The following is a 143,552-nucleotide window of genomic DNA, read 5'->3' on the forward strand; positions in this document are numbered from 1 at the left end:
GACATTTGTTTGCAAATTTGTTTGAACTTGCAGCCAAATAGTTTATATGAGCAAGTCACTGCCTAATAAGAGAATTTAAAAATGGAAAAAGCATGAAATGAAAGATGTGGGAGCTTATCCCATGAGCACCTTCACTTACCAAAATAATTAAAGATCACAGCTACCTTTTATATTAATTTATTAGAAAAAAAGATACAGTTTAATGTGCAAATATATACACCAAACATTACAATGAAACATGAGGAAGGTGAGCCCCTTCCCTCTAGCAATGACTCGTCCCTTCGTAACAGAGATGACTGTTTAATGCTTCCCCACAAATTTACAAATACAAAAAAATGTATAATGCTTCATTTGCACAAGAAAAAGTTTATTTTTATTTGAAAACAAAAAATATCCTGGCTTTGACATGGCAAATGTCTGCTATTTTGGTGGCTTTCATTTTTTTTAAACCTGAGCAAGTTTTGCAGAACACGGGGACAAAGGGAAGGCCCTGTACTTCGTTCTCATCACAGCATCTGATGGTCTTTGAATTACTAAACTTCTGAATTACTGCAAGTGAATGCAACTCCAAAATCTACATCTAGGATGTAGTTAGTGACAATGAAGAAAGCAGGTGCTTCCACTGGCAAAGTGAGCTGGCTGAAAACACCTTGCTCCAGTTACATGGACGCTGGCATTTCTCAGGTTGTGTTCATTTCTGCCAGTAAGGAAATTAATGCTGCCTCCTGTCAAAAAGGAATTAGAAGTGTGAAATGTAGTTTAGTCCAAAAAGCAAATCAGTTGTGGACCTGCTATGCCTTGGTCAAACGTGCAGTCACTGAAGGAGAGAGTAAGGCCGTGTTAAACACATCAGTGGGGGGAACCAGCTGATGGCCCCAACAATAACCACAGGACTCAAACCATCGAGCTTGGTTGTTTTTGAAGTCATCCTGCAACCAAGCTTCCTCCAGCAACCCCACAAGGTGACATTTCTGATTAAACTAGAACAGTTCTGCTTATTTAGTGCCCTCCCTATGAGGCCTCAGCAGTTCTGGAGAAGGCACTACAATACCTGGGCTGGGCAGTGCCAATTCCCTCAGCAGAGATTCCTAAGGGACCACTGGCCACTCTGTGCTCATTTAGGTGCAGAGCATCTCTCTGCATCAGCTCTCACCACACTTTTGGAAAAAATACATGCAATAACAGACCCATGGCAAAAAGAGGACACCATCAGGAGCGTGCCTGGCTGGCCCCAGAGCCAGTACTAACCAAGGGCTCTGGCCTGGGCTATATTTTCAGACATGACACTGTCAAAAGCTGACTCAGTTTTCAGGTTTTCTTTCCTTCTTGGCCAAGGGATTAGGATTTAAGAACAGACTTAACTAAAGAGTAACTCCTTTTTGCTCTGTAACCTCCACCCCCAGCAGTTTGCTCTATGGGTACTGGCCCGCAGATGGCTGCTGCAGCTCCCCTCACATCCAAATCCTTAGTGGTGAGGTGGCCACAGTGGATTTGGCTTTGCCATCCTTCCACCATCCTTCTCCTCTTTGCCCTCTTTGAAGTATTGTGGAATTTGACCAAAACAAAAGAAAAAAAAAGCCTTTGGGAAGGACTGCTTTCCTTTTAAATTTTTTCCCTCAGTATTTTTAATTGCTCCTGTTTCATGTGTTGTACCTGCACAAGAATGTATGTCATGGGCCCTGGACCAGCTGCTAAAAAGGAGGTTACATGAAAAATCAGAATAAACAATCAAAATTAGCTCTAAGTTAAAAGTAAAAGTTAGAAACCAGCGAGCAGCATTTGATCAAGATAAAAGTGTTGTGAGGGCAAGCAGGGGACACGGGAAGTTGAAAGGGGCCATTCTCCTCTAAGGACAGTCCCTGCCAAGCAATATGCTTATGTCCTTTTAGGGGAGTAGAAATCCAGATACAGCTCTTTCTTCTCTAAACCTCTGAATGATCCGTTAGCCAGGTTTGTTGAAGTTTAAATATTTTTACAATAAACTAGAATAACAAGTGAGTCAGTTGTCTCCAATAACTTGGTGTTTTTCCACTTCAGAGGATTTTCTGACAGCACGAAAGGAAATGCTGCAGTCAAACACGAACTGATCTGTGTGTGATTCTGATCCGCATCAGAGGCTGCTCTGCCATCACTCCCCAATCTGGGACTGGCAGTAGCAGAACATAACTTCACTCACCCTTTGTGGAGGTTGTCTGTCTGTAATTTAAAATGCCTTTTAGCTGGTCTTTTAACCTTTCAGTACAGCAGCACATACCAAGAGCTTTCAGTGACACGTTATTTGCACACTTTGAAAGAAAGGCAATTCTTTTGAGCAGAAAGGCAAAGGTCTCAGTACCCGTGGCCCTTCCCTGCTTCCCTCTCTCTGACAGCTCTGTGCAGGTCCAGATCTCCACTGCCTCTCCCCAAATCCCCGTATCACTCCACCTGCCCCTGTCACAATATCACTCCCAGGGCATGGGTGCTCCCAGCTCTGCTAAGTCAGTCAGAGGACAAAACAGCTGGGTTTTAACAAACTAAATTTCATACCAGACAGACAAGATATATGTGGAAAAGCTGGAATCATTTTCAAAATTTTTATCAACATCAACTTTCATTTGAGAGCTTTGGTGAGGGCGGGGTGAGGAGCAGGGCAGGAGGGAGCAGCAGGTCAGCTACCTGCAGGACTAATCCTGGATTTCCAAGCAGCTCTAGTCCAGGTCACTTCACGCCTGCAGGCCTGGGTGCCCAGTTTGCCCCAGTCAGTGAAGGCGCTGGTGAACCTTGTTCTTGCAGGGTAACCTAGTGAGATCCTGGTCACCACAGATCCCCAGGGGCTGGGCTAAAGAAGAAGTGAGACCTGCAAGCCCTTCAGCTCTCTTGAGGTAGGAGGAAAACTGTGTTTCTGTTAGCTATGCTGCCTCTGCCACGGGATGTGCGATGGCCTCCCAGCGTGCCTGAATGATGGGAGCACACAGGGTGTAAGGAACAAGTTGAGTAGGAGCCTTGAAATGCCAGTGGTTTCTGCAATGGCATTTCTGTGACCTCTGTTTGGTAGAATAGAATTTTTAGGAAGTCAGGTTACAGCAATGCAACATGGTAACAACAGGCACATGAAGGGAGGCCAGCAAATTGGCACTGTCAGAGAAGAAATCTTTTATAAAGGTCCTGTCTGTCTGTCCCTGTTGACAGGATCAGACCTCTTATGGCTACTGGGACTCACTTACAGGAGCAAAGCCTGTGAGACCAAATCCAGTGTGGGTCACTCAGCATCACTGCCCAATTCCATGAGTCAAGTGGCTGTGTGCCACTGTAAAATAAAGACCACAGCCAAGTGTTTAAAGTTAAATATCTTATAAACTATACACACATGTCATCCTGAGATAGTGCCTGTAACAAGTCCCAAGGTAGATAAGCTTCCTGAGCCCAGAGGTCCTCATGCTGCGTGAGCACATTGTTGTCCTGTTTTGGCAGGCTCTCGGCCTCTCAGAGCACACTGCACTTCCTAATGCTCTTTTTTATTTTGGGGTGGGTCTAGTGAAACAATCAGATTGACGATTGCTACCAGCATTCCAATGGCATTCCTTCTGCTGTTCAGATGAAAGCAGTCTTGATCCTTTGCCAGTTCTCTCAAGGCTTGCAGAAACAGGCTCACAGCTTCCCTTTCTATTTTTTGGCCAGCCAAGAGCTGTGTGGCTGCAGCCTCCTACTAGAAGAGCAGCTGTGCTGTGCCGAAGACACTTCCCAAGACAGGGGAGGGAGGAAACATCAGTAGGAATCAGACAGAAAAGTGACAGGTATGAGCCACAATGGAGGGAAGAAGCTGAGTACAATGACCATCATCCAGAGGGTCAAAGACCATGCATTCCAGCCGCATGGGCACGTAGTCCTCTTTTGAGTTCTGACAGCATCAGCTCACAGCCAGACCTTTTAAACCCAGGGGAAAAATATTTTTCAAAATTCTCTTTGCTTAAGCACTACATGTTCAAAAAGTTCTTATTATTGTTTCAGTATTTAGCCCTTAGTTGATTAGTCACCAAAACCTGTCAGATGCCTGTTGCCATAAAAGCACTCTGAGCACCTGCAGCATTTGTAGGAATATCAAAAAATAGCTTTAGCAACTAGGAATTATGCAACAGAAGGAGAAGGCAGGACAAACTAGATTAATACAACTTGTAGTGGATTTGTTAACGTTAAGTGTATGACTCGTTGCAGAATCATGCCAGAAAATGGTACCATGGAGCATACTGGTAAGGGCAGTAAAAGGCTAATGCATTACTTTAGTCATCAGTGAACCACTCACTCACTCAACATACTTCTTCCAGCTGAAATCAAAGGTTTCCAGTATAAATGCATCTACAGACTGTAAGCATCTTACAACTCTCTCTGCCTTTGAGTTCTCCTGTGATAGCTGCTTCATTAACATTGTGGTTCCAGTGCAAAAAAAAACCACCCCTCCAGATCCAAAATCTTCTTCCTTTATACTTTTGATTGTCGTTCATCTGTCCATTCCTGCTTAGTGTTCTGTAAAGCTTGAGTCTTCTGTTCATCTACCTGGACATAGTCCACTCTCTGTTCCTCAGACAGAAAAGGTTTCTATGGGACAGAGAGGAAAAAACCAATGTTTTAATTTTCAGATTGAAAAGGGGTGCTAGTAAAACTTAGCTTGATTTTCTGTTTTCCCTTTCCCCCATTCCTTGATTGCTTCCCTTCACCTTGAAGATCACAGTGACATCAGCTGACAAAAGCATTGCTTTACAGCCTGCTTTAGCTATAATTATCCATCTGTCACCCTGTCACTCAGCCCAGCACAGCAAGTGAGGGAAACATGCTGTACTGGCTATTTCCATGCAGATAATCGTTCTCTCCTCATCTGAGTGATGCAGGGATAACCTAACTGATTTTAGATACAGGGAGGGTTTAAATAAGAAAGCTTAAGAGTCTCGAGTCTTTTTCATCTGGGAGTGTAGACTGATGGGGAAAATGATACACAGGACATAAAATGATCCAAACTGACAACAGTTCATTGCTTTGCAGTGGTACCTACCTACCACCTGGGCAGGTTAGAAGTTCTTTGGAACAAGGAATGTATTGTCTCAGCATTGCAAAAGAAATTGAAACGGTTTTGGTGATGCAAGAAAAAAGATGCACATTTTGCCAGATTATAAGAGATGGTACAGTTTTTCCCCATTAATTTATCATGGGCTGCAAACTTGTTACTGCAGAGATTTTTGGGAAAACTAGCAGGAAAGGCTTTGTGGAGACTTGATGAAATGAAGGAGCATGCAGAGATCCTGCAAGCGTCAACCTGCTGGCCCACAAGCCCTCATGGCTGCACTTCCCAGAGCAGTCTCATACCCTGGGCTGAGCTCATGTTAGCAGTATCCCTATGAGCCACACTAAGGACACCTTGTCAGCACCCTCACTATGCTTTAATCATATTAATCTCAGGCCTGACACAAATCCAGTCAGCTGGAAACACGACTGGCTTCATCATGGCACTCAGGGCACCCAGCAGAATGCAACCCTGGGTCTGGATTTCCTCCCAGCAGACAAAAAGGCAGGAGGCTGTGGGGTTTTTCAGATGACTCCTACCTTCTGCACAGGGGATGGGGAAGCAGAGTTAAAATCCAGTGCTAAGTAATCAAGGTTAGATTTCCTTGTCCATGGAAAAGCACCACTGTAGGGAGAGGTGGCCTGTCTGTGTTCCTGTCAGGAAAGAAGAAAAACTTTTAATGCTCTAAAATCATGATTCCAGAAAGAAACAGGATCACAACTGGGAGTTGGGAGATTCGCCTGGCAGAATGTGAATGAGAATAGTCAGGGCCCACATAATTGTCTAAGCCAAGGGTGCATTTGGTTACTGACCACAGCATAACACTGATAATTGTGGGATAAAGAAATTGTGAGAACATTTTTCTTCCGATAATTCTGGCAAAAAAACCAAAACGGGCTGATTTACACTCAATTTTATCAAGAAGGACTCATGCCCAGCTTCTCAATCCAAGCCCTCAGAATGCTCAGATTTGCAGGGGTGCCCACTTAAACATCATCATTCAGTGAATTTGAAGAAATGGTGAAAATTCAGTTCAAATCCAGAAACTGAAAATTATTCTCATAAAACCACAAATAACCACAAACATATGTCAGGTTTTCCTAGACTACAAAAACCAAATAGGGAATGGTTACAACTGGAACTGCCCTCTTGAGCAGATTTCAGTCTGGTAGAGATGTGGGTTAAAATTTGAAACTATAGTTTATGGAGACTGTGGTCAGTTTTGCAATACATTTTTATAGCTATTGGTATTGGGCTTTAGCTATGAAGCAGATCTGTAGACATTGGCTCAGATGAATGGATTTGAGATCCATTTCCACCTAAAATTCAAAGTAAAACAAGATTCTGGTCTTTTGCAAGATATGGCTAAAGAGTAAATGAAAAAAAGGAAGCCACAAAGCCAGATGTTCTTCTTTCATGGGATGGGAAGTGGGGTTAGTGCCACCAGCCAAAGCAGAAGCAATGAGACTTTAATGGGAGTTCTGTTTCTGCACAATATTTGGTGTGTTTCTTTAGGAAGTGCACTAACGGCTTTCTGTTATTTCCTAGGAGATTTTGCAAGGCACACTTTTAAAAAGTGAAAAGATTTAATTTTCTTTTGTCTTAATGAGTTCTCATGTAAATATGGCTGATCCCTGTGATCTCTTGGAACTGTTCAGCAACATTCGTGGGCGAACAGCTGAGTTCTGCAGAGCAGGAAAAGGGCTTCCCTTATCTCTCTGTAAATTGGTCCCAGTGTCTTTGGTTTAAAACCATTTCATCATTTGAAAAAAAAAAAGAAACAAACCAGAAGGCAAAGGACAAACCTCCTCAACGTTTTTTTCTTAGAAAACAAACTTCTGCATTCTCCATCAATGTGACAGAGCAGAATAAAGCAAAGGATGGCTGTGTGAAAATGACATTACCATATGAATGTAACTTTCTTCCTCTTCTCCGGAAACTGAATTGGCAAATATTCTTGCTGAATTAATACTGTCTCTTTCTGGTGAGATAAAGCTCATTCGATTGCTATGAAGAAAAACACAGGAGAGGTTAAAGAAGCATCTTACAGATGCACTGAAATGAAGCCAAAGCCTGACACAGTCCATATGGTGAATAAACTCACACTAAGGCTGCGGCCTTTGTGGAGAGGATGTCCCAAGCCACTCCTTAGTTCTAGAAATAGTGTGCTATATTGCTGACTGATTTTGTTGATTTTTTCCTCTGGGATTTATGAAAGTTTGCTATCTGGTACAACAGAAACCATAAAACATTGAACCAATTCTCTAACCAAGGGGCACAGAGCTATCATTCATTTGGGTAACAATGGGGGCAGTTACTTGGCTGTGCAGGTATCCCAGTTTGGAGACTGATGTGAATTAATCAGCTGCTGGAGGTACATGCAAAGAACTCAGTCTGGCTTTGCACACAGTGTCAACACCTGCCACCCGTGCTGTGGAGATGGCTGTGACTCAGCTCTTGCACAAGGAAATCTCTCCCATGAACACAGCTCTTAGAGGTGCATGGTGAATAAATTACCACAGGCAAGCACAATGGGCTTGGTTAATAGGAAATTAGATGGCCTCTCTGTGCATGAACAGCATAATTCCTTTTGCTGTATTAGTTTCAGGCATAACTTCTTTATTTTTGTTAGTGTAAAACATGCAAACTCACTCTAAGCTCATTATCCTTCAGGACTCTGCACTGTGTCAGCACTGATTAACCTCAGTGCTCTGGAAGGGGTGCTTGGGAGGCAGGGTATTGGCTTCCCCTAACAGGCAGTGCCAAGGGGCTTAACCAGCCTTGGACTGGATGTGAGAGAGGGCTCTGCAACTGAGAAACTGCTCATCTTGTGTCTCTTTTGCCCTTCACATGACAACCTGAAATGGGGGAGTGGAAATGCCCTGTCTGGCACTCATGCCAGCAAGCCCCCACATTTTCTGGAGTGCCCAGGGTGTGCAGAGGAGGTTGGTGGGAATTTCTGGCTTTTGCATGCACACTTCAGTACAGCTGCTTTTTTTGTGCCAAGACCCCCCTCACAGCCAGCAGGCTGAAGTCCTCTCCTGCTCACAAGTTCCCTGAAGATGGGTCTTTCTCCTGCCCTTGGAGCACAACAGTGTCATCTTTTCATACTACCTGGACTTTGGGATCAAAAACATTTGTTTTACCAACCACTAATTTCTAGTGACAAAAGGTCATCCCAAAAGTTCAAGTCTGGACTGCTGTGTGGCAGTGCAGAATTCTACACCCAGTCTACAATTCAGGGAGCTCTTTATCTGATCTGGTTCTACTTTGCTATATTAATTTTAAGGAGCAAAAATGGCTCTATCATAGTTTAGGCATGCCAAGCTTTTAGCCATCAGAGCAGCCACACCAGAGTGCAGACCAGCTCCAGGTTAAAAGGAACCTTCAAATGACGACACTGAATTCTCTGGAGCTGCCCATTGTGACAGGGAGCCCTGCTTTTCAGAGACAGAAAATGCCTGGGGGATACTGAAAGGAACCTTGGGGAACTTCTGTTTGTGGACTTTGCCAGGAATCTTTCTTGTGGGATGGGATAAGTTATTTTTAACTCTATTCCATGCTGATGCTCAGAAGATTGGAATGGCAGGTTTCTTTTTGACTTACTAAGGCACAGTCCACATCCTGGTCACGGCAGCATGCTCCCGGATTGTGGAGAGGTTCCTCAAGTCCAGAGGAGGTGGTCGTGCTGTAAGAAAGAACAAAAGGAACTATGTTTTCAATGAAAAGTACAGACTGTTTAGAAAAATGCAGTTTTGTATTAACAGAAGGAAACTAACAGAGTATTTCACAGAACATAACCAAGAAGGAAATCAGTAACAAATGACCTCTTCGGTCAGTGCTGGAAAGCAAAGTCCTCCAATCATCCTAAAATAACAGAATAAATATAGTGGGCATAAAGAGACCAAATGCCACACAAGATACATACACATGCCCCAAATATGCTCTGTATATGCTGCCTTGGAGAGGCTGGTTCAGCCTACAAGTTAGAACAGGTTTTGGATTGTGTTCTAAACAAAAAAGTCCTACACATGGGGATCAGGACCATCCCTGTCACCACTTGATGTACATGTGCCCACCCTTCTCAAGACCCTTTAAGAAAGGATATGAGTTTGCTTTTCCTCCTGGAAATGGTATAAATGTCTGTCCTCATTTTACAGTAGCACTGCCTGAACCAATTTCCGAGTAACCCTGTGGCTCTACAACCCTAAGTGCTTTATTGTAGGCTAGGCTCAGTCAATTTCTCCACTTCAAAGCTGAATTTTGTCCCTAGTACATTCTCTAAAAGTGCAACCGAGATTTTGGATATGCCATGAAAACCAGGGGTGGAAGATTACCATCAGCAAAAGCATCTGCAAAAAATTCCTAATTAAACTAAGACAGCTGTGCCTACCCAACAGAGGCGTAACCACAGCCAACACATCAAGTCTGAGTGCTTGACTGTTTGAATGTCCATTCCTGGCAGGTTGGAGAGCTAGTGAGACAGGAGTACATGTACTTCAGAGGGGCAGGATTTAGTCTGCTGTCTCTCCCAGGCTAGGTCCCTTTGGCTGTTTGCAGTCACAGTGAAAGCCAGGCACTGTTCTTACACAGCCTCCTGGGCTGGGAATGCAGAAGCAGCCGTGGAAGCTCTTCCTCGCTCACAAAGCACCCTGCAAGCACATCCTAGGCTACAGTGCTGTGAGTCCCCCGTGCAGCATTTCAACCCATCCTCTAGAGGGAGAATTGCTTTAAGACATGCCAAGAACGCTATCAAAGGAGGTCACCCATGTCCCCACCATCAGGACCCCCAGGATTTGCACTTTAGGTCAGGGCTTACACTTCCTTCGAGGCTTGAGGTCCCGGTTCACCGGAGGGGGCTCCACGTCGGAGGGAAGCTCAGGCAAGGGGCTGGTGAGTTTTTCAGTGCTGACGACGGGGAAGGTGAAGGTGGCGGAGCCGGGGCTCATGGGGATGTATCCGTCGGGGGAGCAGTCGGAGGCGGGCGCGGAGGGCGAGGTGCTGGGGCGCATGGGCACGTAGCTGTCCTCGGCGCTGTCCGCGGCCGCCGAGCACAGCGGGGAGAAGCGGCACGGCTGCAGGGCACAGCAGGGGCACAGAGAAAGGGCTCCATTAATGCACAGCCAGCCCAAGCACCTCCCAGCCGGGAGCTGCTGGGAGCTGGGAACACACCTGAGCTGAGCCCAGGACCGCTCTGATGGGATAAGAGACAAACGCATGGGTTCAGATGAGCACTCCAGCTCTGGAGCAGTCCGCGCTGAGCTTCACGAGTCACTGCTGGAAACTAGGATCAAACTGACTGGTGACTTTATTGGTTAAATCCTCCAACTTCAGTGAGGCCGGACTTGCCTCTCACAGCAGTAATTCTGACCTATAAAATGAGGCAGGATCCTGAATACAAAAAAAGTTCTGAAAGGAGGACACCTGATGAACTAGACTTTGGCAAACGTGGAAGCTGAGAGAGCAGGCACAGACCTACAACTCCCTTCTGATCACTGAGAATTAGCATTAGAAAATCACCTCGTGCCGGTTAGTGCTGGCTGAGTGGTGAGAGGGAGTGATTACAATTCTTGCAAACTTTCAAAAAGAAGAAAAATATAAGTTGCCCACCACCAGCAAAGGATCTCCCACAGAAGACAACATCCAGCCCCAGGCAGAAGACTGGCTATGTGATGTGAGACGGTGCTGCTTAGAACTGTGTCTGTCACAGGCTGAGGCAGGAAGCTGTGGACTGATAGAGCCTTCAATCACAGGCACTGTGAGAGCAGACATGTTCCAATGTCCGAAAGAAGAGACATCCCTCAGGACCACGGAGTGATGGGCTTCTTTAGACCCCCTTTTCAAGGAATAAGCCATTTGTTCTTGGTGAACAGTTTAATTCTTGAGGCTACTGGGAACCCGTGCCATAACAGACCCAGCTTCATCTGCTTTAAGAATGGGATGTTCAGTATTGAGGCCTCTCCCTCCCTCTTCTCTCAAAGGCTGACTGAAGCCACAAAGCAGCTAGCACACAAGTTGCCCAAAGCCAGGCACTTTTCCCATGTTTTAAACTCTTCTGCTGAACAGAGGAGAGGAATGATTGAGTATCAGGATGTGAAATGATCCACTGGGAAGTTTGTGCCAGTGTTTTAAATCTGAGCAAACAGAGTACTTACCAAATTCAAGCTAAGCCTCTTATCTCGACTTCTTAGGGAACTGCCTTCCATGTCTGCTGTGAGGGAAAAAAAGTGATTAAAAATGGGATAAGGCAGTGCAACCTTACAGAGATAATTCTGGAGTAAAACATATGGCTCTAAAATACTTAAGAGTTTTATAAAGATTCCATAACTCGCAAATGAGGAAACACAATGACACTTAAGACCAGATCCAACTCAGCAGCATTTCAAGAGTGATTACATCTATTTTAAGTATGAAACCAAGGAACCTGTTCATGTATAATCCAGCTGCAACTTATGATTCCTGTAACACAAGCAGTTGGGGGGAAAGGCTGGTGTGGGAGCAAGCAAGCAAGAATTTAAATGCAGCTCCTGCTCTGGTTGTTCTCTGTTTTCTCATCTGTCAAACTGGGGAAATTATATGAAAAGGGGCTATTATAGATAATATTATTTCTTGGATATTTATTTAGGAGCCTTTTAAGGTGCCAGGGAAGCAACTGTTATTGTACAGAAAGTGGTGCGTGGGGGAACTTAATGGTAGGAGAAAAAGTCTTTGCTTTGTCACCCAGAAGTGCTGATGTGGTGCAAGGGGCCCAGGGTGATGGGGAATGAACAGCCAGATCATGGAGACAATCACCAGTCTCCTTGTGCAGGTGGGCCTTGGTCTTGGTATAGGCCAGTTTTATTTTCCAAGCAAAAGCCAAAAAAACCTAAAATCCAGAATTCAGCACATAGAAGTTCAGCTGTGGGAGATGTTTACAACCACCATCCTTTTCTGAAAAGGGATTTTCTGTGCAGAAAATGGCTTTTCTGTGGGAAAGCCTCAAATCCCTACAACCATGTTAATCCATTCCCTGCTCTTATGGTAGAGATGTCAGTACTGCAAATGGGGGCATTTTTGCGGTACCAGCCAAAAAGGCTAAACAAGAACAAAGCAATTCTGTTAGTGCAGATACATATTCAGATAGACACAGTCACTGTCCTGGGACAGCTACATTTATTTATTTTGGCAAAAAGACATTGAGGCCCAAGGCTGTGGCAGGTACCAGGATACAGGTACTCACAACTCATCCTCCTTTGTGGCACTTCCACTAGCTCATGCTGCTTTTGCCCTGGGCTAATTACATCTGTGCACCTTTTGCAGGTTAGCAGGGCAAAAAATTAAGTTAATAACTTGAGTGCACTCACTGGGGAAGCTGGTGAGGATCTGCTGCTTTCTCCCTCTTTATTTTTCTGATCTTTCTTGTTAAACGCATTTTAATTCAGAGTTTAACCCTTCAAATGGTTTCAGCTACACTTAGGGTAAGAAAAAGTGGCAGCACTTATTAATTCATTGCTGCCCCCATCAGGCAGAGACAACCCTGCAACACAGCAGCACAACATGTCATTTGGCCATTTAATCCTCTTAGAGACATTTTGATGTAAATTGGGTTGGAGGATCATGAACCAGCTGCGTTGGAGCAGCGCACGTGCAGAAGCAAGAGCAGCACCTCTTAGGCAGCAACCAAATGTAGCTGATAATTAAGAACAGCAATTCCACTGATGGGTGTTTCTCCAGAAACCTTCCAAGAATTGTCTGTACACTGAGAGACTGAGCAGAGATCTCCTTGCTTTAGCTTCTGAACTTTAAGAGCAAGATCTAACAGCCCCACACATTGTCTGGTCATTCAAACTGTAGGAGTCTAAAGGATGCTTGCCCTTAAAAACCTACAATTTCTTCCTCATCAAAAAAGAAGGTTTTCACATCACTACAATATACTTTCCAGCTGCCTCCCTCTGTTCTGTGGCTCCATGTAATAAAGTTTTCTCATACTGCATATGCTGGTTTATGACACCATGATGTTCTGGGTTTTGATTGTTGTTCCTGTTTGTGATGATGGTGTTTCAGAGCAAGTGGAAAAGCCAGCTCAGCTCAGAGCAGAGTTTGCTTTGCAGCCTTGCCTTGCTCTGAGCAGCAGGTTTTCAGACTGCCCTGACAGAAGTGCAAGGACAGTGGGATTTGTTCAAGGACACGCAGCGTCCCTGGTTCAGCCAGGATTACATCCCGTCCCCAGTGTCTCCCTGACTTCCTGGTCTTTAAGCTGTGAAAAGACACGCAGCTCTCATAGAACACACTGGGTGCAGCAAAGCAGCACAGCTCCCGAGGCATTTCCCATATCCAAGCCCACAGTTTGACCTGTATTAACAGAGTTTGGCATTGCCCAATTCAGTGGCTGACTTCTCATTTTAGTTTTTCCACTGCTTTCTCTTCTGAGGAGGAAGGGGGAAAACAAGCAAGGCATGAGGCACCCTGAAGGGATCAGAGCCAAACTGCTGCCCATCTGTACACATACTGAGAGGCTTCTACACAGCAGGAGGAAACCTAAGAGACTGAATTGTCTTTGCTAATTCATTTGAAAGAGCACTTGGTGTTACATTGGGTGGGGTAAGATTTCACAGAGGGGAGGACGGAGAGGCACAACAAGAAGTCAAACCCGCTCTGTGCGTGTGGGCAGCTCCATCACACCGGTGCTGCTTTGCTGGCTCTTGGAAGTGCACTCACCTTTCCAGTTCCTCATGTTGTCCAAGCTGGACAGGGAGATCCTTCTGGGCACCAGAGCGACCTGAGCCCGGCAGATGCCCGCGTGCCCGTTCTGCAGGGCCCCCAGCTCCTCTCCCCTCCTGTCTGAGAAGTGCGTGGGCTTGGGCGGCCGCGGCGGCGGCGTGTTGGACAGCACGTCCAGCTGCGTCACCCCGAAGGGCAGCGCCTTCTGGCTCTTGTCAGCCTGAAACGTCGGGGTCAGCGGCGTCCCCAGCAGCGGGGAAGAGGAGGAAAAGTCACTGGATGGCCCACTAATGTCTGTGTTCCTGGACACCATGCTGGGATTTGCCACTGGGGCTCCGACCTGCTGCATGGCGCCAGCGCTGGTTGGCTGTACAAGGTACAGGGAGGGCTGGGACTGCAAGGAGTCAACAAAAACATCGTCTGATGATGTTTGCTCCAGAGATCTGTCTGAATTTGACCAGCTGTCACACCTGCAAGGAGACAGAGGTCAGGACTTGAGCTTTCCTTTTCTCCTGGCTGTAAGAACACAGCAAACAAAACACCCAGCCACATAGTTTGGGACAATATCTGTCCCTTCCCTTTGAGCCGCACTGGAGGCTGGGGCACTTTGTGGAGTGCCTTGGGCAACAGCAGGTGTCTGGGGGGAGGCTGTGTGTCAGATCTTCAGCCACCCACCTTGGAAAGGGACGGGACCAACATATGATGCTCAACCACTAATCTGTGCTATGAAAAGCACCCTGTAAATTGGATTAGACTGGTGGCCCCCTGTTGTGTTTGGGAGCCAGCCCTAAGTGGCAGGGCTCCCTGGGGCTGTGTGCCCCAGTTTCATGCCTCGACAGACAGAGGGGGACTCCAGCCTGACACATGTGGCAGAGCCCAGACTCACCTGTTGTGGCTGAGCTTGCCCGACTCGCAGTTGGACAGGAAGAGGTAGTCAGGGAGGAAGACTGAGCCCGACTCGCTGGGGGTCTCCTCGGCGGCAGCGTCAGCAGCAGCGTGCTCCACTGAGAAGGAGGGGTCGGCGATGCGGGAGGCGTGCGTGGAGGCGGCCGGCGAGGGCTGTGGGGACGAGGTCGTGTGAGACAGGCTCTCCACAGAACCTGCAATGGACACGGATGGCCCGGCTGAGGGACAGCTCTGACTCAGCCTTGGCCCTCTGACTGTTCTGGCTGTCACCACCCTGCTTTTGCACCAGGGATGTTTTATGCCAGAGCAGCTGCGAGTCAAGGCAAACACTGGCTCTGGGTAGAGGGGAGCCTGATTTTGCTCCCCCTGCCTGGGCTGTCCAAGTCCTCCAGGCTGTAGGAAGTGCAGACCCCTTGCTCTGGGGTCCCTCTCTCCTTCCTGCAGCCAGCAATGAAGAACAGACAGCTGAAGAAAGAGCTGAGACACAGCAGCCTGTTTTATCAAGTATTTTTTTTTTGTATCTAATGCAAATATTTAATTATTCATCTCCAACACTCAAATTAATGGTGACAAGGAAAGGGATTGATTTCTTGCCACTTTCTAGATCTCAGTAGACAAAGCTGAGCTTTCCAGCTCATGGAGTAGCCAGACAAGCTCTGAACTTGTCTGCCAGCTTTTTGTGCCTCTCTCAGCTGGCCACCAAACCCCAAGAGCAGTGCTGTGGCTGTAACTGCCCATTTGGAGGCTTCTTGGCTCTGCTGAGAAAAGTGACACAACTTTTCTGGGGGTCACAAGGTACAGGGAGCCTGAGCTCAGTGCCATCTTCTCTGGGCATAACATTCCAGCATCCCCAGCACAGAGTGGGATGGCAGTGGGACAGGAGGGGGTCTGGGCTGCAGGCAGGGGGGCTGGCCCAGAGCTGGCTGCCTGCTCACACCACCAAGAACACCCTTCTGTGGCAGCCTGTGGCTGAGACCCTCAGACCCATCTGGCCTGAGCACTGCCTGGCAGCAAAGAAGTCTGGTTCTGTTCCTCTCCCGACCTCTGTGCCTGTGATGGCTGAGCCACACAGAGTCAAGCTAAACAAAGCTTTTGGGGCATTCCAACTCAAAAAATCAAGTGCAATCCAGACCTCCCACAAGGGGCAGCTGTGGAGCGGGAGGGGTGTCTTTACAGAGCAGCTCCCCAAAAGCAGCTGCTCCTGGCAGCAAGCTCAAACAGTGGCACCAAGAGCACAAGTCCTCAGTTAGGGAATATGATTTTTCTAATGAAGTTTCAGGTTGCTGCATGGCATTTCCTTCACCAGAGCTGTGTGGGGATGGGGCAGTGCTGACTGGGTCCCTGGCACCTGCAGGGCTTGGCAGTGGATGCCCATCTCTCTGGCTCAGACGCTGCCTGAGGCAAAGCTGCCAAACCCTTCTCCAAAATGAAAAACCCCACAGCAGAAACAAACACAAGAAACTAGCAACTGATGATAAAACCACACTGAGAATTAGCATGCCTTCAACATGCAGCAAGATGGCAGATTTCTCTAATGCTGATATCCACAACTTGATGGGAATGCTGGGAACCAGCCCCTGACCAGCTGCATGTGTCCTGTGCTCCAGATCCTGCACTGTGTGATGAGGTCCTGAGACCCTTCAGCAGGTCCACTCTAGTCCCAACCTCAACAGAGGCACTGCCTTGGCACTGCACCAGGCTGCTGTAGTCACTTCTCCACCTGGGAGGTGCTGGGTATACATGCAAGCAGACCAGGAGGGATGGAGAGGTCTCCCATGGCTTGAGTGGTTAGACAGCAACACGACTAAACACAAACTAAACCCTCTCAGGCATATGGTGCAGTTCTTGGGGTCATCCTGTACAGGGCCAGGAGTTTGGCTTGGTGATCCTTGCAGGTCCCTTCCAGCTGAGGATAGTCTATGATTCCAGTGATCCAGGATCCCATACCAGCCACAGCAGGCTTCACCCCTCATCTTTCTGATAGCAGAAGAAGAATAAAACAGCTGATCTTCCCTCCCTGTGCTATCATACATCTCATCCCTTTCAGCTTGGGAGGGAGCTGCCTCTTTCCTTCTCATCTACCACTATTGACTCCCTGCTGCTTCCTCCAGTTAGCTTCAGAGACCTGGGCAGTGCGGACCTCAGGTCAGCAAAGCATGCAAGAACATGCTCAAATTCAAGTGTAAGCAAAGGATTTGCTTTAATTTTGAACAGGTGCTTATAGCAGCAGGGTTGCATCAGTGATCATCTGGAAGGAATGGCTTTTACAGGGTTTCACATTTGCAAAGCAGAGCTGAGGGCTGCAGCCTTCCCATCTGAAAAATAACTTTTGTTCATTGCGCTGGCTCAGACAGTAACTCTGCTTTTCAATCTAGGACTTAGAGCTGTCTTGCAAGCTGACAATGATCAAACATACACTGGGCTAACTCCCATAGGATCTCAGAAAAGCATGTTCACCATCTGACTACATTTAAAAAACCTCAATAAACCAACAACTAAAACTGCCACAACGCATAAGAAAGAAATTAATGACATTCTAAGTTATTAACACAGAGAACGAACAGGCCTGAACTCCATCTGGTACTCACAGGGTTTAGCCATGGATTATCCCATCAGGAAAGGCTGTGAGCTGCAAACCACATGGCAATGGTTGTGAGCAGGAGGGAGGGGTGGGGACAGCACAGACCTGCCCTTTTCTGACCTTCAGGGGCTCAGGGACCTGCAGCCAGTTCCTCACAGACTGTTCCTGTCCCTGCCAGCTCTGCTGGTAACCGAATCGTGTGCATTAAAACTACCATGACAGCAGCTGGGCAGAATAAATTATGCATGGCTACTTTCAACAGTGAGAGTCAGAGAATAGGTTTGGTGCCTGCCATCCCCTTTGCCAGAGACAGCAAGAGGCTTCAGCTTCCAAAATAACTGCTTTGGTGGGTACTAACACCAAACATTTCTGCCCTGCAAATATCTTCCACAGTGACCTCTCCCATCAGTGAAGATGGAGAAACAGAGGGCTTTTCCCTTCTGCTACAGACCCCAGCCCCCTCCCCAAGAATTGCTATGGTGCAACAGCCATGCAGGGTTGTGGTGGAATAGGGGTGTTGTTCTCACATCAACCACCCCCAAGGCTGCACTGACATACCAAGGAGGTAGAAATAATATCAGTAAGGCTCCCTAACGCAACTGCTTAAACAACCGTCCCACTAGTTTCTCCAATGAAAAGCTGGCACATTGGATTGTGTCGATTAGTCACAGCCTCAGCTTGCACATGGGATAAACTGTGTCCCACAGCCACTTCATTTCATCTCCTCCCCTGCCCCAGACACCCAGGCCAAGCATTCTCCCAGTCCCCTGCATGGCCATGGATGCCGTGGGGCTGGGGAATGATGGCTCTGTTGGGAGGTTTCACCAAAGGTGGAAGCAGGATTTTGCTGAGATAGGGTAGGAAAACCAGGAGCAAGGCCTCTTCCTCTCTCCTCCAGCTGACTCCCCAAAGGTGCCAGCTCCCTGTCATTTCCAGCATAGCCAGCAGCACTTTCTGGTGGCTGGCAAGTCCTTCCTGACAGCCACCCTCCCAGGTGCTTCCTGACATCTGCCTGGAGCTGCCATGTCATCTCTGCCTCCCAGCTGTCCCCTCTCTTGTTGACTACAGAACTGTGCTCACAGGAGCCATGGCTTTTGTAACTTCACTCTGCATCTGGCTGCCAACACCTCTGGAGTAGGGACCTGGCTGTCCATCCTTCTTTGCTGCTGGAAGGGACAAACTGGGAACAACAGGACAGCCCTTAAAGCTGAGTCACTGCATAAACCTGTGGCAACACTTTGGGCATTAAGCAGAGAAAGCAGCAGATTGTGTTTTGGCCTCAGTCACAGCAAATTTTCAGCAATGCACAGATTAAGAGTGATATGACTCATAGCAGGGACTAGTATTTTTTAAAGCAGTAGCATTTAAGTTAAAAAAGCTTGTGGCATTTAATAGGGCTTTTCTTTTCTAATGTTAATTTTAAAGGGTAATTTGTTTAAACCTACAGGTTTTTGGAGAATTTAGGAGATCCTGAAAAGCTGAAGCGATTAGCAACTGTTTGAAATGTGATGTGCAATTTTTGGAGCTGTGCAGATTTAAATCAGTGAATCTGGATGTGCTTGGCAGCCTGACCTGGATACACCCCAGACCTGAGCTCACTGGCAGGAGCTGCAGGATAAATAGAAGCTCTTAGGAGTTATTTGGCATTAGAAACACAGTAAGTGCATGTCTGGAGGCTTAGCTCACACCATCCTTGATGAGGGCTGCAAGTTCAGGTGCCAGACTTTGTACTGAATCAAGGCAAAAGCTCAGCAGTGCTGAACTTCTTGGGGGGTAATATCTGCCTTGGAAAGCTGGAGTGTCAGCTTTCCCAACTGCTGCTGCAAGAGCTGTCATTTCTCATCCATCAGTGCCCACACTGGCAATCTTTGCTCAGAGAGAAACACCAATGTGTAATACTGAGTGTCGTCCATGTGCAAGTCTTACAAGCAATAGTGCACTGTACCAGCAAAACAGAGAAAGCATTTCCCAGTATAAATGCATCTGTCTGGGACAGCCACTGTCTCAGCTCCCTGCCACAGACCACATCCCCCATGAACATCCTCACAAAGTGCCCAAGAGAAGGCTGCCTACACATTTAGAGACAAAAATTATTTTTCTCTTTGGCATAGAAGGGTTTACCTTAATTTCAGAGTAATTGGTAAAACTGTATCTCAAATAAACCTGCGCCAGAAATAACAATCCAAGAGCAGCAACTCAGCATCAACAACAGCCGAACAGTAGGAGGGTGGTTACTGAATATTCCTAATTCCATCCAGCCTCCAAAGGGCAGTAGACTCCAGTCCCTACCAGACCTACTCTAAAATTTGTATTCATGGGCAGCTTGTACAGACACAATCTGTCAACAAGTTTCCACGGTGGTTTCTGAAGTGAATGGGAAAAGAACAGGCATCACATTTGTAACAGGACCACTGCAGTGTTCTTGCCACTCCCATTTCCCTCAGAAGACACTACTCAAAAAGGCAGCTAAGCAATGCCAGGAACCACGATAGATTAAAATAAAACCTTTCCCATAGCCTTTTGTTTCTTATCAAGTTGCTTGGTAATGGTGTGGCCATGCAGCACTTGCAGACACCAGCAGCCCTCTGAGTGCAGCAGCACAAAGACCATGGAAGGATGAATTGCCTGGCCACACATGATACCCCCAAACACATTACTGCCCGAGGGCTCCTGTCCCTCCATAGCCCCCTCTTCTACTCCTGCATTGCCTTTTATCACATTGAAGGCTTCGTTCTGACTCACTTCCTCTGCAACTCTCAAATTGCTGCTGTATCTGCCCCTTGGAATTGTCAAGGGAAAGACAGATTGCTGTTATCTGAGCCTGATTGTCTCATTTAAAAGGTAAGTTAATGATGGTACAGGTCCCCACTTTAATTACTGGTTACATCCATCTTGGAGGGGTTAATTCTTGGCAGCTTTTCAAGAAATTCACTCTGCTGAGTATATACAGGTGTAGGGCCTGGCAAAAGAGCTGCCTTGATGCTTCACTGGCAGGACCATCTCTTAAGTCTATACACACACTTCTAACACTCCTATCCTCTGCCTTTTCTTTGTTTTCTCTTATTAACAGACTAAGGCAGCTTAGTGTTTCTGTCATTGATTTATGTACAGGCATATACACCCAAGTCTGTGCACATTCCACACCCAGCAAAGCCTGAGAAAATGGGAGTTGTGCAGGATGCTTTCCTGGAACAGGTGTCTTACATTAAGCCTAACTAAATAAATACAGGACATGTAATGAAATAAATGGCCCCAGAAGATAACACTCAGTCAGCTTTTCACATAAACAGCACCTTGTCTTATTAAGGAAGAATTGCTTCATCAAAGTGAGACCAGGCAGCCAGTGAGTATTTCCACCCAGCAGCAGAGCAGTCCCTGAGAATCCAATCAGGGTTTAGCAGCATCTCAGTCCTTTTCCACCAGCCCAGCCCAGCCTGACAGCAAGGTCCATGCCTGTCACCCCTGGGCATTCTCCCAGCCTCCAAGATGAGCGTGATCCTACCTGTGCCATCTTCCAGATGTCCGAAGTTACAGATCTGGCTGATGTTGCGCACCCAGATCTGCATCTCCTCCTCAGTCTTGGCTACCAGGTAGAAGGTGCGGTAGGTGGTCCTCACGATGAAGACAAAGTTGTTCTGGAATTCCTTCCTGATGAAGTTGGGCCCCGAGTGCTTGAGCACTTCGCACTCATTGAGGTCGATGGTGCGGATGGGCTTTCTGGAGTGGCTGTTCCTGTAGTACTCCAGCACGTCGGGGTTCCCGCTCATGCGGCCCCTGCGCAGCACGAACCAGCGCTTCCGCCAGGCCTGCAGGGGCACAAACAGCTTCAGTGCCAAACACCCCTGCAGAACCGCCACACGCAGCGTCAGCAGGGCTTCAAAAGGCCCCTCAGCTCACTGAACCCAGGCATCAACCCAGCGCTGCCAAGACCATCACTAAACCATGCTCCTAAACACCACACCTGCATGTGTTTCCCAGAACTCCAGGGACGGTGACTCCACCAGTTCTCTGGGCAGCCTGTTCCAATGCTCAACCACCTTTTCAGTGAATAAATTTTTCCTAATGTCCAAACTAAACCTTCCCTAAAACAACCTGAAGCTGTTTTGTCTTGTCCTGCTGCTCATTACCTAACCCCCACCTGGCCACAACCTTCTTTCAGGTAGTTATAGAGCAATAAGGTCCTCCCTCAGGCCTCTCTTCTCCAGGCTGAACAACCTGAGTTCCTTTAGCTGCTTCTCATAGGACTTGTGCTTCATGCTTATTTTTTTTGAGGTTTTATAGCTGTTTTGATAAGCTGGCCAAATTGTGATTTTTATTTGATGCACTTGCTATCAGCTTGCATTGGAGATTGGAAAACAGGCAGAGGGTTGTCCCTGGGAGGTCAAGATGAACATTCGCCCTTCCCCTCACGCTACCAACATGATACAATCAAATTGATCCAATACATCATCACATCATCCACAGAAGAGAACACTTTTTTTTTTGAAAAACAAAAATACCAAGAACTGCACATCCCTGGAAACAAGTGCCTTTTGCCCAGCAAAGCCCAGAGCTCCAGATACCCTGTGCAGCTTCCCTCCTATGGTTTTCAGTGCTATTACAAAGCTGTTTATGAGCTGCCAATTACTTCTGAAAGCCCAGAGCAAACCCCTGAGTGAGTTGTAGTGCTAAAACCAGAAAACTTCAGCATCTTGCAAAAGGACAATTATTTACACAGGCACTGTCAAGCTGAAGCAAACCTGGCAAGCACTGATGTTTTCTAACCCTTGTGACTGAATGTAAGGCTTAAATGAAGTCCTGCAGCATCACTCTATAAAGGTACATGCCTGTTTCTAGGCAAAAAGTAATATACTTTCCCCTTTTTTTTCCAGCAGCTGCTTTTGTTCATCAACAGTATAAGCACCTCTGTGTTGATTGTAGCTGTCACCAACACCTACTCTGGGCCAGAAGAAATCAATCCTGATCTCTGTCCCACAGGGAAAAGCCAAAATAAGACATCAGGACATTTGCCCTTGCCAAACTCCATAAAAACTGTTGGATATGTCATGCCCAAACCAGCCAGGCCAGGGAGCAGCCAAAGCTAAGGCTGCAGCTGCCTCAGCTCTGATGGAAACCTGGAAAAGGTGCAGGGGCTCATACACTGCCCAGGGACTTCCAACAACTGCACAGACACTGGCTGCTCCACCTGCCTTCACTGGAGTTAAAAGTTCATTGAAAGGAACATCTGGACAACCACTACCACAACCTCCCCACCTGAGACTTACCCGAGAACTCTGTGAAAGGACTTTGTCACAATGATGTAAATCTGGGTGGTAGCTTGTGTTTGAGTTAAAAATCACACTCATTTTACAAAGAGTGGATCTGTCAGTTTAAAGACAGGCAACCATTCAATTTTAAGACAAAATACCTGAGTTCTGCTGCTTTCACTAAGATGTAAGAGTCCTTACTAGCCCAGTTTAAGATAATCTAGGCACTATGGATTTTGCTGATGCTGAGTTCCCACAGGTGTGGTGATAGTAAAAATGAGCAACAAAAGAATATTAATAATGGTTATGTCAGGAAAAGGCATTTCTTTTTGTACTCCAAATATTTTTTTTGGTTTTTGTGCAGTGCAGCCAGCTTTTCACAGGCTGTCAATATTCACCCAAAAATTTATCTAAGTAGTAAGTCTGTTCAGCCTGGCAGTACCTCAATCTCTTTTGAAAGCAAATGAGTCTTCAAATATAGAGAACAGAGAATGAAATATCATGGGAAAAGCTCTTTCAAGGCTTAGCAAGCCTGTGTATGGGAGGAGCATACAGACTGGGGCATCACATCAGGAATAAACAGGAAGAAGAGATGAGGTGCAAAGTGTATTGCACAGAGAAAATTAAATCTTGCCCCCACTGACCTATTAAAATTTGAAAGTGATTTGTTCTCTGCTGGAAGTAGCTAGAGATAACAGGTAACTGACACATCTTAGACAAGCATAATTTTGTGGAAAAGAGGGAAAAGGAGAAAAATGAAACAGAAAGAAAAGAAAAATGTTTAATGGAGAAGGAACTTTCTAGACTAGCCAGATACCACACTGGAACATGGGCCAGCAGGTACCTCGTGTACAGTACCAAAAAGAGCCCAAATCTCTGTCACCTGCAATCCAGGTCCTGCACAGGCTCAATACACTCCCCACAGATAGCTCAGGACAGAAAGGTCACATCTCCTAACACACCCTCACCCCCAAACAACCAAAAAGAAAGGTTTCAGAAGATGTGAGACAAGCACTGCTCCTTTGCCGCCCAGAGAAGCAGGCTACTAAGGCTGTAAGGTGAAAACCCCCACCAACTTCACCACAAAACCACCTCCTCTTTCCCCTCCCAAAGCTGCCAGCCTTGCAGCTTAAATACACCTGGCTCCTGCTGATGGAAATTGGATAGAAATCCCCTCCATCTGAGCAAGCTGAGGAGGGAAGGGATACAGGAGCAGCTGCTGCCAGGCACCCAGCTGGCAGCTGGGAAAAGGTGGGAGCTCAGGGCTACCTGCTGCTGGTTGCTACAACAGCCCAGGCAGGACAGCCCAGGACCTGATTTCACTTCCAAGCATTTTGGTTTTCATGGTTCCAAAGGAGTGCGTAGGCTGCGTTTAGCACAAGCCAGGCAGCTGGTGAGAGAACAGAGAACAGGCTGCTGTGCTTTGGGGGAAAGCCCACGGACGGTGCCTCCATGAGGGGCCATGGCTCAGCTGGCTCGGCTCTGTCCCTGAGGAGCTGCTGCTAACCCGGGGATACACAGCCTGGGCAGCTCTGTCACAGGGCTGGACATGGAGAGGTGAGGAGCTGCCTGTAACCTGGGGATACACAGCCTGGGCAGCTCTGTCATGGGGCTGGCCATGGAGAGGTGAGGAGCTGCTGCTAACCCGGGGATACACAGCCTGGGCAGCTCTGTCATGGGGCTGGCCCTGCAAGGCTGGACATGGAGAGGTGCCCTGTCAGAGAGCTCGTGATGGGAGAGGAGAGCAGGGCTGGGTCTTTGGGAGAGAAGAGCGGCTATCACAGCTGAGCAGCCGTGGGACCAGGGCTGAGGGGAAACAATGGCAGATAGCTGCCCCGGCCTGCGGGCCCTCGCAGGGTGGGCCCCGCTCCTCTCCCGCAGGGCGGCCTCAGCACCTTCCCAGGCCAGCAGTGGGGCCCAGGCAGCCAGGCCGCCCTGCCAGCTGAAAAACAAGGAGGTTGTTCTTGTGGGAGTTACAGGAAAGGAGGGGTGGAGTGGGACGGTGGAACTGCCCTTTGGTGATACGACAAGATCGGGCAAGTCAACAGCCCTTGGGTGCCACCGTGGAGTGTCCCAAACATTAATGTGCTCTCAGCCTCATGGAGCCACAGGGACCTGCTGTCATCTTATGGCAGGGGTTCCATACTGTTGTCTCCTCATTGCAAAAGTTCCATACCTTCTTGGTGTTTCTCGTGGGCAGCTCCTCAGAGCACTGACTCTTTCTTCTTCCCAAAGTAGCCAACCAACTCCAATTCCCATCTCACCTAGCCACCCCACTCTTTTATAGCACTCTTCTCCTCACTGGTCACAGCTGTGGCCTGTTAAAGTCAGGCCTGCTCCTAATCTTTGATTATTGGCCCAGCTGCAACTCCTTAGGGGTAAGATTACTTTCTACACTATCTTTATTTTCTTATATTCTATCCCACTACAGAGACGAAAGCAAATACTGTCCATGCTGCCAACATCTGCTGTGCCTGGAGCACAGGGCAGGGAGAGGCACGGAGGGATGGCAGGCTCAGCCAGCAGTGCAGGTGAATCAACATTTGCACACTTTTAAGCACTCAAGCCCTCTTGAAATCAGGTGCCATGGCAGAGTGGCAGTGTCGTGGGACAATGGGGAGTCTGCCGGAAACACCTGGTGAACTCACCTGCTGCCGTGTGCCAGGGATGTTCTGTGCCCAACACCAAAGAGTCATCTGAGGGAGCAAAAGCAGCAGACACCACCTCAGCCAACACTGGGAAACGGGGAGTGCTGCCAGCCCACTGCCCCAGCACACAGCCTTGGCTGGACACCCAGCACCAGGGAGGGTGTAGAAAGGCGGGAGAAGATGAGAGCACCTCTTCCCTGCATGCTTGCTCTTAATATCAGCTTCATTGTACCATCAAACTGCATCTGCACACACCCCAACTCTCTGGACTCCTTTTTCTGTTCTCCACTTTCTCAGGAAAAAGTGGCATCAGCTGCTGACATGACACAGTTACCTGCGTGGGTGGGGTTGAAGGACCATCTTTTGCACACCCTCTCACATTTGACATATCCAGTCCCACCACTGCCTCCTCAGACTAATTTCCATTCTGAAACTTTCCCTAGTATGTATGTGCCTTGACTCACAAAATGTTGGCTCCAAAACCCTTTTGCTTGTTCTACAATGCTGAGTGACAGTGCACAAGGTTTTTGGACAGGAGCAGGTTTGCCATTGCCAATGCACAGGACTTGCCCTGTTCTGTGGCATAGGCAAAGCAGGGGTTTTGGTTCTGGCCCACCTTGCAGCAGGAGGCTCTTATCTCTGAGTCAAATATCCTCTCCTCATTTTCCTGGCATTTGCCTGCAATCTGCTGTGCACCTCCCTTCCCCAGGGTAAGGGATGCAGCACACTGGGGTCTCTGGGAGCCCAGCAGTGACAAGCCTGGCCAGATGAGTCAGCAGCAGTTTTTTCTCTCAGGCCCTCAGCAGCTCACACACCCTGGTGCAGAGGCTGCTTGGCCCCTCACAGTCCCTGTCCACAGGACAGACACTTGTCCCTCCCTCCAGTCCCCAGCCCCAGGGCAGAGCAGGCTGGGTTTTATACAGCTGTACTTGGTAGGTTCTTTTTTACCCTTATTCAGTCACAAGGCTGCCTCCTCCTTTCCCTGTTACAGGACTGTCCCTGTGTCTGCTGAGGCTGTTGGTACCAGGCTAAGAGAGACCCTGGAGTCCCTTCGGTGGCTTGAGGCCAGTGGGGACACCCAAGGAGGCGGCAGGGCCAGAGTGGCTGGGCTGTGGTGAGGAGGGATTTATTCCAGCTGGTCAGAGCCAATAATATCTGCCAATATTTAGTCTAGTGCTGCACATGCTGCCAAATTTACAAGAGAATGTGTGTCAATTTCAGGGTGAAAGACTGCACTCCCATGGCTGAGATCAAGTATATACTTCAATAGGTACTGATTCCTGGCACTCAGCTTAGGCTCCTCAATCACACTATGGAAAGGTTCTATGTATCCAGGCTATTCCATCCAAACTATTACATTTATTTTGGGGCCTCCTGAAATTATTGTTTTCTTGATGAAGGAGTGATAGGATGATTAGAAGTTTACACATCCTCAGAAGCCCTGTGGGCACTGGAGAAGGCTGTATCAGAGAAACACAGCTACCACAAGAGCCAACATCAATCTAGAACAATTTTCATCTGCCCTTCGAAGTGAAACAGTTCAATGCAAAAAGAAAGAAAGAATTTGCAGCAGCATTGGTTGGCTGCCAGCACATTCCTTTGTGTAACCCAAGCTATCAGTGTTTTCATCTTGCTCCTGAATTTTTGACTTTGGGAATTCCAGAGTCACATCTAAAAGAAAGAGGAACAGCTCTGTTTCCATTTCAGTAGGGTTTCCAAGAAAGAGATTGCTCCTTCCACAATCTGACGTCTGTGCTTCTGCTGAATGAGTGGTGTGAGGTTTAGAGGGCTGCTCTTACATGTGAGCATTTGCTCTACCTCAGCACTGTCAGACAAAAGCTACGAGCAAACCTGTTCTGAGCTGAAAAACAGCTGGCTAGTGAACAGGGCAGAATGAAAGCTGAAAAGGTTTAGCCAAGGACCTTCATCACTTACCTTCTGCCTGAGGACCATGTTCTCATTTGTTTGTACAACATATCCAGTATTTGAGATCTAAATAATTTATTAGAGGACATACAAGCTCAGTGAGGTAAATTGGCCTGAAATCTAATTTGCCCAGTGAGCTTTGATTTTTTTCTGGTTTTAACAACAAAACACAGCACAACCAACAAACCAAACGTGAAATTCTTGACCAGCTATATTAATGCTTACAACTCCCCCATGAGGATAATCTTCATTTTACAGAATGCAGCAAAGGGGATGGCAGGGTGAAGCAGAAAGAAAGAAAGAAAGAAAGGTGTGCTGGTTCCTTGCCTGCCTCATGGCCTTGCAGGCAGGACAGGCTGCAAGGACATGGCACAGGATGTGTGCTGATCCCCACGGCTGCTGCAGGGCCTTTGGCACTCAAAGAAGAGTTTGAGACTCACTGATAGGGATGACTGCAAAAGGCATGACTGTTGAGAATTGCTCTCATCCTGCAAAATCCCTTGGAGAGGGGAAAGCAGCAAATCCCACCAGAGAAGGGTTTGGCATGGCTTCACTCCCACAGTGGTTAAGGGCTGGGAGCTTCAGTGCACAGTGCTCCTCCTGCCACTCACTGTGGGCCCACAGCTTAAGCCACCACCCTTGGGGCAAGAGAACTGGCAGAGCTGCAGGATGATAGTCCCACGGGAGTGCCAGCACTTGAGGCAAGTTTCACAGCTTGTCTTTTTTAAAAAACAGTTTTTAAACATATTCCTGTGGAAAAAAGAAGTTAAGCGGAACTTTATAGCATTTCCTATAAAAAGCCCAAAAGAGGAAGTTAAAATTCATATGTAGTCAGGTTTGTAAGTAGCTGATACTAAGCCCACTAAGACCATGTATGTTAACAGAGGTTCCCTGCCTGCAGAGTGGGGCTGTGGAGCACGGTCCCTGCAAGAGGAATCTGTGCACTGGCAAGGACTCAGGACCAGCTCCCAGCAAAGATCCTCATCTTCAAAGAGGATGTTGTTGGGAGCTCTTTGTGCCACTCTTTCCAGAGCAAAGGGCCAGTTCCATGCAGCACATGCTCCTCAGAATGTGAGACCCTTGCAGAAGGGCTCACACCTCGGCAGTGCTTGGCTGTAACACTTGGTTTACTCACTCACAGAAATCAGATGAAAAAAACCACCACTCTCAAACCACCCAGCCTGTCCCCCAGTTGGAGTTATGGTTTTGCTGTTTCAGTTGTGGCTGTTGGTCTGCAGCACCTCTCAGCTCTGCAGCATTAATCTCTCCCTGATGAGGCTGCCTGCTTGTCCCTTCCATGTGTCCCCGTGGAGCACTCTGGGAGCATATGAGCTCACTGTCCATCACTTACTAGTTTAATGCTTCTCTTGGATTTTGTCTCCCGTATTTTCCACTCAGCTCTCACAAATGTCTTCAGTAGTGAGAGGCTGAAACTCATGGTTTATGACTCGGAAAGAAAAATCAATAAATACTCAATTTCAGAGAAGGATACTCCTCCCTTAGGCCCTTCCTCTGCCTCCACGGGCATGTAATTCTATTTAATCTGCAGAATAAAATATGATTTTTTTGCAGCAATTTTTCTCCCTTTGCTTGGGTGCCTGGAAGTTGAGAGGCATTCTCGATTGTGGGCGTTGGCTCTCCCTCTCCCCGCCTGCTCATGCCCACTGCACCTCTGCTTTCTCAAGGCTAGGGCTCAGCTCTGGTGGGAAAAAGCTCTGAGCTAACCAGTGTTTCCATATAAAACAACTTTCCACACAGACTGGCACAAATGCTCTGGCTCACCCTGTGCAAAGGGCTGTCACACAGCGAGCTCAGGACAGGCGACAGCCTCACAATGGATTTCCATCTGCCACGTCCTGACTGTGTAGTTTCAGAATGACTCTAAATGAACCCTGTTTCAAGAAAGTCACCATGAACCCTAAGATGAGACGTGATGGGTACGTAGTACAAGGGGAAATACCTTCTTCCTTTCAAGGCGATACAGCTATGTTAACTGACTAACATCATCAGTCAGAAAATTTCCTGCACTTTAAGTGCAATGAGAGCTTTGTAATAAAGCACCTTAGAGGACATCCTGTAGAAGCAGAGACATGTCCTTTGTTTCTGTTTCTTTACATGAGGGAATCTGTGGTTTGTGAAGAAAAGATGACACACATTTAAAAAAAAAGTAGAAAAAAAATCCCGCAGTCATGTGTTGCCTGCTAACCTACAGACATTCACATTGCCTGCTCTACATCCTAATCCATAATATTTATGGTGCTTTACATGAACAAACATCTGCTTCTGAGTGAATCACTGCTACTTATTAAACACGAAGGTTCTTTGTTGTTCTAATGGGTTTATTTGGGCATGGAGGGTCAAAGTCATAGGGACCAAAAACTTGGGAATTTTATATTCTTAAAATACTTGCAGAAGAGAAGAAAAGTTCTGAAATTAAAATCAATAATGAAACCTCTTTATTTTGGAGAGGCAGAAAGGAGCCAGACATTTGGATGAAGAAATATCATTTCACTCTTGTGCCTGTCTTTTAATAAGGGCAATAAAGAACTGTGCTCCTCACAGTCATTTTGATGAGAGGTTTCCTCTGAGGACACAGGCAAGCTGGCACAGCATCCCTCTGCTCCTCATGCAGGTAGGAATTGCTCACAGGACTCTGTGGGCTGCAGAGGAGCAGCAGTGCTGTGCCCTCATCACTTTCCCCACCCATCCTGGTGGGTGGGTGTCAAGGGGCTCTCCCACAGAGAAGAAATGTGGGTGCTGTGGTCATGCTGCCCACAGGGGTTCCTGGAGTTCACAGGGGAGGATGCTGATGGAGTTCCCACGAGATCTTGCTGTGGGGAAGAGCTCACTGACTGATCCCAGCTACAACAAACACTGCCACAGCGGAAAACCACACAGCTCCACCTCACCCAGGGGGCTGATATACATCAAATGGCCTCACAGGGTCCTGTCCTGAGTCTGTAGGGCAGGCAGGACCTCACTGTCACCCCATCCCTTGACTGAGCTCACTGCCCACCACTGTCCCAGGCTACAGAGATGGCTCTAGGCTGATAAAGCCTTGCCCGTGGAACACCCGAGAAGTGGTGGCAGGATGGCAATCCATTTTCAATGTATTTCTTCAACAGTGGCATCCTGCAACAGGCATGGAGCCAATGAGTGCCCTCCCCACTGTCAGCCCAGGGCATCACACCTCTATTCTTCCTCCTATTTTGACAGCAGTGCTGCTGAAAGCTTGGAGCTTTCCTTGTGAACAGCTGCCCTGCAAGTACGTGCAGGCCTCTTTGAGCTCACATACAGGAAGTCTAAGGATCAATCAATATGAAATTAGTGCTGCCTGCCACCCCAGGGCAGGAGCGAGGGCTGCACCTCCCAGGGAGAGGCTTGTGGCTGAGGGGGGTTTGTCAGGAGCACCAAGGGACCAGGGCCAGCCAAAAAATCCTGACAGCACCTGTGGGGCACCAGGAAGAGACACAGTTGGTATTAATAAAAAATGAAGTAACTCCCCAGCTGCGCTTGGCTGTGGCTCACTGGGACTAACAAGATGGTAAAAACGATCTCACTTGCTTTCAGGAAACAACTGGAATTTTTGTGACTCAGCATCGCTGTAAAGCCTTGCCCAAAATGATCTGCAGAACTGATGTAAAATCAGGCTAAGGAAAAGAAAGCCAGCTGTGGTGTGATATCTGCACAGATCTGGGCACAGCCTTGGCCCCAGGATGGCCATGCTCCATCTGGGCTGCCAGCACTTCTAGTGGACCACCAGCTCTCATCAAGAGGATGCTGCAACGGGTGAACAAAAGCCCTGGTGGAGGGAAGCTGATTTTGGCCAGCTGACCTTGCCTGGGCAGGCAGGTGGAGCCTGTCCCACCTGTATCCCTGCATGCTGTGATGCCAGGCAGGGGTACCAAAGTACTGGGCACCAGGCTTGGGTTTGACTCACATGATGAGCACCCTCATGAGCAGCCTCATACCCTCTATTTCATTTTGTCTTCCCTTTTCACTTTTAGTGGGGATGTAAAATAGGTCACAGCTCAGAGCAGAGTTCCCAGCAGCAGAAGACAGCACTGCAGTGATTACTGCCATTCAAGGACCTCCTCCCACCCAGGGCCCTCTGCTCCTCCAGTACAATTTTCCTTCCCAAGTGCAGGCACTGTGAAACACTAATTCCTTTAAGCTGCCCCTCAAACGACACCTTCTGACTGCTGCCACATTTTTGCAAGCATTTAAGCTCCCTGACAGTGAAGACTTACAGGCAGGACTCTTAACATGAGGATGTTTACAGCCTCGCCCGCTAGCCAAGAGTTTTAGTTCCATATTCCCGCACAGCATGTTTGTATGTAGCATTTAAAATGACATTGTTATCATCCTGAATGCAGTTTAAGTTTCTGGAGTGCTTTTTCTCACCTTTGAATCCTAAAGCACTTGACAACCAGTACATCATGGTTACAGCCTCCATATGTTGAGATTTGTTCACCTGTCACAGGATACACCTGCCTCTGAAACTGTGCTGTGTTCCTGATACTTGGACTGCTTCTCCACACACCCACAGGGATGCACTCCCATCTGTGTGTTCAGCCTCAGCCAATCTTCAGGGACACTTTTGCATCTGAAACTCTTTATGAGCTACATAGGTGGCAGAGGTTGGTGGACACAGAACTGCTGGTCTGGCTTGGCGCCACAACTCTAGACAGTTAAAAACCAAAATTTAAATTTCTCAGGATGCAGGATTGGGTCTTTTACAGACACAAGTTGAAAACAGAAAGAAAGGAAAAAATACAATGACAGGTCTTCCTGGATTTAACCATTAACTTTGTTTTTTCTAAGTGGAAAAAATGCTGCTGAAGCTTTAAGTTGCCTGATAGGAATTCCTACTTTTACATAAAAAGTACTTCTGTAAAATGGTCTGGAAACTCTTAAGATGCCCCTGACTTGTTCACAATAAATCCTTTAATACTAACTTAAGGAATAAGATGAAATCTTGAATAGAGGTAAATTCTGATTTCTTAGAATGGCTTTAATCCAAAAGTCTTGCATAGTCTTAAAGGATTTTTGGAAGACTCTGCATGGATCTTTGAGATCTTAATGAAAAATAGGTTGCTTCCAGGTTGTTTAAGAAGCAACAGTTCTGAAATACAAATGCCGGATATAAGCATCTGCTGAATAACTGAATAATAACTGAGTCACAGGAGTCTTCAGTCATTTTTGGAAAGGAGTATAGGAAAATGTATATACCAAAGGGACTGAAGTTTGGACAAATTTTGAGTAAATTGGCTAAACTAATAGCTTTTATGGAAGGACTCCAAACCTGCTTTGCTAAGGAAAGGAGTAGGGGCTAATCCCCTTTCTTGTCACTCGCAAGCACAGTGTGAATACAGATGTGCAAAGCAGTTAAAGACCAGAAAAAACTGCCTGGAGACTGCGCCCTGCCTCAGGCTATCGGGAGTCCCTCTCCCTGTTTTACTTGGAACTGGCAGTTTTCTCAGTATTCTTTACACAAACAGAGCAAATTTTGCTGTTTCACCTTGTTAACAGAACATGTGGTGTGGGGTCAGCAACAGTCGCCAGCCTATCTACAACTGTCTGTGCTCACATGATGCTGCAGCTCCAGCATAAACAGGAAATTGGGCAAAGTGACTCTTTTAGTAGGGGACCACAGCACCACTTTTTTTTTTTTTTTAAAGTGTTCAGCAACATGCTGTCAGACCTCATGAAGAAAAGCAGAGTAGCCAGCAGGAGCAGAATAAAAGCTGCAAATGTTTAGGCTGTAGCACTTTTGCCTGATCATAACAGTGAGGTTCAGGAAACGCCCCCATGTTCAGTGTCCTGCTCAGCTGATCTGGGTGCACATGGAGTAAAGAGCTGTATCCTCCACATCCCCTTCGGTCCAAATCTGGGCTGCTCTCTTTTACATCCTTATTGACTTCACGGCTACATGCCGCAAAGACTTTGACCTTTGCACTTCATTTCACTCCTAAAATTGCCTGGAGAAAGGAAGTGTGAGGGAGGCAGGCAGCAAAATAGGGAGGAGGCACACATGTGTGGGAGGACTTGCTGTGGAGAACAGGTCACTTTTGTTGAAAATAAGAATCAACCTTTCTGCACATATGGACAGAGATAGAAAGAAAAATAGGAATAGGTCCAATCTCACAACAGCAGCTATATAGTATCCAGATGAGCTCTGGTTTTAGGCATCAGGAGGGGGGCACTGATTTAATTGCATGTTCCAAGGTATTCTGACTCAGAGATCTCCTCTGGGATCTCCATACTGGCCTGAAATCAGTCCCGTGGGAACCACCCGGCCTTTGCGGTGACATTTAAACTCCACTGATGCAAATGGCAAAGCTCCCGTTTGCTCTGAGGGGGCCAGGTCCTCCTCTTGACAGGAAGCTTTGAGAAATTCAGAGATTCCCAAAAATGGAAACATGATATGAAAAAATTATTTGAATAAAGGAAATCTGCCTCTGGACTTATGAGGAGCATTTCTACCAACCACATCAGAAGATGAACTCTCCCTTCTTGGGTCTAGCCTGGGTTTTGCGGGTTGCACACAGGCTGCCCAAAACTGATTTTTCTCCAGCCAAAGAGCAAATATCTGCTGCTGACTTCAGGCATGGTAAAAGCCCCTGTGAGGGGGAAGGCAGGCTGCCCCCAGAGGTTTTACCCTGGCCATACCTGCTCAGGGCAAGCTCTGTGCAGCACAAACACCCAACTCTTACAGCCACATGGGCAGGGTGGCAAGCCAGGTACCATGATGAGCTGCCGGGGCTCCTGCAGGAGCAGAGGGTGTCTGGTGCACTGGGAGAGCTGTTGGAATGCAACCAGAAAACAAACAAATTATGGTGAAATAAAGTGAAGTCTGGAAAGGTCCGTATTTGTCCCAGAAATGTGGTTTGAGCAATCAGGTCTCTGCAGCCTCCAACTGGAAGCAGTGCTGTGTGATTCAGATGCTCAGCCAAAGCCAGTCATCACTGGCCAGATTCCCTCGGTGAATATTTACAGAAAACAAACCAGATTATAAACTAAGAGTTATTTGTCAGACCTATTTAGTAAATATTATAATTGTATTTAAGAGCACACCAAGTGTGTGGGCAAGGCACAAACCAAAACAGACAGTGGAATGTGCTGGATGAAGTCTCTACATTGCATATATGCAAGTACTGATGTTTTTTAAAGGGGGTTATATTTAGGTGGCCCATGCTTCCTTTAAAGTGGGTTGAGTTGAACCTCAAAACACTGAAGGTGGCTGAAAGTGCTCAATAGCTGCTTTTTGCACCCATTTGTTCATTTCAAAGTACATTAGAAAACCAGCTAGGGGATGGAATTTATAATTGTATTTTGATTGCACTCCTGCAGTTTTCACTTCTCTTCTCATCAACTAAATTGTGATGCTTAACCTTTAATTATTCTCTAGGCAGTGTTACATCTCCAGACCTGAGTTTACTTCTTTAAAAGCTGTCTTAAAATAGTCTCTGCTTTATACTTGACAGGAGGCAGAGCTAATTTTTAAATATTTTAAGACTTATTTTTTTGTTCTCCTTAGTTTGTGTAAAAGTGGTCGTCAGTCACATGGCTCATAATATACAGCATTCACTGGCTGTCATTTTTCATTTAAAATACATAAATGTTAGGGAACATATAAACAATGCTCCTTTTGCCAGGTTTTCTTTTTTTTTTTTTTGTTTAAGAATTCTCTCTGAGTTGTCAGTACTTTTTCTGTTGATGTTGTGCCCTGCGTGTCATCCAAGGAAAGAGGGTTTCCAGGACGAAGGGTTTGAAGAAATAGCACCCTGTGAGCTCCACTTTCCTTTATGTTTTAGGTGTGTTTCACAAAGTCAGCTGGTTAAAGTCAGCTCGAGCATGCAAACACTGCTTGTGTAAACTTCCCATGCTCAGGAGATAACTGCTCAGCTCTGGGAAGGCGCTGCTGCTGCCTGTGAAATTCTGCAGGCCCGCGCTGTTTGCCTCAGGGCTCTGCCTTCTTCACAGCAGCCCGTGGAGCAGAATCTCCATTGGAGCTGGGAACGAGCAGCAGGGCACAAACCTGGCCTCTGGACTGGGGGCTGCACCTGGCTCCTGAGCTGTGCTGCTCCCAGAACCACAGAACACCCACAGGGATCAGCGAGTCCAGCTCCTGGCCCTGCACAGCACCATCCCCAAGGGTCACCATGTGCCCGAGAGCATTGTCCCAACATTTCCTGAGCTCTGTCAGCCTTGGTGCTGTGCCCAGGGAGCCTATTACAGTGCCCAGCCACCCTCTGGGTGAAGAAGGTTTTCCTGATATCCAACCTAAACCTACCCTGATGCAGCTTCATGTTGTTCTCTGACTGGTCACCAGTCTGCATCTCTTTTTGCCCTCATGAGGAAGCATCCTCATCATCAGCCTTTTCTCTTCTCACCTCCTGAGACTAGTCCTGCCCATTGCAAATCACATGTAGGTTAATTTCACCTTTCACCTTCTTCAGCCCCTTGTTACTGCTGCAGCTTTTGCCTGGATGTGAAGACATGAATGTGGCAGGGCTGGTATATGCTGTACAGCACCGCTATTGAAAAACTCAGCGTGGCAAATAAGGTCCTAAGAGCATATGTAAAGTTTATCTTCATTTCCATGACTTCTCAGACTTCCCTTGCTGAACCAAATGATGAAATCACAACATGTTCAGAAATATTAAATCATTTCCTCAACATCTGAATACAACAGGCTGCAGAAAGAAAACAATGACTTCTGGCATGCTGCACACTTTAACACTCCGAATTCTGTTATCCCAGTGTATTTACAGACTTGCACTCTGATCACAGCACCACTCAAACAACTGTGGACCATGATTTATTTCATAGGAAATGCCCCAGACTTGCTGAACCCAGCTTTGCCTGGCCATTGAGGGTTTCAGACCACACAGTGCACATGCAGGCAGAAACTTCAGGATGCCCCAAACCAGCTTCCTCCTGCTGGCCTGTGGGCAGCAGGCTGGTGCCACTGAGGAATGTGCCTAAGCCAGCACTGGGTAGTGCCCTGCTGTCTCTGTGGTGCAGAAGGCCCAGATTCCTTGTGGCACTGAAAGGATGAGGTGGAATGCAAGGACTGCCCTGCCTGGCTGTGCACCCACCTGTGCCTCCCCACTGCCTGCTCTGCCCTGTGGGAGTACCTGAGCTTCCTCACACTGGCCATGGGCAAGGGAAGGGCACACTGGGGCTGCTGCTCAGCACCTGGGAGGTGCTCCCTGTGCTGGGAAAGGCCAGGTCCCACATGTGAATCCTGGGAGAGCTGTGATGCCAGGGAGAACAACACCACACCCCCACACCCCCAACCCCTCCTAAACAGAAAGGAGAGAAAGAGTGAAAAATAGAAGTGCTCATTTCTGCAGAATCCCATGGATTTCACACCCAGAAGGGTTCATTGCTGCAAGCTGATGAAGATGCAGCTTGCAAGAGGACCAGCCAGCTTTCCTGAGCAGGTGCCTTCTCTTTGGGGTTATGTTCAGTCAGTTGACAGGGATTTGTAATGCGGATTTTTTTTGTGAGTACAGCAGGAGTAAAACTCACTGCCAAACTCCCCAAATAGTGGAACAGTTTGGGAGTAAAGACAGATTTCAGAAATGAAAATTCAGCTTGATGTATTGGGAACAACGTGCAATTAATGTGCTCAGCAATGTCTTAAATATGAGCAATGTGGGAGAAGGGTAATAGCTCCCTTTCGATCATTTTTCAACCTGTCAGCACACTAATCTATGAAACACCAAAATCCAGATTCTTAGTAATGTAAACTGGTAAACGTGGTTGAAGGCAGTGATATTGTGCAGCCTATCTGGATCTATGTCTTTTTTAAACAGTAAAGCTATCAGAAGAGTATGTGCTTGTGGGATGGTGAAATAGGATCAATGTTAGTGTTACAAAAGTGAGAACAATGAGCCAGCTGGGTTTTTCCACAGGCATTTTCAAAACTACAGCGTTTATTTCTGCTTTTCTGCAACTTCTTCTCTATCTCTTCTCCTCCCTTCCCTATCCCTTTTTTTTTTTTTTTTTTTTTTTGGTGGTGTATACACTCTGAGCTACACCCAGAAAATGAGGTCACCAGGGAGCAGTAAGGATGTGGATGCAAACTGTGACTGCATCATTTGCTCTGTGCATGCTGCTGGCTGCCTTCTCTCATCACGGATCCCTGGAAGCAGCCAGAGAAGGGACCAGGAAGGAGGAGAAGGCATTGAGACTGGACTGCTTCTGTGTGATGCTGTGCCACTGCCTCTGCTGCTGGTGCTGTTTGAACAGGCATTGGGGAAAAACAGACAGATGGAATGTGCTTCAGGGAGAGCTTTCCTGTGCCCTCTTGGTGTCTGCAGCTAAAGAATGAGGGATCCTTCACATCCAGCTGCTGCATCCCATGAAGGGTAAGGGCTCTAAAGGTCTGTCCTGCCTCCACCCAGCCACCCTCTCCTATGCCAAGGCTGCAGGCAAATGAGAAATATGAAGAACTGCACAAGCTCCTTGGCCATTCCCTTCCCTGCCTGTTCCCCTGCCTCACCTTAGTGTGACCTGTGCCCTCCCAGCAGTCATGGCAGGACAGTGCCACCACCTTTGTGCACGGTCACCTACCCACCTTCTGCCCTGAGGGAAATACCTGCACACTTGTTCCCCCTGTCCTGATGTCTGGGGAGAGCCTGAAGCACATCTGGGGCATCTGACCCACATGTGACTCCAGCCCCAGGAGGCTGCAGTGAGGGCTGCCCAGGATGATGCCATCCCAGCCAGCTGGTGAGGCCATGCTGCTACGCTGGGATGAAAGGCCCATGTCACCTTGGCCATGACCAAGGTGTGTTCTGTTTTCCTCTGATGGGAAGAGTTGGTCAATTGGCTTTAAAACCAAACCTCAGCCAGCCCAAATTCTATAGATCTTCAAAGCCAAAAGTGTACAGTCATCTGCCTAATCTGCAGTGCTTGCATATGCTTCTGAAGGAAGCAAATGCAAGTGTGGCTGATGCTAATACTTGAACTGCTTGAATGCTGTCAACTTGAATTGCAAAACAGGAGTTGAAGTGAAATTCCAGCTGCCTTGGAGTTCCTCTGCTGAATTTTGAAATCATTTTCAGTTTTGAAGTGGGTTTTATTGCTTCTAATCCTATAGGAAAGATTAATGAAGACAGAGAAACTAGCAGCAGAAATGCCAAGACGGCATTACACACTAAGATCTGCTCCAATCAAAATGCAGACACACAAAAATTCAAAACTCTCCACAGATATGACCATTTCCTGAACAGCTGAATGTGCAAGCAGAGTTGATCCACAGGGCTCTCCTCCCGTGCTGAGGATGCTGCACTCCCTTCCTAGTCACTGTTGAGTTCTCCTCTTCCTCTCACCAATGATGCCCCAGCCACAGAATGGTTAAATAACTAAAGGTTTGTGCCCAGCATTGTGCTTTCAGCTTGTGTCAAAGAGTGCAAATCCTGGACAGTCAGTGCCTTCACACTGGCCAGGAAAGTTCTGCTCAGAGCATTTATCTTAGGGAGGGTGTGGAGACAGACACATCACAACAAAGAAACCATGTGCACATCCTCAGCTCTGCACTGGAGCTACAGTGCTCAGCCTGAAGGACAAAAGCAAAGCAGAATTTCCCTGTGGCTGCCTTCAGCTGAAATGTGGTGCTTGGGAGCCATGCAGATTATTCTTTTTATAACAGTTCTCAAATCTACTTCTGTTTTAGCAGGCAATGTTTTGCTCCCTGGCTCTGCCATTTAGGCTCCTGCCTGATGTTATTTTAGGAATGACAGCATGTGGGTATCAACAGGCCTGTTGGTGCTTGTAGCTAGTGATGGGAGAAGGGATGCAGGCTTTGTTTAGAGAGGTCATTTCAAGGGTGTTTATGTTCTAGGAGCAAAGCAAGACTACAGAATAATAAGTGTTTTCAAAGGCAGAGGTAAAGTAAGAGCTAAAAAGAGAGAGTAGGGGAGTCCCAAAGGGGCAAGAATATGGGAAAGACAGGAATGGGAGGAGCAGGAAAGCTGAAGGAAGAAGGACAAATTAAAAAAGAACTGTGGGGACCATAGAGAGAATGGACTGGGCGCTGCAGCTCTGTGGGGAGGATGTCACAGAGGAGCAGCTTCGTCCCCAGCAGCTCACACACAGCACAACCTGCCGAAGGCTGACAGTAAACCCCTGCTCCCAGCGTGAGGAAGGCACAGCTCCTCCAGCAAGGGCTTCTCAAAATTAGACCTCCTGTTTTGCTAGTACACTGCAAGCAGAGGGCAAGAGCTAATCAGGAGTTGTGCTAATTAAGCTGCCTACTGCTGGGAGAGGATGGGGATGTGGCTGGGTGCCAACAGTAATATGGTAGGCGGGACCAGAGGGCTCTGCTGACTCCCAGGGAAGTCTGCTTTGGTAACCTGGTCCTTATGCATTTTCTTCCCCCTCCTGGGGTTGCTTGTGGAATGATACAGCCGGTGAAGCCTTTTTGGAGCCCTGGAGGGGCTCCTGGAGGCACAGGGGCAGGAGCCACTGCTCCTGGCAGGAGGGCAGAGATCTGGGGGAGCAGCCGCTGGGCTCGCGTCCCCTCTGCTCAGCCCCGCCGTGGGCTGGGACTGCTGGGGCTGCTGCTGCTGGCACAGCTACAGCCTCGTGTTTTTTGACCTTTTACTCTTCCAGAGATAGAAATGGGATTTGTCTGAGGGTTGGAATAACTTCCTGCGATTGTGCTGGAGAGGGCTAGTCTGGCTTGCTAGATAGCTGTGTCTGTCGGGCTGGCTCAGGAACGGAGAAAGCCTCTGCTCCGTGACTAAGCTGGAGACAGATTTAAAGGAGCCCAAAGACACAGCTGTGCCTTAGAGAAAAATAAACTGAGAGCACTATACATTGTTCCCAGTAGGACAACTGGGCTGGGGCTGTTTCTGAGTTTGGGCATTAGCCATTACTGCAGAACCACAAACAACCCTGAAGCAAATGGTGTCTGTGTTTTGACAGTGATTCCTCAGATGGTAACTTATAAATCCTCTCTGGATCAGTGACGTGTGTCTGTGTGTGTGGGAAAGTAGGTAATGGTCTGAAAATTGATCCTTTGGGATGATGAGAGCAGGCAATGGTTGTGCAAGCCTCCCTCTCCTCCTCCACCATTCCTCTGCCTCTGCTGCCAGCACAGCCAGGGATTCTGGGCCAGCACTGAGGTTGAGGTGCATCTTTTTTCCCCCTGCATCTTTTGATGCCCTTCTGCATCTCTTTTGTTCCATCTTAAATTGACTTGAAGCAGCCTTTACAGGTGACATTGACACATAAGACGTTTTCAGCACAATGTTCAACAGATCTGTAGGGATCTCCCAAAGAATTAAGGAAATGTACTTCAAACAGAGCCTTTTCTAAGCAAGCTTTTAGTTGTTTCTTGTATTTTACTCATCAGTACTCAAAATCACTATGTACAAGATGTGTGCCAGTCTATTCCTGTGTGACTCACTCACAGCCTGGCTGCCTCTGACTCTCCTTTCTTGAAGTCTAGAGTAGGATACTGATATTCCTTTGAATAACTGAACATACAGGACCTTGTGGGCAGGATTCTTGACTGAAAATAGTAATTTTGTACTCTTCTGGCCACCAGCAGTGCCAGCTGGAGATCTCCTGGCACATACCAAGGAATACTCAGGCTATATCCAGCCCAGCCCAGCTATCAGCCCCTTCCCCTCCCGGGCTGGGTCTCCTCAGGCACTTGCTGGAGGTGTCAGCCCTCCCTCCTTGGCACTGCTTGGACAGGACAGGGAAAACAGGGAAAACAGCTCTCCCAGGGCTGCAGCTGGAGCTGGATCTGTGCTGCTCCTGAGCACGAGTGAGTTTCATAATGAGTAAGAAATAAAAATTTGGATCTTCCTGCCCAGCAAAACAGACCTGTCCCAAAGCCAAGTCACGTTTCTTTTGCAAACAAGTCCTAACTCAAAAGTTCAACACCCTTAACACTTCTGTGCAAAGACACCATTCACAGGTTTTCAGCCTCAGGGGAATCCAGGGTGTTAGTGATATGTATCAGCAAATATGATTTATAATGTAATTGTATGATACAGTAAGAGGCTAACACTTGAGCCTGTGAGCCTCAGTACACAGCCAGCAGCAGAAGGAAGCAGTGCTGGGCTGCACTGTTTATCTGTTTGCATCAAGTTCTGGCTCCAACATATATTTCATTTACTGCTTTCTACATAGGAAGTGTCAAACAAACTGGAACTTTGAGTAAGTTTTTATAAATAAAACCTGCAACCCAAACAGTGAAAAATTAGCTAAGAAAACCCACCTAGGTAATTTAATATAATTCATTAATTTAAAAACCTTTAAAAAAGTGTTTAAATGCTTTTGTATATTTTCCCAATTCTATTCAAATGCAACTTGCTTCAAATCACATAAAATAATCCTTGCTGGGGGAAAGGAAGCTTTTCACAGTGGTACCTCTTTAACAAAAAAATTGTAACATAAAGAACATGAGTAATTGTATATTAAGCTACAGCAATGCCTTCACATTTATGGATGGAGATAAAGCATGCCTGTTAGCAGAAATAAGCACTACATTTATCCTAAAAACTTCACTTAGTGGTAAATCATTGCACATCAGCTAATGAAACTGTATTTCAAGGAAATAAAGGAAAAGTACCTGCGGCAAAAAATGAGACTAAGAAATCACAATTAAATTCAAAGATTTATACCTTCTCATTTAATATTATAAAAATCTGTGTTAACACTACTCTAAGTGAATTAATGCTCTTTTATAGGGAAATTTCCTCAGGATGACTGGACTAGACTGGGGAAGTATCATGAGGGGGAGCTGTTGAAATCAAAAATAAAACTACTAGTGCTCTCAGACTGAACAGAACTTGCAGCCTGTGGTCAATGGTGCTGTATGCAATGCTCTTTTTCTACCCTCAGTCATAGACTGTCACAACACAGGACATCTGTTAATGCACAGATTAAAAGGTATCTGAGGGATAAGTCATTAATCTTTTTCACCACACCTTATTTCCAACAACTGAACTCAGGTACAGCAGGCATCTACCACATGTTTTCACAAGGACTCTGAGAATAATGCACATTACCAGAGTCTTTGGAGCTTCTCATGCACATGGGATTGCCCTGGGCTCTCAGTGTTCACAGACTCTGAGCTGGTGGCTACAGCCACAACTCAAACACAGCTCGAGTGTCATCTAAGAGCAACCTGCAGATATGCCTGATTTCACTTAAAAAGACCAGGTCATGGTATTCATGCAGTAGCTCACACTTTGGTGAGCACGTGTGAAGTAGGTCAGCACTGGGGGTGTCCTCCAGGCACAACGAATGGAGTGTGTAGGTGTGAGAGCTTACCATCAGGAAAGCAAAAAAAAAAAAAACCCAAATAAAAACCACCACAAAAAGAAGTAAAACACTGCAGCTCAGCTCTCTGTAAGCTTAGGCTTTTCTCTGCTACGCCAGGAAAAGTAAACCTGTTACTCAGACTCCTTCAGACTGCAGATCTTTCTCCTTACAGTTTCACAACCCTTCACAAAGCATCCCAGTGTTTTTCCATCCACTGCTCTTGGGCCAGTGACAGCAATCCTGATACACACTGTGCCTTACAACACAAACCCAGGTAGGCATCCCACACCACGGTTCTTCTACATCGAGAGGCTCTCTCACAGCCACAAACAAATTTCACATCAGCAAAGATGTTACATCATCCTGAAAGTCTGTGTGCCTTCTCATAAAGCTTCTGAAATTCTCTGCAAAAGGCAGGTTGGCTACAGAGCCGAGAACTTCCTGCCCCATTCTTGAAGGTTGGTGGAGGTTCATTCTTCAGCAACCCCTTGCTGTCACTGTCTGACCCAGTTCCAGGAGCAGGAAGCTGTGCTGCTGCATTGTCACTTCTGACACCCAAGCTGCACACGATCTGCCCTGCCTGCAGAGCAGGGATGGCGGCAGGAGCTGTAAGCAGAAGCGTGAACTTGACAGTGGCTGGTTTTGCTAACTGAATCCCATAAAAAGTGATGTGAGATAAAGGCTGTGTGAGCATAGAGCAAACAAACACGCTACACAGATCCTGACAAAGGCTTGAGGGTATCAAAAAATGTCCAATGATTCATGACCAAATAACTTGCCTTTCAAGCTTAGTCTCAGTTCCAGAAAGCTTTTAAGCACATGCTTCACAGCAAGCTCAGGAATAGTGTTGACCTCATTTCAACTAAAATTTAAGGACTTGAGCCTGCTTCCTTTTTTGCCACTGTCCATTTTTCCCTGCCATTTTCACCCTTTTCACTGCCAAAAGTGTGAGCAGCACCTGGCAAGGTTAAAGGAGAATTTTGACTCTGACTAAGTGAAGTGCTCCTATTTAAGTATCTTCTTGCTTCAGAGACAGTGAAGATTTTCTTTCAGAAGAATGGCTATTGCAGAGTATGTATTTAACACATACCCTTTGCTATGAAACTGAAGGGACACTTCCTCTTCTAAAGCAAAAGCCATGAACCAAGAGGCCAGCCAGCACCATGAACATGTGCATGAGAGGGACAGGGAAATCTTCTGGGATGTTGAATGGTTGACATCTAATAATTTTGATTTGCAAATGTGCTATATAAAACCAGCAGTACAATTAACCTCTTTCTGCATGGGAAGAAGTCTGCCCCTGGTTCAGCAGAGAGTGAGGCAAAGTTTGATTCTTCAAGACTTGCAATGATTCCTTAATTATTTGGAAGTGGTGGAGTCACCATCCCAGGAGGTATTTAAAAGACATGTAGATGTGGTACTTGGAGACATGGTTTAGTGGTGGGCTTGGCAGTGCTGGGTTAACTGGTTGGATTCCATGATTTTGAAGGTTTTTATCCAGCCCTAATGATTCTGTGATAAGGGATCTCGGCCTGTGGGAGCTCGAGCTGTGTAAATGGAAGAGCTGTTTGTGCTCTGAGTGAGGAAGTTTAAATCTGACCTGCAATGAGTGTGTAAGGCTGCAGAGAGGAAGGGCTTTCTCTACTGCTGCACTCGGAGCAATCTCTCTTTTGTCTAAAGGCCACTGTGGCTGTGACTCACACACAACCATCAGACTATTAACACTTTTATTCCAACTAGTTATTTCTGGCTTTTGGCAGTTAAAATACCTGAATGCCCAGAGTGCTTCCAGGGTAACTATAGTAATTACAAAAACAAACAACAGCACTTCGACCCATGGGTCAGCTGAAGCCAAACTCTGAATCACACACTTATTTTTTACCTATAGTTATGAAAAGGAATTTAAGCTGGACAGCAGGGCAGTTCATTTCCTAGCCACACCAGGGGTGCTCAGCCAGACCAGCTCAGCACAGGGGCTGTGGCTGCTCACCCCCTCCATGGGAGATGCAGAGAGGTGCGTGCTGCACAGCTTCCCCAAGCAGAACGTCATCAGACAGCCTTTGTAAATTCACTGAAGGCTGATGGACTGAATGAATGATCTTTCCTTTCCTGGGTGTTCATAATCTGTACGTTTCAGAGAGCTCTGAAGATCAGAGCTGTGATGTCAGGAGAAAGACTGTTCAAGCTCTAGACCTCCTTGACACTTTCAGTTCTTCCTACTCCTGCAGCAGTGGTCAGCTCACTCTCAGCTGTGTCAGTAATTTGCAGCTTCATGTTGGAAGAGGTAGGGCCTTCTAGAAGAAGCCATAATGTAGTTAAATTAATGACCTTGCATCTCAAAAATGTCATTTTATTTTTAACCAATATATGTTTGCTGATGCAAGTGTACATTTTGTTGCTGCTTCACCACAATGGTTTCCTTCAACTCCTCTCCCTCTCTAAAGCAAGTGAAAATTTACTATTTTGATTATTTAGGAGAGTTTGATAATTTAGGATTGTAAAGGATATTGTAAAGACAGATGGCCCAGTAGCCAAACACTTTTCAAGTACATAATCCAAAAGCTAAAGTGCAATGTGAGAAACCAGATCAATCACAAATAACAAACAAATGTATTATGGCAGATAATACATATTTGAAAGATAGACAATGGTCATTGATCCTTCAGTTGTGCTTCTATTTATTTTCTATAAAATCAATTTTGCTAAACTAGAGGGCCATGAGGTGTGCATTATCAGTAAATAAAAAATATCAGTAGATCAGTATACAATAGAGCAAGATCTTTATGATTCACCAGTAAACCACGAGAAAGAAACCACCAGTCTGGAAGCATTATACCTTCCAGCAGAACAAGATGCAATAAAATGTGTAACAGGAGCAGCCAAGATAACTTGCAGACAGCTCCCAGTACTCTAAAGCTGTGTGCTTCATCTTAACTGAACAAGATCTAAATTAATTAAATCCAAAATCTCAAGGTTCAAAAAAAAACCCAAAACAAACCCTAATACACTAAAGAGGAAAAGGGAAAATATAATGAATTTTTTGTTCCTTGTTCTGGATTTCATTAAAATACACAAGTCCAAAATACTGTCTACAAACGCGAAGCCAGAGTTGCACAGAAGAGAGAAATTCTGCGTAGGCTGAGATAATTCTTGCACATGATACCCCAAAAGGGTGGCTCTGAATGAGAAAAGAGATTTTTTTTAAGGTGTTGCCCTTGTTGCCTGGGTGCTGTTCACAGCAACAGTGCAGTGCACACAGAAAGGACACTGTAAAACCACGGGTGCTGTCAGGAGCATTCGGGGATGGGCACCGTGCAGCCTTTACAGCTTTCTGCTGGGATTAACTGACAATTTGAATAACAATCAATAACAAATTCCATAGGGAAAGACAAGGTTTACCTTTGTGCCATTCCCCATGTCATTCCTGGTTTCCAGGGCAGGAATACTGCAGGAGTTCCCTTCAAGGAGAAAACCAAGCTAGTAAAATCCCTTCCCCTGATCCCTCCTACCCCAACAATGCACAATATTGTTGAGTAAAAATGGAGTCATACTCACAGGCAGCACAAATACAAGAGACTTCTGAAAGCAGTGGTTGTACACAGAAAGCAGTAGCTGCTTTCCTTTTTTTAGACTTCATGCTTATTTGTTTAAACCACTAAGAGACATTTGCATGTTACCTTTTTCTGGTCAGACATGAAAAAAAAAAACCAAACCTTAGAAATAAATGCAAGAGCAAGTAACACCTCCTGCTAACTTTCAAGTTTAATTTTAACTCATGAAACACTTCAGCTAAGATCCATCACTTGATTTTACGTTCTTAAAGAAGCAAAGAGTAGGATCAAAAATGACTTTACTAAGAGGTGGAAAGAAACAACAGAACCCCAACTATTATCTTTTCTTATTTTAAACCTCATCCCACACTTGACACAAATTTAGAACTGAATGCGGAATTACTCCTACTCTTCTCCTTCACTTATGACTCTTTCTCACCATATTTTCCAGACTGTAAATGTTCCTTGTGAGGGTCCAGTTCAACAAGCAGCATGCATGGTGTGTGCTGCAGGCAGCAGCAGCCCTACCAGGCTGCCTGTTGCTGATGTGGTGACTGACAGCTGAGACTAATTGCTAGATTTAAATAAAGCCTGTTGGAAGGTAAAATACCATCTAGTCAGGACAAAGATCTGTGTTGCAGCAGCAGAGATGCTACACCAGCCAGAAGTGAGTGGTTACAGAGGTTTTTCAGCCACAGAGTTAAGAGGGGCTGTAGCACAGATGGGCCCATTCAGAAGGCACTGGTCTGGAACTGCTGGTTTTATGACTGATCTAGGCTTTCTGCAGTTAGAAAAGCCTTTTCTCAGCAGAAGATACATTTTTTTGTTACTTTACAATGCCCAGGAAGAATCATATGGTGATGCTGTTTTGATGTTTGTGTTAAAAGCCATTGCAGAATCTCAGGGAGCTGTTTTCCAGGCACATGCCAAGGGAAATGCCTCTGCCATTCATAAAGACTCTGATTTAGAGGGAAGGCCATAGAGAGAGAAAACAGTATCACACAGGAGAATTAAAAATAGCATCTTGGCCTTAGAGAAACAGGGAGAAAAATTTATTTTCTGACTTCAGCAAGTTACGAGAATAATCAGACACACACAAAGCCATGTGTCCTGTGCATGGTAAAGATAAGCAATACAATGTGATGTCTCAAACCAGGGAAATTTGGTGAAAAGCAACCTAACCCCAGAGAGCTGATGGGTTGACTGTAAGATATAGAGGAATACTGAAAAAGCTTCCAAAGAAGGCAAGGAAGATTTTGATGACATTACTCCTTGCCCAGCAAACTGTATTTTCTTGGGGAAATTTCAAGGATTGCAACAGACAGAAAAATTTCAGACGGTGGCCACTTTCTGATTTCACACTCAACACTGTCTGAAATTGGTGGTTTCTGATGGGCATGATCTGTGCTCAGTACAACCCAAAGAATTTTGCTCTGACTTTGGCCCTCCCTGTGGTGCTGCCATAGCTATTTTTGTGTGCAACCAGAGGAGGAGTTGGACAGATGAAGACTTGAGGAGAAACACAAAGCATTACTTTTGCCAGGCAGCTCCAAACTTACAGTATTTGCTCAGCAGGGTTCCAGGAGATTTTCAAGAAAAATCAACTGTACTGACTTTTATGGAATTCCAATGTGCTTCATGTTTCAGATGAAACAGTGCCAGTGCCATTCTTTAATGTTCCTATCAATGAAAGACCATGTGATGCTGATTCTCTTTCACCCTCTCAGCATGGATACTCAGACTATCTTTGATACTCCTCCTACCTTTTTACTGTGAATCAAACCACCATAAAAGAACCCATGTAGGAAACAAAATGGATTTAGATGCTTAAATGCCTTATACAATCTAGCCTGGGAGCAATGGGATGTTTGTGCCTGTATTACTCAAAAGGGCCCCTCTAAACCAATAATGCAGCAGACTCATGATGCTGTGCTCTTTTTGCACCCTTCACCCTGCTTTGCAAAAGTAAGAATGTGCATTATTCTTTTCACTTCTGAAAAAGTTTGAACTGTCTTCCAATGATTTATTCATGTGATGTAATTAAGCACAGGATCTGCCCCAGCTTAGCAGAGGCACTATTTCCAGCTCTGTGGTTTCTCACCTCTGAGACTGTTTACTATTTGCTCGCCAGTAATTACCACAACCATCTCCTGCTTTGAATTCTGGTACTGAAGAGGGTTTCCAATTATTTTCCTTAAACTTAAAGGGGAATTAATTTTAAAACTCAGCTGAATTGAGAACTTCCATGAATCAGGTAGTAAAATAATTTGCAAGTTTTTCTTCCTGCTTGTTCACCAGGTTAGTTGTTTTTGGTTTCAAAATGTCCTGGCCAGCATTTCTTTTCAGTCCCTGAAGTATTTTTTGTTGTTGTTTTTTAATATACCCTGTGCCTAAAGGGACAAATGCTTGGAAGTGTTTACATTTTTCACTTGTTTCTTGGAAACGATGACCCATAGATAAAAAGAATACTTCTGCAATGATAATTTGGCACTTAAAGAGCTTCTAGTCTTACTGACTGTTTGAATTAATTTTTAAACCCATCACAAATGTCCATATTTTATCCTGTGAGTTCCTTATTACTTGAAATAATTCAAGAATTATGGTGCTTACTTAAAGTATTGCATTTCTATTGTCATAGCAATGTATATTATAATCTACATAATTTAAACAATTATTTATTGGAAAAAAAAGGAAATGGAATTTTAAGCCCATCTAGGAATTTGGGGTATTTGAGTAGTCATCTTTCAATAAATCCAAAATAAATATTTTAAATATGGCATAGGACATTCCTGCCTATCTCTTTGAATACCAATATTGATCCTGTAACCTCAGTCTCCTCTCCACAATGGTTTATTTCAATTTTTACAAAAATTAGGCAGAATAATCCAATTGCCTTGAATCCAGCTGGACCAGGACTGTGTTTGTTTAATCCAAGGCTCCTTCTCCATGTCTGATTTTGTGTTTGTTCCTATTTGACAATTAAAAGGAAAACCAAAGCTTTTCTTGAGCACAAAATCCTGTGCAAAATCAGACCCATCATGTACAACTAAAGCTGAAGATGAATGAGGCACTAAAATCATCCCATGCCCGTTCCTTGCACCACTTCTTGCATCCAGTTTGAAAAATCGGTATTTTTGCAGGCCATAGCACTCTTTAGTGTTTTTCAAGATATTTTCACTTTCATTCTCTTGCTGCAAAGAACCAATGTCTCTAGAGACAGACTGTGCTTGCATGCCTTCTAATCCACGTTTAAGTCAGAACCCATGACATACACCTATGATTAATTTCACACATTGCTTCAGCTCTGAGGTAGAAACTCTTTTCTCACAGCATTATGTGACTGGTGTCACGTGCTCTGTGTGTCAGAAAACCCTCTGAGAGAGACAGCTCAGCCCTCCCAAGCTCCAGGACCACAGCTCTACCCACAGGCATACAAACATGTTCCGAGACCCTGATTAAAGAAGATGCCATTCAGGAGAGATCTTTTTGCTTGTCTGCCATTTCCTAAGCCTGTGGCTCCTTCACTTTTATGTGGGCTAGCACGGGCCACAGCCACCCAAGGGGGCCAGGGAAGCATCTGCAGGGATGCTGAGGGTTGGCCATGAAAGCCACCAAAGGAGGAACGTGGGAGAGGCGGAGGTGGCTGCAGAGAGTCCAAAGCAGGAGAGCCAAGAGCCTCTGAAGAGACACTCCAGTCCTGGGCTGCAGTGAGTGTCAGACTCTTTTGGTTGGTTTTTTTTTTAATGTGTGTGTCTTGCATTCCCACACCACAAAGCTGCTGCCTCCATCCTGACAGCTCCAGAGTTCTGTGCCAGACACAGCTGAGCATGGATTGTGCCTGAGCATGGATGGGTGGCTCTGCACAGGCAAAAAGCACCAGCTCTGCATTTACTGCCACGGGAGGCTGTGACTGGAAAGGAGGTCCCCCACGTGCAGCTGGGCACTGTTTCCACAGAGATTTACCACCAGAGACTTCCCATGCCTAACAATCTTCTCCAGAGTTCTCTGCTTCTGGCTTGGTCCTTGATTACTTAAGGGCTTGACACTGTGAAACTGAGAATTTTGCCCAACAGCATTATATACACGAAAGAGCAATTACAGCCTCAGGACTAATGCACTACGCACACACACTGTTGCACTTATTCCCCTGAAGTAAATCAGATATTAATGGTATTTTCACCAAAAAGCTGAGCAAACACAGTAATAATAGCAAGTCAAATGTATAAGATTGTGAGACATGGGTTTCAAAAGAACAGGGACCAAAGTTGCCAAGGCCTCCTGTATTCAGGTCACTACCTGAGCTCTTCTTTCCACTCAGCTGAGATCTCCCCAGCATTGACCACACTTACACCCTGACCTTAGAAGCAGAGTGTTATTATCATCATGTCAGGGTTCCCCTCTGATGTCACAGGTGTTTGGTTAGAAGTTTTTCAAGCCAGAGTTTATTTTTAACAGCTGGATTACCAACAGCCATTGGATGTGTCCCCTGATGTGGAGTCCCTGCCCTGGGGCTCTGGTATTTGCTGAATAAGGAGAGTGCCCTGGAGCCTCTTCCAGAGCCTCAGACTTGTTACTGGAACAGCAGAGGCAACACTCTGCACCAGCACAGAGGTAATTGGAGGTGTGAGACAAAGTTTTTCAGGTAAGTTGCTGCAGGCAGAAGGGGTATCTGCACTGGCAGAGCCCTTGCCACGAGCAGTTTGTGCTTCCTACAAGATCTTTCTACAAAAGGCTGAGATTTTTTTCCAGCACTTGGGCATTTCCCTTTGCTGCTCTGGAGGCTGCTCCAAGGTCTTCAGCAGAAACATGCCAGGCCTGCTTCCACCATTCCTATTTGAACACAGCCCCTGGACAAGTCAGGAAGCTCTGGACTGGATCTCAGAGAATATAAGGAGCACAGAGTTTTCCAGACAGCCACTGATGTTCAAGCATGGAAGAAACACAGTTTGATTACTGCACTCTGACTACTCTATTGCACAAGCATGTTATGAACAAAAAGTTATGCAAAACTCATAGTGGATTTCACCTTTTCTTATTTAACTGTTTTATTGTAATGTACAATGCCCCCCAAAACAATTTTTGTTGGAAAAAAATGAGCCAGCATAGCAAAATTTTAAACATCCTTCTGATTCTTTACAATAAGACAGATGATCATGACATTTAAAGTTTTCCCTTTGCTAGTTTAAAACTTTCCCCTTTATCTCAGAAACCTTATGCTGAGAGATACTTCAGAGAGTTCAGTTGTACAAGCAGTGAATAGAGATCTGGGTTTTTTCTTGTTGGTTGGCTTCTGTATATACAGAATTTAATTATGGAAAATCAGAACATTCTCCTTGCTAAACACTCTCTACAGGTCCAGTAGTGAAATATCCTCAGCCATGCAACCTACTCCACGACCTGGTCCAAAGAATTTTCACTGGGGACTCACAAAATTACTGTCCCAATGATGGGCCAACAGTACCCTTGGATGAGCTTGGTAAATTGAGATGTTTTAGTGCAGGCTCCAGGGGACCATAGTCAAAATAGTAAAAATAGGAGGAGGGATTAATTTTGTTTGCAATTTGAGTAAATGCACTGAGGGCAATGGAGACACAAAACCTGAACTCTTAAGACTTCGAGATAGCAAAAGGAATCTGACAGGACAGTGTGTGGGAAAGCAGGGATTACCTCTGCTTGTGCTGCTGCTGCTTGAATCAAAGGGCTGTCTGCATTTTTACTGGCATAGCTGAGCTGCCATGTGTCTGCTGGCATGAGTAAGCCATGGGAACACTCTGATATAGATAAAAAGAACATTGTTCCCAGTTTAATTTATATTGCTCCAGAAACAGTTAAAGGAAAAAGATGTCGCTCACCCCAAGAATATCCGAGATGTTTATCAGCCTAATTATAGTGATTGAATTCATGCATCACCATACATCTCTGTGGGTTTCCTGCAGATTTCATTGGAAATGGAGCTTCTTGGAACAAGTCAGTGGCAATCATTTCATCAATGTTACACATAAACTGGTTACTGAAGCAGATTTTTGCTGTATCACTAAACATGGATTATTGGAATTTCCCATAGGAATATATTGCTCTGAATTAACAGCCTGGAAAAAAAAAAGAAGCTTCTAACACTGGTGTGCTGAGTGGCATCACAATGTGACTGTGAGGTGTCAATGGCCATTCTAAGCTAGTAAGGGTAAAGATGCTTTTTCCTGGATCTAGCCATAAGTGTTTAGGTGATTTGCAAACTGAGCCCTAAGGACTCAAACAGCAAGCAGCAAAACAGATCCTCTGGAGAAAGTAATTTCCAAATCTGCAAATTGTCCAGTTCTTAAACAAAGAGATTTAGAGATTTTTCAAGACTTTCTGAAGTTTTCCTAAAACTCCCAAAGAGCTCAAGTTGTTAGGGAAGGTGCAAGCCACATAGGATGCACATGAAATATCTAAATATCTCTAGCCACTAGACTTCCCTACTGGAAGAACAGGAATTGTAGGAAATAGCCCCAAAACATGCCAGCAAGGCTGTTCTGTGGCCCAAAGCACGAGGTTTTCCTCCCCCAGCCGTGCCAGCTCAGCCAGAGAGCTGCTGCCTCAGGCAGGAGCAGTCAGTAATGTGACTTTGGTGTCACTGTGACTGGCAAGGACCTCCACTGCTGGAGGTGGGCTCCATTTGGAGAGAGAAGACAAAGCCTGGTGGAGGAAGTGGCTGTAATGCAGAACAGCAAATTGAAATACTGCTGTGGGAAGCTCGGTGTGCAAGCCAGGAAAGCACCCTGCTGGGGATGCAGGGCACAGCTGGGGTGAGGAATGTGGCATCTGATGGTGCCCTGTGGCAGACACTGGGCAGGGCTCGGTGCCTGCTGGTGCCTCACCACCACTCTCATGTTATCATCAGATGGTAGGAAGAAGTTCTTCACTCAGGGGGTGGTGAAGCACTGGAACAGAGAGCTCAGAGAGCTCAGAGAGCTGTGGCTGCCTCTTCTCTGGAAGTGTTCAAGGGCCAGGTTGGATGGTAGCAACCTGATCTAGTGGGTGGCATCCTGGCAGGGGGCTGGAATGATCTTTAAGGTCCCTTCCAAACCAAGCCACTCTGTGATTCTGTGTTCTCACACATGCTGTGGTGCATAGCAACTCGTCTGCTGGGCCATCTGCTGAGCTGCCTGCACTCAAATTAGGACTGCAACTCCTCCTTCCTATGCTCAGCCTTTCAAATCTTACACCCTCCTCACTGCAAACCTTCTTCTCCTGCTTGATCCATTACATCATCCATCCTCATCAGCTGGACTGGCTGCAAGGACAGGAGGTGTTTGGCAGCCTTGCATTGTCTCTCACCCTCAGATCAATCCCCTCACCTGGGGAGAAGCATTACATGCACTTGCCTGCACTCTGTGTGCTGCCCCATCCAACAGGGTCATGGGTTCAGAGATGGGGCAGGAATCCCCCAGCCAGCAATCAGCATCTGCTTTTGCTCTCTGTATTTCTAGGTCCAGCTGGGGATGGTAGCATGGTCTACTGCTGGCCATAAGTCATGCAAATCTTATGCCAGGCAAAGCAAAAATGGCTGCACCATGCATAGATTTAATCTCTCAAATAGAAAGTGAGATTTTTCAGTGAGTTCACTCTTTTTAAGAAGTTACCAATTTCTCTGCAAGTCTGCTTTTATTTCTCACCATAACTATATCTGGCTGAAATATCTTTTTGTGGAAAATTGTGTGAGTGAGATGTTACACAAAATGAACTGAAACTGTGCATTTGAACATATTCATATCCATTCATTGCCTGCAGATTCCAATCACAAGCTGGTAAATGCTGCAGTTCCCATACCACACACCATCTCTCCCAGTGTTACTGCAGCTACCAGGAGCTCTGATAATAATGGCAGAGCTGGGGGTTTCCACTGGGATGCAAAATCCTCCTCCCTGCTTTTCTCTTCTCACTCCCTTTCTGCTGAGGACCACGGCTCTGTGCTTGATCTGCATTCAGCCAATTCATAGAAAAGCTAAAGAGAAAAACCTTGAGCTCAACCTGACATTCAAGTTCAGTGTTTAAAGGTGATGAGACATCACCAGTCACAAGGCACTGTTGTTACTAGAAAGGAATATGTAGGAAAACAGTTCCAATCATTTAAATGTTCCCCATAAATATAGTCATAATGGGTTAGAATTTGAGACTACATTTTCTAGCTTCTGTTTTCTCTCTAAGCTCCTGTTTTGCTAAAGAACATGAGGTACCATTTCTATTCAAGGGTTTTTTTTCTGATGAGTCTAAGTACTTTGCACATGAAACCTTTTCAGAGAGGACAAAGAGGTATTCCAAGCAGATTCAAGCAACCTCATAAAGGCAAATTAAAGCATCACATCCAACTCCCCAGTCTGACTCTGCACCTGCCTGATTCCAGCAGCTTATTAAAGCCAGGATTTACTTGGCCTTTCTGTTCTTTATGGGTGCACTAGACTCTGGAAGGGAAAAGTTTTGTGCTAGGTGGTACAGACTCAGTTATGCTACAGCACCACACTTCCGTGCTGCTGTTGCTGTGCAGGCTCATGTGCCTTTTCTTGTTGTCCCAGCAAGGAGCCAAGAAGATTGTGCACCATGAACTAAACCTGGAGTGATTCTGCACAACCGTGTTTCCACTCCAAACAGGTACTCTCACTGCTGCAACCTGAGCTGGAAGTCAGAAGTGATCAGCTGCCCTACAACAAACTGACCTTAGGCTTTATGTCCATTAATGGTATAAGGTCTTACATCTGAGTGCTTTCCTCTGCTCCTTTGCTTTTATTCATATGCACAGATGACACATAAAATACCTGCTTTCTTTAAAAAACACCAATCTCTGAACTAAAACCTCTACCAATATGCTCATCCAGAGATCCCAGCTCCACTTCCAAATCCAGTGAACCCCAGAAACAAGTCAAACAGAAACCTGTCTGTGGGTGCACAGTGAGTTCTGAGACATCAGAATTAGAGCCAGCACTGCTGATGTCCTCACAGAGCTGAGGCTGCTCAACTACAGCCTCATCATTCCTTAGACTGTCACTGGGGAGCATCTCTTGGACTACCCCTCTCCCCACTGTGTTCTGGGAAGGACTGCACAGCTACAGCTCCACACAAGCTCCCCTTGACTCTTCACCTCCCAAACTTGTGCTGCCCGTTCTCTAATGGCAACTTCCCCTGAAGCACCTCTGAGCCCACGACAAGGTAAGTGCCACAGGGAGGGGAGTTTGTACTGACTGAGAGCAGCAATGCAAATATGCTTAATCTTCATCCAGCTAACTACAGCATATCTGAAGGCTGGCCATGCCTGCCAGCTTCTGCCTTGGCACAATTTCATCCAGTTTAACAATCAAGGTGTTTGCCCCAGCAGAACAGGCAAACATCCCTGCAGCCCATCTGGACTGATCCAATGGGCAACTGCTTTAATCTACCAACCAGCAAAACAATTTTTCTTACAAGTTTTAGAAAATAATTTCAAGGACCTGGAAATATAATGAAAGGCAAATAGATCCCTTAGGAGGACAACATAACAGAACTGCAGAGGGCATAATTCATCCTTCATTCCACTTAGCAATGCTGCTGTTGCTGGTTAAAACTGGGCAGTTTACTGAGCATATGAAACACAGCCCTGGAAAGGACAGGCTGTAGGTTGCTCTTCTCCCAGCTGCAGACTTCTGTGGAGAAAATGCCTGGTAAAATCTTATTCACTCCAAAGAGAGATAAATCATAGTAATTGCACTTTAGGGTTTGAGATAAATGCAGTCTCTGGCAAGGATAAAGGATTTGACAGAGTCCAAATGAGGGTTTGAACTCCACAGGGGACAAGAAAGCTTCTAACACCCTCTCAGAGTGAGGCTGAATACTGGTTGTGGTAGAAAACAACCTATTGCAGCAGCAAGCTTGGGATGAAAGTAAATAAACAACCCTGATGGATCCTAAACTCTTGTTTTCTGACACAGAAAGTCAGACACACCCCAAGGTCTACGGCACTAGGGGTTGGCGTGGGGCTGAAAAGAGGAAAGTATCTTATTAAACCAGCTATTCCCATCCATCGTATGAGGAAATGCTCCTAGGCATTCAAGTTCCATCCCTTCATTCAAGGAGCATTAACAAAGAAAATTTTAAACCTTGTGCAGTTTAGGATCAAGACTTGTTGCATCTTTGGCTCTTGTTGTACCACTAATTTAATCCTCTTCTACAAATTTTATGCTGAATGTGCGATTTTCTGGAATGCTTCAAATCCAAAGGTCTCTTCCATAGGGGGAATTTGTTTGTTTGGAGAAAAGTAACAGATTTGTGGAACTACAAAAATAACACCACCAAATCTCTCCCAGGACTGCATGCACTGAACTGGTTAAGGTTGTTGCTGTGGACTTCTTCCCTAACACACAAAGAAATTAGAGGTCTCATATTGTGTCACGTGGATAATTTGTTTATAAGTAAACATATATATTTAAAGAGAAGATCTTCCAGATTAATTGCAAATCTGCTAAATTAACTGATGGCTCAGTGCTGTTCCATGTCCCACCTCCTGCCAGGGGAAGGTCTGGCAGCTTCCAGCTGCTCTGCTGTGGGCTCAGAGCTCCTGATGCTCCCAGAGCAGTGAGGCCAAGGGTTGGTGCTCAAGGAACACAGCCCTGAGCTTCCAGCAGCTGCCTCAACATCTTGCAAATAAACTCAGAAGCCTCCCTCTGCAATTAGGGAGGCTGCTGGGCTAATTCCTGGGCTAAGGATGCTTCTGCCTCAGCCCATGTGGCTGGAGGGAGGGCTGGGCTCTCCTTTCCAGCCCCTGGGGCTGGGACAGAGCTCCTGGTGTCCAGGGGCAGCAGGGGCACACAGGGGCAGCAGAGCAGGGTGAAATGCCCCTGCTCTTGTGCAGGTTCCCAAGCCAGGCTCACAAAGAGGTGCAGGCAGGCACTGGGCTGCTCACAAAGAGCCCGAGCACATTTTGTGTGTCTGGGCTTTGGGAACCTGCCAGACTACCCCAGAAAGGACAATGCACTCACATTTCCTGGGGTTTTTTTTCCTTCAAAGCTTGCTCCCTCTGACAGGTTTTCCCTTCTGCACACCTTTGCAGAGTGAATTTTCAGCAGCCCCTGGGTCCTTTGAAACCTCCAAGTACCTGCCCAATTCACAGCAGGGTGAGGTGCCACTGCTTTACTGTGCAAATTACAAAGCCAAAAGACTTACAACTCCCAAGGTGTCATTTTTTGTACTCTGACATGCTCAGAAATTCTGTTGTAATTTCCTTCTAAGTAGTCTAGGGTTAATGAGACTGAAGAGAATAATAGGAAGGAAATAAATAATTATATATTCTCTTTTTTTTTTTCAACATGTCCCAAATGTCACCTTTGACCTGGGTTTCTATTTCTGGCATGGACTAAACTCCCTCTATTTATTTAGCAGCCTACACACCATTACAGTAACATAGCAACAGTACTTTCAGTTGTGAATTTGAAAAAAAAGCAAAGCAAAAAAAAGAACATATGAACATATTAAAACTGTTAAAGCATTGGAGTCTAGTAACACTTCAATAAATGCCTTTTCCTTTTTTTTATATATTAAATACCAGAGTTATTAAGCTTCCAGTCTGCAAACCCAAAGGAAAGGGATGCACAGGGGAACCAAAGCAGCATCACCACCACAAAGCCTGTTCTTCCTATGCCCATCTGATTGTCCCCTAACCTTTCTGTTTGTTTGTCTTAATGATGTTCCAGCTTGACTATTTATTGGGCTCAGAGCAGATGAAAGCAAGAGTTTGGGGAGGATTCTGAGATAACGATGGGGTTTAGCTGGTGGTTTTCCATCACTTTCTAGGAACAGTTCACCATTATTTTATAATCCATAGCTCAAGGCTGGTGTGACACTCAGTTATCTGTCAAAAAGGAATATTTGAAAAAGTATAAAGTGTAACAGTAACAGGAATAATGTGAGTACCAGTCCCATTTTCAGCTGACAGTCCAAATCTCACTGTTTTACTGGGAAAGGTAACCAGTGAAGATCTGTAAAAGCAGCCCCGGAGTCAGGGGAGGACGCAGTGAAAACACGTTGCAAACCTTTTTACAGTGGGAGCAAAGCACTTGAAAATCTCAAAAAACCCAATTCCCTGAGCTACTTGAGTGCTTCTTATTTTTAAACCTAAGGCCTCAGTGAGAATGCAATTATTTTCTTAGGATGGGTTCAAAATGTTGAACTTATTAAAAATAAAACTTCTTAAGCTTGCAAAGCTTCCACTATAAATATTAGTAAACAATCCAGATGATGTAGCTGGAACAGCAGCGAACACTTGGCGAGGGAGCATTATCACTTCTCCTGAAACTGTTTCTTCACTGCTACTGTAAACTCAGCTGGCATCTCTTGGGATGTTTCCTCTCCTCCCTCGGTGATTTGATTCTGATCAGCTTGGTCACCTCTGAGCGCTGGGAGCTTCTCTGTGGAACCAGCAACAGCCCCTGGAAGTGCAGCTCTACTTTGCTACTTGGGTACTTTACTTTACTTTACTTTACTTTACTTTACTTTACTTTACTTTACTTTACTTTACTTTACTTTACTTTACGCTTCTCCAGTGCTCCCAAACCCAGGAAGAACTTTGGTAAAGCTCATGGCTTTACTGCTCTGTTTGTAAAGTCTGCAAGCAAAACACAGCCCAAGCTCGTTCTGAACTATTGCCTTCTCCTTGGCACGGCCAGTTCGTGTCAGCTTGGAAAAATGGCTCCACAACTGTAAAATCCTTGAACTTCTACAAACAGTTTGCAAGTCTGGTATGTAAAAACAGACTGTTCACAAACTATGTGCTCTGCTGACATTACAGCAGTTGCAAAGTTAGAAAGGGTCCCCTCATGGCCATTATTCTGTCCAACAGAAATATGAATACATAACCCACGGTCTCAAGACTTGGGAGTCACAGGATGAATATTTATCACTAACAGGCCTCACAGAAAGCATTGTCTTTTAAAAAAAGCATTGTCAAAAAGGAGCCAAAAACTTTCACATGACAATCTAAGTTCAGTTTAAATTAACACTCTCATTTAAGTAACTTCAAATTCATACTAATAACAACATTTGACTGCCTTTCTGTGAAATGCTCTGTGAAAATGGATCCTGTATAACTGTAATGTGCTGTTCAGGGCTTTTGTGGAAAGCTACAATGCAGTTTTGACTGCAGGGGTCAGGTGGGGTTTTTGGCATCAGGAGGGAAGGGAATAACAAAATCTCTAAGAACAGTTGTCTCATTCTAACAATTACAAAGCTATGAATGAATTAGCCTCAGAAAGGGAGTATTTTTCTGGCACAAAGACTAGGCATCAGTTTTGGTCTGTTTTGAACAAATACCAAGCTGCAGCAGATTCTAGAATTGAGTTTTGCATGGCTATGTGTTTGTTTATTTTCCTGATGCAACACAAACTGAAGCAAGTCAAGGATATTATTGTAAAGCAGAAAAAAAAAAGTTTAAGAATTGCATTTTATTTAACAATTAAATGAGAGAGAAGAAAATGTATTTTATCTGGCTGCATGTAATGTTTTGACATGCAAATTTTATTTCAAGACCAGCATTTTTTCCTTGTCTTATCACATTGCTAATTTATTTCCAAATCAAATGAAAAGGACAAAAAAGCAAATAAAATTACTGTTTTTCCAACAAGTAACATTGTCCCTTTCCCTAAAAACCTAGCAAATTTTCATAACAAATATTCACAGCATTTTAATGCATCATGGTAGAAGTAATGTGTTTATCCATATTTCCATAGATGAAGTGCTGCAACAAAGACTTCACCAAAGTATGACTTGTAATGCATTTTCCTCTGAGCCATGTTTGACTGCATCACTCATTTAATCACCACTCAAGTTAACATTTCCTTCTCTATTTCAAACTAGCATGTTTTTTTAAGGCTCTATTTTTGAATGCAAAGACCTGATAACTTGTGGGTTTCTGTTTTGAATAGAAACCAATAGCTGGACATTCCTGTGCACTGAAAACATGTAGTGAAAGATTAAACTGGGGCTTCAGGACTATTATGGCTCCACCCAAATAAATAGTTCAAGGGAAATTATTCTGATACACAAGTTGCCAAGAACAGCAGTGTTTTTTAGAAATTATTTCTTTCTTAGAAGTCAACCTATCTCATTAAGCATTGCATTTAAACTATCAAAACATCGTTAAAAGGGAAGAAAACGGTCTAAAATAAACACCACATTTAACCTACCAAAACAAGGTCTGATTTGCACACAGCTAATTGCAAATGTTTAATTCCAGTGATGGAAACTCCTCCCTAACATAAATATTCTGCTGGTGTTTTACCAGTGAGATCAATTCGTACAGGATTTCACAGCAAAGGGAACATGTAGACTGCCACACAGGAGCTTCTGTTTGAAAGCCTTCATGTTCTCAAAATTCAGTTATTTTTTAATACACAAACCAAAAAGATAGAATATTCACTGGTTTTTAAAATGAAACAACAACAGAAAAAAACATAGGCACAAAACTTACAACTGGAATGAGCTGAAAGGCTCTGACAACTTTCTGCACCCATGTGACTCCTACTTCCACCCAGCCTGTGAACCACAGTTACAAAACCCGCTCAAATTGGTTAAAGCAACTCAGGGATATTTATTCAGGAAAGTATGAAAGGTGGTCAGAATTCCCTGTTCAAAAGGGGCAGGACTCAAGAGGTGAGGCTTTGTAAGGAGCATCTGGAAATTAAAAGACTTAAGGATAAAAATTTAATTTGGGTTTCTTCTTGAGAATAGTTTTCAGAACCTTCCCCCAAACCCCAAAGCAGCAGAAGTGCTTGACCTCACAAAGCAGTTGGGGATTTCTTTCAGGGAAGGGTGGCAGTGTCCTCTGGTGACAGCAGCCCAGTGCTGGATCAGGGAGCAGATGCTCTCCATCCCACCCACCCTTTGCTGTGCTCTGCGGCTCCTGTTCCTATTACTTGACTCGTTCATAATTCTACTTTACTTTTTCTTCTTAGTAACTTCCTGTTTGTTCTCCTGATAAATACCAGAACTTCAGCTAAAAATGGAGAAGTTGCCTAGATTCTCTTATCTTCTAAAGCCCCAGCCTTGGTGTGCTGCGGTTGGGCCCTGGCAGATCCCCCAACGGTCAGAGATGCTGGGCTGGGCACTTACTGCCCCACACACAGACACAGCAGCAAAGAACTCTGCCCCGCCAGCTTTTGCCATAGGGTACATTAATTTACACCTCTATGTGTCTTCTCAGACCAGACACTTCAAGAAGAAGAGTGGTAGGAAGTGCAAGGCTACATTTTCTAATATGGGGTCCATTTGGGACTCTTGTTCTAGAGATGCTGACAAGGAATTTTGATTTTCAACAATGTTTGAAGAAATCAGTCACTCAAGTAAAGTGGGAAACTTGCCCTTTTTTTGAGCAAGTGGTCTTCCCTCATCAATTTGTATAGTACTGAAGATTAAAAATAGCTCTTCAGCTGGGGTACAGCTGCACAGCGTTAAGTTAAATGGAGCTGCAGTGACTCACAGCAAGCAAACATCTGGATATGGCCCTTTACTACTGCAAACCACACAGCACTAACAGCAAGTAAACACTGCCAGCGCATTCAGAGCAGCTACTGCTGCTGCTCCACACTGTGTGACAAACAATGGGACAGCGATTCCAGGAGAGGCTGCAGTTAGCTGTGTGTTAAAATTCCCATCTCCTTCTTCTTGTCAGCACATGAGCAATGTGTCTTCTCAATAGCGGTTCTCTTGTTTCATTAGATATTCTCTGGGCCTTCTTCTATGTTGTTTTTCCTTTTTCATTGTGACTTTTTGCACTGGCTGTGTTAAGTCCTTTGTTTCCAAGGCCATGAAACAATTCCTTCCTTCCACCTCCCCCAAATACACAACAAATAATAACAGTGATCAGATAAATTTCCACGTGAAAACTATCAAGGAGCCAGCTATTCAATGCTGACAATACAGAATTGGGATGGATGTACTCAGCACCAATGTAAGGAACTGTAAAACCCATCCAATTTGAAGCAGATTCCCCCATTACACCTAATTCCCTGCAGAGGCTGGTATTCACTGATTCCTAACATCAACAGCAAAAATCTTCAGTGGCTTTTCCTCCTGTGGGGCTGAATGTCAAACTATGACTGATACTTAACATTTTTGGTCTAGAGCAGGATGGACTTTACCTCCATCACCACCACTTCTTAGTTTTTGTTAGCAGCTTCTTCCTCTCTCTCTCCTGCCCCATACCCAGCTTCCCCCAGCTCTGGCTGTTCCCTGGCACCCCTCAGGCCCACGCAGACCTGGTGGGTGAGAAAAGCTGGAACCAAGTGGGGAAATGAAAGCAGCACAGCTTTCGGGTCACACTCAGAGGACAAAGGACTGCAACACACACCAAATACTCTCCTGGGAGAGTCCTTGCACAACAGCCTCTATAGATAGGCTGACGTGGTGGTTTCATGGTTCAAGTATCAGATTGAGAGAAAAGCATTGCCCATGCCATTAAATCACTATTAGAGCATTTGCCTGATGTAGCAAAGCTCCCTGTGCTTTCTAACGAATTCTTTGTGTTTAGCATTAAGCTCTCTGTTTTTACAGAGAGTTGCACTAGGGTAATTAATCTCATGTTCGTTTCCTGCACATGCAAGAGAGCAGCCTTTGTTAGGGAATGATAAGACACTTCTAAGAATAGTGTTACTAAGAGCATCGGCTTTGTAAGACATTGCAGGGAAAACATAGACCCTTAACACCTGCTTTTCACTTTCAAAGTTTTGAAAATAACGTTCTGCTTACCCAGAGGCAAATTCTGACTTGTTTATGCGTAGAAAACCTAACTGCTTTCACCAGACAACAAATATAAATGAAGGTATCCTTTAGTCTTGGAAAGACTAATTTGTTTAATTTTATAAACACTGCAAATATTCCCAGTGGCTTCAGAGGGACTATTGCAGTTCCCAGTCTCACAACCTGAATTCATTGCTTTTTCTGATCTTTTAACCACATATTCCGCTGAAATGAAATGGATTTTCTTAATGATAGATGTAACAGATGAAGGATTAACAATTTATCTGTGTGTAAAACACTGGACCCTCAGATCAGACCTTACAAAGGCCGGATGCTGAGCTCAGGAAAATGTAAACTGGGAGACAAACCCTAGAGAGCGAAGGAGGCTGGGCAGCGTGCGAGAGGTGCCGGAGCAGCAGGCCGGGCTGGCACTTGAAGCTCCCTGGAAGCGTCGGCTCCGACCGTGGGCTCTTCCAGCTGAGCACAAAGGGTGGTGTTGAACTCGGGGATTTATGTATGTTGTCAGCTCAGAACCAGAGCCAACACCATTCTCCTGTAAGCGGTTGACACTTGACACCTACTGAAGTCAGTTTAAACAGGCATTGTTTTAAAGCTCTGTTGTTTTTAAGCAGGCACCGTGGCTCAGCCCGAGCTATCTATCTGCTACCCCAGTGCAAGATACACGAGCTGTCATGCTGGTGAAACTCTACCAAAAATAGGGAAGAAGTAATTTACAGCAGGTGAGAGACAATTTCCATTTGGTTTGGAGCATCCACTGTGTAACCAGTCATGTGAGAAAGGACATTCAGCTTCGCTGTACTTGCGCCAGATTTCTTTCTGTTTTATTATGGACAAAGGATCTTATCCTCCTAACCAGAAAACAAAGCTTAATCTGCAGAGATCTGGCTAATCTAATGGTGTTTGGATAATAATATAGACCAAATTTCCCCTGATTTTGTAGTGCAAAATCTGAGCAGAGCAGACTGCAAGTAGCCTTGTGAGCTGATCAGAGCCCCTGTTGTGACTATTATCTTCACTGTATAATGGGGGCTTTCAAATCCCAGCTTTATCACATTCTGTTTTCTCTACTTTGCCCTTTTATGAATATTGAGTCATCAAAAATAGCTTCACTAACAGAGTTACTAATGATACCAGCTGGGTGAATCAGTGGCTCTTACACTGTGCCTGCCATACAGTGCTATTAGTACACTCGTTACAAAATACAGCAAAAATGAGATGCCCATAATTTATTTGTAGCTCCCGTGAGACACATCATAGTGGTTATTTTAGAATTGAAAAATGCTAACTGAACAAAGCAAATATTCAGCCACTTCAATGCATTACTGTGGTCTACAGGAAGAAACTCTGGCTAAGAATAAGTTAAAAATAATTCCAGCATCAGTAAATTATCCTTTCTGCTAGTTTTTAGCCAAAGAAAAAACACACTACCAAATGATATCCACCATATTCTTCCACAAGACAGTTATGCCTCACATTACCGGGAAAAGCTAACATCAGCACTCCAGAGAAAACGCTGATAAACAGAAGTGAATACGACAAATGATGTCAGCTGTGCCTACGGCTGGAGCGCCGGAGCCACGGCCAGTGCATCCTTCGAGTACGGTGCAGAGCTCCGGGGGAAGTCAGGTTAGAAGGGCATGACTCAAACGGGTATTACCGATTCCAAAAGTGTCACAGCAGAACATAACAACATGCCTGATGAAGAACCACCACAAATGAGTATGCAAAATGGTCCATGAGGGGCTTATATTGTTAATGCTGTCCCAAGCAAATTTTTAAGGGTCATTTATTCCTACCCGGAGTGCTTTCCTCGCACTCCTGCAATGAGACAGTTTCCTATGTTTGCAACACACATCCTTTTTTTTTTTTTTTTTTTTTTTTTTTTCCAGACAAACCAAACAGGCAAGCAGATAGAGAATGAAACAAGGGGCCCATAGTGCAGTTGCAGATCTCCATGCAGGGCTCGCTTCTCCTCCCCAGCCCCCTTCACCTTTCAGCTATCAGGAACTTTACAGCACAGCATCTTCCAGCACCTCTTTATCACAGACCAAAAAGCTTTCTGAAGCTTTCTGCTTACAACTGCATTAGTAAATAAAACTATTGTATATGTTGCCTTTAGCAAGTGTCATAGAAATTACAGAGCATCTTAACAAAACCAAGCCTCAGAATTTAAATTACTGGAATTTTGGCTGTTTGGGTTTGGGTTTTTTTTTCCCCCTTCCTTTTAGGATGTTCTTGTCCGTCCCTGGAAAAGTGACATCTGCAATTCTATTACAACAATTCTATTAGTTGCGGCAGCGTTAACTGAAACCGAAATGTGGTTTTTAACCTAAAATATGTTGCATAACAGCTGAAGTACTGTAATCTTACGAGCCGGGAAAGGTTAATTCCAGAGGGCACAAGAATGTCGGTGGAAACTAAAATACTCCATAAGCGCATGGACTTGGAATTCTTTTTGTTTTAGTCCAAGGCGAAGCCGAAACGGGCGAGAGATTTCAAAGGAAGAGTCAGACAGCAAGCACATGCCGAAATCCCTTTAGCGAGAAAAAAAAATATCAGCAAAGCCTCTGCACTTACGTATCTCTTGAGTTTCTTCTCGGGGGGTGATTTGATGAGCCAGCCAGTGCAAACCACGTCCCCCGAGCTCATCTTCCCCCCGGGCGCGGAGCGGCGGAGCGGGAGCCAGGGTGCGGGCTGCCAGTGCGTGTGTACTTGTTATGTGCGGGTGTGCGTGCGGCTGTGTGTCCGTCCGTCCGTCCGTCCGTGCGTGTGTGCTCTTGCGTGTGCTGGGATGCGAGTGCGTGTGCGCTGAGATGTGAGAGTGTGTGTGTGTGTGTGTGTGTGCGCTGGGTTGTGAGCGTGAGTGTGTTTGCTGGGATCGTGTTCGCTGGGATCTGAGTGTGTGTGTGTGCGGACGCGTGTGCCCGGCGGTGCGTGTGTGCGTGCCGTGTCCGCCCGAGTGTGCGCCGGTGTGTGCGGGCGTGTGTCCGCCCGTGCGGCTGTGTGTCCGCCCGTGCGGCTGTGTGTATTGTTCCCAGCCAGTTCGCACCGCAGCGATCAGCTTCCTTCAGCTGCTCTCTGCTGCAGCCCCAGCCCGCGGAAGAAGTCATGACATTGATCACTGACACGGCCAGCCCTCCCTCCGCCGCCAGCACAATGCAACACACCGAGCACGTGATGGGCGGCCGGGGCTCGCCGCCGCCGCCTGCGACACCCCCGGCAGCGGCAGCGGCAGCGGGCGGCTCCCGCGCCCCGCCGCGCATCGCCCCGGCCAGCCCGGCCCGGAGCCCCGGGGATGCCGGTGGTCCCTGCCCGGAGCCCCGCGGATGCTGGCAGCCCCTGCCCGGAGCCCCGCGGATGCCGGCGGTCCCTGCCCGGAGCCCCGGGGATGCTGGCAGCCCCTGCCCGGCGGAGCGCGGTGGGCGAGCCCCGCGGCTGAGCCGTGGGAGCGCCGGAGGCAGCGGTGACCGCGGAGGTCCCCGTGGGGACCGTGGGGACCCCGCACGAGAAGGGCTCTGGCCGCAGCGGGAGGCAAAATCAGGGCCGGTGGGGCTAGTCCCCACTGAAACCTCCACTACAGCTTCCGACATCTAACAAGCTTCGTTAGTCTGTGGATTTCGTGCTTTTTCCAGCAGCATTTAGCCCCCTGTACGAATTCAATAGGAATAAACTTGATTTTTCTGCTCTCATTATCACGGATTTTTTAGAAACATAGTTTTTTAGAAAGTGACTTCAAGGAGACTGCCACTCCACTGTCACAACTGAAAAATACGCCCACAGAGTGCATAATATTGCTGATATCCTTGTAGTCTGTGCCTCTTTCCAGGGTGGGAAACTCTTGCCTTTTCAAGGACAGGGCAATCTGTGTTCATTTTTCAGAAGACTTTTTAAACTCTGACTTATTTAAAGAGGACGCAGTGGTTCTTCACTAACTTCACAAGTCTGTTACTTAGAGGAGTTTCTTGTGCCCCGGCCAGGCACAGCACTCACAGTGCAGCCTGCCTGCAAGGTGTGATCAGCACCAGCACGCCCATGGCAGAGTTTAATCTTTTCACAGAATTTTCAGGTCTCTGCTGGGGCTCTTTGGCAGGGCAGGCTGACAACAGCTTGCAGTGTGACTCCCCGAATCTCACAAACTAGAAATGTGTTTTTCAAGTTTTTAAGCAAAAAGGTGATTTCAATATGTATTTATTATATTTAATATAATATGTACTATAAATGACATAACTGTATAAATATGGCCCTATGTAAATTCACATAAAATATAAATAAATCTGCACAAACTCATAGATTCCTTTTGCTAGTGCTTTACATTATCATTGGTCTCAAAAGAATCCTATGGTAAATGAAAACTGTCATGAATAAATTACAAACATATTTCAAATGCGCTCTGACTTTTTTAGATATGTTTTTGTTTGAGAATGGCTTTCATGCAGTCTTGCCGTATTATTTAATTCCCAGCCTTCTATTCTACTACCACCTTCACTCAGCTCCATTTATCCATTATCCACAGTGATGTTTTAACAACTTCACATGTTTAATAGCAGGTTTGTGAACAAGGCTTTGCAACACTTCTTCTTGGAGAGATATATCCAGCCATGGAACTTATTTAGGGGAAGAAAGTCACACTTTCCTTCCATATATGACTTGCCTGTGTCACCCTGACAGATACAGTAGCCTAGAACTAAAGGCTTAAAATGTCCAAATGTCAAAATAAAATGAGTCGGGATACACTTCATGTGCTATCCCTGCACTGTCCTAGCAATATCCATTTTTTACTGGATCATGCTTCAGACAGATGGCTTCCCTTGTGCAGCTGCATAACCACTTGCAGAAAAGCAGTAGAAAGAATGGGGAGGGGACAGGACAGGGGAAAAAGGAGCCTGGGCTACCAAATGAATTTAAACATTGAACAGCAGACCACAGCCTTAAGGAGAGCTCTGGCTCTGTCTTTGCTGGGCTGCTTAGATCACCAGCAGTCCCTGCCCCTGCACTTCTGCCATCAGCTCCACTGCACAGACATGGTGTATTTCTGTGTCTACATGAGGAACTGAATCACAAACCTGACTGTTTGGAAAAGAACGAGTCAAAAAAATGAGAGAGATTATTTTCCAGCTGCATCAGGACTAGTTTCCTGATCTGATAAATGCTGTGTCCTGCAATAGCATGTACCTTATCAAGGGAGGGGGTGATGCAGGGGCAATAAGAAGAAATCAGCAGTTGCTTAAATTGGCACTTCTGCCCAAAACCCGCCTGCTGAGTGGTAGCCATGGTAACAGGGAGGGGTGCAGTCATTCTGTTCCCTGCTCGATGTGTCACTCCTCTGTCACAGGCTCCTGTCCTCTGAACTGCTGGAATGGCTCAGCTGCCTGTGAAGCACCTGCCCGGCCACTTGCACTCAGCACATTAGAATAAATAAAATCTGTGCCAGCTCACTAATGATGCCAGTAGCCTGAGGAGAAATACAGGAAGCCATAATTAAGCAGAGCATGTGGGGGTTAACGTGTTTGTTATGAAAGCTGCTGTTGCCTTCTTGGTATTTGAGCTCCAAACATTAAAAGAGCAAATAAAGTTATTTTCTTACACTGACAACTTTCATTGTGCTGATAATGTATCACTCACACACGTTTGACAATAACAGGCTTAAAAATTAATGGTTTCTCATCCTGATGGAAGAAGTGGGATTTCACTTTTATCCATGTGATCCATGCACAAATTTTTCAGCCACATTTAAATAATCAAATTAGTTTCTTAAATCCATCCTCATGATGTCGAATGACGGGGTCTTTGTTTTTAAAATGCTACCGTTGAAGACATATGTAGAGGGTGAACTGATGTCAGAAATATAATAGAAAGTTGTAAATCCTCTCTTCTACTGCTGAACAGGTTGTTTTCCCCTTCCTAAAGACATTATCCAGAGGTGCTACCACTGTCACGGATCAGCTTGGCCTTGGCCAGTGGCATGTGTGTCTTGGAGCCAGCCAGCTGATCTTGCCTCTGTTGGACATGGAGGAAGCATCTGCCAGCTTCTCACGGATGCCACCCCTGCAGCCCCTCTGCTGTCAGAACCTTGCCACACGAACCAACACCGCCCTCCCCAGACTAACCTCGTATGTGCCACCAGCAAAGATCAGAGCAACCACGGTCAGTTTGACCCTGGATGTGAGTGCAATTCACATCAGCAAGATCCCTGAGAGAATTCTCTGCTTGTCATGGCAGTACTGGTGTACTCCTTTCATTCCTTAACTTAGGCTACTGATGTTTCAGAGGAAAACAACACTAATAAAGCAGAAGAGAACAAAATGGCTACTTGCATTGATGGGAAACTCCTTCATGACTTGACAGACCACTGATAGAAGTTAAGTTTGCTATTTAAGCTTCTCCATTTCTATGTTGCACAGCAACTGGTGCTGTTATCATTAATTTTGAGAGCAGTGAAAGCTCTTATTTCCTTGTGCACAAATGGATAATCAGGATGGAGAGGATGGAAAAAATCAGAAGGATTTATTTAATTCACAAATTTATAGGTATAAAAGGAGAAAGAGATGCCAGAGTCTCAACTGACATTTCCACAAGCAGATAGTTTTCTGAGAATCTAGCCTCCCATTTAATTTACAACACCACACAGGCATTGAGAAGGTTGAGGTGCATGCAAGAGACAGCCATAGCCCTGGGAGAACAGCCTTTTTCTCTCAGCTAGCAACTGATCCCTGTTTACATATGGAACTCGCACCACACTTACTCAGCAGAATGCTAACATGCCTCTGCAGCTTTCTCTCAGCAAGCTGAGAAGCCCAGTGCCACAAAAAGACATGACACAGTATATATGTTCCAGCTGTTCCTGACAGTTACCACTCTGCTCCCCCCTGCAGACAAGTATTTCACTCTCTCTCTTGCCATTCACAAGGACAAATTTAACAAAGTCACGGGATAATTCAGCCCCTGCTCTTCCTTTCAACAGCCTGTCCTCACCATACAAATCAGGTCTAAAGGAGGAATGCACTCAGATCTTCAGAGTCACGATTTATTGCTGTTGTTAAAACAATTAGTACCAAAACTGGAGCCTGACCACAGGCCCAGGGTGATGCTGACCCCTCTGCACTGTGCTGTTTGATTGATGAATACATTCTGCCTGGTTCGTGCTCTGTCACCCCCAGGACCTTGGTGGCAGTGACACCCCATGGGCAGACACCTGATTTTGGAGCAGGAGCCATTGTGAAAAGAATAAAAGACAACAGAGGAACATTGCTGTGGTTTTGCTCCAGGAAGCTCTGAACTGTGTAAGCTGTGTGTGAGGACGGCCTTTATTGTTGTGGACAGGGCAGAATCTAAATTTACCAAAAGCTCTCATGACACATATGCAGAACTCTGTCAGCCCCTTTCAGAAAACAGACCAACGCCCTCTGGCACAAACCTCCCCTGTGAAACAGCAGCAGACATCCAGCATCTCATAGCAAAGTCTCCTGTTTAGAAAAATAGCTGGTGGAAGACTGGCGTTCTGCTGAATAGTGCATTTATTTACAAATGTTAAACTGTCTTTTTCTGAAGTGGGAGTGGCAACAAACAGGTTCACTTTGGTTCAAACCTCTGCCCTGGCTCTTTTGCCAGATGAGAGGTTTCTCTCTTCTCTGTCATCCACAAAAGCACTCACTAAAAATTGTGGATTTGCTAATTTTCAGCTTCTCTTTGCAGACTAGTAAACAATTTTATGATGTCTACACACGTGATGAAGTAAGTCATGGCTGTTCCTTTCCACATGTGAATCAGTAGCAAACATTTAGTGAGGATTTCCTCATGGAGTAATGATATTACTGGCCCCTCAAGGTCAGCAAATAACCCTTGCAGGTGAGGGAGGAGATACAAAGGCTTTTTTAAAGATCCAAAATTTCTATTATAATTGTCCTAATAAATTTTATGAGTTAAGAAAAATCTAATTTATTTTTCATACACAACAATGATCAGTACTCAGCTCACACATGAGGTCTACTTTATAGGGCAATTTCAAGGTGTTTACCTTCTTTATTAAAGGAATCCAAAATATTCTATTTGACATCAAGATTATGATATGTCTCTTCCAGATAAGAAATAGCAAATCATTATTTGAATGCTAATACCCTGAAAGTGAGGATTTGCTGAGACCAGTTTACTCCAGACTATCTGGAGCAGCCTGAAGTTTGGATGAGAAGCTTAAAGAAGGGTCCCAGGTAGGCCTGAAGAAAGAGACAGAAAAAGAAGTATGTAGTTTAATGTTTAGATGAAAAAAAAATCTGTCTAGCTATTTTCAGACTCATAAATGTGCAAGACTCTCCAATAGCTGGAGGATGGATCTCAGCTTCCCCCAAATTGTCCTGCTGAGACCAGAGAACACCCTGGAGTGATGAGAAAATGAACCCAGGAGATTTAACAGAGGACACTCTGTTCTCTAGATTGCCCAAAAATCCCTGAGAATAAATAGGAACCTACCTGTTACACTTGGGAGAAATTTTCATGCTGATGGCAGAACTATGGGTGAGAGACCTTCCCTCTCTAGGCAATTAACTATGTTTAATTATGATTGAATAGAGCAAAATACAGCAAATAGAGCATTAAGCAATGCACCAAAATACAGCAAACAGACCAGATTTCTGAACTCTATGTGTAAAAGGTTGCTCTGTGTGAAGAATGCAAATGCAGGAAAGGAGGGATTGTTTTGATGGCAGCTGTGTGTTTGAGACTGTTACAAAAAAGGAAGATTCAGTACAGGATGAGGAAGAAAGAAGGCCCAGGCAGTCAGGGAAGCAAAATAGCAGCAAAAAAAAAAAAAAAAAAAAAAAAAAAAAAAAAAAAAAAAAAAAAGGGACAGCAAGGGGAAAAGCAGACACATATCCCATGTGGACTACGATAAAATACGTTTGTCTAACAGACCCCTCAGCAGAAATGGACAGTACCCTGGAAAATAGAATAGCTTCAGTCTAGTTTTTCACAGTGTGTAGATGTTTACAAGTAAAAATAGATATAAAGGACAAGATTACAAGTATTTTTACCGCAGGGTAAAGCCTATGGTAACTGAAGTGATGGCTTTTGGCTATGGAATGGATCTGCCATGCTCGCAAGGCTTAGGCAGGCAGTATTTTGCAGCATCCTTTTGTGCATTTCCTGTATTCAGAGGAAATCCTGGTGCATGCTAAAACCTTTAAACAAGAACTGTTACCTTTACAAATAATCTGTGTGAAATCAAACCCACAGGCTTTTGGTTAAGAGAGAATTAATTTGTTTTGGGCAAAGAAGTAAAAGGATTCTTTGTGAAGAAAGAATCTCAACCAACATTTAAGAGAGTTAAAGACTGTACTGCCCAGCCTGCTCACTGGATTCTCACAAATATTCCAAATTTTATAATGATCTGTCTTTGTTAAGAGCAGTTTGTTTTTATAGGTTTTGAATATTGCAAAATGACTGCATAGGTTAGGGAGAAAAAGATGCCATTGCAGGGAGTAGCAAATTATGCTTCAGCTTCATTGCAGTTGGAAGAAACTTTTGACAGCTTTTGCTTTGCTCAAAAATCTCTGTTGAAGTGCTCTTCTGGTCAGGGACTGTCTTCTTGACACGGTGCTCAGATTTTGGCAAAGTAGTAGCTTATTACAGCAGGAAATATTTTATGACCTCCAAAGGAATCACCAATCATTGCTTTATCTGGATGACATCATTGTTTGTAGGTGGGCAAAATCTGGCATTCAGGACAGAATACACAGTCGTAAAGCTGTTTATTAAAGCCTGGTTATGGTAGCTTAAACTGAGACAAATTAGTGTGGCTGCAATCCCACCCTTCATCTTGCTGTAGATCTGTTTTGCTGCTGTATTGGCACTGGCCCCTGTGTGCGTGGGCAGCTGACTTGTTTTGCTGGGCTGATCTGAGGAAAAAATAGTAACTCTCTTTGTTAGGATCGATTTTGTTTTTTAGAATCTTGAACTAACCCACCGCTCACCTGCAGAAACACCAGTAACAGTGCAAGGGGTCAGGAACACAAACTGTGAGAGCTCCTGGCTCTCCCAGTGTGACTGTGAACACACAGCCAAAAAAAAAAAAAATTAAGTAAAGAACTGTGTAGTTGGGAAATACAGGGATATTAGAAGACTTTCCAGTACCACAATAAAGCTCTGGATACTAAAGCCTGGATTAAAAATGCAATATTGGGATAAAGTTGTAAAAACAAAGAGTATTTGTACAGCTATCAACACTTTAAACCAGACACAAAGGACATGTTATAGTTCCCAATGCTGAATGTGGTCTTGCATTTCCAAACCCTATTGGCAACACCAGAGACTCTCCATAGGGTAAAATGAAAACTTGATACAGAAAATTGATATGTTGATATGAAGCCTGTACCACAAAAAAAACCCCAACAAACAAGAGAAGAAAAAAAACAAGCAAAAAAAAAAAAAAAGCCTCACAAAACCTTCAAGCAACTAAAAAAAATGCAAACCCTTTTCTACAAGAATACTCAATGTCAAGTCTATGAGGGCACATTGTTTCCTGTTACTGATGCAGAATCAGGGAGCATTTGTTTGTGGCCATGAACTGCACTGCTCTCAGCTCTTGGCTGCTGCAAAGCCCTGCAGCCATGGACATCCTCAGAAATGGCATCTTCAGCAAAACCTGGCTTACAAATGAGTGGCTCATAAACCAAGAGCACATTTGAATAGTGGCACATAAACCAAGAGCACATTTGAATAGTACCTTCCTTATTGTAAGCTCTAGAAGAGGAATCCTAAGCTTCTTTTTAATCCTATGAACAAGAAAATTATCTGGAACCCTGAAGTTGGTAAACTTGGAAGGGAACCTGTGAAATAAGGAACTGAATGAAACAGGTAAGTGCAAGAATGCATAGAACTGTGCTACTGGACATAGCCAAGGCTACTTGTAGAGAAATAACCTGTTACTAACAGCAACATTAAAATAGCAACACTTGATATAAGCATTTTAAGCAAGTCAGTAGCACTGCTGCAGTCAGGTTAACGTGTGGTTACTGTGGTTGATCAGACTTGGAGGCTGATGTAGGCATGGAAAGGTGGCAACTATTCAAGTCAACTTGCAAATCTTGCAAATACCTCAGAGGTAGCTGTGTTACTTCCAGGTCCTGCTGTTTATATATAAAGCTGAATTATAAAGCTGTTTATTGCTTACAGTCAACATGCATTGCACAGTTGTGGTTAAAGTTAATTTCTGTTATGATTAAGCCAGAAAGGAGCAGTGTCCTAGAAGTGGGTTTTGGACAGGGGCATTCAATGGAGAACCTCTAGAATGTGCATGTGGGAGTGAACAGATGCCAGAGTAACAGGATACAACCTTCCCAAGGCCCTTCTTAACAAAACCCTTTTGCCGTTCTATGGGAAAGCGCTATGTGTATGTGATAGAGTTATAGAGATAATTAAACAACAGCAAGTAAAACATGGTATACAAAGTAATTTTGGGGTTTTTTTCCCTATTCTTGATCAGAATAGTTTCAAGGCTGAGCAGCATTCACATCAACTAGTCCTCAGGCTGCCGGATGCCCTTGCCAGGACTGCCGCAGCTGAGTACAGGCCGGTGTTGCCACCTGGTGGCACGTGACAGCGGCACTGCCACTTGAAATCGGACCGTCAAGTCAGCAAAGACACGCATCACAACTGGTATCTAAGGCACGTTTTATTATTTAAGCTGTCGCTTTCTACAGAATCTGCCAACAGCAGATCACCATCCCCACGGCGCATTCACATGGCTCCATTTCACCAACACCGAGTTTCTTGGTTGCTGTGACAGCCCCTCCTGCTTACCAAGGGGCTCAGAAGGTCTTTGAAGACCACTCCTGTTTTTTCAGCAGGTGCCTGCATAATCCTGTCACTCCCTTTCTAGTTAGCAGCCATAGCCACTGCTCTTCAGCTGTGGTCTGAGTTACAAACCTGTTGCTATTGGTGGCCTTGCATGGATTTGGCAGATTCTTGGTGTGTGGAGTTTATTTGCTCTCGTCAATTCAGCAGCCTGCTGGGTTACAGGTCTAGCGTTTGTCAGCTCAAAGGGGCTTGTACAGCAACTTGACCTAGAAAGTAATTCCACAGAATACTAAGATTTATTTAAGAAGTCACACAAACCCAGTTATATCTGTGCTAGAGAAATGAAAACTGCCACAGTTTGGGAAAGGTTGAGTAATCACAGTCCAAAATTTTAAAATCTTACGGAATTACCTGGATAGGAGAAGAAAATGTCACTGGACCTGTATCTTATAATATCTTTACATATTTCAGCAGTGTTTAAAATGTACAAGTGGGTAACAGTGATCCTGCAATTTCTCTTTTTAAATCTGACAAGGAAACATAATTCTCATCATACAGTAGGCTAAGTGGGATTTTTCTGAGATGGGCAGAGGAGGCCTGCTAAATTGGGGTGTAGGAAACCACACATTCAGCTCTGGTGATTATCTCTAGCAGATTGTAAAATACAGAGTAATAAACCTGGGAAAACAAGGAGCTAACAGCTAATCTACAATATTAACAGGACAACTAGCCCCTTCCTTCCCAACACATGAAAAAAAAAAGGATATATTTGATAAAATTTTTCAAATATGACTACAAAATCTAGTATACAAAGAAAGTACAAAAAAGCACTTCCTACTTTTTAAAAGCAATTAATTAGATTATCACATGATAACACTGTTGTGTGACTGATTTTTTCAGCCACTGCTGCAGATCCACAAGGAGTACACAGCATAGTCTAAGAGAAGCAGCTAAGAACATCTTGGCAAAGTGTCAAATGTAAATGTGAAGTGCACAAGCAAAAAATAGCCAAAAGAGATCTTTCATAAAAGCAGCAGCTCAATTGTTTTGTACAGCATGCAATGTTCCTGTGAATTCCAAGGAAAAAACAAGCTGTGACAAACACTTGAGAGTGTTCTGCATAAACAGAAGCTTCAAGCATTTGAAAGTGGAGAAGGAAAGGCAGGTATTAAAAGTGGTTAGTGCGCTATTTGCTCTGAAGGTTAAGAACAACCACGTCATGGACTGGAATTTTCCCACCTTAGGGACTTTCTCACAGCTAATGGTAAACTTCATTTTCTACAGAGCCCTGCTTGGAAAAGCTATTTGGAGTATTCTTTCAAAACCAGTCACAGCCCTCTTCTCAATTGCTCTATGAAACAAGTACTTCCCAAAGCTTTTAAAAATAACTCATGTGCAAGGGCTACTGCAGATGCTGCGGGCCTTGCTTTTTTGTGGACGATGTAGCATACACAGAAGGTGCTAAATAATTTGGAACAGCACTGTTACTGCTTTGCAGCTGTTTCACAACATGAAAAAGGGGAGCTTGGAGCTTAGATCGTCTATGATGGGCCATAAAGTAGATACTGAATTTCAGAGTAATCAGGCAGTCATGGAAGCAGTTGACATATGTTACTGGCACTTCATTGGAACCCATGTATAGATGGATCAGAGGTCTCAGAAGTTTTTCTAAATGCAGTGTATGAGATCTGCAATAAGCCATTTGCTCAGCTTAGTTGTTGAGCTATGCAAAAAGATTTTGATGATAGTTACTGAGCTTTTTACTGGACTGAAGTAGCATTTTTTGCTCATTCTGCCCACTGGGCTGTTTCATTGCTGCCACTGGACAAAATGCTCATGCTACTGCCTTTGTAAGTAATCACCAGGGAACATGGCTGATTTGGAGCTATGTTTTTTAAGTCTACCAGCTCAAGGACTGTTTCGGGATTCTTAAGCAGTATGAGCAAAGTTACAGCTCAGCAAAACATTCAGAAAACGTGAATGTCTTGCATGGACAGTGCAACATGTGCATTGCCAGTAACTAAACCGAGTGGATTCATCATTGCAAATTTCAAAAGAAATACGCAAACACTGCTGAATTTAAAATCGCTCAGGAAAAAAAAAAATCCTATAAGCTATTTTTGCTTTGTGAATTCCACTGGTACCTCTTAGCCCTGCAGGCGTTTACAGATGATTTTCCCTCTGGGGCGGTTTAGGAAGGCACACTTGCCATGTGCAGCAGGGTTTGGAGCTGAACCCGAAGCACGGAGGGTAGCAGGGCGAGGGACAGGATCTCAGTCTCTGCCCGGCTCTGGGGACACCCCCAGCCAGCTGTGGGCTCCCCGGCATGGCAGGAGGCGTTGGAGCGATTCCAGAGGAGAAGCCGGGCGGCTGGAGCACCCCCGCTCCTGTGGGGACAGGGGAGACGGCGCCGCTCCTCAGCGGGAGGCTCCGGGGAGATCCTACTGAGGCCTTTCAGTTCCGCAAGGGGCTCACAATGCGGGCAGAGCAACTTCTTACATGGGCAGACAGGACAAGGGGGAGCTGTTTTAAACTACGAGAAGAGATTTGGATTACTTGTTAGTACGAAATTCTTTAAGGTGAGGGGGGTGAGGCACTGGCCCAGGTTTCTCAGAGAAGCTGTGGCTGCCCCTGGAACATGTGTCCAAGACCATGGAGCGACCTGGGATGCTGTAAAGTGTCCCTGCCCATGGCAGGGGGTGGAACTGGACGATCCTGAAGGTCCCTCGGACCCCAGCGGAGGCCGTGCCGCTGTGTGGGAGCCGCGGTGTCACCCGGGCGGGCCGGGCCGGACCAGCAGCACCGCCCGCCGCCGGCCCCGCCCCCCGCCGGCGCAGCTATCGCGAGAGCCGCGCGGCGCGGGCCGGCCGGAGGGGCGGGGCCGCGCGGCGCGAGGGGCGGTGGGGCCGCCCCCGCCCCCCCGGCGCCCGCCGAGCTCAACATGGACCCGGGCGCGGGCGAGGAGCCCCGCGCCTCCACGTCCTCCGCCACGGCCGCCGCGCAGGAGCCCGGCGCCGAGGAGGTACCGCTCCGCTCCGGGGGGCCCTGCGGGTGGTGGAGCCTGGCCCGGTCGCCCCCTCCTGCAGCCCCTGCTCGGCCCGCGCCGCCCCGGCCCTGAGGCCGCCCGGGCCCCTCCGCCTCGGCCCGCGAGCGCCCTGCGGGCCCCGCCCGGACACCCCCGGCCCCGAGCATGCCCCTCGGCATCGCCCCGGCTGCGGCCGCCGTTCCCGCCGCCCTGCCATGGCCCCGGCCCGGCCCTGCAGCCCAGGCTGGGGCCGTGGAGCCCGTGCGGAGCCCCTCCAGCCCCGCGGCCTGCGCGCTCCCGCGGGGTCCCGCTGCCGGAGCACCCCGCCCTGTTGTTCCCTTTCCCGCGCACCGGGAAAGCTGTCCCGGAGCCGGGAGCTCCGAGGGCTCGGGGAGGGAATGTCGGGAGGGCGGCCCGGAGAGTTGACAGGGGTCAGGGCCTCGAGCTGCCCGTGCCCAGCTCGAATTGTGCCCTGGCGCAGAATACACCCCTCGAGAGAGCACGTATGGCTGCCAGCCGCCTCTCCTTAGTTTTTTGGAAGAAAGACACAAGGCATGTAGAAAGTGACGTATTCAGGTATCCTTGGAAACAGAACAAGGTTGAACCCGAAGAATGAATCTTAGAAAAAACTTAGTAGGAATGAGGACCGTACATCATATATTTATGATACTGGAGAACATTGCGGAACTGCTGATAACAGTACATTCAGGTGTTTTATCCCAGTTACTGACAGTCCATTTTGCCTATTAAGAATGTTTGAAGCTTTATTTTGTTATGTATACCAACAGTTATGGGACACTTCACTTGATTGCTCGAGACAAAATGTTTAAGGACTACTTCTTTATTGTATTCAACTTACTCTGCAAAATTTTATGCATGCCAACTGTACAGTCACAGCATCTGCATAACGGTGGCAGTCATGCAACCTGTTGTGCTCTGCTCCCCTGTCAGTGTTTTACTTCATAAATAATCTTTGTTGTACTACCAGAACTGTCTTGCTATTTGGAAATGTATTTCCACCTTGTGTATGTGAGTTAAACGCAGAAGGAATCCTAGTTATTCTTAGTGCCTCTGTTCAGAGTTTTCAGTAGCACAAGTTACAAGGTTAAACTAAAGCAGCAGCAGTTCCTGTTGCCAGTTGTTTATTTATGTGTTCATGGGGCCTGCTCACTTTTGTTAAACTTTATGGATAGAAATCTGTCAGCCTGAATTTATGAATCTGTTTAGGGTAGTTTAATATTAGAGATTTTTAAGGGGAGTATTTTGTATCCTTGGAATATTCAGGATTTTTTGAAAGTGCTGCGTGAATGTTGTAAGGCGTTTAAATGGCCCCAGTTTTCAGGGGACTGCTTAGTCTATAATGTGAATAGGTTCTAGAGTAGAGACAAATTGTTACTGACAAGTTTCCTGAGCTAAAAATGAAACTACTTTTGTGGTGGTGAATTGCACTGAGACTTCTGCTGTGCTGGTTCCTGACAGGTCAGCCCTCTATGTGATGAAGATCTGTTGTGTGAAGTTTCTAGGGAAAAACTGTCAGGCTTCGTGAAATATTTTAAGTTTCTGTGTTGTATAAACCTACATGGCCTGCTTGTTAGGGGGAGGTATTCTTACTCATACCAAAATTCAGTAGTTGTCAAAGTGTAGATTTTGAGCATTATGCAGAAGCAAGTCTGGGTATGATGCCTGCCCATCAATATTCAACAGAAACATTGCAATAAGTAGTGGGGGGGGAGGTAGGGACAGGGTTTTCCCTTTAAGAGTAAGGTGTACACTGTGATTTTATTGTGCTCTGGCTGCAGTAATAGGTAAGCTCATTTACTGTTTTAACTCAGTGTGTTATTCAGAAATACTTCTTTCAGAATAAATTGTGATTTGTAGGACACCAAAAGTTTTATCCTTCTGGGATAATCTGAGTAAGAACAGAAGTGGCATTGCAGCTGCCTGCCTTGGGGCTTGGAAAGATAATATTGCATTGCAATTTACTTGGAAAACTTTCAGTTTTAGGGGATTCTCATAATATTGAGTTCTTCTGCTTGAGGAAGCTTCATACCTACATGAGGTAGACAGACAGCTTTTTTCCAGTAACACATATCTATCTAATTTATTTCTAAGGCAAGTGCGGAAGAGGCCTTAAATGGCCTACTGTCAATTTGTTTTCATTTAAGGAATAATTTGACACTTCAGTTGAAGGACTGGACCTGATTAGCAATGTCAGTCTCTCTTTTTGGAGTGTGTGTTGTTTGGTAATGTAATGGAGGTGTGAATATCCACATCTGTATCACCTCTCTTTGGCATGTTGGAGTAACTTTGCTTTCTGAGATGAGCTGATTATCTGTGTGATTGAAGAACATTTAAGTGAATAGACTATTTCTAATATTTCTAAATTACCTATTTGCAACATTTGGCCTTGCACAGGTGAGCTGGAGCATTTATAAAATCATTAAGCTGTCAAGCAGCTTCATTATACACTAAGTACTGTTCACCTCTGCAGAGAATTATGGCTTTGGGCCAAACTTGAAACAGTAATCTCTGACTTCAGAAAATATTCCTCCCATTTGCATGATTGTGCTTAAAGAGGAAGCTGGCATGTATATATATCAGTAACGGTTCTGAAATTTAAATTCAATGTTGCTTGACAGATTTTTAAATATTTGGTACCATTTTGGCCTGGTTTTGCTACTGGACCCTGAATAATTTGAAGTTAATGTTATTTAATAGTAGTCTGATACTTACAGCACTTGTTAGATTTTATGCAGACATGCACTCTTGCAGCTCCCTCCACTTTATTCAGAGCTTTTCAAAACATTTTTAGAATTGAAAGAATCTCAAAATAGGTTTTTTTTTTAATTGGCATATTTCAAAGACCAATTAGGAGTTTTCCTTAATTAGGGGGGAAAAAATCTACCATTTCATCATTTTACCAATATAGTTGTGGAAAACCTTTGAGCTTCACAATTGAAGACAGGCATGAATCTCATAAACTACAGAAGTTACATTTTAGTAACAATTTCATAGATTTCCTTCATATATAGTAAATAAAGTGGTTCTTCTGCTGAGAGTGTTCCATGGAGTTGTTGCTGCATGGATTAAATTGGTTGGCTGTGTGTCTTCCTAGGTTTATGGTTTAGTGTAGTTAAGCTGTGTTTCCAATTGAACTTGTGCCTATTCATCTAGAAGTGGAAACAGACAAAACCCAACCAAAATGCAAGTGTCAGCAACTTACAGTTAGGATTCTGATATTTAGAAAAACTTATAATTTTTTAAAATATTTTATTTTTAAGAGCTTTTAAATTTTTAAAAATATTATTTCAAGATACTAAACTTAATTATGCACTTACAGTGAGATCTCTGTGAAAGATTAAACCTAGTGCTCTTTCAGTAATTTCTTTCAGTTTGGATCCTGCTTGTAGAGATAAATATGAGGCTCTTTAGTTTCATAGTGGATATGAAGTTTTGCTTTAGATGAAGTGATATGATTAATGCACTCGTTTCATTTTGAAATAAGTATTTTTAAAAAGTAGCATGCTTGTCTTGCAGTTTGTAGGTTTGTTCAGTTTGATACATTTTGCTAAAAAAGTAAATAAACTGGTATTTATAAAATGTTTAACTTTTGAATTACAGAAAAATGATCCCCCATTCCAACTCAAACTTCCTCCGAAGGCAGCTAGACCTGAAAAAGAAGTTGACCCAGAATATGAAGAGAAGATGGTAAGTGCTTTCATGAGAAAATGTACTGCAGCTATTTATGGCACTTGGTTGTTGGAGGAGGATCAGCACAGTTACAAGGAGTTATTGCAGCCTGGATGTGTCAGAAAGAAAACCAAATCAAGATTCATTTAGATGTCCATGTTGTGTCTCTCACGGTGACTGACAGGTCAGGTAGTGGTGGTTCTGTTAAATTCTGTCCCATTCTTCCAAGTATTTTTGTCTGCATGGTTTTTGGAGTTGTACCCTGTGGTTTTTATACTCAGTAGTTGGTGGATTTTTTGTTTTGTGGTTTCTTTTTTAGTTATCCACACCCAATAGTAAGGACTTACTATTCAGTGGCATTTTCTATTTACAGCTCTCCCCATTTTGTTTTGAATTGGTCTCTGTCAGTTTTATTTGATAACTCCTTGGGTCATGTCAGAGGCATCCTTAAGATACTTCTTACTTAATTAAAATATGAAGCTGCCAGTTTCTCTCATATAAAAACAAGGCTTTAAATATTTAAATGCCCCATAATATGTGTGCCATAGCAATGCAAAAGAGGATTTGTCCTTGACACCAGTGCCGGGAGCTTGTAATGCTGGAGAGGAGATGTAACAGGGTAACTTCTGTGGTAGGAAGAGGCAAAAACCTGCAGAACATTCTAAGACTCCTTGGATAACATTTATAGTAAGTTCTTGGTTTAAGGTGGTACCTCTGCCTTACATTGTTTTTAAAGGCTTTGATGTTAAATGGATGCCAAATAATTAGAGTCTGAAAGGACTGGATATCACAGAAGTCAGGGAAGAATATAACTGTTAGACATAGAAAAATTGATACCTACATGTATGAACACCTGGTTGATAGCTGAAGAGCCACAGTGAATCTGTTCTGAGAATGAATTGAGTAAACAGCTAAACTTGTTTCACAGTATCCATGACTTTACAACTTCCCTAAATTATAGTGTTAGTTCAGTTGTCCTAAGAGGCAAAGGGATTAGATACCAAAGATCTACCTTTTATCAATTCTGCAGTTGTGAGCTAGGCCTGTACTGTTTTATCAAGATGTACTGTTTATACTAAGCCATGATATTACAGGCAGAAAATTATATTGTTTCATACAATATGGGTCCTTACCAACAATGATTATTTTCCCAAAACGATCATGTATTACTTGTTAACTATGAATGGATTTGTTCTTATACTGATGATCATAAACATCAATGCCTCTACTTCCCCCTTCTATAATTTCTTTTTCATAAAGGTTTTACTTTTTATTTACATTGTATTCTGTTGTCAGGTTATTTGCAGAAATGGTCCGATAATAATGCAGCGGGGGGAAAGCAGTAATTTTTTTCCCCGGGAGATCTCGGTAAAGCTGTTCCTGTGCCGGTGAGCGATGCGCTGCTACAGGAACGTGGTGCCCTCGTGTGGCGCCATCGTGCATTGCACGCCGGGATCGTTCTGCTGCCCTTTGGGTGGCGATCCTGCTCTTGGGGGAGACTTTCTTGCTGTAAGCCACCTGCAGAAAGGCGTCCTGGGGGTCGGGTATTCCTTGGAAAGGCCACAGTGTAGAACTACGGTTGCACTTCTGTCCTTTTTATCATGATATGTGAATGAGATCACATGGACATTGCCTTACGTGATACAGTGTTACATGGTGCTTAAATTTCTCATAGAGAAACTGATAACAGTTACATTCTCTCAGATAGAATTTGCATTTTTTCATATTTTTCTTTAAAATGATGTAACATGTTATCTTCTAAGTATAAGGAAGGCCGTGTTTTGCTGCGTGACATAGTGAAGTGCATGTGCCCCATTGAGATGGCAAAACTGAAATGCTCAAAATTTGAAATCTGATGGCAAAATTCACAAACCTGAGTGAAAGCAGTTCAACCTTTACTTCAGAAATAGTTCTAAAAGCAGAGCTACTACACTGTTGTCTTTGATCAAATCCTGATAGCCTTGAAGCTGATGAAAGTTCTGCCACTGACGAGCAAGGTTAGGATCCCTTACTGCAAGTCATAACTTTAGTTTTGTCTTTATCTTTTGTAGACAAAGATTAAAGTATCCCTTCACCACTGCTGGTGTGCCATGAAGCAGCTCCAGCTCTGTTTCACAATGCTTGTAGCCCTCTGAGCTGTCTAACAGATGGCCTTGTCAGTCTTTCCTCATATAAGCTGTTCTCATGAGTGTCTGAATTCTGTTTCTTAACAGAAATATATTTTTATGAAGAAAAGTTATTTACTTTTCTTTTTTTCTTTTTTTATTCTCTTCTCCACTTTGGAAACTAGAAAGCAGATCGAGCAAAAAGGTTTGAATTCCTCCTGAAGCAGACAGAACTTTTTGCACATTTTATTCAACCTGCAGCACAAAAATCACCAACCTCTCCACTGAAAGTCAAGCTGGGACGACCACGGATGAAGAAAGATGAAAAACAGAGCTTGATTTCAGCTGGGGAGTATGTTTTATTTTTATTTCTGACTTCTTACATGTTCAAACAACTTTTAACATAATTTGTTTAGAGATTGTACATAGAAATTGTACTTTCAGTAAATCCAGACAATTTCCTATTAGTGGGGTATCAATTTCTTTAAAAGCTGGTTGGTTTGAAAGCATCATCTGCTCCATTAACATAAGTGTTACCTTGGATCAGAAATACATTTTTAAAGCAAGTTGCCTGATTCTTGCCATGTAAAATGCTTTGGTCTGTATTGTGGGGTGACTTTGGAGCATGTGAATTGAATTTCTTTTGCATGATGATGAAGGGGCACTCCAGAAATCCACCTGATGTGACCCAGCTGGTAGTGCACCTGTCAGTGGGACCAGGGTGGGGCTAGACCAGGTTGTGACAAGGCAGTGTCCATGTGGTGGGGATGTTGGATCCTCAGCACCAACTGGCTCTCCCCACTGGTCTGTCTGTGTTAGTATTGCAGCAGAGCCTGCCATTAGTGCCTCTGAGATGTCTTGAAATAACAAGCAACTGGTTTTTTTGAATGTCATGTTTGCAAAATTACATTCTATTTTAGAAATTTATATTTAAATAAAATGTGAATATGTGATTTTTCTGAACTTTGTAATTATCAAGTAATTGAGTCTAAGGCCACCACTGATGTCTTGTGTTTCTCTGTTGCTCATTAAAAAGTGCCTCAGAGAACTCATGATATTGTCAGATTATAGCTGTGACTCTGTAAGAGAGGGATTCATATCAGCCTTTCTACTTAAAACTGGAGTGACTGAGGAATAATGTATTAACAGGATGAGAGTTTGGTCAGGATACCAGAACATTCACACTGTGGGTCAGTGATTGCTTCTGTTGTAATATGGAGTTTGTAGCAGTGTTTTGAAGTGGTTTGTTCACACATCAGTGTTGGGCTCTTTCTTTAGGTACCGCCACAGGCGCACGGAGCAGGAGGAGGATGAGGAGCTCTTGTCCGAGAGTCGGAAAAGCTCCAATGTGTGCATTCGGTTTGAGGAGTCCCCTTCATGTAAGCATAGTGTTGACAGTTGTCTGATTGATTTCATGTTATTAAGATCTGAGCAGATTGCAATTGAAATTTTCTACTTCGAATTAGTATTTTTCTACTTAAAGGAATCTTACATTTACAGATGTGAAGGGAGGAACGCTAAGAGATTATCAGGTTAGAGGTTTGAACTGGATGATCTCATTGTATGAAAATGGAGTTAATGGCATTCTGGCAGATGAAATGGTAAGCAGTAATCTTTTGAATTTTTTGGTGGTAATTATTGAGCACAGTACAACATTGAAGTGCTTATAGTATTTCATGTATATGCAATAGCTTCATTCTGCAGCAGTCAGTCTAGTTTTTCAAATTTGAAATTGTAATGAAAGAAATTTGATTGCAAACATTTTTTGTGTAGTTTGCTTTAAACAAATGGAAGAATTACGTAGTAAGAAAATGGTTTGAAAGTATTTCTCTATGCTATTTCACTTCAGCAGGTTTTTTTCCCTCCTCTTTGTCAATGCAGGGACTTGGTAAGACTCTGCAAACAATAGCTTTATTAGGCTATCTGAAGCATTACAGGAACATTCCTGGGCCACACATGGTCCTGGTTCCAAAATCAACTTTGCATAACTGGATGAATGAATTCAAGCGCTGGGTTCCATCTTTACGTGCTGTTTGCCTTATTGGAGATAAAGATGCCAGAGTAAGTGCTTCACATTTCAGAAATTTATGCATTATTTGGCAAAAAATATCAGTTGGGTATGTGGAATTCTCCCTAAGCTCTTTCCTTAATTACAGTGTATTTTAGTAATCTTTAACTGCATTAATGTTGAAAACGCAAAATGTTATGCTTGTGGCTATGAGGAAAACTGAAAATCAGTAGATGAAATAATAGACTGGGCTCTGGGTACAGCCCTTTGAGTTGTCTGTTTGTCTTTCTCTTTGACTTTTGCACCTATTTTTTATCTCTCTTCCATATTTGCAATGTGACAGTGTGTGCTCATTTTTCTTCATTGCACTCACTTTGTTACCTCTCCCTTCACCTTTTTTCAGGTGACTTTTCCCACTCTTGTATTTCATAAACCTGCCTGGCCTTGTAACTAGGATTCTGCTGTAGAGCTTTTCATCTTTCATTGTGAAGGCTTTAAAATAGATATGGAATGTTTTTCTAACTGAAGGGGATGAACGAGCTGGATGTTTCTGTGAATTCTGTAACTGCTCATATGGATTGCATGGCTGCCTGTTACTGCTTGAGGGTAGAAAGGTTCTAGAAAGGCAATAGGAGCTGGCAGTGTGGCCAGGAAGGCTAGTGGCATCCTGGCTTGTATCAGCCATGGTGTGGCCAGCAGGACCAGGGCAGTGACTGTCCCCCTGTACTGGGCGCTGGTGACATTGAGGTGCTGGAGGGTGTTCAGAGAAGGGAACAGAGCTTAGGAGGAGCAGCTGAGGGAACTTGTTTTTGTAGGTGATAGGACAAGAGGAAATTGCCTCAGTTGCACCACATGGCTTTCCTATGGGACGGTGTTCTTTCATGTGAAAGAATTTATATGCTTTGATATGGGCCTTGCAAAACAGAGGTGGGACAGAGGAGGGAACTGTTTGGGGAAGAGAGAAGATAGTTGGGAGTGGACTGTGTAAATTGGTTTGATACACTTCGGTGGCTTGTATCTTTGGACAAGTTAATTCTGAAGTTTTTTTTCCCCTTTTGGTTGTATTTACTCTATTTGAATTACAGAGAAATGATGCTGAAGAGCAAATAGCTAATTTTGAGTAGAAACTAATTTGTGTTTTGCTTAACTCCAGCTTTCTCTGCCTGAAGTGCAAAGGATTTGAAGGCTTTTGTTACAGTAACTTTCAGTTACTGAGAAGATGTTTCAGATGAACTTTGTGTGCTAGTTTAATGACGGTGGTGGAGACAGCTTTCCCTGAATGCCATAAAATTTGTTCATATTTATAAATGCTTACTAATCCAGTTCTTTTGCTCTAGGCTGCATTTATCCGTGATGTTATGATGCCTGGTGAATGGGATGTTTGTGTTACATCATATGAAATGGTAATTAAAGAGAAATCAGTCTTCAAGAAATTTAACTGGAGGTACCTGGTAATTGATGAAGCTCACAGAATAAAGAATGAGAAATCTAAGGTAAATTTGAAATTGTTTCATACTTGGAAGTTAGTTCAATACATAAAGATACATCTGATTTGAGCAGATTTCAAGTGTTAGCTGTGGTGTTTTTTTAAAATAAAAGCAATAAGCTCTTGGGTGGTAAATGTGAATTTCATAGGTAGCTCACTGTCTCTAAGTTTAATTGACATTGTTTTAGATTTCAAAAACTGATTCACTGTGTTTTAGTGTAGATAACTATGTTGTGTTTCCAGCTGTCAGAGATTGTGCGTGAGTTCAAGACAACAAATCGATTGCTGCTTACAGGAACTCCTTTACAGAATAACCTCCATGAGCTGTGGGCATTACTCAATTTCCTTTTACCTGATGTCTTCAATTCTGCAGATGTAAGTTGATGTTTGGAAGTACAGTGTTATTTTGATTCCCAGGCTGCTGTCAGTAGAAGAAAAGAATGACCAGCCTAGTAGGTGATGGACATTGTGCATGACCCAGGTTCAGGGCAAGCTCTTTGGCTTAATGTTGACTAATTTTCTTACTCTGCCTAGTTAAAACCGTGCATTCTGCTGGTGTGGATGAGGCCTCATACCATTAATAGCAAATGCAATACCTTAAATAGGTCAAGAATTATGCAAAATTTGAGAAAGCAACGAAGTAGCATGAATATGAAGCATCCAAATAGGCATAAGCCTTTTTCTTAAATTTAGAGCTTGAGTAATCTTTCTTCTCTTTTACTTTTAATGATTCTTTGTGCTTGTGTTGATTGATTGTTATTTTTGCTCTGCTGTCCATCTAATTTTCTTAAGGATTCAGGTTGGGGTTTTTTAACTTTTTGTCCCATCATCACATAAGCACTGAAGGGAGGACTTGGACACTGCAGTGATGAGCATGGAAAGTTAAGCAGAGTGTATGTAATGGTATTTTGTCTGCAGAGTGATGCACTTGACTCAAATGTTACAATGTACCAGGGAGATGGCACAGAATTGCAGCCTGATTTTTCTTTCACAGAAGTAATTTGTCTCAAGATTTATGCCACTCTCAGCTGGAATGAAAGAGAGTCAATGTGTGTCTGTTAAAAGTGCAGATGATAAACTGCTCTTACCAATCGCGCTGTTTCTCATCACAGGATTTTGACTCGTGGTTTGACACTAAAAATTGTCTCGGTGATCAGAAACTTGTAGAAAGACTTCATGCTGTAAGTAATTAAAGCTGTAATCACATGTCATCATTAGCATGCACATTGTAAAGAAGAAAACCAGATTAGTTTCCCCTTCATCTCAAAGTCAAAAAAATGAACATGAAGGTCTTTAGTTACAGGAATGCCTATCAGAATTTTCATTAATTAAGCTTCCTGTCATAGGTACTACTTTTTGTGTGGTACTGTTTGAAGCAGACAAAATCTGAACATAAGATGTGAAAATGAAGAATTTTGAGATCCTTTTAAACCATTTATTATTGTGAATAGTACACTGTTACACATAGTGCTAAACTGAATAAAGGCATGCCTTTATCTTTGTTTTACTGTGCATGAGATAATAAGACATTTTTTGCAGTAGCAAAAGAAGTCAGAGAACCTACAACATGCATTTCTTATACTTGAAATGTTGGTGTGTTTTGTCCCTTCTAGTGAAATGAAACAGGGCTTATATTTAAAAGGATTAAATTTTATAAATTTGAGAGTTTTGCCCCTTCTTAACATAACAACTGGGATGATTCTGGCAATCCTTATTACGCGTATGTATGTGTGAGTTTAGTTATTGCTGGACAACTTCGTTTTACAGAATTTTCTCATGGTGTCACCATGACAGCAATAGATACTGATTAGTTCTGGATAAGTATCAGATAATTGAATCTGTCAGTTTTGTATTTGTGGCAGTCAATTTTATACACTTACCTATGTAAAACATCTTAATTTGTGTAGGTTTTGAAGCCATTTCTCTTACGTCGCATAAAAGGTGAAGTGGAAAAGAGTTTGCCTCCAAAGAAGGAGGTAAAAATATATCTTGGGCTCAGCAAAATGCAGAGAGAATGGTGAGTTATTTATATCAAAGTAAGATTCTTTTCTGATAAACACTGTAGCTCTTCACACTGCTACTTTTTTCCCTTATATTTGCATGTTCAGACAGTCAGAGAAACTTATTTATAGCTGTCTTAGGGCTTTTGTAAAAAATGCACAAGTTTCAGGGAGCTCAGGAGGGGTAATGGAAAGAGCTGGGAGGAAGTATGCAGAAACTTTTTTCCTTCCTTAAGTTTATCTGAAAGAACAAATGCCTCCTAAGCTGCTTCCTTTGATCCAAGTATGTATGTACCAAAAAGTCTTAACCTGAAATTAGAAGAGAACCCTGAGGAGCTACATACCCAGAAGAGACATGAGACAAGGAGCCAGGTCAGTGTAGCAGTTTCTGTCAAATAAGTGATATTTTTAATCCACTTTGTACTACTAAAATGGAAGTGTAAAATAATCAGTGAGTGGTGGATCATTGTCACTCGCAGAGAGATTCCCTTTTGTATTTTGGTATGAATTTAGAAATCCTTATTATCAGTCAGATGTTTCATAGTAATGTAGCTGATTGCTATATAAACAAGGCCAACTCCCACATCCAGAAATAAGAATGGTGATATTGCAGGGTTTCATTCATTCATTCAAATAAAAACCGGAAAGTTGTTCAAAACTGCCCTTAAAACCTCAGGTATACCAGGATCCTGATGAAAGACATTGATATCCTGAACTCAGCTGGCAAAATGGATAAGATGCGCCTGCTGAATATTCTGATGCAGCTGCGGAAGTGCTGTAACCATCCTTACCTGTTTGATGGTGCTGAGCCTGGCCCTCCTTATACCACTGACACTCACCTCATCACCAACAGTGGTAAAATGCTAGTTCTGGATAAGCTGCTGGCAAAGCTCAGAGAGCAGGGTGAGTACTGTTGATGGACAGCAGTGATCTGAATGCTCCTTCTAAGTTAAAGCATCTTTCAAAGACAGCAGAGGTTTAGCCTCTCCTGCAGGGAATGTATTCAGAGGCTTTTGTTGTAAACTAATTTTCTGTAGATCTTAACAAATGAAGGAAAAGAAATCTTATGGGAATGATGAGTAAGACTAAAAATATGGAGAAGCAGAAGGAAAGGAAGAGTAGAGCGTCCTTTCTCTTTTCTGTAAGAAAACTTCTGATGATAGGATTATTTTGTCTATGTGCATCAGTCAGCACCACATTTCCTTACAATGGAGTTCTGCTTCTTTGGTTATATATTTCTCCTCTATAATTTATCAAGTAATATTCTTGAGTGGTTAAATCACTACCAGAAAAATAACTTGAGAAGGAAGAGTTATTCAATTTAGGCATAGTACAGAATATTTCACATAAATTCTCAGCTATGCTCTGTAGTAGCTCTGTGATCAATGTGAAAACATAAATGAATGTCAAAACCATCTGTGTTCTGTCAGGTTCCAGAGTTCTGCTGTTCAGTCAGATGACTCGTTTGCTGGATATTTTGGAAGACTATTGCATGTGGCGTGGTTATGAGTACTGCAGACTTGATGGGCAGACACCACATGAGGAAAGAGAGGTGGGAAATTTGTATGCAAACACGAAAAACCTTTGGTTAGGTTAATAAGTTATTATTGACATATATGTATGTAGCCACATCGTTGTTTAAAGCAGAAATGCTACAGTTTTTAAAAGGCTGCTAAGAGAATATTTCTCCTAACCTAAGTCCACAGTATGTTTCACTTGATCCTCAGTTAAATGAAAAATACAGTATATTGTGGAGTCAGTACAGATTTTCCCACCCGCTCAATTTCTTACTTTGATAAAATTCTTTTTTATATGAAAATTGTGTAAATTTAGAAGAAATTTAATTGAAAAGCCACCAACATACTGGAAACTTGTTTGAAAGATCTGATACTTCAGTGATACTTTTTTTTTCTTTCAGGAAGCAATTGACACATTTAATGCTCCTAACAGCAGTAAATTCATTTTCATGCTGAGTACCAGAGCTGGAGGTCTTGGAATTAATTTGGCAACTGCAGATGTGGTTATTCTCTATGATTCAGATTGGAACCCTCAAGTAGATCTGCAAGCCATGGTGAGTTAACTCTCTAATACACATTTGTTTGTTTAAGCTGTCAATGTTGTATTCTGTATAACTGTTTTCAGAACTTGCACTTTTGTTGTTTTTCTTTACTTTTTGTTTACACAAGACAATACCAAGAAACAAAGGAATTGAATAAAAGGGCATGAACAGAATTTGTGGAGGAAATTGTAGATTTTTGCCTGTAAATATTTGTCTTAATTATTTTCATAATGAGAGATTACTTCTATCAAAATCCGGCATCAATATTGTTACTAGAAGTATAGAATTATTTCTTCTATCTTTTCAGAAGAGAACAGTCAATGAATAGTAAAGGACTATTTTCAAAATAAACAGATAACTAAAAGCATGCAGCCTTATATTTCTCTCATTTTAGAAATTTATGGTTTTACTTTTTGTTTCTGCAAAAGCATAAAGGCATTTGGTGGTGATGCTGGGGATGGAGGAAGTTACCTTTGGATTAAACCTACTCAAATCTTCTCTTTCTCAGTTCTGAATGTAAAAAAAATAGAGTCTGTAATTTGTTTCATTTGGAATAAAGCTCGTGCGGTCCTTCTTGCATGATTAGAAGGGTGGGTATTTGTTCAGTGGTCTGTAATTTTTAATTTTCTTTTAATGCTCTTCAGTACATCAAATATTTAATATCAATAGCTCATCCTTTAGATATGCATGTTGACTGCCAGTATTTGACCAACTTCCTGGAGACTGTGTGATTTGTGAACTTCAGTGGGGTTTTCAGGAAGAAATTAATGTTATGCAGGAGAAAAAAGATTTAACAACTCATGTTTAAAGAAAAATCCTGGTACCCACAGCTTGAAGGACAGCTGTTGAACTTTTTTTGATTTAAAAGAACATGTTTTCTGGAGAGGATAAACACAAGTTTTGTTACAAATGAGTATAGTGTGTCAGTCACAAACCTCATTTGCTGGCTTGGGACAAGCACAGTGTTGGAGCTGTGGCTGCAGGAACTCTGCACTTGGAATTAATGTGCTCAAGCCAGGGATGCAGAATATCAATACCTGTGTCAAGTGAGAGAATTCATTTGAAAGCAATACAGATGTATGCATGTTTGTGCTGTTGTATGTCCACTTCCCAGCTGCAGTCTGGACAGACATTCAGTTCTCTTCATTTACAGTGAGGGAGATGCATTTATCGCTGTGGAATAACTCAAAAATGTAATAGCCAGGTATAAGTAAATATTAGAATTCTGCTTTTACAGTCATCTGTGCTTTTGAATAGGCAAGGGACCAAGAAGTACAATGCTAGTTTGAGGCTGCTATTTCTGCAAGCTAACTGTCTATTGCCTGTGAGTTCTTGTTGCTGAACACTCATTGATTTATGTTTGTTAGGATCGTGCGCATCGTATTGGTCAAAAGAAACCAGTACGGGTGTTTCGACTTATCACTGATAATACTGTTGAAGAGAGGATTGTAGAAAGAGCTGAAATAAAACTGAGACTGGACTCTATAGTTATACAACAAGGTATCAACTGCTATATATGTTTGTCTGCAACAGAATTGTTCAGTCCCTTAAAGTATGGTTAAGTAACTGTACGAATGTACAGTGTTAGAGAAAGCAGGCCTTGTGTATAATAGCAGTGTACTAAATCAACCTCATGTGCAAGGTATTCACTTGTTCAGTTGAATTATTTTTGAATTCTGTTTTCTGATTAATGTGGATAAAGACTTATAGTGAGTCTAAATGAGGAAAGTAAACTACAGCTGAATAGATGTTACTTAGTTTTATGATATGTTAAGAGGAAAAAAAAGAAAATCAGTTGTGTTCCATGGCAGTTGAAATAATGATATATATATATATGCTTCTTACCACATAAGAGTTAACTGAAAAATAAAATACCTTTTTGTATTTTTGTTTGGAAGCACTTAGAAGAATAGTTCGTCAAAACTAAGGTACTCTAGCTAAGTTTTTAGGGTTGTTTGTATTTACTAAAGGGTGGGCTACTGAGAGGATGATGGTCAAGATTTTGATAGCATGAGAAGAGATAGGATAAGAGAAATTTTGGGACAGCAATTAAATTTTGGGAAGAATAATTAGAAAATTGGGTTGAAATCAGTGATGTCAATGTTGAAAATGTCAAGCACTTCGTAGTGGTTATAGAATAGGCCTTAATTTTTCATCTTGAGATAAGATTGTGACCTTAAAAGTTCAGCTAACTTTGTAAGAATAAGATCTTACATGTAAAATTCAGATTATCTGAATGGGAAATGTTTTTTGTGATGGCTTGAGACAAAGTTGTTTTTTTAATTTTCCTCAAAGATCCTGACTTCTGTTTATTCTCATCTTGAGCAAAATGTATTTTTTCTGTATGGTTGTTCTGTTTTTCCTTTCTTGTTCTGTCAGTGAAGTAAAAAAATCCACTGCTTGCATGGTCCTACTAGAACTCCCACATTATCATTTTCAATGTATTCCTTGTGATTGTAGGAAGGCTCATAGACCAGCAGTCCAACAAACTGGCAAAAGATGAAATGCTGCAGATGATCCGGCACGGAGCCACACATGTGTTTGCTTCCAAAGATAGTGAGCTGACAGAAGAAGATATAAGCACTATTTTAGAAAGAGGTGAAAAGAAGGTTAGAGAACCTTTTAATATGGAATTCAAAATACCTGTGCACAAAATGGAATGAGATCTGATTACGTAAATCTGTTATTACTTTACTGTTTGTGCAGATTTTAAATATTATGAAAGTTTTGAAGTAGTAGAATTAGTGATTGTAATTATTTTCAAGGTTCATGCTGTGTGCATCCTGTCTTAAGCACTGCTTATTTTGTGGTCTTTTAGAAAAAATGTAAATTTAATGCCAATAATTCTGACAGACACAAAGTCTTTATGGGACTTCATTAGGTAATAGATAGCTCTATGAAAAAATGAACTGCCATTTCAGCTCCAAGGAGATGGGCATAAATTTAATTTGAATTTTAAAGTTAAATTCTACAGTTGTAGGACTACATCCTAGCATAATAAATTTAGTTTAATGGAGAGTCTTGAAGTCAGATTGCTCTAAATTGAAAAGGACAATGGGTATCTCTCTGTAGAAGAAAGTGTAAGTAAAAGTTAAAATCAGAAAAAGATATTGAGAATGTTGTAGTAATGATGAAAGCTGTTTTTTTCAGAAAAGATTAAATAGCTTAAGTGAGCCTAAAAATATCATCCTCTCATTTTAGACAGCTGAAATGAATGAACGATTGCAGAAAATGGGAGAGAGCTCCCTACGAAATTTCACTATGGACACAGAGATGAGCTTATACAACTTTGAAGGTGAAGATTACAGAGAAAAACAGAAGGTAATTTTTTGTAGCATTTAAGACTTCTGTTTAAAGGTGCAAACATAAAAGCCATACTATAAATGTTATGACTGTGAAGGTTTCTAGATTCTAGAGAAGTGAGGAACTATTGAAAAATTCACTTGGCTGTCCCTAAGCATTAATATTCCAAATTTTTGTTAAACTACTTTCAGCCCCACTGGCTTTTTCGTGGCAAAATCTGATAACAGGATTTGGTTCAGATTAATTGATTGCTAATGGATTTTTTGTCTGTGTTGTAGCCTTTATAGAGGTTATTCATTTTGATATTTAGAGGAGAAGCAATTTATTCATATCAGAAGAAATAAGAGAATTTAGAGCCCAAGTCCTCAGCCCTTCCATTGTGTTTGGTAGATGGAATCATAATCATACTCAGGTGCCTCAAATACTTAGAATACTTTAAAAGAATCTCTTCTTGCCACTGCACTGTCTTACTTGTGTGTTATCTTTTAAGTACATAAATATTTGTTATAATCAGCTGTAATTTTTAGCTGATTTTTGAGCTATGTTGTAGTATCCAAATTATTGAGCACAATCATTAGATTTGCTGTGCCATATTAGTCATTATTCTTGTGACTGTAGGGAAGCAAACAGTTACTTAAGTAGCTTTTTGTTCTGTTCTGTGTGTAGCTGAGCATGATGGAGTGGATTGAGCCTCCAAAAAGAGAACGCAAAGCCAATTATGCGGTGGATGCTTATTTCAGAGAGGCCCTACGTGTCAGTGAGCCAAAAGTCCCAAAGGTAAGGAGGTGGCAAGTGTGGAAGGGTTTTATGTTGTCCCTTTGCTCCTCCTCTCCTGTGCTGCATCCCTGGCTCTACCCCTGTGTATTTACAAGGTCATAGGTTGCCACTGCTGCTGAATTATGGTAGTTTACTTGCAGAAAAGTTAAGCTTCTATAATGTGGATTTTTCTGTGTATTTTTGAAGGCTCCACGACCTCCAAAACAACCAAATATTCAGGATTTTCAGTTTTTCCCGCCACGGTTATTTGAACTTCTGGAAAAAGAAATTCTGTATTACCGTAAAACTATAGGATATAAGGTATCCTACATTTTTTCTTTTCAAATCCGTGAAATGTATTTGTATTTCTTTTTGTAAATTTGTTGCAGCCTTGACTTGTCAAGTTATTGTGAAAGAAATTGCTTAAAACCTCTGTTCTTCTGCTTCTGTTCCACTGCAGACCAGAAAAAATAATCTGTTGTTCTTTCCTTCACTAAAAATTCTGTATCTGTGTAGCTTTGTGTTTTGTGATGGATTCCTAACAATAAAATAGAGTAGAAAAAATAAAGACAATTCTGATGCTTCATATACTCAAAACCAAAGGTGTGACATGTGGTCTAAGGTGAGGATAATTTGGCTAATATAAAGTCACCTTCCAGAGTGTGATTTTTTTGTAAAAACTTTTGTATATCTTTGTGTTGATATGAAGGTAATTAAAATGACATCAGTTTTCCTTGGATTCGGGTGGGATATGAAAGGTTTAAAGGTGTGAAGTCTGAATGTATTACTACTACAAAAAGGAAACCTGATACAGATTTCTCGATTTTCCATTTTTTTTTTCTTCCTACTGTGCCTTAGCTGAATTTCTCCCTTTTCCCTGCTGACATTACTGGACACACAGTGAACAGATTCTGTTATCGTTACTTGGACCAGTATTGATTGAGTAAACCAAATGGATTCTGTACTTCCAGCCAGACATGTCTGTAACTTGCTTTACAAAACCTCAGGTTTTGTGACAGGTTGCAGCAAGAAAAAAAAATCACCTTAAAATGTGTTAGAGAACATAAAATTGTCATACAAGGCAATAGATAGAAAATTGGTGAGAGTAGAATTAATATTAGCAGAATGTTTTTTTAGAATCTTATTTGCAGCCAAAAGAATTTCCTGGGGATGTCAGGATAGAATTAAGATGAGTATGCAGTTAGTTTAGGGAAAGAATTTATTCAATTAATGCTCCAACAAAGAAGGATGAGAGAATTGCTTATGTTGACAATATGCATGTAAAAAGAGGTGTTTCAGACCTGTTATGGAAACTGTCAGCTTGGGAAGTTTGAACATGAATAGTTGTTATCTTAAAAGGTTAGTATGACTGTTTACCGGTGGGGAAAGTGATAAATATAATTAAATTTGTTTAGCTTTGAAATGGAAGTATAACTTCCAATCTGAAGAGAGTTTATTGTAAATACTGAAAACAGCCATAAACAATATCAGAAGGTAACCAATAGGCAGAGACCAAGCTTTATGTGCCAGTCTTAATTTAAACCAGTAAAGTCAAGAAGATTTCTTATATATTAAAACCAGTTTAACAGTTCTTATCTTCCACTGCCATTTGCTGCAGGAATAAGTAAGGTCTGCTAGACCTTTACTGGATACTGGTTTCTGACTTGTTTGCTGTTGTGTGCAGTGGAATTGGAATTGGTCAGTGTAGAGAGGGACAGGTAAAATGTTGCTTGTTCTTGTTTACATCATGTTGTGTCTGGTCCTTACTTGGGCAGTGTGTGTGGCTTTACAGTAAACCTGGCAGAACTTAGTGTTTCACTGTAGTTATACAGCATTGTAAACCAGTGAATGTAGGAAAGCAGATCCTTTGCTGGTGAAAAGTACCACTGAAATCAGTGAGCTGTGACAGCTCAGCCTCTCACAGTATCCTGAGGTCATTGTGTGCAGGAGTGGTGGGTTCAGGGCATAACCAACTTAGAACTTAAAGCCAGTCCTATTTGTGAGAGGAGGGGTTTAAGCAGTAAGATCTGAATCTATGTAGAACACATTTTGTACAGATTAGTGCTTTTAAAATGCAGTCTTTGAAATAACATTGCTGCACTACTGCTTTTTGATACCCCTGATTTTAGGTCCCCAGGAATCCTGACCTTCCAAATGCAGCTCAGGTGCAAAAGGAGGAACAAAAGAAGATAGATGAGTCTATGCCTCTGAATACTGAGGAAAGTGAAGAGAAAGAAAAGCTTCTTACACAGGTAAAATAAAATCAGCTGAAGTATTTCATCATATGTTTTTGCTAGTGTGGAATATAAGTAATGGTAAATACACACAGGAAAACTGCTGATATTATTGAAAGGAGAAAGCATAGAACACATAATGGTTTTGATTGGTTTTGCTTTGAGGGATCTTTCCTGTCCTTGAACAAGTTTACATTTTAGTCATGTACTGTTTCCTTGAAAGTCCTTGAACATTTCTGAAGCAACAGCTTGTATAGTAGATGTACTATCCAGCAATACATGCAGAAAGCCAATCAGTGGATTCCTTGTACATGCATAAAGCTTCTGTGTTAATTTTAAGTCAGAAAGGGTTAGAATCAGGACAAGCCAGTGTCAACATACATGGTGTTTGTGCAGATGTCCAAGGCATGTCACATCCATTAATTTTTGTCCCGGTCGAGTTGTTTGGCAAGTTCTTTTTATACTGGGACTGAATTTCTGTCCCTGACTTTCTTGACCTTTTGGCTGATTATCCTGCTGAGTTAAGCTGATTGTTAAGGAGAAAGGCATGTTCAAAGTAACAGGACTTTTTGATTCAGAAAATTTTCTCTAGAAGAATTGGGGATGGTGTACCTTGGAAGAAAATTCCAAGGTCACAATTTCACTATTAATTTCACCTGTGTATAGCAGAGGAAATATTTAAGCTGGTGCTGATGTGCATATCAGTACTGCTGTTAATGATTAAAAAGAAATAGTTGTATTGTGTATGTTAGATTCACACTGAACATACTAATTGTGGAGTGAGCTTATTCAGCTGGAGAACTGACAAAGTTCCTTATAAATACATTTCTGTGATGAAAGAAACTCGGTGCACTACAGATTATTGCCCAGGCATGTGATTGTCTTGTTTGTTCTTGTCATTTTCTGCTTTCCCTGTCTTTAAATTGTAATGTCTCTTTCTTGGTTGATGTTTTTGTGCATTGCATCTCGCTTGTTCAGTTTTGGATTGATTTCTTTGGTACATAACAAATTCTCCCTTTGACAGTGCTTTTACAGTTTCCATTTGATTGCATCTTTTTGGACTAGAGATCTTTCTTGACATACTTAAGCTTTCATCCAGCTGTTTGTCAGGTTCCAGGTTTGTAAATGTCTGAAGTAGGAGCTCTTGCTTTAGATACTTGCACTGCTCTAAGAACTTGTGATGACACAGGCATTGCTGCATCTTGTAATGCTCTGAAGTGTGGTGCTTATATCTGCAGGAGTGCAGCTGTCACTGAGCTTGTTTCTTTGGAGAAGTATCACAAAAACTTTAAAAAGAAAGGATAAAAAGCTGTTACTAATGCATGTGGAGTCATTCCCAAAAATAACTGCTTAGTTATAGGTTCAGTAATAAGCCTGGATAACACAAGTTGTTGGAAATCCTGAAAGACCATTAGCCACTGTCATTGTGTGATGTTGCAGAGGAGCAAATGGTACATGAATAAATCAAAATTTTGGAAAATGCTTTCCTTTGACCTGATAATGCCTTCTTAATCTCTTGTTGCTTACAGGGTTTTACAAACTGGAATAAAAGAGATTTTAACCAGTTTATTAAAGCTAATGAGAAATATGGTCGTGATGATATAGACAATATTGCCCGTGAGGTGGAAGGAAAGTCACCTGAGGAGGTCATTGAGTACTCAGGTTTGTGATATTTTGAAATGTATTTATTTCCTAATACTGGAGTATTACCATGATTTTTGCTACATGTTCTTTTAAAATTACAAGATGGAGAATTTGGATGCATTTAAGAATTTTTTTTGTTAAAATATGCAATTTTTTTTTTCAGAAGACTAAATTCTATTTAGAAGATTGATTTCATAGCACATAACCAACACCTACAGCTGCCTTTAGCCCTCCTTAGTCAAGATTTAGAATTTGACACAGCTAATTCTCGCTGACAACATGGATTTGTGAAATTGTGAATTTGCCTTTTAGTGCCAGCGTGATTCTTTATGCTGTATCTCTGCTATTTTACCTGCTAGTACACTGTGTCTTTGTCTTTTGTATTTACACAGTGCTTTTGAGGTTTCTTCCTCTTTCAGCCTTGGATGTAATTTTACTAAACACATTCATAAAATCAACTTTGCAGTGTTGTTTCCTGTAGTTAAAAAGGGAGAGCTCCACAAGAGTTCCCTTCAGTGTTGAATTTATTTTGCAATTAATTATGTTGCATGTAAATTTTGTTAGAGTTTTTACTAAGCCTTTACTTACAGTTAACTTTTAAAGATTCTGAATAAAGAGTCAGTGCAAGCTTATTTTTTGCCTAGCATAGTAAGCTGGAGAGCTTTAGCTCACTGTTTATGATTTAATGGAACCACAAGCTAAATTTTTTTTTTTTTTTTGCCAGAGTACTTTTTAACAGTAAAGTCATAAGAGCAGAGGAAAAGATTATATTCAACAATTTTGTTTTGTGTTCTTAGCTGTTTTCTGGGAACGTTGTAATGAACTACAGGACATTGAGAGGATTATGGCTCAGATTGAACGAGGAGAGGCCAGAATTCAACGGAGGATCAGTATCAAGAAAGCCCTTGATGCCAAAGTAATTATTCCAGGTTTTTTGTTTTCTGCAGCTGACTTCTTCCAAAAATTCCTTCAGAAAAAGAATAATTGGGGATGAGAGTTCTGTTTTTTTATGCAGCATAGGTAGTATGCCACCTCTCAGTGATCTACAGTATCGTGTAATGATTCCTTGATGTTGCATTGTGTGTTTATTAGTCCTTATTTTTGTTTTGCATTCAGATTGCAAGGTACAAAGCACCTTTTCATCAGCTGCGTATTCAGTATGGAACAAACAAAGGGAAGAATTACACAGAAGAAGAAGACAGGTTTTTGATCTGTATGTTACACAAGATGGGCTTTGACAAGGAGAACGTGTACGAGGAGCTGCGGCAGTGCGTGCGCAACGCTCCTCAGTTCAGGTTCGACTGGTTTATCAAATCCAGAACTGCCATGGTAGGTACCACTTACAGGGACTAGGCATGACATGAGGCATCTTGTTCTTTTTTTTAAGCACCACCACATAAAATTTGTTTAGGAAACAAGTGCCGAAAGAATAAATTTGGGTTTTATTTTAATTTCTGTTTTTTTTTATAGTAACCTTTTGTCCTAGTACAGAAAAAATGCAATACAACTGAAACACAGATTAGAAAACCTGCCAGACTGAAGTCATGTGTTACCCAAAGGCATTAAGGCAGAGGTAGACTAGACTTACAAATATCCTTGTTACTTTTATTGCAAACTTAGTGTTTTACCAAACAATGTCTCTTAAAGTATAACTCTTTTAGAGTTTGTGCATGACATTAAAGACTGAAAACATCTGAATAATATATTTGGAGAAGGGAGCAGCTTTTCTAATACAATATTTAATTTCTAATGGCATGAGGAAAGTTAGGGATTCACATAGAAATTAATCATTGAAGCAATCGGTTTAAAATGCACTTCGTAGTTTGTGAATGTGGATTATCCCATGGAAGTGCTTAAATTTCTTAAGGTATACTTTACTGAAAATTTTGTTTGTATTTAGAGAATATAATACAAGGTTAATAGCAAATAGACTAGTACTCAGAATTTTAGAGCAGAGCCATTCATTTTTAATTTCGTTATTAAGCAGGAATTGATAACACTAACAGAAGCTTTGGTGTTGCAAATATTAAGGTATGTAGGTACCAACCTCAGAATATGGGACTCTTTCAGTGATAAAAAGCTGTTGGATCTGCCCCAAAATTTTTACTCAATTCCTTCTACTTGTTGTTTGTCTTCATTTCCTGACCTCAGGATTTGTTTGTCTGAAAGAATGTTCTTTCAGAGTTCTGGGTACTGTACTAAGAATAAATAAAACATAAAATAAAATATTTAAAATATGTATTTGAACAGGTGGGTATATTTGCTTTTCCCAGTACTACTTATAATTATGCAATGCACTTTTTACTTGATATTTCAGCAATTGAAGTGTTTCTGGGTAGTGCATCAGTTAGCCCTTAATTAAAAAGAATTTCAAGTGTTTCTTACTGAAATGTCTGTTTGAAGAAATACTAGGTTTTTAAATTATGTCTATAAAGAGGGAAGCCTGCAGTATTTAGCACATTAAGAAGTTTCTTTAAGTTGTCTATGCAGGAATCCATTTAAATAAATCACAGAAATGGGTACTAGAAATTAAAAATGTAGCTCAGCGTTTAATATTAGTTGATATATAGTTGTCAGGGGTAGAGTTAAATATTCAATTTAAGTCTTGCAGATCCTTATGTTCAGTGTACTTTTTTTTTAAAGGGGATAGAAATCATTTGCTCAAGTGTAGAAATATGTTCTATGGTATCTTAATGCTGGAACTGAGACACTGGGAATATAGTGAATCTTTTGGCTTAGGTTTTCTTTAAAAATTCTATCCCTTAGTAATTTTGTTTTTTCTGCTACTACATGGTTGAAAAAGAGTATTATGGAAATACAAACTTAAAGCAGTCTTTCAATGAGCATTTAATTTTCTGAAATGTTCTGAATTACCATGCTCTGTATGGTTTATTAATATAGCTGATATATTCTAATGTCCTGAGATTTGTGGAGGTCTTAATTTCTATGGGTCCATTTTGCAATAGTTTGGTGATTTTTAAAAATTTTATTTATTGTTTTAAATTTTTTTGTGGAGAAATGTGCTGGAAAATCACATGATAATAACAATGAATGAAGTATAAATACAAATACTTATTGAGGAGTAAATAAGTGAAAGTGGAGAAGGCTTCCTGAAATGCTGAAATTCACATGTGATCATTTAAACTCATATGCAACAAGATAAAAAGGGCGGCATAATTCAGAAAAGGGTTTAACAGGCTCTTTGAGAAAGCTTTGTGTTCTAACCACTAGATGTCTCTTGAATTCCACATAAATAGCTAATTTATCTTCCATCTTACTGTTACTGTTTGTTCTCCTGAAGATTTCTCTTCGAAAAACAAATCCTGCTTCATTTAATTATTTCCAAATCAAATGGTTTACCCAAAATGTAAATTCTTAAAGATACCATGAGTGCCTAAGATTGTAATTTTTTTTTCTTTTTATATTGAGCACAGATTTGTTTGTTTGGTTTTAAAAAAAATTCTGTCCATGCAGGAAGAATGCAAAATATCATGGCAGTAGTGAAGCATGTATCTGTTCTCTGAAGTCATAAATTATGCATATTCTCTTTTAGCTTTCTGCAAACACTCCCCAGCATAAGAGAAATGACTTCTGAGTAAATACAGGAATGCCCAGGCCTGTGGACAGAGCTGAGGGAGCTTTTGCTCCAGGTCAGCATCTCTGCCTCCAGCCATGCAGAAGGCAATGGTTCAGTGCTCCCATCTTATTTACTGCAATCCAGGTCTTTATAGCTGTGAGGGGGTGAACAAAGTGTATCTTCTCTCTTTCCATCCAGGAGAGAAAAGTATCAAGCCACATGGAATAAAAAGTCATCTCTGAAAGTGCAAGGCATCTTAAATAAGTGTATTTTTGTAGTACTAAAATGGAATGCAGCAGTCCATATTGAAATTTCAGTAGCTTTGTGCAGAATTTATCACTCAGATTATTTTTCATGGTAGATGTACAAGAAACCTGTGTGCATGTCACACCTTACTGTCAACTGATTCCGTGATTCTCCAGAGAAAATTGTTTTTGAGTCCATCCTCTGTCCACAGCAGATGCTTTGGAGCAGTAGTCCATCTGGAAAGTCTAACCATGAACCTGAACACTTTCTAAATATATGTATTTATGCAAGCATTTGTCCCCAGGAAAGAGGAGGATCTTTGAGTGCTTTAGGCAAGTGGATGAAGGTTATTTCTTAGTCCTTTCAGATTAGGTGCTCGTTTTGAGTTTAACACAATCCCATTTCTCGTACGCTAGAAAAAAATCCAGGTGATGATGGTGAAGAAGCTTTTCATCACTCTTTACCTCAGCTCCTGAGTGCAATGTACACAAATATAAATGATGTAAAATACTTGTGGCATGTTGACAATCATCATTCTATTTTGGTCTTTTTTCATCTCTGTTCATCTGTAGAGGGTAGGTTTTTGGGACAGAGGCTCTCTTTTGTTCCGTGTTTGGGGTTGCAATATGTATTGGGATGGCTTGAACTCAAGTTTGATCAGAGTTGTTGCTTTTTTTATCTGAACATTGTTGTTTGGGTGGAATTTGAGGGAGTTTACTGATTGAAGTGATCCAGAAGGACTGGTACATATCAGGGCACAAGCATGGCACCCTAATTCATGGTTTGACCTTTACTGGAGGGTGTGGGGTTATTGCTACAGGGATGTGATAAAAGTGACTTATTAGAGTACTCTGTTGGTGAAGCTACAAGCGTGACACTGGAACATTTCTGGAGGGGACTTGTAAAGAAAAATGTCCTGAGGATTTTTATATGTGTGTGTCTGATAAAAAGAATTCAGGTGGTGGTAGGATTCTCTTTGTCCATTCTGAACTACATGACTTTGGCCCAAGGCCATGGAGCATCCTTTGTGGAGGAATCTGTGGAAACTGTAGAACTTAAAGACTGGTTCAGCTTGAGGGTTTGAATGTCTCCAAAATGAGTCACATGCCTGCCTGTTTGGGAAGGTTCAGATCAGGAAAGCACCAAGGCTGTCTTATCCATGATGGCTGAAGCAATATCCAGCTTACAGATGCTGAGAAAGTAGAGACTAATTTCTGGGCAAAAAGGTCACCTGTTCACTTCATTGCAAATGGACCCATAGTAGGTTAAGATATGTGCTACTAGGTAATTCTAGGATAGCCTGTGTTTCAAAAACATATTTTTTGGCCTTTTTTTTCCCTCAGAAGAGAGGTTCCTGCTTTGAGTTGGAAAGAAAAGCCCATGGAAGCATGTTCTCAATAGTACATAGAATATACTGAATAATTATAATAAAAATAGGCATTGTTAGATGTTTTGTAAGAGATCTTTTTCTTTTAAATGGGTTAGAGGAAACTGTCCAAGTCAAGTAAGTTCTATTAAGCAAGGCAGCCATTAGTAACTGCAATGCAGATATTTTGAGTTGTATTAGAAACACTTCTTAATATGTAAACAACCTTATGGCATTTAGTCCTGATGGGCTTGCAAGTCTTGATGCTAAAAGCATTTACAGCATTTATGGTCCTGTTTGAATAAAAATACAACAGTGAGTTTACAATTTAAGACTGAATAGATTTTTGGCCAATTTGCTGCTCTACTGTGTCTCTTCACAAAAAAACTTCCCTAGTCTGTGTGCCACAGAAAAGTGTTGCTTAAGATAGCTTTGCTTCCTTTTCTCTCTGCTTTAAAGATATACTTGAAGACATCTTCCCTAAAATCTGGCGTACTATGCTGGTAGGCTGTAATTTGCTTCATTAACCAAGATGAAAGATCACATCAGTCTTTGGAATGTCAGTTTGGAAGACAGAATCCTGAAAGCTCCTTGTCAGGAGGACAGTAAATCCTTTCCTGTTTTTAAAGGTTACACTGAGGGAAAGACAGATAATAGTAACTAAGCTAATGATCAGTATTATTGAATATTTTAGGAAAATGTAAGTGCTTTGAAATTAAAGGATTTTGAAGATACTTATGTAAGCAAGAGAAGTTGTATAATTTACTTAAAAATTTGATGTGTTCTCTTTCCTTAGGAGTTCCAGAGACGCTGCAATACTCTCATATCATTAATAGAAAAAGAAAATATGGAAATTGAGGAAAAAGAAAGAGCTGAAAAGAAGAAAAGAGGAGCAAAAGTTACAGCAGTATGTTTAGCAGCACTTACTTTACTTCCAGTGGGGGAGAATTCAATTATATATTTAAAAAAAATGTAAAAGATAATTGTAGGCACTGATTGTGTTAGTAGAAACCATGAGGTGAGAGATTAAACTGAAATATTTGTCTGTTCACAAATAGATTTGCTTAGGTAGGTATTCCCAATGCATAGTATTTGAGGGCTTTTTTTTTTTTTTTTGAGAAGTCTTTTGTTTAAGTAGCAGAGGAAGACTTTTTTTTAGAAAGTTGCACTGCCTACCTTCTGCCTACTTACGTACATCACAGGTTGCTTCAGTTTCTTCTCAGATTTTTTTCCTCCCCTAAATCGTAGTTGCTGGAAGAAGAAATGAAAGTGCACTTTTATTTTGAAGGTTTGTCATCTTCAGAACAGAATTGTGTGTAAGTCAAGGTCCTGATCTTTTCATCCAATTCATGGTATGTGTGGTGCCTGCACCACTGAGACCATGTAATGATTTTAAGGATATAGAAGGGTAGGAGAATTAAGTGTCTACATCAGGGATTAATGTTTGCATTTCCATTATATCCCTCAAAGGTGAACTGAAATCTAGAATGCATTGGGGTCGTACATTCCATTCTGAATAATCAGTTATGTATTTAAGTTTTTTTTTTTTGTAGTGCCATCTTGTAAAATTTATGCTTATTATTTCTCTTTAGTCACAGAAGAGAAAAGCAGATTTGGCTGCTGAGAACTCTGGAAAAAAAGATGCTAAGAAAGTGAAGTCGTGAACCTGAAAACTGAATGCTAAATATGAAACTGCCAGTTTCTTCACTCCATCTATGTGTATTAATTGCCAACTTCTTTGTATTCATGGTACTCTTCCCCAAGTCCCATCCTTTAATTTTGCAAATTTTGTATCCTTTAAAACGCCTTTCTTTACCTAAAATGTGTAGCTTTATATCTTATGCATTCCAGTATTTTTGTGTACTGTATTTTGTCGGTTTCATGTCTTTGGCAAAATTCACTCAGTCCTTGGTTTTTTGAAGCTTGTGCTGAGGTTTTAGCTTTTATATGTTTTATATGCTGCTGCTTTGAAAGAAAACGTAGATTCTATAGCTGTATTATTGTTATTTCATATTTTAAATTTATATGGCTGTTGGAAAATAAACTGACTTAATTATTTGAAGAGAAATATACTTCACCTTTGTTTTCCCTATCTTCTCTCCCTTTTTTGCATAGCTACATTTAGAGAGAATGTTAAGGTTTGTATAATTGTGCCTTCATCATCAATCAGATTTTTTTCAGAGGAGTACTTAGACAGGATCAGGAGCATGACAGAACAAAATCTAATTAGACTGACATCCTTGTTTGCTCTCTGCATTAAATGGACATTTTCTCTGAAAAGTTCAGAAGGAAACCCAGCAAATACACACTTTTTGTTTTTCTTTATCAGTGATTTCTGCTGGGCTATATGCTTAAACACAGGGTGAGGTGTTTCTCAGAATGGCCTCTAGATGAAAACTTTTCTATGCCTCAAAAAAGGAAGTAGTCAGCTCACAGCATCTGGCTGTTTAAGTAGCAAACAAAATAGTTCACTCTCCGGTTGGTAGGCTCTTCAGCTCTGCTGCTTTGTGCTGAAAGATCTTCGTTGCTCTAATTATCTCTGCTGAAGTTCTTCTTTTACCTTTTATTCAACATGTCAGTCAGAAGCAATGGGGATATGTTATGGAGTGCTCCTTTTTAGTATTTCTATTTTAATGAAGGGATGAAAGTGTTGGATGTATGATTTTTTGACTTTGCAAGAATGGCCTTTATTAAGCAGGTTCACAGTTCCTGCTCACTTTGGAGTCTGCCTTTCCCAGATCAGTAGAACAGTGGCTGTGACATCTGATGTTTTACTTTAATGTTCTGTCTCTGATCTGGTGTTTAGTACAGACCTTGCTACAGTGAGACATGCCCTCATAATGTCAGGTCTAGATTAATGCAGTGTGCTTTACATGGTACTTCCCTTGAAGACTACTTGTAAACTTCTTCTAGTGCAGTTTGCTTCCTTCAGTGGTTTGAGGTGTTTTTAGATAAAGAAACCTCTTTACTCTTTGTATTTTGTGCTTTGCATTGGCTACCTTCTTCTGTGTTTGTAAAACATAGGACTTTATAAAATAAAGTTCTTGAGCTCTGCCCATATTCTTCTATGTCATTTAAAATATATTGGTATGTCTTTGAAGTTTTCTGGGATTAGTATCTCTAAGTTTGATGAGGTATTTCCAGCTTTTTTCATAGTGTCTGTTAAAAGTTTGGGGCAAAATGGGTGTGATGATTAGTTGAGCGTTTCAAAAGATAATTCAAAATATTAGATTCTGTATTTTGGAATGTAGCTTTTGTCCAGGGACCACATTAATTATTTCACTGGGCTTATATTTGTAAGACTTGGTATTTGTTGAATTTCATCTGATGAGTTGAGAGGTACATGTGATAATGATGGGGCACAACTTCCAGGAAGGAGATTGGTCAGAGTCAGAGCAAGCTCTTAAATGAGTGTGCAGCCCAGATGGGATAGGTGTGCTCAGGAAGAAGCATGTCTCCTCAGAATGTGCTATTGGAGCAGTTAACATCCTGCTTTATCCTTGGGAGGAGGACATCCCATGTAATTATGGAAAAAGGCTGTGCAGCTACATGCATATATAACCACAAATCCTGGGAGCATTGCTATTAATAGAGAGAGGAAGATGCCTTATTTGAATTTTGGCTCATGGGCCATTTACTAAGTTTGTGGCTTGAAATGATAAAAACAAGTTAAAAGAGATGGGGAATAAAGGCTGAAAGCCAATTGAAATGTTTATGGAATTACATGGCTAGGTCTATTCTATTGCTCCTATTTAGCATTGGATGAATATTTTAATGTTTTAAGTCTTGAAATAAGTGTATTCTGGTTTTGTTTATTGTAGATAACTTTGTTTGACTTGCATGTTTTTGTGTATCCAGTTTCTCTGTGTTGCAAAGTGTATGGAAAGTCTTAAAATGGTAATATCTCAACATGTTTTATGCAGATTTTTTGGTTTGAGTTATCACTTGAGTTAATGTTCTTTCTTCTCAACGACTTGATGCACAAACTATATTGCAAAAGATCATGCAATGGTTCTTTCAGGTATTACCCCTTGATCAGACAGCTTCTCTGAAGAATGATAGATTCTCCCAGGAGCTATCTGTTACCTCTTGCAGTCTGTAGTCCCCAGTTAAACTGAATGTGCTGTTGAACAACAGTCCTGGAGAGCATTTGGACACTATACACAGTTCCTAGCAGATTGAGCCTTCCCATCCATCATGTCCTACAGTGATAACTAAAGAAAATTGCTAACAGCTGCTGGTTGGGATTAAAGGAAAATGGATCTTTCTTTTCCCTTTTTCATTCTTCCAGTTGCCAATACCCACACAGTGTGTGCCTAGCAGTATCTTAAATTGTATGCTGCTGTGACTCAAAATTAGTTGACAGAAGTGAAAGAATCTTTCTCCTTTTAACTGCTATTTTCTTAGGCAAGGAATACTGTTTGTAAGAAATTAAGAAGTGCTGAATGTAATGTGACAGAAAACTTCTGAAAAGTTTGAGCCTTTAGGCAATTTCAAAATTGCCAAAAATGCTGCAAGGTAAAACATTTTGAAAGCTAATTTAGTTCCTTTTCAGTGGACAAGTAAAATTTGTGTAAACATCAGGCTTGAAGAAAATCACCTAGCACCTTTGAGTAACCGGGCAGTGCACGTAACATCCTGGGAGAGGTCACAGCAATTGTGGTGGTTTCTTTTTCACATATTCATAATTTCCAACTTATTAGTCCTTTTATTTTTGGTTTATGTTAGTGATGACACCAAAAAACTAATGCTGCTAGCCACCTTCATTGTATTTCATTTCAGTTTGTTACAATGACACAGAGAAGAAATGAACTGTCTTCTTGCTGGTAATATTAGACCATCTTTAGATGCTGCTTTGCACAAGTGGTGTTACTATACTAAAATATTAAGTAAGAAATTTTTTTCTTGTAGATGAGCATTGCTGTTTGATTTAGTGCTAATGCTGGTTAGGGTTTAAAAAAAAAGCAGCCATCACTCTTTGAGATGATGAGCAAGGAGTATACAGAAATTAATCAGAATCTTTCTAAGTGCCTGATGGTGTTGCCAAACTGATTTTTGATTATATATTCTTCATATATATTTGTATCTTTGTAGCTATATGAAGGTTGTATAAAAGCAAAAATTAGTTTGGCATTGATGGAAGTAATTTTGTTGTGCAGTGCCTGCAGTTGCTGCTGTGTGCTGCTGTGTTACAGGCACTCTACATGCCTCCTTCCCACGTTCAGTAGGGGGATTAAATACTTTCAGTGATGAGAAATAAATGCCAAAGCACAGGTTGAAAAAAGGTGGAGTTTTGCAGTCAGTACCAGTTTATGTGAATGCAAAATGATGAGGTTGGTGCACACATTGGCACTTGCCATGCTGGAAGGGATTGATCACCAACTGTAGTTCTGATCTGACTAAAGAGAGGTTGACAGTTGTTGCATTTTATTTAATTTTATCTGCTTCACACATACTCCAAGCATGTATGTAAATATGTTTGTGGCTCATAGTTCTAATGTTTGATATGTTCTTTTTCTGAAAGACTTAAAGTTGAACTTAGTTTGCATATTTTGAAATGTAATGTACTCTTTAATTGCATTTGCATGGTATCCATCCTTTCATGAGAGCCTTAATAGGAGTAATATTTGCTGCCTCAAAGGTATGTCGGTGTTGTGTTGTTCAAGATGACTTCTGAACTTTTTCAATCTGGGATTTGTTTCTTAAGTTGTACATACATAAAAATAAAAGTTAATATTAACCTGATGTCTTCTGGTCATTCTGGTACACAGGGGTCTGTTACTTGGATACTTTCAAGATAGTTTGATTTGCTTTTGTTGCTCTTGTACCTCCCATAACCTTCAGGCCATGGTGGCTGAATGTAAGGAGGTGTGTGGCTGTTCCACATCTGCTTTCAAATTCTATTTTCTTGTAATCTAAAACTATACTAGCAGTGCCTGTGTTTTTGTGACAGCCTTGCCTGTATTGTCTCTTAGTACAGTGTTACACAATGTATGTTGATCCTATATTAAAGTGTATTTCTGGTTCCCTTTTATTTCATACCTCTGGTGTGTTCCTAAAATGAAATACTTTGGAGCTTAAGTCCAGCTGACACAATGGTAGGAACCATGAATTTTGTTGCAGTTGTTGATCACAAGCAAGTTGTAGCCTTGCTAGATACTGTGCTTGGAGAGGTGCATGCCCTAAATGACTGCTCTGTTTTTTTCCCTCAGGATAACCTAAGAAAAAAAAGGACAGACTGGAGGACCTGGTTCTGTGGTGTTGGCTGGTAGCAGTTGTGTCTGCTGCACAGTGAACTTTTGATAGACCTTACTCTTTTTCAGGTGAGGCAGCTAGACCAGGACGGAGGAGCTGGGAAATGACATGAGGGTCTGCTTTACCTGGTCCTCAGTAGCAGCCAGAACAATTTTTGGGTTCATTCCCAGAGCTATAGTTCTTCCAGATAGCTTTGCTATGTGGAGATAGCAAGACAAGCCAGTTGTTGTTATAACTTGCTTTAAGTCCTGACTGGTGTTGGGATGGAAGGGGGGTGAAGTCAGGAGCAGAAAGAGGCACAGGTATGTGATGTGCTCTTAGTTGGGACTAAGCCTTTGCTTCTAGGCCTTATTTCAAATCCTGCTGGGCCAGTTAACATCATGGGTGTTTTCATGTTTTCATGGCTCCTTGGAAAGCTGTCCAAACTAACAGATGGGGTGCTTTGGCACAGTGCCCTATCCCTGTGCAAGCCCTGCTCTCACAGCAGGCTCCCTGTCCAGCATTTGAAATGGGGAGCAAAAAGGCTGAATCCTGGAAAAAATTGTCTGTGCTGGGCAGGGGTGAGAGCTGAGCTGGGAAAATCTGTTTGTAATTAACTGGAGATTGATGGCTAAATCTATTTTTATTGCTAGTAAATGGAAATTGAGGGTACAGCCACTGTAACTTGCTGCTGAGTGAGTGGAGGTCAGAAGGCACTGGAGCTGTCCCTGTGCCTCACAGCTGGTGAGGGCACTGCTGGCTGGGCTTTGCTCCTCTCTGCCTTTCCTGCCTGCAGTGCTCCCCTGTTGTTACCCGTTCAGACCCCAGGTGGTGGTGTTGGATCTGAAAGGAGGGAATGTGGAGCTGGAGAAGCTCCGTGCACTGTGAGCAAGGCCAGTGGTGTGGCAGTACTGAGGTGCTCTCTGCATTTCTGTGTTGACAGGGCTGTAGTCCAGCTGTCTCCTCAGAGCTGCCATCCCTTTCCAAACATACACACAAACTGCTGGGCTGGCTGGTTAGTTGCCCTGTAACAGGTGATTTGAGGAGGTCTTCCCATCCAGTAGCTGCATCATGTTCAACTGAAAAGGCCTCTCTCAAAGTTGAAACTGAGCTATAGTTAATGTGGCACTCGGTGTGATGCTCAGAGCCAGGCTGCAAGGTCTGGGTTGGCTTTGTATAAGAGCCCATTCAATGGCTGCTTGAAGGCAGGTACCTCTGCACCACAAAAGCAGGACTTTTCTTCAGGGACCTAAAATGATGTCACTGTAATTTAAAAAAAACCAAACCAAAATCCCCTACCTTTTCAAAGTGTGTCAGCATTAATTTATGGCTTCTATACATACATATCTCTGAAATAACTTTACTTATTTATGTTACAAAGAGTTGATTAATGTTACGTGACTGAACATGTGGGAGAGGTACAAGAAATTTCTTTTTCTTAAGTGTCAACCTTGGAGACTCAGCATTTTCTTTCAATATTCAAAAAGAAATTTAATTTTAGCTTTTTGTGATACTCACTTGTAATTAACTGCTCCATGTACTGCATCTTATTATGCTATAGGCCTGAAGATTTTCTGTTGGAAACGAAAATCGATTTCAACAAATTCAGTTGTTGCCATCTATTAGGTTATGGTACTCAATGTAAATTAAAGTTTTGAATTTGTCATCAGTCAATAGATGTAATTATTGATTTGGGATGTATGAGGTAAAAAGTGAATAAGTTTTTGTCTTTGTTTTTATAACATGAAAACATGTCAAAATTTATTGAGCTGCAAGTTACTTTGTAGTGAACCTGAGGCAGAATCAGAAACACAAGAGTAATGGAAGTCTATTTATTTATTGGGTACTGCAGGATTTTCTTAAAATGCTGGCTGTCAGGCATCCTGGTTTAAAATTTTGTTTAGAAGCCTGGGGTGCAAGGATTGTTTGGCTGTCTGATGCCAGGTCCCAGTGCCATCCATGAATGTTGTACACAGGCAGAAATGGATGTCTCTGCACAGAAGGCTCCTTGCAGTGTTCCGTGTAGAACTGAGGTGGGCAGAAGGAAGTGTTCCTCACTGGAGGAAACTGCAAGTCATATGGAGCTAATAACACCCTATTGATACACCCCCTGCAAATCAGTGCTATCTTCTGGATCTGAATGAAACCACTGATTGCCCTTGAACTTGTTCCCAGAGTTTGGGGTGGCTGTGCCATTCCTGACTTGTTCCCAGAGTTTGGGGTGGCTGTGCCATTCCTGATTGTTCCCAGAGTTTGGGGTGGCTGTGCCATTCCTGATTGTTCCCAGAGTTTGGGGTGGCTGTGCCATTCCTGATTGTTCCCAGAGTTTGGGGTGGCTGTGCCATTCCTGATTGTTCCCAGAGTTTGGGGTGGCTGTGCCATTCCTGACTTGTTCCCAGAGTTTGGGGTGGCTGTGCCGTTCCTTGCTCAGAGCTGGCTGTTCTGCTGTGGGCCAGATGAAGCAATGTGTGTCACTCCCAGCCTGCCTGTGTGTGTGGGAGAGCTCCTCAGTAATTAGTGCAGCAGGATGAGTGTGAGTTTCTTTGGTCAAATTCAGCAGATGAGTGTGCTCAACACAGCCTTGCTCAGACTCTGGTCCTGGGTTATGTACCTTGGTTTTCTGAGTTGCTCTTAGTTAAGCAAAGGTGCCTACAACCTGAGATCAGCAGTGTTGCCAGTTTCTCTGCATTAATAAATTATTTTTAACTTAAAGGGCTTTGAGGGCTTTGTTTAAGGGTTGCTATAGAAATGTTTTCTTGTCAGGAATTAGCTAAAAGTTGAGGAAATGCAATATTTTTTACTGCTTTCATGGTCTTGGGCAGTTGCTTTTAAAAATAGAGAGGAGAAAATCAAGAAGGTTTGATTGAAGACAGTTCACTTGATCAGATGGATACAGACCCCAGCTGGCAGGTAACCAATTAAAATAAAAGACAAAATAGATGGTTTTGTCAGAAGGAGACCATATTCCTGTGGGACATGAGAGGATTTATATAAATCACAGCAGCAGTAACTGCAGGTTGTATGTAGCAGGGCCTGTGCAAACTCTATAGTTTGTATCTCTATCTTATATAGGTGGAGATAGATACAGATATCATGTCAGAGCCAGTGATATCAGAAGGAAAAGTGTGTATGAACTGATGTGCTAGAGCTTGGTAGATGTTTAAGCTGTTGAGGCAAATTTGAGGAGTTATCTCCAAGGTTTGCTCTATTTTCCAAATAGAAAAATGAAGACAACACTCTCTTCCAGTTCCCTAGTCACCTAGTAGCCATTCATCTCATTCGAATGACATAAAAATCAGCGTTTTGAAATTGAAGTGACTCTTAAAACCCAAGACCCCCTGGGAAAGTCCTTGGCTGCTATGTCAGGTCTTTATTATCCTGCTGCTGTCAGAGGTATTGTGTGCAGTTTCCTGATGCTGGACAGACTCTTTACTGGTGTGAGTTTTGAACAGAACTTCCCAATGAACCCAGGATTTTACTTTTAAGTGTGGAGACACAGTCCAGCCCACTTTCTGTGCTCACTGCTGGTGGACTGGTGCCCAGGTTCCCTGGAGCTGTGCATACAGACAGCACCAAGACTGGCTTGGATTTCCTGTTCTTTCCAGTAGTCTCTTTGGTCCAATTCAGCAGGATCTCTCTGGTGTGGCTGTGGAGAATTGAGCTTCTGGTGTCTAGATGTTACATCAACATTGTTGTAGGAATGACAGTTCTTTTTTTGAGCATGAGGTCTCATGTTCACCTGAGCTGGGTAAAACCAACAAGAAGCAGCAGAGAACCTCTGTGCTCACACACGATGGACTTGGGTAAGGATGGACCTGGGTGAGCATCACAGGCTGTCACTGCAGCTTGTTGGGGTCCCTGGCTGTGCCTGCAGGATTTGTGTCAGGCCATGCAGGAGAGCAGAGCCTGGGACACTGCCATGCTGTTCTGCATCTCCCCTGGGACTGCAGCAAGCTCCTTTCTCTGCAGACTGCTGTTTCCTCTGCTGAGGTCTGTTTGTGTATTTCCTTTAGGGGTAGGATGGAGATTTATCTCTGGGTGATGGCAGCACTAAGTGATGTGGGCTGTGATGGTGGGTGGGGTCTCAAGGTGCTGCTGTAATGTTAATAAGAGCCTTGTGATAAGAGTCAGTGTCTACAGTTCTTTCCAATACAGGGCTGTTCTGAGCAGTTCACTACATCAGGGCCTTAGCTATATATAAAAATAAGTAATTTATTTGCTTTCTATTGAATAAATGCCATGCTAGTGGAATGATTAATGAATAAGAAATCACGAGTGTCACTGGCACACAAATGGAAATCATCATTCCCTTAACAAATTTTTTTCTAGTTGGGTTTTAAGTTTCCGTTGGGAATTACAGTTTCACTAATTCAACAAAACCACCTGATAAATAACTCATAATTTTTATAGATGTCCATTAAATAAATCTATATTGAAGTACCAAGAAATGACACTTGTAGAAGAAACATTGCTGCAAATAATGAGAAAATTGCAGACGTATTTTATACCTCTTCTGAAAATCAAAAGGTCTCATAAATACAGTCTGTAAAAATGTCTGTGGAAGAGTTAACATAACTGTACAAGCAATAAGCCTGACCTTTCAGTGTAATTTATTTTAGATTTGCTCAATCCTTTTTTATTAAAACTAGCACATCTGAAGCAGAATTAAATCCTATTATAGCAGCTCTGTGATTGTATCAATTTTTCTCTGCCATGGCACACTTTATTAAAAATTACTTTGTTTCATATTGGTTAATGCAATCAGGGGAGTAAATGAAGTTTTGTGGTCTTTGGTAAAGAAAGAAGAGTGTGGTTTCTATCCTTGAGAGCAGTGTAAATTGCTGTGAGCATCAGCTGAGTTCCAGCCCTAAAAAAATCAGTTCAGGTATTTCCTCTGTGGTGGTAGGACCCAGGTCCCCATCCTATGCCAGGGACCAGGTTACACAGGACCAGCTCCATCAGATGTTTTTGTCTTAGCAAAAATATTGCTGTCAGCTGGATGCCACATCTTGTGTCTGCCTCCTCCACAGTTCTGTGTTCTAGTGCAAAGTCACCATTACCACCAGTGCAGCCTGTTCTGGCTCCTGCTGCCTGAGATGCTCAGGTGTACCTTTGATCTGAGCAAGGATGTGAGCTCACAGGCATCCCCTGCCCGTGCTTCTCCCCTCTCTTTCAGAGGAGTGTTTGTCATGCTGCTGTTGGTGTTTGCTCCAGCAGCCAGCAAGGGCTCCTGTATTTCCTGTCCTTGTGTGGGTTTTACCTGCTTGCTTTGTTCCCCTCAATTTCCTGCAGAGCAGCATTGGGTTGGATTGCAAGAAGGGGATTTAGATGGAGCCAAGTATTTTTTGTGGTTTAAAGTCTGTCTAGTGCTTTTTTTAGCTGACCAAGATCTACAGCACTTTGGAGTATTTACTGCTCCAATTTCAGGACCAGCCTCAGTAGCCCTGTGGAGCATATTTCCATGCTGATGACATGTTTACAGTGAATAATAAGATCTGACACATATTGTGTGCACAGGTTAATGCCCCCAAATCAGGTGCTATAAATTGTTGTGGGTGGCTAGCTGGTGCAAGAACATGTTTTTCTTTTACAGAGCATCATAGCAAGATCTGGAAAACGCATTAGTTGATTTCTTGCTTCCTCTACTCATTGCAGGCAAAGTGCAAAATTTCCTTTTCCTTCCCCTCCAAACTCATGTGCACAGACTGGGGGAAGAGATGTGGCTGGAGCTATCCTGGAAGGATGCTCTTTGTGGCAGGTGACCAGAACAGCCTTGGATCACAGGCTCACAGGGTGTCTGCAGCATGGTTTTAGGAGGCTCTGAGGCTGGCAGGGTCCCTCATCCCCACTCCCTGTGTCCCCTTCCCCTCAGCAGCTGCCCCCAGTGCCTGCAGGGCTGGGAGCAGCAATGCTGGGAGCAGCAGTGACCAAGTGTCTCCAGTTCTGGCCTCTAAAACGGTGCTTCAGCTTGGGAAATCTCAAGTAGCCTTTTGCTTTTAAGATACATTAAGTGTGTTATGTCACAGGAGAAAAAGTAACTCCAAATGCAGAGCAGGCAGGGAATGAGGCCTCTGGGCAGTGTTATTGGTGCTGTGGGATTGCCTACAGGAAAAATGGCTTATTGCTCATTTCCATCTGCCCACAGCAGACCTTTCCAGGTGCAATGTGTTTCATGTGGTGTTTCTGGAAATGCTCCAAAACTGCAGTCTCCTAGGCTTTGGAACTGTATACATTCCTTTTAGAGAAAGCCACATATCTATCTGCAAATAGGGAGAAAAGGAGAAACTTCTAGAGGAGAGCAACCTATTCATCTCTGCATCAGATCTGAGTTTCAGCTGGGTCTTTTGGGTTATAAATGCTGCCTTCAGCATTCACTTGTAACAATTTTAAATCTGGTGACAAGCAGTGAGCCCCAATGTCAAGAAATCCTTTGTTTTGTTCCTGAGGAACTGCACTGCAGCCAGCTCAAGAGCAGACTTTCCTCCATGGCAAGGAAACTCAGGGAGCAGGAGGGTTTGCTGCCCACTGCACTTGCCTCACCACTGAGACAGTCAGTGGTGTTAACTTGAAGTGAAGGCACAACAACAAAACTCATTTCACATAGACCATTGAACATTAGACATTAAAAATTCTTCTGTCCCTACCTCCAGATGGAACCTGAAGCAGTGACCTGGAGGTGAAATGCTCTCCTGCAGTCCTCTGGAGCCTGCAGTGTTTGTGTTCACCCCACAGAGCACTTTTTCTGTATCAAAAAGCAAATTAATCTGTCACTGAGACTAATCCTACTTGTCTCAAGAGTAAACACAATTTTCAATCATAGAAGGGCTATTTGAGATGATTTTTCCATTCTGAGTCAGAATGTCAGAAAAAATGTTTGCATCTATTTTGTTATGGGTTTTTTTTTCTGTGAAAGTCAAGTGACTACTTTTTACCTAGGTGATTTTTTTTAATGAGGAAAAAAGGTGGACAACATAATAATGTTAATAATAATAATGTAGAAGCCTTTCATTTTCAGTGGGCATTTTTTTTTTCTATTTTCTGATTTAGAAGTGGGATAGACAGAAAATGCAATCGCTGGTACCAGGTTCGATTTATGCTGATAGAGGAGCTGGCTCATATATATTTCCTTTTTAATTTACATTTTGCTGTTTTCTGTTTCTGGGAAATGAATTAAGCAGAACCAAGGCCACTTAGGGAAAGTGTGTGTGAGTCTGGAGGAAAATCTAGCTGGACAAATCTGCTAGTTCAAATTCGTAGCTGTACTGAATTTGAATTAGGCCTTTCAAGTATCTTGGTTTAAGCAAGCTGAAAAGGTTTAGGCAAGCTGGAGGAGCAGGACAGGGGGAAGCTGGCTTTGTCCTCTTGCCTGCCATCCCCTTTTGCACTGTGCCCGTGGTCAGGCACTGCATGACAGACCTGGATTTACTGAGAAATCATCAGCCCCCAGAGAAAAGGAAATTTGGGGTTAAGCTGTCCTCACTCACATGTGGGTCAAGGATTTTTAGATCAGAATTAAAAGAAGACCAGTGGTGGCTGTGAGGGGAAGAGTCAACACATGAGTGTGAATTTGCTCCCCAAGGCCTGGAAGGCATTTTTCTTCCTGTTGAGAAAGCACTTTGGGGAGGGCTGTGCACAGCCCTGGTCCTTCTGTACTGCAGCAGGAGCCACAGTCCCACAAAGCCATTGCTTCACAGGGGTACCAGGAGGGGAAGATTTAAAATGAAAAGGTTCTCTGAAATGCAAACGATGTGCTTTATAAGAAGAAAGTATAAATTAACTAAGGAGAAGAAAATAGCATCTGCTGAAAACAGATTAGTGAGGAGTGTGCCTGTGGATGCCTGGGTAGCTTTACCAAGGAGTCAATTAGAGTCAATTATCATCCTCAAACTCCTCACCCTGTGCTTAGTATGCTTGCAGTGAGTCCAATTTAGCTTGTGCTCTTTCATAGGTTCACAATTTTCTCTCTGTGTCTGAAATGATCTAGCTGGAGACACCAGGAAAGTGCCAAGCTTTAAGCATATGACAATTGTAATTCTTTTGACTGAAACCTGATTTGATTCAGTTGAAAATGACTTTAGTGTATTGGATTTACGGTTCATTTAACAAGTGCTGTAGATGTCAATACATTAGTGTAAACCTGATGCAGGTAGTAATTTGGTTTCTAATGAGGTTCCCCAGCAGTATCCAACTATGACAAATGGGGCATTCTTCATTGGAGCACAAAGTGCACCTGCCTGATGGCAGATGTTTTCTGAGGCCCTGCTACTTCACTTTCTGGGTAGAGTGCGGTGTTCTATCTTGCTGTGGGCTTTAAAAGTGCCTTAAACTGATAAAATGTTAAAACAACAGATTGGAAAGAATAAAAGATTGCTCTTTTAAAGTTTTGTTTTAATTATAGGTTTAAATTACAACTTTATCTCTTGCAGTCTTAATTGTGCAGTTGTTGCAGATGCAAAATTTCCCCCAGATTTAATGGAACTTTAAAGAGAAACCTTTTATTTTTATGGGTCTGTGTGATCAGGTGTTCTCCTTACCTCCCCACTGCCTTCAAACCCTTTCACTGAATCATCCTCCTGGTGTAGTATGGAAATAGGTGTAGGACAGAGAGGCCAGGACACAGAAGGCAGTGATGTCTCCCTGTCCTCTGACCCCCTTCTCCCCTATCTGGACATGAGATAAGTTTCAGAAAAACAGCTGTAAAAAATATTGTCCCTTTTCAAGGGAAAGTGTGTGGCCAAATCTCTCACAGGAGCTCTAAGTAGCCTTTTCCCTTGGGGAGAGACCCTCCTTTGCTGGGCAGCCCCCAGGCACACTTTCCTTCAGCACCTGTGCTCAAAAAATGCATTTACATTTTTTATGTGCTGTCAGGTAGCTTTTGTTTCAGCATTAAGCTGATTTCTACAGGTTGAGGCATTACTGATCAATCTGAGGGTGTTTGAGAGCCTGACCCCAGCAGACTGTGTTGGTGTGAGTAAGGGTACAGAAGGTATGTTCAGTCCTACACAAAGCAGCCTTGCACCCTCTCTCAATTCTCTCCATGTCTCAGCTGGAAATACAACTCCTTTTGCTCCTCTATACTTCTTAATTTCCTTCCTTTGCTGTTATTTAGCTGCTAAGTGCTACGTGCTGCAGTAGATCATGGAAGAAGCTATTCAGTATGAAATGGCCTGGCATTTTCTGCCCTTTTGTAAACTATATAAAATAAAGATGAACTTTTCTGCTCATTTCAGCCAAGGCACAGCTTGCTGTAGGGAGTTGGCTCTTTATTTTCCCCTGGACCAAGGCTGACTCCAGCCAGCTGGGTGTCAGGGGCACTGTTCACAGCCACTGTGTAAAGACAGGGTCTGGGGGACTGCTTGCCCATGGCCACAGGTAAAGGTGTCTCTTTGGGGTGTGTCATCTCCAGAAGAAAGAAAAGCCATAAACTGAATTCATTAGCTGCAGACGGGTGGCTGTGGGGTGGTGTGAGTGCTCAGTGCTGCAGTGCCTGTGAAATGTCTGAAAAGTCACTGCAGTCTGCAAATGCTGCTCTGGATGGGAGCCCTTGGGAAAATTATTCCAAAGTACCTTTTAAACCAAATGATCAAATTCTCAGTAGGCTTGTTACTTCAGAATTTAAGTGACAAAAAATCATAATAAGCTTTGTTTTCCCTTGGGAATTAATCAGCCTCACTTGAATCAGGGGTACTTTTTAATTCTGAGTGAGAGTGTCCATACCAAGACTTAATACAGTTTAACTGAGCCTTTCAATCTGTGTCTTTCAGATCTGCTTCGTTTCCTTAACAATGCACTGCTGTAGGCAAATCTCAAGTTTTGTGTCCCTCTGCTTCAGAGAGAATTTCTCTTCTGAGGTACTGACTTGGAGGGTGGCAGACAAGAGCTGCCAAGCAGAATTTACAGGCAGGCTGTGTGTGTCAGATTCATTGTCTCATTTTGGATATTCATGTTTCATGAATCCAGATATGATTAGTAGTATGGGCATACCCAACTGCTAATCTAGAATCAGAAAAGCTTCCTTGTTGGAGCCTCCAAAGGTGGAGCTCACACCTCAGCACCTTCCTCAGCTCACCTCTCCTGCCTGGGATGGAGGAGCCCCAGCCCTGGGGCAGAACTCGCTGCCTGCCTGGGTCGGGTTTCCTGAGGGTCTGCAGCCAACAGCATCTTTCTGCCACCGCTGTGAGATATTTGTGTGGCCACCAGGGAGCTGCAGTAACACCTGCCCGGCATTTTGCAGCAGCCAGGACCTCAGCCTTTGGTTATTTTGGGTCCTCAATCTGATCTTGTAGCACTGTGAAGCTATGAGAGGGCAGAAGTAGCAGCACTGCCATCTCCTAATGTCTAAAATCAAAATCAAGGTCAAAACAGTCACAGAATTACAATACATAAATTCATGTGAAGGTGTTTTTCTTGTCTTCCACTTTCTGCTTTCGTAGTTCCTGTTTTCCAGGCTTTTAGGAAGCCACAATTGAGTTGGTGGGTTTTTGGTTGGGCTGCTTTAATAATGCTGAGTCTGACACAACCTCAGGTTTCCAAGCTCTGGAAATTTAGAACAAAGAGCCTTGTTGTTCATGTCTGAGATCTGGCAATGCTGCTTATTCCCTTCTGGTCCCTTTTATCATGCAGCTTGACAGAAATATTTTGTTTGTTATTTAAAAAAAATGTGTTTGTTAAAAGTTAATATTTTTTTCTTGTAAAGGCTCTTCCATCCTGGTATTACATTGGCAATTCTACTTTGTTCTTCTGTGAAACAAGTTTCAGTTTACAGGTACATCTGCTTTCCCTTCCACAGCTTAAAGAAAGTCATCAAAAAAAATCTTAAAACCTACTTAATGAAGCCTTTTAAATGCTCATCCTGCACTTTTGAGTGAAGAGCAATTTATATTTCATAAAAGTAGAAGCTGAGCTGCAAGCTGTAAGTAATTATCATATAATTAAATGTCTACTATGAAAGAAATGAAAACTCAGGCTTCTTGGGAGGCTTCCGTGACTGGTTTATGCAATCACAAATTAAATTACATTTCTTTACCTTATGAATGTTCTGGAGGTACATTAATCTAGCTTGGAGGTGCACCTTGGAGACTGCTAAGTTGTGTTAAAAAGGGAAGGGAGTTTATCAAACCAGTAAATTCCACGGGCCAAGAAGAAGAACTCATAAATATCTCTGATGGGTTCTGCAAATGTGATTGTGCTTTTCTTGTCTGGAAATGTTTGCAGCTGATAATGAAGAAATCCCCTCTGTGAGCAGCAGTTCAAGTGAACTGCTGGGTGTTGGATTGCTGGGTTCAGTGGGCATGGTCTCCCACTGCAGGACAGACACATCTTGTCCATTTGTTGAAGGTGAGGTGGAGGGTGTTGGGTCTCAGGAAATTTGGACAGAGGATGTGTTCAAACTTCCTGTATGCTTAGCTAGGAACCCCTTCCACCACCCAAAGGGCAGTGAATCTGTGGGAGGCACATCTGCTGGAGTGCTGAAGGAAGGAGCCTCAGTCCTGCCTGGGAACTTCTCCTGTCATTTCACAGGGACCAGCTCTGTCACTGCTGATGGGAATGGCAGATCCACTGGAGAAAGTGTCCTGGTAAGAAAAGAGATGAAGTAGTAGCACACCAACAGGTGCACTTGGTCTTCTTGTATATAGTTGGCATTTCAGATGATACATGGTTCACTTTCACCTGGATGTGGGAAAAGCTGAACTATTTAAAGACAAGAAGCCCTGAGATGGAGCTGGTCTAATTTAGGGAGCTGCTGCCAAAACACTCTGTCGTGGCTCTATGCAAAAATGAGGGAAGAGTTTTCCTGAACTGATGGAATTAAATAGCAGTTTCTGTATGACTTGGCTTAAAGAACTGGAAGAGTGAATGTTGCATCATATTTTGGTTATGTATTTGCACAAAACTCTTTACAACAAAAAGGACTGTTCTAGTCATGGCTGTCTGAGAAGCTCTGGGACTGTGCTGCTAAAGGGGCTTCTCTTAAGTCAAGTGTCTCTAGACCACAAGAATATTATTTTTATCTCCTTGAATGAAGATTAAATTTCATGGTGCCTTCAGTGTACAGTACAGTGATGGTTAATAATCTTAATTCACAACTATATGCTGTAGGGTGATGACAATGTAATGGTATTCTTTATGGTGTGTCAAGGGGACATATAATTGCTGTTGGCTTTTCTTTTCCCTCTTTTTCCTAAGGTTAACTACTTTAACCTTGATTTCAGGCTGTATTTTTTTCTCACTGCATCTCTCCATTATACATTATTTGGTTTGGTTACAGTCACTAGACTTTAACTGCTCTGACATATTAATTTTTAAGGGCACAAATGACTTCATTAAAATAATGTCCTTCAGATAAGTGCACTTGGCATTGTGATTGGAAGTGGACTAAAGGAAATATGAAGCATCAACTCCTCTACACTAAGAATTTATAATGGGAACCAAACCCACTAGAATATGTATTTGAAATGCTTTTCATTAACTTTCAGAAGCTCAGTGTGTAGCCTACATCCATTAATTGGTTAGGAGTTTCTTTACTAATATGCTTTCAGTCAAAGATTTGTTTAATGTTTACAGTCTCCATTATATGGAACACTGCTTTCCTGATGTCACAGAATCATAGAATGGTTTGGGTTGGAAGGGACCTTGAAGATCCCCAAGTCCCACCCCTTCCACCAGACCAGGCTGCTCAGAGCCCCATCCAGCCTGGCCTTGGACACTTCCAGGGCTGGGGTGACCACAGCTGCTCTGGACAGCCTCCCCTGCCCCACAGACCAGAACATCTTCCTAGTTCTGATTTAAATCCACTCACTTTCTGGTTTCCCTTCTGTCAGATGTTTCTCTCTCTCTGTGCTGTCAGTGAGTGCTCCCAGAGCCCTGGTGTTGCCTCACCTGGGGCTGGAGGGGGATCCTGCAGATCCCAGGCACTGCAGCTCACCTGGGGCTGGAGGGGCATCCTGCAGATCCCAGGGACTGCAGCTCACCTGGGGCTGGAGGGGGGTCCTGCAGATCCCAGGGACTGCAGCTCACCTGGGGCTCCCCTGGCATCCCACAGGTCCCAGGGACTGCAGCTCACCTGGGGCTCCCCTGGCATCCCACAGGTCCCAGGGACTGCAGCTCACCTGGGGCTCCTGTGGCATCCTGCAGATCCCAGGCACTGCAGCTCACCTGGGGCTCCCCTGGCATCCTGCAGGTCCCAGGCACTGCAGCTCACCTGGGGCTCCCCTGGCATCCTGCCAGCTCGTTTTGAGGTGCCCTCAGCTGAACAGCTTATCCTGGATGTCTACTAATGCAACTGAAAGCTTTTAGCTGAGTGATAATTTCTGCTTACCCTTCTCCAGGGCTGTCCTTAGCTCTTGGAAGGGCTTTTAGAATTTTTCATTAATTGGCAAGTTTGTAGAAGTGCGGTGCTTTGAGATGGTCCAGCGGGGCCATGAACACAGAGCAGGTCCTGACATCCAGCACCACCCAGCAGGGATTTCACCTGGTGCTGGAGGCCAGGGAGGGCCTGAGCCAGAATTACAGCCCATTTTTCCTGTCTCCCCCAGAGCCTCACAGCACATTTGATGAACACAGTGCCCTGCTTTGGGGTGATGAGGCCCTGGCCACTTCCTTCATTTCTTCCAGAGCAGCACTGCAAAATGAGGTATATAAATGCTGAGCTGCTGCAGATTAAAAAACATTTCCTAAAAAATAAAGTTAAAATTGAAGCTGACCCAAGTTAAAAAGCAATTTTCTGAGAATGCAAAGGCATAAAGGAAAGTGCCTTAGCATGATTTTAAGTGGGCTCTGAATGTGGAAGATATACAGCAGGAATAAAAGGACGCTCGCCTTGGTGGGGTGCTGCAGATGGAGAGAGCCCTAGAGTAACATGCTAGGAGCAAATTTCAATTAAATGAGCATACTTCTTGCAACTATTAAATTCTGCCTAGATAAATGGATTTTAGAAGAATATATGTATTTTTTGAAGCCATGAAGTCACTTGATAAGGTAGTAATAAATCTGTCAGAATTTCTGCTTTGACCAAAGCTTAGCTGTAATACAGGATTCATTTCAATACCTAAAGCCATTTTGGGGTGGGAAGAGACTTTCCCAGCTTTGGAATTAGATTTCTCTGCAATGGGTATTATGTTCTTGACCCCATATCAGTGCCTTTGAGGAGCAGCAGTGTTTAAAACCCTCTGTAATGCAATAAGCTGAGCAGCTCCGCGTGTGCTGCGCTGCTTCCAGCCAGCACCGATGGTGGCCCTTGTTAAGGCACTGAACATGTTTGAGGTAAACACAGGCCTTTCTCCAGGATAATTAATAATTTAATCTCTGTGAAGGAGAGGATTCTCTTCATTTATCCCAACTAGTCTTTGATTTTTCTCTTCAGCCCATTTTAGCTGGCTTTCTCCCCTCCTCACCCACACAGGCTGCCTTTTATTATAAACCCTTTCAGCAAAGACCAGATTTTATTTCTCTCAGATTGCAGTAAGCTTTTATTTCTTGTAAAAAATAAAATGAATACCTGTAAAAGACACTGTCTGATTGAACAGAGCACCTTTGAAGAAAATGGCATGCCAAAAGGCTGCCTGTGGCTGGTGTGAAGTGGCTCCTGCTCTGCTGGGACCATCGTGGCCAGGGAGCTCTGGAGTCCCTGCCCAAGGTGTCAGTCCTGGTGTGAGTGTGCAAAGCTGCAGGACACCCTGTGACAGAGGGTCTGCATAGCCTGGGGAGTCAGGGCAGGGAAATATTCCCATAGTTTGTTTATCCTGTAACAGTCCTAGCAGGTGCTGATTGCAAAGTGGCTGACAAATATTTTGAATATATATTTTCAAAGTATTTCCCTTGACAAATTTAAATTGAGCTAACAATTCTTTTAGCACACCAAACTTAATTGGCTATGGCACTGTTAGTTGGCTTTAAGTATTGCCTTTACTGCTCCTGGTAGCTGGAACAGTTGTGCTTTTGTTTTACAATTAATATTTCAATGAAAACTTGTAAGGTACTGTAGGCATAAATATTTAATATCTTCTCTCCATGTTTCTTTATTGCTGAGCTTGATGATAAGTTAGTGATTCAGACTGAAATGCAGATAAAACATAATGTGAACAGTTTAAATCTGCATTTTTCCAAAGCTCCTGTGGTCAAGATGACTGCATTCTAGCAAGAATATTGCTATTTGAGATTGTTTACCTCTCCACTTCAGCTGAATGCTGCTGTATATGATAAATGAGGTAAATAAAGGTGCCTTTCGGGCCCCAATAACTGCACAAGAAACCTAATCATTCTCACTAACATAAAAATAATTTAACAAATGGAACAGTGGCACAGCAGCCTAGAAAGAAATTTCTGAATATGGCACCACATATGGCCAAGGTCTCTTCAGGCATAATTCAAACTTTTTTTTTAACTTTCCTGTTTTTCGTAGGTTTGTTTCGTATTTAGTGTGGAATAAAACTTTGTGTTTCCAGGGGTTACTGTTTTCCAGAGTTTACCTAATTTTTGGTCTGGACATTCTGATTTTTCTCCCATGATAACTGGTAGCATTTCACCAGCTGAAATTTGTGGTGTTGTCCCTCAGGAAAAGGCAGACTGTTGATATGAGGCTCATGTTTTAATCTCTAGAAACACAGCTGGGTCACTTTTACCAAAGGGAACCATGTCTTTAAAGGCAGGGGTTCACACCTCTGTCCCACTCTTGTTTTCTCCTCCTCCTCCTTTCCTTCCTTCTCTGTCTCCCCCAAATGATAGAAATTCTGAGCAGAAGGAGATGTTGTTATTTAACAAGAGTAATTGCACAAGACTGATGGGCTTTTTCTAGCCAGGACAGTGTCACTTGGCTTTGTGTTTTTAACAGCATTACTATCTGAGGGGGGAAAAAAGTGAATCCATTGCTTTGCTAGCATAATCTGAATTATGTCTGTGGAAATGTGCTTTGGTCTGAGAGAATTGCTATGGAATTTAACTACCTTTACTGATTGCTTAAGCAGGATAAAAGTCTTGGGTGTCTGTGTTGAGTACACAGTTAGAGAGCACCAAACAGATTTAATAAAATTTAAAATTCCTCTTCAAAGCACAGTTTAGTTGCAGGTTTTGTCTATTTATCTGAAGAGTCAACTTGTGCCCTAATCCACACTTTGATCCACTCTGTAAGCCTTTCTGTCTTGTCTTGCAGATGCCAAGGTACCTCCTGTAGCAATGCAAATAAAAATAGAGCTGATGGCAAATGCAAATTTATTAGAGCCTTGGGATCCTGAAGACACAGTTATCCCAAAGTCTACTGGCTAAACCACAACAAAAACAAATGTAAGAACCATCTGTGGGAGTGTGCCTCCATCCCAGCTGTTTGAATCCCACCATTGCTTGAAATATATGGCAGCTAAAACCTCCTTGGCCTCATTTTGTCTGAGTTGTGAAGGAGGCTGGATGCTGCTGGTGGCTTTTTCACAACCTCCTTCAGACAGCTCCTGGCAGCTGTGGGGATGATTTTGCAGGTGGAAAGGTGGATGTGCCATTACCCCAGCTACTCACAGTCACAGCACTTAAAAATCACTTTTGTGCCCTAAAAGAGCCAAGAGCCAGGTTTCATTAGCACATCCTGGTGCAAGCACAGATGGTGCATTTCAAAAACAAACCAGGAACCACTTTGAAATAAATGAGGAGCTGCTAATCTCTCCTTTGGCAGCTCTTGTACCCACATGTTAATGGGGCTGGGCAGAGGCTGTGCTTGGGCCAGGTATTGCTGTGGTGGGAGCAAATGCAGACAAAGGGGGGTTAATAACTGCATCCATCCAAGAACAACATCCCTGCTTGAAGAGAGGGACCCTCAGCTTCCCTGAGGAGCAGCTCTGCTAGGAGGGCAGGGGGAGGCAGCAGCCAAAAGTCCTGATAAGGCAACATCAGCTCTGCCAGGGTGGGTGGAGGGGCACTGAGATGTTTTCAGTTTAGGAGGATCCTCTCATTAGGGGCACACAGCTCAGAATGGAGTTGTGGGTATGCTTTATGCTGACATTTTTCTGTCAAAGCCAGGCCTGTTTATGGGAAAATGGTTCGTTTTAGTGAATATCCCATTTTGAAAAGGTTTTTTAAACTGTATTTTCAGTTCAAAGTGCATTTATAACTTGACATTTAAGTTAAAATACAAAACAAACCTCCAGATTTACTGCAAGTGATAAGGCCAAAGTCCCTCTTAGGTAGTTCTAAAGCTACTGAAGCATTTTTTGTCAACAAGACTATTTTGTTTTAACCTAGGTTTTTTTTTTTTTTTCTCAGTAAAATTTTCTAGGCTTTGGCCTTCTTGTCTAATTGATGTGTATTTTTTTTTAATCTAATTTTTGACTCAAAATTTCTTTTAGGATGGCAGAATAATTTCTTTGAGCGCAGCTGCTCTCAGCCTGTCAGGGGCTGAAGGATGTCCCTCCAGCCCACTGGCACTGGGGGGATCAGGGACACTGCAGAATTCTGGAGTGGTGACACTGGGCAGGGGGGACACAGCACTGAAACCTGGCCTGGTCACTCTGCTCTCAAAATGAGCTCCAGGTAGGCACTCCTCCTCTGCAGAGGAGCACAGGGAAGCTTTCCTGCCCTGAGAAATCCCATCTGCATCTTGAGATCCTGTCAGTTCTACCCCACAGGAAACCTGGGTGGTTTAACTGGGCAGCTCAGAGCAAAAGTAACCAGTGAGCCTAGGGGAAGTTTTGGGTTGGTATTTTTTGCAATTAGCAGGTGAAATGCTGCCTGGAAGCAGCGTGAGCCTGAGTCTGGCTGTGTGTGTGTGATGTGCTGTGTGAACGTGGAACCAGGAGAGGTCCTGATGTCTCACCTGGCAAATGCAGGGGTTGGACATCCAGGATGAGCCTGTGCCCTTCCAAGGGCTTGGGGAACAAGTCTGAGTCCAGGGGTCAGGGCAAGAGAGGAGGTGGGTGTAGGGGATACAGAATGGGTAAATGAGGGTGGTGTGGAAGGTAATCTTATCCCCCAACGAGTTGCAGCTGGACCAATTACCAAAGATTAGAAGCAGGCCTGATCTTAACAGGCCACACCTGTAGACAATAAGAACAGGGGTATAAAAGAGTGGAGTGGTGGGAGCTGGGGAAAGAGGAGTTGGATGATGCTGCAAACACCAGGGACAGGCAGTGCATGGGGGAGCTGCTTGTGAGACTCATGGAGGAGGTATGGAGCCCTGGTGATGGGAAATCCTTGTGCTATAATGATGTTAGAACTTGGGACATCTGAGACAACAAGTGGGGAGCTTGGTTTGGGTGGTGGCCCCTGAGCTGTGGCTGTATGAGAACATCCCTTTCCCATCACAGCCAGTGTGAGTGTCCTAACAAATCTGGCAGCATACCTGCTAATGAGACATCATTTTCTCATGGCTGCTTTCATTGCTGTTCTGTTTTTTCTGTCCTTCTGCACAGGATCTTACCTTAGAGGTATTTGTTTTACATGTGGATTTGTTGCTGTGTGTCAGTGCCTTGGCATCTTGCCTGCTGTGTGCTTTCCCCTAGAAGCCCCATCTAATCAGCTCATGGGATCTCCCCTGGACTGTAAACAGTTTCTTTTGCTCCTATTAGTTTGTTTAGAAACTTGGAAAGCTGGAGTAATAATCCTTGGTGTCAAACTATTATGGATTATTAAAAGGAGCACAGCAATGGGAGCTACAGATAATTCCTCATTCTGAAAATGAGCACGTCTTATGTTATTGCTGCAGTAATTACCTAAAAATACTGAATACTTAATTACTTCCAAGGTGTCAATCTTCATAACAGTTTATTAAAAGATTCTAATGGGTGCAGCAGCTGCTTCCACAAGCAAATCTATTTGTGGCTGAACCTGACATTCTGCTCTAAATATTATTCCACCTTGGTCAACACTATTTCTCCATGTGTATCTTGTTACAGCTGTAACAGATTGGGAAGGGAGGGTTTATCCAACTGCAGTGGGAATTGCTCTGCTCACTCATGACTTCCAACCTCATTCTGCTAGAGCCAGGAGAAATGTTTGCAAACCATATCACAAAAAAGAACTTGGAAGGGTTGTTTATGACCCTGGTATTGACTTATTGCTATTTCAGCTGTGCAAATGGCTGGTTGATTATTCAAATTCTCCTCTTTTGGGAATTGTCAGCTGGATGAGAGAGTTGGTGGGAGGAAACAATATTTACCTGTGTGATGCAGAGAGGGAGATTTAGGGGAAGGGCTGTGGGCAGGGGCTGGGTCGTGGTGCCAACCTGTGGCAGGGCTGTTCCCTGGGGCTCCTGGGCAGCAGGATCCAAGTTAGAAGCACATCATGGCCATGAGTTACCCAGGCACAATTCCTGCTTGTGCATTTTTGTTGGGCTTCATTGCCAAAATGCCTGCTTGGCATTTTGAACAGACAGCTTCACTCTGGAGCTCCGTGGAAATCGTGAAGTAGGACAGAGCATAGTTCAGAAATCTAAAATCAATTTCTCTCTTTTTTTTCTGTACAGAAAATGTGTAAAAGTACCTAAATTATTAAATACATGAACAGAAGCAACTTGAAGGCAAGTCTCTAGTAACAACCTCTACCTTAATTTGATTGCTATTGAAATCTGTTAATCTGTGTCTTCAAGCCCTGTTGTGTTCCTGCATTGCTCTTTTCTTTGCTTTTCTGTCTGTTTGAAAAATTTGCTACATCAGGTATTACTAAGAGCTGCAGGACTGTCCTTTCTCCATTTCAGCAGCAAGAGTTTCTTGCCTTTGAAGCATAAGGGTGTGAGTTCAATCCTCCTACATTGCAATTTTTTAGAGGCCAAGGCTGGATTGCGATTTACTCCTTTAGACGTTGCACTGTCCTTAGTGTCACATCAGTGACTGAGACACTCAATGTCCTTTATCCCCTTCTGGGCTGTCCTTCAAACAACCCTACACCTTGACCAAGTTAAGATTGGTTCCAGGTTTTGCTGTCTGCTTGGTTTTCTCCCCCTGACAGAATTTGGGACACAGCAATAGTTTTGGCCCTGCCAGAGAGACCTGCTTGGCTGACAGTGCAGAATAGAGTAAGAAATTATGGACAGCCTAATGAGAACACCTATTCTGATTTCTGCTAGTTTTCCATTCATCCTCTGAGCAAGTAACAGGTGTCTTGAGACATAAAGTTTGTATTTTGAAAACCTGTATTTTTCATTTATCACTGTGGATGCTTCTCTGTGCAGCCTCACTAAATCTTCAGAGCTGCCACACTGCATTATGCATGTGTGGCACTGTGGTTTGCAGATACTAATTTAACCAAATGTTCTTGTAAAAAATGCACTGCAAATCTTGTTAGAGGAGGTGCCTGCTATGAGCAACACCTGAGTGGTGTCAGCAACCTGAGCTGACTTTGCACAGGCTTTTCTTTCTGTGTGAGTTGGCCCTTGTGCTTGCAGGGTATGACTGACACAGCACAGGGGGCTCTCGCTGGAGGGGAGCTGGGGTTTTGTTAAATATGGATATTGAGGTCAAAGTGGGTCACCTGAGGGGAGAAGCTGATAGCAATGAGGGGTAGGCAGTGAGATTTAATTCAGCTGTAATGGGGGAGCATTAGGGGTTCTGCTGACTTCATGAGGTGAGTGGTATCACTCATATGTGCAAATACTCAGGCTGTGGATAGATGTGTAAGGAAAATGAGAATAGTCATCAACACTGATGCCCATGAAACTGGTAACATAGGGGTGGGCTAATGCTCTCTTTACCCAGAGAGTTGTTTTGGTTTTTTTCTCCCTTGAGTGACTTTGGCTGAATTAAAACTGGTGTCAGAATTACATTTTTGACCTTCTTGTGGATTTTTCAGCACCTCAGATGTCACACAGACTGTGGCTCCAGGTAGGAGGAAAAAAACCTTGCTAGAAAATCCTCCCTCCTAGACTGTAAAAATGATTAAAAATGGAGATATGACTTTTTAAATGTGTTTCTGTTCTAAGGGATAAATCTGCTACTGAATTATTTCCTGGCATCCTCATCTGCATGAAAAAGGTTTGACTTTTTTTTTTAAATTTAGAAAATATTAAAATAAGGCAGAGAATGAATTCAAAGCCAAGGAATAGAAACAGAGAAGCTTACAGCTTAGTTACAGCTTCCTGAAAGTTAAATAAAGAAAATGTGTTGTGATGGTTCACTGGCTTGTATCTTATCATGCAAAGAGTAGCTACCATGAGCAGGGTAGTATATTCTGCAGTTTATTCTCTGTTACCCTGAATAATGAATATTCTTCAGAGGAGAATGCAAATGTTTTTTCTTATTCCTGTCTCTAAAATTGGGACAGAGTTTGTTTAAAAGCTAACAAAAAGATTAAAATGGGATGGAAAGCCTGAAATTATCTGTGATAAACAATGCATTATGTTTTGATTTGTGGGCTGCAAGGCTGTCACTGAAATGTTCCTCATCTCATGTAATATTTTGTGCTACTGCATTGCTTTTCAATTATACAGCTCAAAAGAAAATTTCCACTGACAAAAGCAGTGAAAGCACATTGCTTTTGGTATTGGGTTTTGGGTTCTTTTCCCTTCTTTTATAGGTCTCAAGTGTCTCTTCAAATATAAGTCCAAATGACAGGAGTCCAGGAGTTTGAAAGTTATTAGAGAGATATGGATATATGCAACTAACAAAATATGCTGCTTACAATATATCAAGACATGCAGAACATGGAGGAAAACTCGGTGATCTCAATATTTAATATAAGCTGGAGTTAAAATATTATTTTTTTTTGCAAATGCAGCATATGTTAATCTATTGCTGAGCATTTGTCTAGCAGATTCAATTTCCACTCATAATTTTTCATTTATTAGTTTCTCTTTCTCATAAACACAGCTGTGTATTCTGATCTATGCTGTTGAGATCTGATGTGCTGCAGTATATGGGGAGCCCAAGTGATTTATTATGGTGGAGAGCTGGGGAGTAGATGGAATGGACTGAGGAAAAATCTTGGAATAAATATTGGTTCTGACTTAAATTCCCCTCTGCAGAGTTTTTACCCCAAACTTTTCATGAGTTGTTCATATTGGAGATGGACCAATAAATAGAAGAATGGTATATGGATAGAGGGATGGATTTGAGCCATGTTACAGCTCAGGAATAATGAGCAGCTCTGCTTTATTTGGCCCCAAATATCTCTGATATGCAAATTCATTTGTAGTGTGGCTGTGTTGCTGAGGATCATACAAAGCTGATAACAATCCTGGCTGCCAGCACCACACCTCTTAATCTGAGGTTTTCTCAGAAAGGTGTTTGCAATCAAGAAGCTTATAGCTTTGAAGGCACAATAAGAAACAAATGAGTGTTTTATTTAAAATGTAATATTGGCTCTGCCACTTCATATATGGCAGCTTGTTTTGAAGTGGTGTTATTGCAAAACTGTTTCAAAACAAAACCAAAAGCCAAAAAAAACAAGCAAGGCTTTCCATCATCTCCAGTGGTTTCTTTGCTGGAAAATGTGTCTGAAAACTATCGTGTATTTTATTTAAGATTTCACACTAGGCTACCTTCTTCAGGTGCAACAGCTGACTTGCACACAGCTGAGTTGGAGGGGTTTTTGGAGCTCACACCAAAGCCTGTCTGAAGTTATTGAATAACTTTTCTTTGACTTGAGCACCCTGCAGTTCATCCCCCTGTGGATGGCTGTGCTATCAGGAATGTGAAGCACAGAGTGTCTGTGCAGGTTTGAGGGAAATGAGTTCAGCCATATCCCTTTGGTTTTTCCCTGTCTCCCTGGTGCTCAATTCTCATCTTGCTGGTGATTCCACCCAGTGTCATCACTCTGCAGTTTCCACTCTATTTTCTGAAGAGTGCTGAGAAACAGAGTAATTTAATAGATTCCACTGTAACCTGACCTCTCCTTTCCCTGCCAAGGGGATATTTTTCCCGTTGCTGATAAATGAACTTTAATTCCCAGGTCTTGCTTGGCACGTGGGGCCCATCCTTTCTGTGTCTGCTGCAGGGTGGGGAGCAGGGCAGTGGCACTAAGCTGACCTGCACCCAGCACTGCTCAGTCCAGGCAGATCTCTGGGGACAGGGGATGCAGTTTAATAGGAGAGCTGATAGGACTGAGAAGAGGACTTGTGTCTCGATAAGCTTGTCTTGTCTTCATTTTTAATCTCTGCTGGTTGGTTTTAATGCAATCTAATGCTTATCTGCAGACCTCCTCCTGATTGCATCCTCTGGTTATCATGGCCAGATGCTGCAGTGACAGTAAATTTTAAAGCCATGGGAATCATTAGACCATAGTAGATGCATTACCTGCTGTTGTCTCCCTTGTGAGCCCTTTCCTCAGCAAAGCAGCACTCAGCACTTGGCTAAAGGAGCGCTCTAGTCCTGTGATAGCTCGAGCTCATGCACTGATGTGAGAGAATTGTGTCTCAAATCAGTAAAGAAACAGTGCACAACCTGCCTGTGCCCTCTGGGGCCTGGCCCTTGAGGCACAGCCAGAGATGTTCTGCAGAGCACAAGGAGCTGGTGGGTGCTGCTGGGTGCCAGCTGCTCAGATGCACAGCCCTGGCAGGCTTTGGCTCAGGAAATTTCTCAGCTGTGAGCCTTGGCGGTTGGAAGGATGTTCAGGGAAAGCTTTGCTCGATGCTGCCTTGCCCTTGCAAATGTATTTCCAGGCATTTGCTGCTGGCAGTTGCTGGAAACGGGACAGTGGCTCAGTTAAATCTTTGGGCAGATCCCACCCATCACTTCTGTGTTCATAAATATGGCATGCTAACCACTGCTGTTAATTACAATGGAACTTGCAATGATTAATTCAAATTACTGTTCATTATTTCTCTAGCGTGTCAAATGTACTAGAAACAAAATCTGGTAGGTGCTGAGCATTAAGATCTGGCTGCAGTTAGAGATGACTCCTGATTTTTGTCTGCTCTCTGCTGTGCTTGGCCTGTGTGTGCTGGGCTGTTTGCCTGTGCAAGGTGGAGCGAAGCTTGCTGGGTGCAGAGGTTAGGTCCCCAGCTGCTTGTAAATCACTGTATTTTCTGACTGGTGGAGTTTTGCTGGTTTAATATCAGTTTAAATCTGACCTCTGGGTTTTGGGTGGCTGCTCACAGCACTGTTATTACCAGGCTTGATGACAAGTTACCTTTGTTTTGTAGCAGCAGGTGAGATAGGGATCTCAGAGAGATGGTTAGTACTGGGGAGAAGTTCTCCAGTTACCTCTGTAGCTCAGAGGTGTGTTTTTGGCTAAATGGACAGACTCTTCATTCTTTTGCAATTCTCCTGCAATCATCTGCTGGGGAAACACAGGAGTTTTACATTGAGATGCTTGGTAAACTTTGCCTATTGCAGGAACACTTAGTTCACCTTTTTTACAGCTGAGAGAGCCAGAAGGATGAGATGTGGGGTTTTGAACAAGCCATGGCAGGGAAAGCATGGCTGCATCAGCTGCTTACAGTAAACATGGGCTAAATTACTGCTTCATTGCTTGGAATTACTTGCAGTTTACTCCAGGATTAGCATATGCATGACAACTCCTGCAGAGAAGCTGATGTGCTGGAAGCGTGTGGTTTTTTTGCAGCAGTGAACACTTACTTGTGTACCCGCTCTTGATTGCTTTCTTTTGTAAAGATCATTTTTAATGATCTCTGACAACCCAGGTAGGGGGTCCTGAGTTGCTCCCAGGGTGTGCAGGAGTTGGAGAATGAAGTTTCCTGGGGCATTGCAGGTGCTTTCTGGGACAGCACCTGGATTTAGCCACAGGCTGAGGGGGCGTTCTTGCAGCAGAATAAACAGGAAAGCATTTGATTAGGCAGAAACAACTTTCAGGCAGCTTATTTCAGCTGATAATTTTAAGACCTTTAACAGGCAACCCATAAGCAAAATTTTAGTCGTCACAGAGATGTTTTATTTCTCTTTTTGCTTCCTCTGGCAATCTCATCTGAATTAATATATAGCTGAGTAGGTACTGACTGTGGCCCCATAGACACTGCTCACAATGTAATACTTGGCCTTTGGTTAGACCTGCAGCAAGTTTTAAAGATTAATTTGGTGATGGGGTAGTGATACACATAGCTATGCTTACAGGAAACATCTGATCTAAGCAGAATTAAAAGGGTGGATGGGGTAAGGAATGTTTTCCAATCCAGTCTTGCTGAACAGACAATTAGCAAGATCATTAAACTGCCTCATTATAACCATGATAATTACAGGATTAACACACTTCACTTCAATATCTCTAATTTGTTTTGTAATACAAGCAAGATGGGGAGATGATTCCTCTACATGTGAGACTTTGGAGAGCTGGAATTAGGGATTCTTGGTAGTTAAAAGAGCAAGCAAGGGTGAGGCAGCTGGAGGAGGAGGGTGTGGGAGGCAGCAAGGGCTGCCACCCCCAGGTTATGCCACAGGGAGTTCTTGGGTTTTGGATCTAGCTACTGTGCTAGGTGCTGGTTTGGGTCTGGGAGAAAATTTCAGATGAGTTCCCTGTGGGTAAATAATTGCCTCAAGGGAAAACTCTGTGCTGCAGGTTCTGATAGCTCCAGTGACAAAGCTGAGGAGTTGCACATCCTGGAGTAACTTAGTGAAACTTTGTCTAGGTCAGGTCACTGAATGCAGCAGGAAATCAGCAGTCACAGCTCTTCCAGTGCCTGTGGGAGCAGGCACCTTCTCCAGTGCCCCACTTCCCTGGGCTGCAGGGCTGGTGCCTTTTGACACTGTGCTCATTAAATAAACCAGGCCACCTTCCCTTACATCTGCAGCAGAAATAATGGGAGATTGACAACAAAACTTCTTTCTCATGTTCTGCACAACAGATAGGTCTGTTTCTAGCGTGCACTGGGATGCACAGCAGCTTGTCAGGGTGAGTGCAGGCATCCTGGAGAGGGAAGGAAGGTTGTTATACCTGGGGCTACCTGTGGCACCTGCTGGAATTGCTCACACCTGTGGGCAGGTTTGCTGTCAGTGTTTTTGTTGAAGAACTCCCTTTGTGTGCCCCATCAGAAACCTGCTGCAGGCTGGGGCAGGCAGGTCCCCAGCCAGATGTTTGCAGCTGGGGCAGTGCATGCTTCAGTCTCCACCCTGCTGCATTCAGTGAGACTGAGGGGCCAGACAGGTGGAATTTCAAACTACAGAGGAGTTCATGTGGCTCACAGGGAGTCTGGGGTAAAAATCTCCAAGGTAGGAAGGAGCCTTCCAGGGTCTTTCAGGAGCCTGGTACTTCTCATGCTGCACTGGGGATAAAAGACAGGGAGGTGTGTTTGGGAGGAGATTGTGCACCACCATTACACCAGGTTGTATTCCATGTTGGAATCCGCTGGGAAACCATTTTTAAGAGAGAGAAGTCAGCCTGAGGCTTATGAGAGAAAGGTATCCAAATATAACAGCTTGCTGTAGTGTGTGGAGGAACTGTTAATGAATTTGAAGGAAAATTTCCATGTTATATGTTAAATAATTTATCTGTGAGAAGGGGAAAGAGAAAATAGTCTGTGTGGCTGGCTAGCAGGAGTCACCTATTTCTTTGATAGACTGATGAGCTGTTCAGAGTAACTGCTGTGACCCTGTGCAGTTCAGAAAATATGATCCTAGTGGGAATTTGCCTGAGAATCCCTTTGGATATCAGAATAGGCCAAGGAATAGGTAGCTGTGTATCCATATGCAGCTAAACAGAATAATACATATCAAACAGGTATAAAAAAAGCTACATATGCTAATACATGACGTGTACATGAGCTCCAAAGATCATTTACTCCAGACATAAAGTAGTAGGTGCCAAGTTTGATCAGGGTGTCAAAGGTACTCTAGGACCTGTCAAGTGTGGCTCCTCCATGTTCTTCTGAAAATTTTAACATGAAAAGACAAGGCAGGAAAGGGTCTGACATTATTAATGATGACAAGCTCCTTCCCCAGCACTCCTTGCTTGTTTCCCCCTAATGAGCTTTGGTGGGACAGGTGCTCTGACAGGGAGCTCTTGCTGCAGCAGCTCGCTGAGATGCTGAGATGTGAGGCTGGTCCCTGCCTGTTCCACTCCCACACAGCCTGGGCAGCTGTTTGCTGGGGGCAGGGAAAGCCCAGGGCAAGCCCCAGTTTGTCAGCACATGGACAATGGGAGTGGGGAGAGGAATTGAAACCTGCTAAAGGGAGCTCAGACAGCCTGGCAGAACTGGAAATGCTGGGAGAAATCTTGAGTGTTGGGAAGCAGGTGAAAATTTAAAATGGTCTCTCTTTAGCTGAAACTGCTCCCAGGGATAGCTGCACAACAATCCTACTGGACACAACCCTGCCTTTGTTTGGGGTGAAGGGGCTCTGCTTTGTGCCAGGTGTTGATTGCCACACTGCAGCTCTCACACGTTTCAGCCTCATGATCAGAGCTGGGTTGGGCATGGGGAGTCAGAAACCTCACACAAACCTGTGTCCAAACACAGCACCAGGAGGGTGGTGTGCTGGGGCTGAGCCTGACAGAGAGAGCCTCAGCCTGATGAGCAAACCACTGTTATCAGCTGTGGATGTGAAGGGTGATTTATTGTGTCTGTAGGATGAAGAGGAGGCTGGCCAGACAGGCAGGGGTGTTTCTCAGGGCAGTTTGCAAGGATCACTGCTCTTTGGGAAATATCTCTTGCAAAAAGCATTCTTCCTCTCGCTAGGCAGATGAGGTGGTGACTGCCCTTCCTGGCAGCCTGCCTCTCTGGTGCTGCTTGGTTTCCCTGCAGCTGCAGGAGCAGTGATGCTATCATTATAACTCAGCCTTGACAGCAGTGACAGCCACTAAAGTGTCATTTGACTGGGAGAAGGGGCATCTAGCTTGTTTTTTCAGACAAGGCAGGAGTAGAAGTTCAGCTGCTTGATGGCACAGTGAGGAGCTTTTGTCCTGAGAGCCGTGTCAGTACCAAGCTGCAGAGCATTTATTGAGCACTGAATAAAACATTTTCACCCCTCCCCTTGCTGTGTGTTGCCAGCTAAGGAGCTCAAAGCTATTAAAATCAGCAATTAGTAGGGAGAGAGACTGGTAGTAAACCCATGGTTTTCCCCTTCTCGCTTATTCTGACATAATTTTTGTTATGTATTCTTTATTTTCTGAGTCATTATGCCACTTTGACAGTGCTGCCAAAGGAAGGAGGAAGGCAAAGCCCTGCTGCATCAACTTCCATTGTAACTTTGGGGTTTTGCTGTTTTATTGTTCTCTTTGTGCTCATAGCTAAGGGTTCCTGCAATTGCAAAGTTTATCTGCAAACAGATCAAAGCAGTCCATCATACCCCTTTGTTTCTTTGCAGCCGCTAGATCTTTTACCCCTATAGTTTATAAATCTAGAGCTTGACTTGAATCCCCATTCTCTTGATATTATTTATTGCAGTGATTTATTTTCTGGTATCCATTTATATCTAGCTTCATACAAGATCTCTGTTATTTTTAGCCTGGTCAAAGGAGAATTGTTTGTTGCATGGGTGCAGTTTTGTGGAGATGTGCCCACAGATTTCAGTGTAGGTTGGATCAGGCCAGTGATGAAGGAGGCTGTGAGTAAGTTTTTACTGCCCTTCATGCAGAAGAAGCATATTTGTCCAAATCCTCTAAAATTCATGCGCCCAAAAGTGCTAAAATTCATCTGTGTTCTCTTCTGGGATCACAGTAAACACAAAAAGGGGTAAATGCACAGAGCTCCTTCTTTCTCTAAATACCAAAGCATGTCCCCAAGATTTTCTTAGGAAAGTTAATGTTGGCTCACACAAGCAACCTTGAACCCCAAGTCCAGTAATCAGTGCGTGCTGGGATTGTATTCTGGAAAGGAAAAGGCAAATCTCTTCTGTCCTGTTTTGCTCCCATTTCATTTCTTGAATCAATGAAGAAAAGAAATACGTCCAAATTAGAGGAAAAAGTGTCCCCCTGAATGTAAATCTATAACATGTAGTCTAGCATAGAATTAAACAATTTCTGTGAAATTGGGAGGTGGTAAAAGGAAATTTAATTCTTTTTTTTTTCCTTTTCTTTGTCCAAATGTAAGTAAAGTTAAATCTCCAGTACCTGCAATCCCCTGCAAAGCATCTTACTTTGATTTCAGATTGATAATACAACTGAACTGCAGTAGCATCATACCCTGAACAGCATTTCTGCTGCAGTCTGGGGGCTCTGCCTTCTTCCACATTTAATGTTTGAGCAGCAGATGGAGCAAAGGACCAGACCAATCTCTCTGGATCAATGTGCTCAGAGGAAGTGACAGGGCAGGAGGCAGGGAAGAGCAGAGCAGCTGCAGCTCTTGGAGCAGGGGGATGAGGATGCCAAGGCTGGGGGCAGGGGAGGGGGCTCAGGGTCCCAGAGGCACCTTCCCTTGGCCTGCAGCAAAGCCCAGATGAGTCTGGGCAAAGGGCAGCATTTCTGGGAGGTTAAAGGACAATGGACTGTTATTCTCTCCACCCTGGCTGCAAGAAATTAAATGAATACTGTCAGCACTTGGAAGAAGTCTGATTTTTGCTTCCCAGGTTTCAGTGTCTAGACTCCATTGATTATGTGAAGCTATCAATTTCTGAAAAAAAAAAAATCATACTTCAGAGAGGCTGGGTGATACAAACTCTCAAGGTTCAAAAACTAAGTGGGGAAGTATAAGAACTCAAGGAAAGCAATCTTAGAGCCTGACACAAGACTTCCAAGTGTTTGAACTGGGCAGCCTAGAGGGGGAAGCTGCTGGCACATCCTTGGAACAGGTTACCTGGGTTAGAAGTCTACATGCTGAAGGATTTCTTAGGATGAAATTTTGGCAAATTTGAGTCAGGAATGGTTATGTTCTAGCTGGTTCTGTGATAAGATGAGGGGTTAGACGTGACTAATTTCACGTGTGTTCTAGCTTTAGTGCTTGTTGTGTCCCTCCTGATTTGAAGAAACTTCTCTGTTTCTGCCAAGATCTTCTGCAGAGGGGAAAAAATTATTAGTCTGGCCTCTGGGTTTAAATAGGTACCAAGAAATCTTGCCCAGTTTTTATTCCAGTGTTGTAGACCTTTGGGGATTGATCCAAAGCCTCTCCTATAGGTTTCCACTGTGCATTTGGTATGAGGGGGGGATGAGTTGGGAAATATGAGTAGGGAATTAGGATTGAGAAGTTCCATTTCTTTTAATGGATGAGGGTATTTCTGTTGAGTAGCTGAAATGTGCTAAAACTAGGGCATTTAAATTAGATGTTAAGGTGTTAAGAGATATTGAAACATCCAGGATTCACTGTTCTTTGGTACAGTGGCTGTGAACCATTGAAACACTGATGTTCTTTATTTGATGTATTTTTCTGATGGATCACACAGGGCTTTTAAACAAGGGCATAATGATGCTAGGAACAAACTAATTTTCCATGGCCCCTTGTTGAAGCTTCTCAGAGCTGCTGAAAGGTGCTGTATTTACACTGGGCCAAACACACATCAGCAGGGAGAGGAAAATGAAAAGGATTTACTGTATAGTAGTTTATCAAAGGTCAAATACATAAAACAAATTCCTTTTCATTTCAAGTAGGCAGAAATAATCCAGGTATTAGGCTGAACTTTCTTGTACCAAAAGACAAAAAAAGACTTCATGTAAAAGAAATAAAAATGTCACTTGGAGGCAGGAGAGGAACTTTTTCTGAGAAACCCCAAAACCTAATAAAAATCAGCCTGCTATCTAAATAAATTTGCTTTTTAACTGTGTAGAAATTTTCTTTAGTATAATCTTATTTACTTCTCTCTTGTTCTGTAGACCAGTGAAAAGAATAAACGGTGCCACTCCTGTATTAGTGCCCCACTGGAACGTTTCACTGACACAGAGCTGTGGCACTGCATTGCCTTTCCCTCTTGAATATCCAGAGCAGGAGTGAATACCTTTTGTGGAATTAAAAATCAAACATGAACCTTACACATAGGAAGAGCCAGTGGTTAATGGCAAAACCAATCTCCCAGGCTTGTTTGGGCTGGGAGCAGTTGGTGAGCTGCCCATCCTTGGGCTCCTCCACCCTGCTGTGTGGGCTTTTCAAACAGCCAGTGCTGACTGTGGCTGGAGCTCCAACATCTGTGAGAGTGCAAACTCTTCCTTGGCACTGGCACACAAATTTTGCCACTCTGGAATAACAAGATAATTTTTTTTTTTTCATGGCTGGATAATCTTATGATATTCTTATGGTAATCTTATGTTAGTAGCAATGTTAGTTATGTTGATAACAGTGCTCAAGCTATGAGGATTCAAATTTAATGTTCTGAAGAGAAAACTAGTCAGATATAGACAAGTGAGATGATTCAGACCAAACTGTAGCACTGTATCAGTACATTTGGATATAGATAAAGGCAATAGAACTTGAAATTCTCCTAAAAATCCACCAAGAATGCTTTATGGTGATGAAAGGTTTGCTTGACATTTATTCATGCATGTATTAATGATGTGCACAGTCCCTGAGTTACCCTGTACATTCATGTGGAAAATTGTGTTTATTCCCCATGCTTTGATGTGAGAGGGAGCTCCTACAGGAGACTGAAGACTGTATCCACCAGCCCTGCCACCCTGATTGATTGTGCATGAAGATCACCCAGATCTACACTCATGCTCCTTTGCTTCCTTCAGCCCTTAAGACTGTGCAGATAAGTAAAAATATTAACAGCACAAAAATATACAAACTCTCAGCCTGACATTCCCTCACTTCCAGTAGGAGAAAGGTTGGGCTTTTATGGGTGTGCCAAAAGTCTCTAAAAACAATTAAATGCGCATGTCTGGATGCAAGAAGCCTCCTTCCCATAAGAGATTGTTGCTTGGTTTAGGGCTTGGTGTTTTAATTTTTTTTTTCTTTTGCTGCCCCCTACTTTGCTGGTGTAGATTTATTTTCCTGTTATATGTGTGAAGTTCAGTGCCATCAGAGTGAAAACCTCAAAGGGCAGAATTTGGGCAAGGAACTGGGAACTTAAATGAAATAACAATCCCCTGGACTTTTCACAGGTAATAGTTTGAGGGGAAGGATTGCACGTTGAAGGCAGCCTGACTTTCTGTTCCCTGATTATTTTTCTTGGAATACACGTGTTAGAGCTGCTTAGGGTCAGTATTAGTGTAACTCAGTTCAGTCTTTGAGCTCAGAAAGCAATTACTCCTTTCATTCTCTTTGGGATGCTGCTGCTGGCAAGGAATGAAGTTCAGACTGGCTGTATCCAAGGTCCAGCCTTCAGCTGGAATCCCCTGGCTGTGCTGGCCAGAGGGAATTGGCAGTAGGGATGGCATTCTGTGGTTGGTGTTGAGCCAAGGTGTCCCACCTGCCTGGGATGCCTGCTCTGAAATGCAGGTGGGCGAGGCAGCAGCTCACAGGAGCACACCAGGGTGCACCTTTTCACAGAAAGAGATTTCCAGTGACTTCTGGGGGGGAAAAGTGCTTTGCAGCTTGGTGTTAGCTACAAGGAATGCGGGTGAATGGCTCTCCGTGCACGAAGTTTTAATGCTGACTGGATCCACAGCAGGGGAATATGCAAAAGCCCAGCATGGGTGGATTGAAAGCTATTTATTTTAGGAGCTAAAATATGGATCTTGAATGTTTGTCAGATGTTTTGCCCCATTCTTGGTGAAGAGATATTGTTTAATCGATAAAAATGAATAATTTAAATTCAATATCTTCCTGTCACTATCAATAATACTTTTGTGAGTGATGTATTACTGTTGTAATTGAATTTGTCAGACACCACCAGTTTTACATGACAGTTTGTTAAAATTTTAAACTTAATTTACTATAGGCAGTTGACTGGGGCTGTTTGAATTACATTGATGTTTTATCTTCAAAACATTGATTTTCCTAAAAGTATTTTTTCTGCCTTTGTGTCTATTGCATTATTAACCAGGGAGAGGAAAACTAGTGGGAAGGCATGGTCAGAGTTGGAGTTTCACCCCCCACATTCAAGCTAGTTTTGTCACAGCAAGGAGGGTTTTGTGAATTCCTTCCATCAGATGTGTGGATCTGTGGCTTTCTGCCATTTCTTCTCTCCCCATTTGCAGATCTTCACCTTTTCTGGTGGTGGCTCTTTTCTACCCTGCCCCTCTGTGCTCATCTGTTACTGGATTTGAGGAGACTTGCTCTGTAAATTCATCATGTATGGATCTCTTCTACTTTGGAGAGGTGCTTGGATGAATACAGCCCACCATGTGTTTAAAAAATAAGATTGGTGATCACCAGAAGATGTCAGAGCTCTCAGCTAGTGTTCAGGCACTTAGGAAAAACAGATTCTGTTTAAAGGCATTATTAATAATAACTATTTCATGCAGACAGCCACCTTTGAAAGTGGAGCTTAACTTCCTAAAGCATTTGGTTAAAGTGATTGATGTTTTTTGTCCACTGTATAGAAAGGAATAATCAAACAATTATAGTAATCCTGGTAACAAGGTGGGAGGGACAGAAAACATAGCAGTCAGCAGCTGACTCCTCCTAAGAAATGAAAAGGCACAGTGTGGCTGATGAAGGTGTCTTTTGAGGATTTACAGCATGTGGTAGCTCTTGCTGACTTCTTTCCCCCCTCACTTTCT

General features: G+C 43.1%; 2 protein-coding genes across 6 annotated transcripts; one reads left to right on the forward strand and one right to left on the reverse strand.

Moving 5' to 3' along the window:
* Positions 1-265: 265 nt before the first annotated feature.
* On the reverse strand, positions 266-65,711 carry GAB3 (GRB2 associated binding protein 3). 4 transcript variants are annotated; one of them, XR_014616447.1, is made up of 11 exons: positions 65,223-65,711; positions 20,722-21,025; positions 14,619-14,832; positions 13,730-14,202; positions 11,188-11,243; positions 9,852-10,107; positions 8,639-8,720; positions 6,937-7,039; positions 5,572-5,685; positions 4,355-4,572; positions 266-3,903 (listed from the first exon to the last, which is right to left on the reverse strand). XR_014616447.1 is itself a non-coding variant. In XM_084213334.1 (10 exons), exons 1-10 carry the CDS (start codon positions 65,292-65,294, stop codon positions 4,456-4,458), a joined length of 1,788 nt encoding a protein of 595 aa, XP_084069460.1. In that variant the 5' UTR covers positions 65,295-65,711; the 3' UTR covers positions 266-4,455. The 4 variants fall into 4 exon arrangements, 3 of the variants coding, with proteins under 3 accessions (XP_084069460.1, XP_084069459.1, XP_084069461.1); XM_084213334.1 differs by having other exon boundaries at positions 266-4,572; positions 11,188-11,240; XM_084213333.1 differs by having other exon boundaries at positions 266-4,572.
* Positions 65,712-77,313: 11,602 nt separating this feature from the next.
* SMARCA1 (SNF2 related chromatin remodeling ATPase 1) lies at positions 77,314-106,985 on the forward strand. 2 transcript variants are annotated; one of them, XM_084213261.1, is made up of 24 exons: positions 77,314-77,454; positions 81,079-81,165; positions 83,438-83,604; positions 84,531-84,631; positions 84,753-84,853; positions 85,134-85,313; positions 86,598-86,753; positions 86,990-87,121; positions 87,859-87,927; positions 88,654-88,763; positions 89,423-89,649; positions 90,177-90,298; positions 90,665-90,817; positions 92,173-92,305; positions 93,266-93,414; positions 94,007-94,126; positions 94,775-94,885; positions 95,072-95,185; positions 96,994-97,116; positions 98,628-98,760; positions 99,540-99,658; positions 99,859-100,071; positions 104,728-104,838; positions 105,524-106,985. In XM_084213261.1, the coding sequence occupies exons 1-24, from the start codon at positions 77,374-77,376 to the stop codon at positions 105,593-105,595; spliced, it is 3,084 nt and encodes a 1,027-aa protein (XP_084069387.1). In that variant the 5' UTR covers positions 77,314-77,373; the 3' UTR covers positions 105,596-106,985. The 2 variants fall into 2 exon arrangements, with proteins under 2 accessions (XP_084069387.1, XP_084069388.1); XM_084213262.1 differs by lacking the exons at positions 99,540-99,658; positions 99,859-100,071; positions 104,728-104,838; positions 105,524-106,985 and adding an exon at positions 98,123-98,215 and having other exon boundaries at positions 98,628-98,754.
* Positions 106,986-143,552: the final 36,567 nt, after the last annotated feature.

Source organism: Fringilla coelebs (genome assembly GCF_963513975.1).
Source record: "Fringilla coelebs genome assembly, chromosome: 11".
Lineage (NCBI taxonomy): Eukaryota > Metazoa > Chordata > Aves > Passeriformes > Fringillidae > Fringilla > Fringilla coelebs.

Bases quoted from the DNA above. Each gene is read 5' to 3' on its own strand.
- GAB3 (XM_084213333.1), bottom strand. From the start codon at position 65,294: ATGAGCTCGGGGGACGTGGTTTGCACTGGCTGGCTCATCAAATCACCC. The intron at 14,833-20,721 runs GTAGGATCACGC...TGTCCATTGCAG, and splicing joins ACATCTGGAAGATGGCACAG to GTTCTGTGGAGAGCCTGTCT. The intron at 11,244-13,729 runs GTGAGTGCACTT...TTTCCCTCACAG, and splicing joins CAACATGAGGAACTGGAAAG to CAGACATGGAAGGCAGTTCC.
- SMARCA1 (XM_084213261.1), top strand. From the start codon at position 77,374: ATGGACCCGGGCGCGGGCGAGGAGCCCCGCGCCTCCACGTCCTCCGCC. The intron at 89,650-90,176 runs GTGAGTACTGTT...GTGTTCTGTCAG, and splicing joins GGCAAAGCTCAGAGAGCAGG to GTTCCAGAGTTCTGCTGTTC. The intron at 94,886-95,071 runs GTAAGGAGGTGG...GTATTTTTGAAG, and splicing joins GTGAGCCAAAAGTCCCAAAG to GCTCCACGACCTCCAAAACA.